Genomic DNA, 133,760 nt, shown 5'->3' with positions numbered 1-133,760 from the left:
TAGAGCACATTGTTTAATTAATTAGTGACTATTGGATGTCAAACATTTGACAACTCTTAAACATTCTCGATGAAACCCACTGCATCTTTTTATTAGTAGCAAGAGAAATATGCATTGTCCCATAGATAGGACAGCACATACCATGACCTTTAATAAACCAGTCGAAGGGCACATGTTGGGAAAATCCCCTTAAGAGAGAAAGGACACCCACTGCTGCCACACAGGCTACTCCTATAGATTAAGCAGCAATAATCTTTTATATGCACTTTCCCATATCCAGGACATCGTGGGTTGGGATGTGAAAACACAGTCCACAGAAGGCACCTGATTCTGTAACACATCAAACCTCAGCTGAGTGCTCGGTCTATCATCTTTATTCTAAGACAATTACACTAAATGGATACATTCTGAAATCTCTTTTCTTCTATGTTTATAACTTGGGTACAAGATACTATCATCTTTATTCTAAGAAGATTGTAATGAAAAAAACCCATTCTGAAATCTGTTTTCTTCTATGTATATAACTTGGGTAACAGACATCAACATCTTTACAAAATTAACTTTATATTTTTGTACTCGAAACATTGCCACTTGATGTGAATCTGCCCGTTTATTGGCAACATTTCCCTGATTTTGAACAAGTACAAAATAAATCAGTCCACTCTGAATGGTGCGTCGCCTGTTGCTTTCAATCCAGAAGGTATATTACACCTAAGCTGAGGGCACCATACAGGTTTATCTTACAGCCAGGCTGAGGGTGCCATACAGGTTTATATTACACCCAGGATGAGGGTGCCACACAGGTTTATATTACAGTCAGGATGAGGATGCCATACAGGTTTTTATTACATACCTATTCAATCTTACTATAGTGATAAAGACATTTTCAAACCGTGTAATAAATTTATTTTGTATTACACATATGTGCAATCTGGACCGGAACTTTTAAATGGGGAATTCCCTTCTCTTTTTTTTACTGCAGTTAGCACCTTTTATTTACTGACATCACATATGATTTACAAATTACGTCACATCGTATTTGAAACATTACACAAGGCTGCCGCAGAGTATGATTCTTAACGTTAAGCAAATCCATGAAAGGAGTTTTGATCATAGATTTAACAAAGTGTTGTTAAGACATTAAATTAAAAAACGTTTTTGTAAAACATAAAAGAAGGTATGTAATAAATACAGAACTTCATATACGTTGTTTTTGCTTCCTATTTATTGCACTCGTTTATTTTTAGAAAGAACATACCACTCGACTGCTACGCAGTCTCGTGGTATATATTCTTGCGCAAAATAAACTCGTGCAATAAATAGGAAGCGAAAACAACGTATGTGAAGTTCTGTATATACATTACACCCAGGCCGAGGGCACCATACAGGTTTATATTACAGCCAGGCTGAGGGCACTATACAGGTTTATATTACACCCAGGCCGAGGGCACCATACAGGTTTATATTACAGCCAGGCCGAGGGCACCATACAGGTTTATATTAAAGCCAGGCCGAGGGCACCATACAGGTTTATATTACACCCAGGCTGAGGGCACCATACAGGTTTATATTACAGCCAGGCCGAGAGCACCATACAGGTTTATATTACAGCCAGGCCGAGAGCACCATACAGGTTTATATTACAGCCAGGCCAAGAGCACCATACAGGTTTATATTACAGCCAGGCCAAGGGCACCATACAGGTTTATATTACAGCCAGGCCAAGGGCACCATACAGGTTTATATTACACCCAGGCCGATGGCACCATACAGGTTTATATTACACCCAGGCCGATGGCACCATACAGGTTTATATTATGGCCAGGCCGAGGGCACCATACAGGTTTATATTACAGCCAGGCCGAGGGCACCATACAGGTTTATATTACACCAAGGCTGAGGGCACCATACAGGTTTATATTACAGCCAGGCTGAGGGCACCATACAGGTTTATATTACACCCAGGCCGAGGGCACCATACAGGTTTATATTACACCCAGGCCGAGGGGACCATACAGGTTTATATTACAGCCAGGCTGAGGGCACTATACAGGTTTATATTACACCAAGGCCGAGGGCACCATACAGGTTTATATTATGGCCAGGCTGAGGGCACTATACAGGTTTATATTAAAGCCAGGCCGAGGGCACCATACATGTTTATATTACACCCAGGCTGAGGGCACTATACAGGTTTATATTACATCCAGGCTGAGGGCACTATACAGGTTTATATTAAAGCCAGGCCGAGGGCACCATACAGGTTTATATTACACCAAGGCCGAGGGCACCATACAGGTTTATATTACACCCAGGCCGAGGGCACCATACAGGTTTATATTACAGCCATGCTGAGGGCACTATACAGGTTTATATTACACCAAGGCCAAGGGCACCATACAGGTTTATATTATACCCGGGCCGAGGGCACTATACAGGTTTATATTACACCAAGGCCGAGGGCACCATACAGGTTTATATTACAGCCAGGCCGAGGGCACCATACAGGTTTATATTATACCCAGGCTGAGGGCACCATACAGGTTTATATTACAGCCAGGATGAGGGCATTACACAGGTTTATATTATACCCAAGATGAGGGCACCATACAGGTTTATATTACAGCCAGGTTGAGGGCACAATTCATTTCAACTTATTTTCGTGCTTATATCCAATTATAGTTCAAGCACGCTGTCCTGGGCACACACCTCAGCTATCTGTCCAGGACAGTGGGTTAGTTGTTAGTTTGTTAGTGGTTAGTGAGAGAGAAGAGGGTGTAGTGGCCTTACACCTACCCACTGAGCTCTTAAGAACTCGCTCTGGGTTGGAGACGGTGCCGAGCTGCGAACCCTGTACCTACCAGCCTGTAGACCGATGGCTTAACCACTGCACCACTGAGGCCGGTAAGAGGGCACCATGAACAGGTTTAAAAGAAATGCCAAAATATTCGATCAAAACTAGAAGATAAACTTTTAAATGTTTAATGTTAAATTTCTATCTAACTTTTTGTCAATTCTAAATTTCCAAATCTCTCTCTGTTCGTTTGTGAATATTAAAGAAAACACCACTAGGTTTATACTTTTAAATAAATTGTTTATTCAAACAAAAGATACATAAAAAAAATATCAATATAATGAGAAGTGATATGAATGGAGAACACGATACAATACCATATTAAAGTCTGATTTAATAAACAAAATACTGGCAATTGTTGACTTGACATATTTGTTGTAACCTTTAGATTACCATGGCTGTGGTAACCTGCACATAGGTTACTAGACCCTATTTATACTTCAGTGTTTGAATACCAAAACAATATTCTACAATAGAAACAAACGAGATGAAAACACTCAGTATACTGTGAAGGTCATTGGTTAAACACCACCTATTCAGGTGAGATATTATCAAACTATTTTGCCTGTTATGACTAGTTCACTGATCACAGGGTGTAATAACTTCTTATACCGTCTAATGCAGTGTCTAATGCAGTGTTAGCGATCGTCAGCTTTATTTTCATACAATCAGGCTTCATGGCCAATTGTTGCTCAACTGATTTTTTTCTATGCTTTGGATTAAGGAAATCGGGCAGGAGTTTGTGTTTGTATACATCCACTTGTTGTTTAATCTGTATACAGAAAGATGTTTACATTTCACAAAACTGGTTGACAATGGTTTCAAATAAAAGGAAAGTAACAAGAGAGCACATACCATGGCCTTTTATATACGGGGTACTTAATAGAAGCATGAATGTTTTGCCCACAAATAAACACAATTGTACATGAACAGGGCAACTTATTGTTTTAATGGTGAGCACACATAACAGCCTTTGATATATTAGTCAATGAATGGTGGATGGAATGGGAAATCACCCAGGTGATCGACAGATGGGATTGATCCTGTAACCTATGACACTTGAGACAAGGTCTACCACTAAAAGAATGTTATGTAGCTCAGTGGTACAGAGCTCAATCTGTAGTGACACGGTAAACACTCTACCACTAAAAGAGTGTTATGTAGCTGTGGTACAGTGCTCAATCTGTAGTGAGATGGAACTTGAGACAAACACTATACAACTATAAGAGTGTTATGTAGCTCAGTGGTACAGTGTTCAATCTGTAGTGAGATGGAACTTGAGACAAACACTGTACCACTATAAGAGTGTTATATAGCTGTTGTACAGTGCTCAATTTGTGGTGAGATGTATAGTGTTTGTTTCAAGTTCCAACTAAAAGAGTGTTATGTAGCTCAGTGGTACAGTGCTCAATCTGTAGTGAGATGGAACTTGAGACAAACACTGTACCACTAAAAGAGTGTTATGTAGCTGTGGTACAGTGCTCAATTTGTGGTGAGATGGAACTTGAGACAAACACTGTACCACTATAAGAGTATTATGTAGCTGAGTGCTCAATATGTGGTGCAACTGGACTTGAGACAAACACTGTACAACTATAAGAGTGTTATGTAGCTGTGGTACAGTGCTCAATATGTGGTGCAACTGGACTTGAGACAAACACTGTACAACTATAAGAGTGTTATGTAGCTGTGGTACAGTGCTCAATATGTGGTGCAACTGGACTTGAGACAAACACTGTACAACTATAAGAGTGTTATGTAGCTCAGTGCTCAGTATGTGGTGCAACTGGACTTGAGACAAATACTGTACCGCTATAAGAGGTCATCTGAACACACTGTTTAAGTCATCTGAACACACAGTGTGTTAGACAGCGAGGAAGATGGGAGGTCAAGTCATCTGATTACACAGTGTGTTAGACAGCGAGGAAGACGCGAGGTCCAGTGTTCTGAACACACAGTGTGTTAGACAGTGAAGAAGATGGGAGGTCCAGTCATCTGATTACACAGTGTGTTAGACAGCGAGGAAGACGCGAGGTCCAGTGTTCTGATTACACAGTGTGTTAGACAGCGAGGAAGACGCGAGGTCCAGTCATCTGATTACACAGTGTGTTAGACAGCGAGGAAGACGCGAGGTCCAGTCATCTGATTACACAGTGTGTTAGACAGCGAGGTAGACGCGAGGTCCAGTCATCTGATTACACAGTGTGTTAGACAGCGAGGAAGACGTGAGGTCCAGTCATCTGAACACAGTGTGTTAGACAGTGAGGAAGACGTGAGGTCCAGTCATCTGAACACACAGTGTGTTAGACAGCGAGGAAGATGGGAGGTCCAGTCATCTGAACACACAGTGTGTTAGACAGTGAGGAAGATGCGAGGTCCAGTCATCTGAACACACAGTGTGTTAGACAGTGAGGAAGATGCGAGGTCCAGTCATCTGAACACACAGTGTGTTAGACAGCGAGGAAAATGGGAGGTCCAGTCATCTGATTACAGTGTGTTAGACAGTGAGGGAGACGCGAGGCCCAGTCATCTGATTACACAGTGTGTTAGACAGTGAGGGAGACGTGAGGTCCAGTCATCTGACCACACACAGTGTGTGTTAGACAGTGAGGGAGACGTGAGGTCCAGTCATCTGATTACACAGTGTGTTAGACAGTGAGGGAGACGTGAGGTCCAGTCATCTGATTACACAGTGTGTTAGACAGCGAGGGAGACGTGAGGTCCAGTCATCTGAACACACAGTGTGTTAGACAGCGAGGAAGATGCGCGGTCCAGTCTTCTGAACACACAGTGTGTTAGACAGTGAGGGAGACGTGAGGTCCAGTCATCTGATTACACAGTGTGTTAGACAGTGAGGAAGACGCGAGGTCCAGTCATCTGAACACACAGTGTGTTAGACAGTGAGGAAGATGTGAGGTCCAGTCATCTGAACACACAGTGTGTTAGACAGTGAGGAAGATGCGAGGTCCAGTCATCTGAACACAGTGTGTTAGACAGCGAGCAAGACGCGAGGTCCAGTGTTCTGAACACACAGTGTGTTAGACACTGAGGAAGATGCGTGGTCCAGTCATCTGATTACACAGTGTGTTAGACAGTGAGGAAGACGTGAGGTCCAGTCATCTGATTACACAGTGTGTTAGACAGCGAGGAAGATGTGAGGTCCAGTCATCTGAACACACAGTGTGTTAGACAGTGAGGAAGACGTGAGGTCCAGTGTTCTGAACACACAGTGTGTTAGACACTGAGGAAGATGCGTGGTCCAGTCATCTGATTACACAGTGTGTTAGACAGTGAGGAAGACGTGAGGTCCAGTCATCTGATTACACAGTGTGTTAGACAGTGAGGAAGACGTGAGATCCAGTCATCTGATTACACAGTGTGTTAGACAGCGAGGAAGATGTGAGGTCCAGTCATCTGAACACACAGTGTGTTAGACAGTGACGAAGATGTGAGGTCCAGTCATCTGAACACACAGTGTGTTAGACAGTGAGGAAGACGCGAGGTCCAGTCATCTGAACACACAGTGTGTTAGACAGTGAGGAAGATGCGAGGTCCAGTCATCTGAACACAGTGTGTTAGACAGCGAGGAAGACGCGAGGTCCAGTGTTCTGAACACACAGTGTGTTAGACACTGAGGAAGATGCGTGGTCCAGTCATCTGATTACACAGTGTGTTAGACAGTGAGGAAGACGTGAGGTCCAGTCATCTGATTACACAGTGTGTTAGACAGTGAGGAAGATATGAGATCCAGTCATCTGATTACACAGTGTGTTAGACAGCGAGGGAGACGTGAGGTCCAGTCATCTGAACACACAGTGTGTTAGACAGCGAGGAAGATGCGCGGTCCAGTCTTCTGAACACACAGTGTGTTAGACAGTGAGGGAGACGTGAGGTCCAGTCATCTGATTACACAGTGTGTTAGACAGTGAGGAAGACGCGAGGTCCAGTCATCTGAACACACAGTGTGTTAGACAGTGAGGAAGATGTGAGGTCCAGTCATCTGAACACACAGTGTGTTAGACAGTGAGGAAGATGCGAGGTCCAGTCATCTGAACACAGTGTGTTAGACAGCGAGCAGGACGCGAGGTCCAGTGTTCTGAACACACAGTGTGTTAGACACTGAGGAAGATGCGTGGTCCAGTCATCTGATTACACAGTGTGTTAGACAGTGAGGAAGACGTGAGGTCCAGTCATCTGATTACACAGTGTGTTAGACAGCGAGGAAGATGTGAGGTCCATTCATCTGAACACACAGTGTGTTAGACAGTGAGGAAGACGTGAGGTCCAGTCATCTGAACACACAGTGTGTTAGACAGTGAGGAAGATGCGAGGTCCAGTCATCTGAACAGTGTGTTAGACAGCGAGGAAGACGTGAGGTCCAGTGTTCTGAACACACAGTGTGTTAGACACTGAGGAAGACGCGAGGTCCAGTCATCTGAACACAGTGTGTTAGACAGCGAGCAAGACGCGAGGTCCAGTGTTCTGAACACACAGTGTGTTAGATACTGAGGAAGATGCGTGGTCCAGTCATCTGATTACACAGCGTGTTAGACAGTGAGGAAGACGTGAGGTCCAGTCATCTGATTATACAGTGTGTTAGACAGCGAGGAAGATGTGAGGTCCAGTCATCTGAACACACAGTGTGTTAGACAGTGAGGAAGACGTGAGGTCCAGTCATCTGAACACACAGTGTGTTAGACAGTGAGGAAGATGCGAGGTCCAGTCATCTGAACACAGTGTGTTAGACAGCGAGGAAGACGCGAGGTCCAGTGTTCTGAACACACAGTGTGTTAGACACTGAGGAAGATGCGTGGTCCAGTCATCTGATTACACAGTGTGTTAGACAGTGAGGAAGACGCGAGGTCCAGTCATCTGATTACACAGTGTGTTAGACAGTGAGGGAGATGTGAGGTCCAGTCATCTGAACACACAGTGTGTTAGACAGTGAGGAAGATGCAAGGTCCAGTCATCTGATTACACAGTGTGTTAGACAGTGAGGAAGACGTGAGGTCCAGTCATCTGATTACACAGTGTGTTAGACAGTGAGGAAGACGTGAGATCCAGTCATCTGATTACACAGTGTGTTAGACAGCGAGGAAGATGTGAGGTCCAGTCATCTGAACACACAGTGTGTTAGACAGTGAGGAAGACGCGAGGTCCAGTCATCTGAACACAGTGTGTTAGACAGCGAGGAAGATGTGAGGTCCAGTCATCTGAACACACAGTGTGTTAGACAGCGAGGAAGATGGGAGGTCCAGTCATCTGAACACACAGTGTGTTAGACAGTGAGGATCATCTGATTACACAGTGTGTTAGACAGTGAGGAAGACGTGAGGTCCAGTCATCTGATTACACAGTGTGTTAGACAGTGAGGAAGACGTGAGATCCAGTCATCTGATTACAGTGTGTTAGACAGCGAGGAAGACGCGAGGTCCAGTCATCTGAACACAGTGTGTTAGACAGCGAGGAAGATGTGAGGTCCAGTCATCTGAACACACAGTGTGTTAGACAGCGAGGAAGATGGGAGGTCCAGTCATCTGAACACACAGTGTGTTAGACAGTGAGGAAGATGTGAGGTCCAGTCATCTGAACACACAGTGTGTTAGACAGTGAGGAAGACGCGAGGTCCAGTCATCTGAACACACAGTGTGTTGGACAGTGAGGAAGACGTGAGGTCCAGTCATCTGATTACACAGTGTGTTAGACAGTGAGGAAGATATGAGATCCAGTCATCTGATTACACAGTGTGTTAGACAGCGAGGAAGATGTGAGGTCCAGTCATCTGAACACACAGTGTGTTAGACAGTGAGGAAGATGCGAGGTCCAGTCATTTGAACACAGTGTGTTATACAGCGAGGAAGATGTGAGGTCCAGTCATCTGAACACACAGTGTGTTAGACAGCGAGGAAGATGGGAGGTCCAGTCATCTGAACACAGTGTGTTAGACAGCGAGGAAGATGTGAGGTCCAGTCATCTGAACACACAGTGTGTCAGACAGTGAGGAAGATGCGAGGTCCAGTCATCTGAACACAGTGTGTTATACAGCGAGGAAGATGCGAGGTCCAGTCATCTGAACACACAGTGTGTTAGACAGCGAGGAAGATGGGAGGTCCAGTCATCTGAACACACAGTGTGTTAGACAGCGAGGAAGATGTGAGGTCCAGTCATCTGAACACACAGTGTGTTAGACAGTGAGGAAGACGCGAGGTCCAGTCATCTGATTACACAGTGTGTTAGACAGTGAGGGAGATGTGAGGTCCAGTCATCTGAACACACAGTGTGTTAGACAGTGAGGAAGATGCAAGGTCCAGTCATCTGATTACACAGTGTGTTAGACAGCGAGGAAGACGCGAGGTCCAGTTATCTGAAAACACAGTGCGATAGACTGTGAGGGAGACGTGAGGTCCAGTCATCGGATTACACAGTGTGTTAGACAGTGAGGGAGACGCGAGGTCCAGTCATCGGATTACACAGTGTGTTAGACAGTGAGGAAGACACGAGGTCCAGTCATCTGAACACAGTGTGTTAGACAGTGAGGAAGATGCGAGGTCCTGTCTTCTGAACACACAGTGTGTTAGACAGCGAGGGAGACGTGAGGTCCAGTCTTCTGAACTCAGTGTGTTAGACAGCAAGGAAGAATGAATGAATGAATGAATGTTTAACAACACCCCAGCACGAAAAATACAACGGCTATTGGGTGTCAAACTATGGTAATGCAAATAAATAAAGTGATGATCAACATCAATATAAAAATTCAGTGTAAAGAACTGTGCAAAAACACAAATATCACAGAATTTTACGGATACTGAATTTTACTAAAAACTTCAATTGTGTGCTGTATTGGCCATTGTCAAAGAGAATGTTACACCCCTGCACCACGGTGAGGTTACAGCACACGCAGGGGAGACAGCGAGGAAGATGTGAGGTCCAGTCATCTGATTACACAGTGTGTTAGACAGTGAGGAAGACGCGAGGTCCAGTCATCTGATTACACAGTGTGTTAGACAGCGAGGAAGACGTGAGGTCCAGTCATCTGAACACACAGTGTGTTAGACAGCGAGGTCCAGTCTTCTGAACACACAGTGTGTTAGACAACGAGGAAGATGCGTGGTCCAGTCATCTGATTACACAGTGTGTTAGACAGTGAGGAAGACGTGAGGTCCAGTCATCTGATTACACAGTGTGTTAGACAGTGAGGAAGACTCGAGGTCCAGTCTTCTGAACACACAGTGTGTTAGACAGCGAGGAAGACGTGAGGTCCAGTCATCTGATTACACAGTGTGTTAGACAGTAAGGAAGACGTGAGGTCCAGTCATCTGATTACACAGTGTGTTAGACAGTGAGGAAGATGTGAGATCCAGTCATCTGAACACACAGCGTGTTAGACAGTGAGGAAGATGCAAGGTCCAGTCATCTGATTACAAAGTGTGTTAGACAGCGAGGAAGACGCGATGTCCATTTATCTGAAAACACAGTGTGTTAGACAGTGAGGGAGATGTGGTCCAGTCATCTGAACACACAGTGTGTTAGACAGCGAGGAAGACGCGAGGTCCAGTCTTCTGAACACACAGTGTGTGCTCCCCCATATTGACTTTCTCCAACAATGCTAAATGTTTACAGCTCCCCATCTCTATTGATTCACAAACCCGGGGAAATATTTTGGTTACAGAACTTTTGTTGTGTTGTTAATTGTTGTTTTTACATGTGCTAGCATTTGGATGATGGTTTGCTGAGAAGTTAACCAGCATTGTGCACACTGTTATAAAAAGATGATTATTAATAATCTTGCGATAAACCTGGACACTAGAGAACTAGAAAGAATAGATCTGGGACAGTTTCATGACCTCCCAACTAGGGAAGGAAATGTTTTATTTCAAGATGCACTCAACACATTTTATTTACGGTTGTATGGTTAAGGACCACACAGATATTAGGAGAGAAAACCTGCTGTCGCCACTTCATGGCCTACTCTTTTCGATTAGCAGCAAAGGGATCTTTTATATGCACCATCCCGCAGACAGGATAGTACATACCATAGCCTTCGTTACACCTGTTGTGGAGCACTAGCTGGAATGAGAAATAGCCCAATGGGCCCACCGACGGGGATCAATCCTAGCTCGATCGTGAAGCAGGCGAGCACTGTACCACTGAGCTACATCACACGCCCCCAGACCTCTCAACTAATGGAGACATCTATCAACACAACAAATCTCATAATATATTGCTTAGGTATCACACTACTGAGTAACTAAACACACAAATGCATGTAAGCAAACACACATAAACACATGCGTGCATGCAAGCATACATACTAAAATCCTTCAAAATCAGAGCTTCAGTAAACAAAAATGTCCTGAAAGCCAGACTTTTTACTTGGTTTCACTGTGTATGAAAGAGATGTCACTGACAACTGTAACCTCTCTAAAGGAGATAAGCCCTAAAGCCAGACTTTTTACTTGGTTTCACTGTGTATGAAAGAGATGTCACTGACTAATGTAACCTCTCTAAAGGAGATAAGCCCTAAAGCCAGACTTTTTACTTGGTTTCACTGTGTATGAAAGAGATGTCACTGACAACTGTAACCTCTCTAAAGGAGATACGCCCTAAAGCCAGACTTTTTACTTGGTTTCACTGTGTATGAAAGAGTTGTCACTGACAACTGTAACCTCTCTAAAGGAGATAAGCCCTAAAGCCAGACTTTTTACTTGGTTTCACTGTGTATGAAAGAGATGTCACTGACAACTGTAACCTCTCTAAAGGAGATAAGCTTTAAAGCCAGACTTTTTACTTGGTTTCACTATGTATGAAAGAGATGTCACTGACAACTGTAACCTCTCTAAAGGAGATAAGCCCTAAAGCCAGACTTTTTACTTGGTTTCATGAAAGAGATGTCACTGACAACTGTCAACATGTTCATGAGAGCACAAATATGTTGCCACACATTCTAAATCAGTAAACAGTAATAGCTAATGAAAATTAGATCATTTAATGATCCTGCACTGCAGCACACATTTAAAAACTAAAACAAAATGTTTTTGATGTACACTTTTAGGAGTGGGGAGGGGGACACCAAACAATCATTTGTATGCTTGAAAAAACTGTGAAGAGCTTGTTGTGTGGTGTGACAGCACCATGAGCAGCAAGTTTAGTGTCGGTTGGACCCAACCAACTCTGTCTATCATGGTCAGAACCCTGCTTCATGAATATTAGCCACATACAAAACTGGCCACTTCTGTCAGTTAATCAACAGATCACCACTGATATTCAACAGGCATGTAAATATTTCACTGTATGTAAATAATATACTAATATTAAGTGAATAAAATACAAACATGACAGGTGTATAATGGACTTTTTTTTATACATCGATAAATTCCTAAAAAATGAGAAACAATTCTTATAATTACTAAAAGTACAAGAAGTGTACCTTAAAACACTCAAAAATAATTTCTTTCGTTCTTACCGTCAACCATGTTCTGTAAATAAGCGTAGGAATACATGTATGCATACTATTGGAAATTGTCTGTCTAAAAATAAAAATAAGTATTGAATCAACAAAAACAGTGTATATATCTTTATTTTAACTTATATATATAACATGAATATCTCATCCAGTTTCCCTTATTTTTTTAATCGAGAAAACAGGTCACTTCCTTGTTCTATTTTTAAAACGATCACTGAACTGGGTCATTGGGCTTCTCGCCCATCCAGCTAAAAATAGTTCCAATCGATCTTGGTCTTCCGTGATGACGTATTTTTATGAGGTTTATGGAAGGATAACGCTTGGATTTTTAGTGACGTCAGCCAATCAGAATACAGTAAATCGTATAAATTCGGAAAGTTTGTAATTATATATATATATATATATTACAGTTAAATTATTTTAATGCATAACATCCAACAATACATTTTTGGCTAAAAATATTAAATTATATTTGTAATTAAATAAAAGCAAATAGATATTAAAAAGTTCTTGTTTTTATAGTAAAGTATGTGTATTTCCAAGTGTCATAATTTTACAAAGTAATATTACTGTTTGACTATAACCAAGTCCTGTAGATGTAAATTAAAACCGCTATCCTTACTTTGCACCACAACTGCTATATCAAAAGCTGTGGTATGTACTATTATATCTGTGGGATGGTGCATAAAAAAGATCCCTTGCTACTAATGGAAAAATGTAGCAGATTTCCTCTCTAAGACTATATGTTAAAATTACCAATTCCAATAGCCAATGATTAATAAATCAATGTGCTTTAGTGGTGTCATTAAACAAAACACTTTTAACTTTATTAAAGTGAAGTACAATGTACATAGAGAAATAAGATAAATATTGATACTAATGAACGTTGTGCTGATTCCAACCAAGGGTGTGAAATACAATGGCCAGCACTATTTGATAACAATCTGTAGGCCTTAATGTGTTATTCAATATGTGCTGCTCACTGAACATTGCTGCCTCTGTTCCCCTCTGATGACATCACAGATATTTATGTAACCACCTATGATGACACCAGATATTTATGTAACCACCTATGATGACACCACAGATATTTATGTAACCACCTATGATGACACCACAGATATTTATGTAACCACCTATAATAACACCACAGATATTTATGTAACCACCTATGATGACATCAGATGTTTATGTAACCACCTATGATGACATCACAGATATTTATGTAACCAACTATGATAACATCAGATATTTATGTAACTACCTCTGGTAACATCACATATATTTATGTAACCACTTCTGATGACATCACATATATTTATGTAACCACCTTTGATGACATCAGATATTTATGTAACCACCTCTGATGAAATCAGATATTTATGTAACCTCTTCTGATTACATCACAGATATTTATGTAAGATTATATCAGATATTTACATTGTATGTAACAACCTGATGACATCACAAATATTTATGTAACCACCTGATGATATTTACATTGTATGTAATAACCTGATGATATTTACATTGTATGTAACAACCTGATGACATCACATAGAGGCTATTTCATGGGTTTTTTCGAATACGATTTTTATGTCAACGAGTGATGTGTGAAAACCATATTTTCACGAATTGAGCAATGAGTGAAAATATGGTTTTCACACATCACGAGTTGATATAAAAATCGTATTCGGAAAAACACCATGAAATGGTCTATTTATTATATACATATTTCCTAATTTTTGACAATATCTTTCGTTCTTTGGTAATATCTTTCACTTATCCTATCGAAAACACGTAACGTCATGATATATTTCTTCCTATGGAACTTTGCAAGAAAATGTACTTTACCATAGACTTTTAAAAAGAAATTTGATTAAAATTTATCTTTATTAACATTTATTTAACAATACTGCGGTGCAAACATACCTGACAAAGCGATCCTCTAAAAACTCCCACAAAAACAAACGAGTCGAACGCCGTTAAATTCTTACACTTACACTCGATGACACTACATTGTGTCATTATTTAGCTTCGTATTCAATTTGTTTTATATATTTTATCGTAATTGCACTTCGTATCCCATTTTTATAGGTACAGTTGTTTAAATTATGTTTTTTATTTTTCAAATACGATCAGATGCATTGGTAATCATCAAATTTAAATATGAAAAACCGAGACAAAGGGAGATAATTTAATCATGCACTTTTACAAAAAAGTAAATACGACTTCTATATTTTCACTGTAGCTAAAATACAGTGAAAATATCTTTTCACCGGATATGACTTTTATGGTGTCCGTAGATCTATATATTTCATTGCTATGTATATAATAAAAATATCTATGTAACCACCTGATGTCATCACATATATTTATGTAATCACCTGATGACATCAGGTATTTATGTAACCACATGATGACATCACAGATATTACAGAGCTTGTATTGGATTAAGAAACAAATGTTTAACAACACCCCAGCACATTATATAAAGTGGTGACGTTCTAGTTGAAATAAGTAAAAGAAACCAGTCAATCTGTCCACCAATCATATGACTAATCACTCAAATCTCAAACAGACTCAAAGCTACATCCCACAACATACAGGACTACTTCATAGATACATCCCACAACATACAGGACTACTTCACAGCTACATCATACAACATACAGGACTACTTCACAGCCACATCATACAACATACAGCACTACTTCACAGCTACATCCCACAACATACAGGACTACTTCACAGCTACATCATACAACATACAGGACTACTTCACAACCACATCATACAGGACTACTTCACAGGTACATCCCACAACATACAGGACTACTTCACAGCTACATCATACAACATACAGGACTACTTCACAGCCACATCATACAACATACAGGACTACTTCACAGCCACATCATACAACATACAGGACTACTTCACAGCCACATCATACAACATACATGACTACTTCACAGCGACATCCCACAACATACAGGACTACTTCAGCCACATCATACAACATACAGGACTACTTCAGCCACATCATACAACATACAGGACTACTTCACAGCCACATCCCACAACATACAGGACTACTTCATAGCTACATCCCACAACATACGGGACTACTTCACAGCTACAATCCACAACATACGGGACTACTTCACAGCCACATCATACAACATACTGGACTACTTCACAGCTACATCCCACAACATACAGGACTACTCTACAGCTGCATCCCACAACATATGGGACTACTTCACAGCTACATCCCACAACATATGGGACTACTTCACATCTATATCCCACAATATAAGGGACTACTACACAGCTACATCCCACAACATATGGGACTATTTCACAGCTACATCCCACAACATATGGGACTACTTCACAGCTACATCCCACAACATACAGGACTACTTCACAGCTATATCCCACAACATATGGGACTACTTCACAGCTACATCCCACAACATATGGGACTACTTCACAGCTACATCATACAAGATACAGGATTAGTCTATTTCAACCAGAAGAAGAACTCACACAAGAAAACATCACACAACATACACAAGATATGGGGATTAGTCTAGACTTAGTTTAACATGAGGTGATATAGGTTGTAGGATCAATGGTCCTCGGTACTTGTTTTTCCTATTCCAACTTGTCTCTGTCCACTCCCCCTAATAATATCGCCATAATGTAATATTAGACACTAAGTACTCATAATATTAGTTCAACCTGTGCATAACTGTCAAGAAATTATTTTTTTCCTTTTCTTCATGACTTTAATCCTAAATCCAGCCTGGAGATTGTTTTACCTCCAGGTCCTGGTCTACTCAGTGTGATATCACTTAATTTATCTGTACTAGATTTGATGCCCTGACCACAGTTAGCCATGTCAGAGATGGGCTATCTCGACAACTAAATGACTACAAGCAGTGTGCGTGGCCTGCTACTACACCCCAACACCCCGTTCAACATTATCATTCTCTGTTCATAAAACATTACAGTTCAAAGATCAACAGGAGTTGGCAGGTGTCCCAGCCAGTGATATCAACTAGAGCTAAACATAGGGAACTGTAGCTGAACACTGAAAACACTGCCCTATGTTATAACTAGAGCTAAACATGGGGAACTGTAGCTGAACACTGCCCCGTGTTATAACTAGAGCTAAACATGGGGAACTGTAGCTGAACACTGCCCCGTGTTATAACTAGAGCTAAACATGGGGAACTGTAGCTGAACACTGCCCTGTGTTGTAACTAGAGCTAAACATGGGGAACTGTAGCTGAAGCTAAACTGTTATAACTAGAGCTAAACATGGGGAACTGTAGCTGAACACTGCCCTGTGTTACAACTAGAGCTAAACATGGGGAACTGTAGCTGAACACTACCCTGTGTTATAACTAGAGCTAAACATGGGGAAATGTAGCTACTAGAGCTAAACATGGGGAACTGTAGCTGAACACTGCCCTGTGTTGTAACTAGAGCTAAACATGGGGAAATGTAGCTGAACACTGCCCCGTGTTACAACTAGAGCTAAACATGGGTAACTGTAGCTGAACACTGCCCTGTGTTACAACTAGAGCTAAACATGGGGATCTGTAGCTGATCACCGAGAACACTGCCCCGTGTTACAACTAGAGCTAAACATGGGGAACTGTAGCTGAACACTGAGAACACTGCCCCGTGTTATAACTAGAGCTAAACATGGGTAACTGTAGCTGAACACTGCCCTGTGTTATAACTAGAGCTAAACATGGGGAACTGTAGCTGAACACTGCCCTGTGTTGTAACTAGAGCTAAACATGGGGAACTGTAGCTGAACACTGCCCTGTGTTATAACTAGAGCTAAACATGGGGAAATGTAGCTCAACACTGCCCCGTGTTACAACTAGAGCTAAACATGGGTAACTGTAGCTGAACACTGCCCCGTGTTACAACTAGAGCTAAACATGGGTAACTGTAGTTGAACACTGCCCTGTGTTGTAACTAGAGCTAAACATGGGGAACTGTAGCTGAACACTGCCCTGTGTTATAACTAGAGCTAAACATGGGGAAATGTAGCTGAACACTGCCCCGTGTTACAACTAGAGCTAAACATGGGTAACTGTAGCTGAACACTGCCCCGTGTTACAACTAGAGCTAAACATGGGGATCTGTAGCTGATCACCGAGAACACTGCCCCGTGTTACAACTAGAGCTAAACATGGGGAACTGTAGCTGAACACTGAGAACACTGCCCTGTGTTATAACTAGAGCTAAACATGGGTAACTGTAGCTGAACACTGCCCTGTGTTATAACTAGAGCTAAACATGGGGAACTGTAGCTGAACACTGCCCTGTGTTATAACTAGAGCTAAACATGGGGAACTGTAGCTGAACACTGCCCTGTGTTATAACTAGAGCTAAACATGGGGAACTGTAGCTGAACACTGTCCTGTGTTATAACTAAAGCTAAACATGGGGAACTGTAGCTGAACACTGCCCTGTGTTATAACTAAAGCTGTAGCTGAACACTGAGAACACTGCCCTGTGTTATACAGACCACCACATGGCGCATACTGCTAATGTCCACACACAAGTCAGTTCTGTCACCTGTAGAAAGTCATGATGGTCATGAAGGATGGAAATGTTTTATTTAACAACGCACTCAACACATTTTATTTACGGTTATATGGCACAAGACATATGGTTAAGCACCATACAGATATTGAGAGAGGAAACCTGCTGTCGCCACTTCATGGGCTACTCTTTTTGATAAGCAGCAAGGGGTCTTTTATATGCACCATCCCAGACAGGGTAGCACATACCACGGCCTTTTATATACCAGTTGTGGTGCACTGGCTGGAACGAAAAATAACTCAATGGGCCCATCGATCCCACACCGACCTCATATCAAGCGTGCACTGTACCACTGGGCTACATCCCGCCCCTGATGGTCATGAGTGCATTATTGTGACACATCAGTCACACAGTTGTGACACATCAGTCACACAGTGAATACTTTCACATCTACCTTGCCTGCAATACTCAGTGTATATACTGCACAACATAAGAAATGCATTGTGGGTAATCAGGATCGATGAAAATTAAAGATTTGGTAATAATCGGCTATTTGACAAGAAATATTTGGTAATTTTAGCATGTATAGTCTTCAGAGGAAACCTGCTACATTTTTCCATTAGCAGCAAAGGATCAAGCTTTTATATACACACTCCCACAGACAGGACAACACATACCACATCTTTTGATATACCAGTCGTGGGGCACCGATTGGGATGGGGAAAACCCAGTTAGAGAATGGAAGACTAAAACATTAGTTAAGCAGACAACAATGTTTGTGTTCATCCATCTGAAAGGTTCTTGACTGCCATATTTATTAATGTCATTATGAAGAAATAAATTAAAATGTATTGCTGTGGTTTGGTCAATATTTTTGATACTCGTATAATTTATTAAATTAGCAAGAATCAACACCAGGAGATCATTGCATTTGTAAAAAAAAAAAAATAATAATAATAATAATTTTAAAAAAAATTGCTATATAATTTAACCAGTTATACCAGTAACTTAGCTGTATGTAGTCATATATAATAAAACAGTAATGATAATTTTCTCTTGAAAAAGCTTTAATTATTGCAATTTGTTATGTAACACACAAATGACTGGGATAGCAGCCAGCCAGTAACTACATGAAAGTGATAATGATTTTCTGTACTTCTGTAACATTAAGCACATATTAACCTGTAATCCATGAAGTGCAAAGCAGAGGAAATGTAGATGGCTGGAGGGCTTAATGATACATTACGATTAACATTCTTCGAGAATACCTCACCAGATAACCGTGCATTCATCTCCACAGTAGCAGACACAATTCTCTGCTGTTTGTTTTGAAAGCCTGCCAGTGAACAATGTGTACTTAAAACAGTGTAAATACAAATGTCACAGTAAATACAAATGTCTGTGTATGATTTTTCAATAATGTATGTTTTATGATCTCCCACTAACAGATATGGCTTGACATCAATATGACAAAATATAGATTGTTCTAATGAAACAGGGGAATGGTCTCTAGCTCAGTGGTTAGGACAATCACTCTCAGGTACTACTTATTTCGCTGGGGAGGGGGGAGACCAGGATATTTTCCATTCTGACCAATGATACATGCTGGTACATCAAAAGCCACTAAGTGGTGTTCAGTCTATGGGACCTGCAGATATATGCTGCCAACTGGCATTAGCAGCCGATGAGGAGACAACAGTTTTCACACCCTAGACTGTTGATTAAATGTTACAATTACTATATATCAGACTATAGCTCAACAGTAGCCATGTGCTGACAACAGTTTTCACACCCTAGACTGTTGATTAAATGTTACAATTACTATATATCAGACTATAGCTCAACAGTAGCCATGTGCTGACAACAGTTTTCACACCCTAGACTGTTGATTAAATGTTACAATTACTATATATCAGACTATAGCTCAACAGTAGCCATGTGCTGACAACAGTTTTCACACCCTAGACTGTTGATTAAATCTTACAATTACTATATATTAGACTATAGCTCAACAGTAGCCATGTGCTGACAAGTTTTCACACCCTAGACTGTTGATTAAATCTTACAATTACTATATATTAGACTACAGCTCAACAGTAGCCATGTGCTGACAAGTTTTCACACCCTAGACTGTTGATTAAATCTTACAATTACTATATATCAGACTATAGCTCAACAGTAGCCATGTGCTGACAACAGTTTTCACACCCTAGACTGTTGATTAAATCTTACAATTACTATATATCAGACTATAGCTCAACAGTAGCCATGTGCTGACAACAGTTTTCACACCCTAGACTGTTGATTAAGCGTTACTATCACTACATGTTAAAAGACTAAATAGTTCAACAATAGCTACATGGTTATAACAGATTTCTTACCTTAGTGTTACTATCACTACCTGTTAAGACTCTTTAATAGCTCAACAGTAGATACATGCTTCTAACAGATTTGGTGTCAGCACTGGGTTATTGTGATATTTGGTTGATAGAAAGAAACAGGGGAAACCTGCCACCACCGTATAGGCTACTCCTAATGATCAAGCAGCAAAAGATCTTTTATATGCACTTTTGCAAAGACAGGACAGTACATACCATGGCTTTTGATGTAATATTTATAACAAGACTCAACTATTATAATATTTATAAGCAGATCTATGCACTTTTTCATGTGTGATTGTGTAGAACTACATTGACTAGGCGTGGGGAAATCCCCTGACAAGTCTAGGTTAAATTATTTAGCTACATACACAGTAAGCACCCTGAATAAGAAAGCACAGGTTAAAAAGCATTATAACGCATGACCTATCACGGGTGTCTTCACTTTAATGTATAATATAAATGACCAGGACAAGTCTAGAAGCTTTTATGCTTTTCTTGTGTGATTATCGATTGATAGGCCTCACCACACAGAGGTTTATATTTGCTGTAGTAGGTTGTGCAGTGTTGACAAAGTTTAACGCATCAAGAATAAAACAAAAATGACCACATAAAGTCTAGATATGGCTTTGCTTTGAGACTGTCATTTGTATGTGATTATTGATCCATAGGCCACACCATACTGAGGTTTAAACACCACTGTGGGTCACATGACAGAGGATTGAGACATTTCACCAGTGTCTTCATTTGTCCCTGACATTATGGTTATGAGGATGTCAACACACATCATGAGGATTGTAGTGTGACCAGAGTATCATGTGTTTTAAACAAGCACACTGTTGAGAATGAAAGCAGCAAACACCGCTGGATCAAAGCTCACATTCATTTCTAGTTATACTCGCTTTTGGTTCTTCTACTTGTCCACAATTTCACCTAATCAATAACTACAGATTTCACTTCATGTGGCCACTTCCTAGCTCGAGACCTTGACCCAAATACAGATTTCATTGAATATCTTTTAAAGAAACCCATTACATTTAAATTGAAAAATTAATATAATAATAATCCTATAAATTCTGCAACAGTTCTACAGACATACAAAGTTAACATGATAAAACATTTGATAATTTTGGCACAGAGCCTTTTGAGGAAAAGCACAGTTGGTTTATTAGCAAGGAGTCTTTTATATGCACTTTCCCAGACAGGACAGATTACACAGCAGCCTCTGATAAAGCACTAGTTGAAATGGGTGAATACAGTGGGTTCACCGAGTGTTACGAATGATCCTCTGACCCAAACATCTCGGGCGAGCACTCTATCCACAGATCTTGTCCTGAAATATTTCACGCTGTTTCGTTTCTATGAGGGTTTTTTTATTGTCTTATGATTAAAAAACAATTGCCGTGGGGGTTTTTTTTTTTGCGTGTGTAAACAGTACTCTACGTTGCGACCAAAATGGTCACCAATGCAACCAAAATGTTGGCATGGCAACTGACTGATTTATTATCATCACCATCTGACGACGGACTCCAAAAACATCTAAGTATTAAATTATTTAGCATGTGCATTCAGAGTCCTAACAGCGAAAACCAATGAAATTTGTTGACATTATTGTACAGTCGAAACACTTCGTTATTTACGAAGTTGTCCGATTGATCATTGTGAATTCAGTTTAAATTTTTCGTACCGTTTGGAACTCATCGCTGAGTTTAGTGCCAGCAGTGATTTGGCGAAAACAATCCAGATACTTGCGAAAACAATCCAGATACTTCAATTGGTGTGTTATTTTAATGCACACAACCATTTGGAATATCTCAATTGACATCGATTTCTGGATCATGTATGTAATCGGCCGACTAAAGAAGTTCCGAATACTGTATTGTACTATACATAACCGATTCACTATGGTACATTACTGGTGGCTGCATTCGAATGAAAAACACAAGTACAAAATCATGTAAAGGTTGCTCACTCACCGTTCATACAATCCACATTGTAATCAAACGTGCAAAATGGAGACTGATTATTAAACAATGCATTACACAGTGGGCATTTCAACAATTACCACAGGATGCGTTACAAACGTTATGGGGAAGGGGAGGGGTTGTTTGTCAAGATTTACTTACCAGCAATGTCTTTAAAACAATGTGATTTTATAAAGCATAAACTAAATACCTCCCACCTCCCTCATGCAATCAATTCTGAAATGGTCCTCATTTCAAATTCATGATTGAATAAAAGCTAAACAATTTCATAACAATTACATGCATAAATGATACAAAAAGAGTAGTGTTGCTAGTAAAAAAATTAAACTTGGCAAGTAGAGCACTGATAAGCAGTCCTCAAAGTGCAAGGTGAGTTAATGGATGAATCGCCTCAACAATGTTGTGTGAATTATTTGTTTGATACACAAGTTAAGAAATGGGATCGACTTTAAAATAATGGTTACTTTAAATACTTCATCACAATTAAAATTAAGAATGCATGTTGAAATCCATATTAACAACAGAATGCGAAAAATTCAGGGCTATAGCTATAATTTATAAAACAGACCAGTATTTTTATGAAAGTAGTGCTAAGTAGTCAACATGATAATTGATTAGACATTACTTTATAACAACGTTCAGTGTACACACACTGAATTATTTTTCATCTCCCAACATCCAATCAGATGGTGTCTTCATCTCTCAACATCCAATCAGATGGTGTCTTCATCTCCCAACATCCAATCAGATGGTGTCTTCATATTTCAGCTTGTTGGTGGGCCCTTTGGGCTATTTCTTGTTCCATCCAGTACTCCACAACTGATGTAAGAAAGGCCATTGGTATGTACTATCCTGTCAGTTGAATACTGCATAAAAAAGATCCTTTACTGCTAATCAGCAAGAGTAGCCCATCGTGTGGTGACAGTGAGTCCTCTCTAATAATCTGTGTAGTCCTTAACCGCATGTCGGACACCATATAACCATAATTAAAAAATGTCTTGTGTCATTAAATAAAACACTTCTTCTTTTCCTTTTACCGTCCTCAGTAGTGTCGTGGTTAAGCCATCAAACATAAGGCTGGTAGGTACTGGGTTCGCAGCCCGGTACTAGCTCCCACCCAGAGTGGGGTTTAATGCCTCAATGGATAGGGTTAGACTACTACACCAACTTCTCTCTCACTAACCACTAATCCAATATCCTGGACAGACAGCCCAGATAGCTGAGGTGTGTGCCCATGACAGCGTGCTAGAATGGATATTAGTACGAAAATAAGTTGAAATGATTTATGAAAAAAAAAAAGATGCTCAAAAGCACACTGCCTAACATCATTCAAACTGCCTATAATTCATCCTGAACCTCATTGCCGGTTTAGGTCCCTGAATCAAGCAGCTATAAAAATATATCTGTCTGTCTACCTGTGTCATATTCCAAGATCCAACAGACGTGCAACTGAACCATTTGTTTTAACTGACACATACTTTCACCTACATTGTGTATATAATTTCACAGTTTTCCTAACTGTCAAAAACACTGGAAGGATGGTCTTAGTAATCATATTTTACCTGGTCAGATGACACGACATTACTGGTGTGGTAAGTATTAGGCATGCAATATTATAGGTATACTGATATCCATCTATTATAATTTAAAGGATAACTAATATGTATTATGTATGATACATGACCTGTACAGATAATATTGGTTATTTCCATAGTTAAGTTTGTTATCAGTCAGAAACACAGATCTCTAAGTTTGACTGGTTTTCTTAACTGACATTTTAAAATAAGCTTTATACCAAAGTGATCTATTAAATACTTATGTACGATTTTTTTTCATTTTCTTGTGCACCTTCTTTAAAATTGGTTGATGGTACTGAAAATAATATTATGATATACGATGTATCACAATACAAATATTGCCATATCACGATATATCGCAGTACAAATATCCCAGATCACGATATATTGTAGTACAAATATTGCCATATCACGATATTCGCAATACAAATATCCCAGATCGTGATATATGGCAGTACAAATATTCCCATATCACGATATATCGCAGTACAAATATCCCAGATCACAATATATCACAGTACAAATATCCCATATCACGACATATCGCAGTACAAATATCCCATATCATAATATATCGCAGCACAAATATCCCAGATTACAATATATCACAGTACAAATATCACAATATATCGCAGTACAAATATCCCATATCACAATATATCGCAGTACAAATATCCCAGATCACGATACATCACAATATAAATATTCCCAGATCACAATATATCAAATACAAATATTCCCATATCATGATATATCGTAATACAAATATCCCAGATCATGATATATTACAGTACAAATATTCCAGATCACGATATATCGCAGTACAAATATTCCAGATCATGATATATCGCAGTACAAATATTCCCAGATTACATTATATCGCAGTACAAATATCCCAGATCACAATATATCCCAGTACAAATATCCCATATCACAATATGGCAGTACAAATATTCCCAGATTACGATATATTGCAGTACAAATATCCCATATCACGATATATCGCAATACAAATATTCCCAGATTACGATATATCGCAGTACAAATATCCCAGATTGTGATATATGGCAGTATAAATATTCCAATATATCACTGTACAAATATCCCATATCATGATATATTGCAGTATAAATATCCCATATCACAATATATCGCAGTACAATTATCCCAGATTACAATATATTCCCATATCATGATATATCACAGTACAGATATCCCAAATCACGATATATCGCAGTACAAATATCCCATATCATGATATATTGCAGTACAAATATCCCATATCATGATATATCACAGTACAATTATCCCAGATTACGATATATCACAGTACAAATATTCCCAGATTACAATATATCACAGTACAAATATCCCATATCACAATACAAATATCCCAGATCACAATATATCGCAGTACAAATATTCCCAGATCACAATATATCGCAGTACAAATATCCTAGATCACAATATATCGCAGTATAAATATTCCCAGATTACAATATATCGCAGTACAAATATCCCAGATCACAATATATCGCAGTACAACTATTCCCATATCACAATATATATCACAGTATAAATATTCCCAGATTACGATATATCGCAGTACAAATATCCCAGATCACAATATATCGCAGTACAACTATTCCCATATCACAATATATTGCAGCACAACTATTCCCATATCACAATATATCGCAGTACAACTATTCCCATATCACAATATATATCACAGTATAAATATTCCCAGATTATGATATATCGCAGTACAAATATCCCAGATCACAATATATCGCAGTACAACTATTCCCATATCACAATATATATCACAGTATAAATATTCCCAGATTACAATATATCGCAGTACAAATATCCCAGATCACAATATATCGCAGTACAACTATTCCCATATCACAATATATCGCAGTACAACTATTCCCATATCACAATATATATCACAGTATAAATATTCCCAGATTACGATATATCGCAGTACAAATATCCCAGATCACAATATATCGCAGTACAACTATTCCCATATCACAATATATTGCAGTACAACTATTCCCATATCACAATATATCGCAGTACAACTATTCCCATATCACAATATATATCACAGTACAAATATTCCCAGATTACGATATATCGTAGTACAAATATCCCAGATCACAATATATCGCAGTACAACCATTCCCATATCACAATATATATCACAGTATAAATATTCCCAGATTACAATATATCGCAGTACAAATATTCCCAGATCACAATATATCGCAGTACAACTATTCCCATATCACAATATATCGCAGTACAACTATTCCCATATCACAATATATCGCAGTACAACTATTCCCATATCACAATATATCGCAGTACAACTATTCCCATATCACAATATATCGCAGTACAACTATTCCCATATCACAATATATATCACAGTATAAATATTCCCCGATTACAATATATCGCAGTACAAATATCCCAGATCACAATATATCGCAGTACAACTATTCCCATATCACAATATATCGCAGTACAACTATTCCCATATCACAATATATCGCAGTATAAATATTCCCAGATTACGATATATCACAATATAAATATTCTCAGATTATGATATATCAAAGTACAAATATTCCTATATCACGATATATCACGATATATCACAGTATATTTATTAAAAAAATTCCCCATCTCTTGTAAGGACGATCCTAAAGGTAAATATCCATGAAAGTCCTGCGACACCTACAGGAGACTTACAGACAACTGCTATGATAGATATATGTACACAGCACATACAGGAGACTTACAGACAACTGCTATGATAGATATATGTACACAGCACATACAGGAGACTTACAGACAACTGCTATGGTAGATATATATACACGGCACCTACAGGAGACTTCCACATAACTGCTATGGCAGATATATGTACATAACACCTACAGGAGACTTACACACAACTGCTATGGTAGATATATGTACACAACACCTACAGGAGACTTACACACAACTGCTATGGTAGATATATGTACACGGCACCTACAGGAGACTTACAGACAACTGCTATGGTAGATATATATACACGGCACCTACAGGAGACTTACAGACAACTGCTATGGTATATATATGTACACGGCACCTACAGGAGACTTACAGACAACTGCTATGGTAGATATATGTACACGGCACCTACAGGAGACTTACAGACAACTGCTATGGTAGATATATGTACACGACACCTACAGGAGACTTACACACAACTGCTAACATGGTAGATATATGTACACGACACCTACAGGAGACTTACACACAACTGCTAACATGGTAGATATATGTACATGGTTTCGCTGGTATCCCGAATTTCAGTGAGGCTTCAGTAGTTGGTATTTTGCTTGACATAAAATCCAGGCTTTTGACAAAACAAGGCTGAAGTTAACACCTATTACTGCCCTATACATTTTATTTTGTAATTGTAGGAGACTGCATGAAGTACCAAATACGTTTTTTAAATCTGTATTACTACATTTTGTAAAACTCCTAATGGGTATAATTTAAAAACAAAAACTAACAAATAACAAATATTAACATCTCAGTTTAAAATATAAATAAAAGTGACACCCACAAGTAGCAACAATCGGTCCAAAGACTGTTACACAATTGTAAAACATTCGGTGGGACTTGCTCTTTCATTTTCACACTGATTAGCAACTATCACTCAAATTTAAACACAAAATGTTTCCTTTTGTTTCATAAATATTTGTTTGAAGACATAATTTTTACACAAAAGATAACAAAAAGACAATTATATTCAAATAAGTATGTTTGCAATAGCAGGGCTAGATAAAGTGAATGTTTGAATATTCCATGAGAAATGAATATATTCAAATAGGACGTTAGTACTCAAATTGTCTTGGTGTACATACTTGATGCCCCATAAAACATACTTTGTGTTAAATGAGATAAACTGAAATGATAATAAACTTCACAATCAAATCATATCAGTAGACAAGATATGTATTTAAACCACAAAACAAGTTACCTGTTTCTGCACCTAACATGTAACATTTTCACACAGCAGCAATAGTATGTACCGTATTTGACCGGAAATAAGCCCATGTCTTTGAATAAGACCCCCTCCGTTTTGATAGCATTTAAGAAATTAGGCCCTCATTCGTAAATAAGCCCACCCCCAACTTCGTCACCTTATAAATAACATGAAATTGCAAGTTTGCTCAAAGTTCATTTAAAAGGTCATACCTCCTGCAGATAATTAAACACAAATGTAACACAATATTTTACCACCAGTGAGATTTAGCAGTCTAACAATAACAGTGTGTAACATTGTTTTCAATTTCATGCCTGCAGTATTTCTCTGAAGTATCCAAGCCCAAGTATGAACTAAAAACCAATGTCTATTTTTACCACCACACTGGGTCCGCAGTTAATGCTAATTAAGCAAATACCTTATTCTGATTGGCTAAGAAAAATGACCGTAGATTGATAATTCTTTGTAGTGTAAGCTGGCTGCCTGTGTCAGAAACGTGTGTATACGTTATTGAGTTTGTTGTTAATTGCTGTTGTTTTAAGTCTTCTCAGCATTAAATTTTGGATGTAAATAAACAGCACTGGTAAGTAATTGTAACATAGAAGGTGTGTTTCTGATAATTAGATACTAGTTAAAAAACAAACAATTTAATTAATAAACAATTATTATTTATTAATAACAAATGGAACACTAATTAATAGATGAGCTACAGAACGTTTTTTGTTTTCTTCCTAGTTCATTTAAGTATTGTTATTTATTTTAATTATTATTAAAAAAAATTTCAACAAAACTGGCCCCTTGTCTGGGAATAAGCCCACCCCATGCTAAGCTCACAATGAGTTGTCTTGGCCCCCTGGGCTTATTTCCGGTCAAATACGGTATATGGCTAAATTATACAGATCAAACAAAGCAGAAAGAGTTAGTTAGGGTTTGTTTTTTTATCATTAGAACACACTGATCACTAGAGCACATTGATTTATTCATCACTGGCTGTTGGATGTCAAACATTTGGTAATTCTGACATAGTCTTAGAGAGGAAACCTTTTATATGCACTATCCCACAGACAGGATAGTACATACCACGGCCTTTGATAAACCAGTCATGGTGCACTGGTTGGAACGAGCAGCCCTTACATGTCTCCAAATCAAAGCAATTAGTATGAAGAAAACCAGAAATGTTGGTTCAAGGATGCCCAACACATTTTAACAGCAGCCCTTACATGTCTCCAAATCAAAGCAATTAGTATGAAGAAAACCAGAAATGTTGGTTCAAGGATGCCCAACACATTTTAACAGCAGCCCTTACATGTCTCCAAATCAAAGCAATTAGTATGAAGAAAACCAGAAATGTTGGTTCAACGATGCCCAACACATTTTAACAGCAGCCCTTACATGTCTCCAAATCAAAGCAATTAGTATGAAGAAAACCAGAAATGTTGGTTCAAGGATGCCCAACACATTTTAACAGCAGCCCTTACATGTCTCCAAATCAAAGCAATTAGTATGAAGAAAACCAGAAATGTTGGTTCAACGATGCCCAACACATTTTAACAGCAGCCCTTACATGTCTCCAAATCAAAGCAATTAGTATGAAGAAAACCAGAAATGTTGGTTCAAGGATGCCCAACACATTTTAACAGCAGCCCTTACATGTCTCCAAATCAAAGCACATTTTAACAGCAGCCCTTACATGTCTCCAAATCAAAGCAATTAGTATGAAGAAAACCAGAAATGTTGGTTCAAGGATGCCCAACACATTTTAACAGCAGCCCTTACATGTCTCCAAATCAAAGCAATTAGTATGAAGAAAACCAGAAATGTTGGTTCAAGGATGCCCAACACATTTTAACAGCAGCCCTTACATGTCTCCAAATCAAAGCAATTAGTATGAAGAAAACCAGAAATGTTGGTTCAAGGATGCCCAACACATTTTAACAGCAGCCCTTACATGTCTCCAAATCAAAGCAATTAGTATGAAGAAAACCAGAAATGTTGGTTCAAGGATGCCCAACACATTTTAACAGCAGCCCTTACATGTCTCCAAATCAAAGCAATTAGTATGAAGAAAACCAGAAATGTTGGTTCAACGATGCCCAACACATTTTAACAGCAGCCCTTACATGTCTCCAAATCAAAGCAATTAGTATGAAGAAAACCAGAAATGTTGGTTCAAGGATGCCCAACACATTTTAACAGCAGCCCTTACATGTCTCCAAATCAAAGCAATTAGTATGAAGAAAACCAGAAATGTTGGTTCAAGGATGCCCAACACATTTTAACAGCAGCCCTTACATGTCTCCAAATCAAAGCAATTAGTATGAAGAAAACCAGAAATGTTGGTTCAAGGATGCCCAACACATTTTAACAGCAGCCCTTACATGTCTCCAAATCAAAGCAATTAGTATGAAGAAAACCAGAAATGTTGGTTCAAGGATGCCCAACACATTTTAACAGCAGCCCTTACATGTCTCCAAATCAAAGCAATTAGTATGAAGAAAACCAGAAATGTTGGTTCAAGGATGCCCAACACATTTTAACAGCAGCCCTTACATGTCTCCAAATCAAAGCAATTAGTATGAAGAAAACCAGAAATGTTGGTTCAACGATGCCCAACACATTTTAACAGCAGCCCTTACATGTCTCCAAATCAAAGCAATTAGTATGAAGAAAACCAGAAATGTTGGTTCAAGGATGCCCAACACATTTTAAACAGCAGCAGCCTTACATGTCTCCAAATCAAAGCAATTAGTATGAAGAAAACCAGAAATGTTGGTTCAACGATGCCCAACACATTTTAACAGCAGCCCTTACATGTCTCCAAATCAAAGCAATTAGTATGAAGAAAACCAGAAATGTTGGTTCAAGGATGCCCAACACATTTTAACAGCAGCCCTTACATGTCTCCAAATCAAAGCAATTAGTATGAAGAAAACCAGAAATGTTGGTTCAAGGATGCCCAACACATTTTAACAGCAGCCCTTACATGTCTCCAAATCAAAGCAATTAGTATGAAGAAAACCAGAAATGTTGGTTCAAGGATGCCCAACACATTTTAACAGCAGCCCTTACATGTCTCCAAATCAAAGCAATTAGTATGAAGAAAACCAGAAATGTTGGTTCAAGGATGCCCAACACATTTTAACAGCAGCCCTTACATGTCTCCAAATCAAAGCAATTAGTATGAAGAAAACCAGAAATGTTGGTTCAAGTCTCCAAATCAAAGCAATTAGTATGAAGAAAACCAGAAATGTTGGTTCAAGGATGCCCAACACATTTTAACAGCAGCCCTTACATGTCTCCAAATCAAAGCAATTAGTATGAAGAAAACCAGAAATGTTGGTTCAAGGATGCCCAACACATTTTAACAGCAGCCCTTACATGTCTCCAAATCAAAGCAATTAGTATGAAGAAAACCAGAAATGTTGGTTCAAGGATGCCCAACACATTTTAACAGCAGCCCTTACATGTCTCCAAATCAAAGCAATTAGTATGAAGAAAACCAGAAATGTTGGTTCAAGGATGCCCAACACATTTTAACAGCAGCCCTTACATGTCTCCAAATCAAAGCAATTAGTATGAAGAAAACCAGAAATGTTGGTTCAAGGATGCCCAACACATTTTAACAGCAGCCCTTACATGTCTCCAAATCAAAGCAATTAGTATGAAGAAAACCAGAAATGTTGGTTCAAGGATGCCCAACACATTTTAACAGCAGCCCTTACATGTCTCCAAATCAAAGCAATTAGTATGAAGAAAACCAGAAATGTTGGTTCAACGATGCCCAACACATTTTAACAGCAGCCCTTACATGTCTCCAAATCAAAGCAATTAGTATGAAGAAAACCAGAAATGTTGGTTCAAGGATGCCCAACACATTTTAACAGCAGCCCTTACATGTCTCCAAATCAAAGCAATTAGTATGAAGAAATGTTGGTTCAAGGATGCCCAACACATTTTAACAGCAGCCCTTACATGTCTCCAAATCAAAGCAATTAGTATGAAGAAAACCAGAAATGTTGGTTCAAGGATGCCCAACACATTTTAACAGCAGCCCTTACATGTCTCCAAATCAAAGCAATTAGTATGAAGAAAACCAGAAATGTTGGTTCAAGGATGCCCAACACATTTTAACAGCAGCCCTTACATGTCTCCAAATCAAAGCAATTAGTATGAAGAAAACCAGAAATGTTGGTTCAAGGATGCCCAACACATTTTAACAGCAGCCCTTACATGTCTCCAAATCAAAGCAATTAGTATGAAGAAAACCAGAAATGTTGGTTCAACGATGCCCAACACATTTTAACAGCAGCCCTTACATGTCTCCAAATCAAAGCAATTAGTATGAAGAAAACCAGAAATGTTGGTTCAACGATGCCCAACACATTTTAACAGCAGCCCTTACATGTCTCCAAATCAAAGCAATTAGTATGAAGAAAACCAGAAATGTTGGTTCAAGGATGCCCAACACATTTTAACAGCAGCCCTTACATGTCTCCAAATCAAAGCAATTAGTATGAAGAAAACCAGAAATGTTGGTTCAAGGATGCCCAACACATTTTAACAGCAGCCCTTACATGTCTCCAAATCAAAGCAATTAGTATGAAGAAAACCAGAAATGTTGGTTCAAGGATGCCCAACACATTTTAACAGCAGCCCTTACATGTCTCCAAATCAAAGCAATTAGTATGAAGAAAACCAGAAATGTTGGTTCAACGATGCCCAACACATTTTAACAGCAGCCCTTACATGTCTCCAAATCAAAGCAATTAGTATGAAGAAAACCAGAAATGTTGGTTCAACGATGCCCAACACATTTTAACAGCAGCCCTTACATGTCTCCAAATCAAAGCAATTAGTATGAAGAAAACCAGAAATGTTGGTTCAACGATGCCCAACACATTTTAACAGCAGCCCTTACATGTCTCCAAATCAAAGCAATTATGTCTTTACTTGTCAATGTCCAAAACAATGTACCAAGTTTGACAGGTAAGCAAACTGCATAAAATGTCACAAGTGTCTACATACATTTCTGATTAAAAAAAAAAATTAAATTAATATCGGTTTCAGACAATTTCGTATTACAAACATTTGAAGTTAAAAACTCGTTTATCGATGGAACTATTTTTTGTCACTGGCAAGTGGTTTCGTTCGCATCCACGTGGTACGACTCCATTAATAAATTGTTAACAATTATTGTCTGGCGTTATTTTGATTATTTGGCTCTATGGTTTAACATGTCAGCAAGATAAATTCGTTGTAGAAGCATCTCTCGGGGTATATGGCTTTTTATGTACCCTCTGTGTGCTCTTTTACCCCCGAGCCTTCGGGGTAAAAGAACACACAGAGGGTACATAAAAAGCCATATACCCCTCGTGATGCTTCTACAACTTATATTATCTAGCGTAAGTAACAATTGATTATAAATAACACTTCATTTTTTTTACTGCAAGTTAATTGATAAATCACATGTTTACAAGATAATTGATAAAAATAAATGCAATAATCATAAAAATCAAATGAAACATAATAAAAATCAAAAAAATCAAAATGCATGATTTTTTTGCAGTGATTTAAATCAAACAACTCTGTCAGGGTTTGACAAATCCACCAACCCTCAGTCCTAGCTAGTGAGTGCTGGGTCTGGGCTAGTTGAAATAATCAGCTGTATTACTGTAATACATATAGGATTTGACAATTTCTCTAGGTTGATAAGACCGTTATCAAGGTCCCAGCTAGTCAGTGTTGGGTCTGGGCTAGTGGAAATAATCAGCTGTATTACTGTAATACATATAGGGTTTGACAGTTTGTCTAGGTTGATAAGACCGTTATCAGGGTCCCAGCTTGTGAGTGTTGGGTCTGGACTAGTGGAAATAATCAGCTGTATTACTGCAATACATATATGGTTTGACAGTTTCTCTAGGTTGATAAGACCGTTATCAGGGTCCCAGCTAGTGAGTGTTGGGTCTGGGCTAGTGGAAATAATCAGCTGTATTACTGTAATACATATAGGGTTTGACAGTTTGTCTAGGTTGATATAACAGTTATCAGGGCTAGTGAGTGTTGGGTCTGGGCTAGTGGAAATAATCAGCTGTATTACTGTAATACATATAGGGTTTGACAGTTTCTCTAGGTTAATAAGACCGTTATCAGGGTCCCAGCTAGTGAGTGTTGGGTCTGGGCTAGTGGAAATAATCAGCTGTATTACTGTAATACATATAGGGTTTGACAGTTTCTCTAGGTTGATATGACCGTTATCAGGGTCCCAGCTAGTGAGTGTTGGGTCTGGGCTAGTGGAAGTCATCAACTGTATAATTACTGTAATATATATATGGTTTGACAGTTTCTCTAGGTTGATAAGACCGTTATCAGGGTCCCAGCTAGTGAGTGTTGGGTCTGGGCTAGTGGAAATAATCAGCTGTATTACTGTAATACATATAGGGTTTGACAGTTTCTCTAGGTTGATATGACCGTTATCAGGGTCCCAGCTAGTGAGTGTTAGGTCTGGGCTGGTGGAAATAATCGGCTGTATTACTGTAATACATATAGGGTTTGACAGTTTCTCTAGGTTGATAAGACCGTTATCAGGGTCCCAGCTAGTGAGTGTTAGGTCTGGACTAGTTGAAATAATCAGCTGTATTACTGTAATACATATAGGGTTTGACAGTTTCTCTAGGTTGATAAGACCGTTATCAGGGTCTCAGCTAGTGAGTGTTGGGTCTGGGCTAGTGGAAATAATCAGCTGTATTACTGTAATACATATAGGGTTTGATAGTTTCTCTAGGTTGATATGACAGTTATCAGGGTCCCAGCTAGTGAGTGTTGGGTCTGGGCTAGTGGAAATAATCAGCTGTATTACTGTAATACATATAGGGTTTGATAGTTTCTCTAGGTTGATATGACAGTTATCAGGGTCCCAGCTAGTGAGTGTTGGGTCTGGGCTAGTGGAAATAATCAGCTGTATTACTGTAATACATATAGGGTTTGACAGTTTCTCTAGGTTGATAAGACCGTTATCAGGGTCCCAGCTAGTGAGAGTTAGGTCTGGACTAGTTGAAATAATCAGCTGTATTACTGTAATACATATAGGGTTTGACAGTTTCTCTAGGTTGATAAGACCGTTATCAGGGTCCCAGCTAGTGAGTGTTGGGTCTGGGCTAGTGGAAATAATCAGCTGTATTACTGTAATACATATAGGGTTTGATAGTTTCTCTAGGTTGATATGACAGTTATCAGGGTCCCAGCTAGTGAGTGTTGGGTCTGGGCTAGTGGAAATAATCAGCTGTATTACTGTAATACATATAGGGTTTGATAGTTTCTCTAGGTTGATATGACAGTTATCAGGGTCCCAGCTAGTGAGTGTTGGGTCTGGGCTAGTGGAAATAATCAGCTGTATTACTGTAATACATATAGGGTTTGATAGTTTCTCTAGGTTGATAAGACCGTTATCAGGGTCCCAGCTAGTGAGTGTTGGGTCTGGGCTAGTGGAAATAATCAGCTGTATTACTGTAATACATATAGGGTTTGATAGTTTCTCTAGGTTGATATGACAGTTATCAGGGTCCCAGCTAGTGAGTGTTGGGTCTGGGCTGGTGGAAATAATCAGCTGTATTACTGTAATACATATAGGGTTTGACAGTTTCTCTAGGTTGATAAGACCGTTATCAGGGTCCCAGCTAGTGAGTGTTGGGTCTGGACTAGTTGAAATAATCAGCTGTATTACTGTAATACATATAGGGTTTGACAGTTTCTCTAGGTTGATAAGACCGTTATCAGGGTCTCAGCTAGTGAGTGTTGGGTCTGGGCTAGTGGAAATAATCAGCTGTATTACTGTAATACATATAGGGTTTGTCTAGGTTGATAAGACCATTATCAGGGTCCCAGCTAGTGAGTGTTGGGTCTGGGATACTTTGTTTTGTGTTTCTCATCAACACTGTCATGGCAACAATGTTTAACATACTTAGGTAGTTGTAGCTAGGAGTATACATACAATATATACAAGGAATATAAATCAAGTTGAAATGCATATTTGTGCTTTCCCAAATGACAAAACAGTATGTTAGAATTACTGTAGATCCTGAAATTAATGCAATCATAATATTAATGCGAAAAATGTGAGTTAGTGTTATTCGCAATTAATATTTCCTGGTGGTATATATATTTTAATTAACAACAAACAAGTTTGGTTTTGGGTGACAAGTATACCATAGAATTTTATTTATTAATACATGTTACTTACATGTAGAGGTGACGAGGATGCGTATTACATAATACCTCGATATACTACTATGGTACTCCATAACTAAACTAAACTATTATACTAACTACTTAAGTAAACATGGTGTGTGGTGGGTGGGTATAAAAATTTCTCAGCAGAGAGATACGTTTAACAGTGAGCTAGCCAATTCAAAAAGTGATTGGAATTGCACGCAACTAGGACGTGTGTGCACCACACTGCAACATGGTTGGTGCGTTCAAAAAACGAGTGAGGAATTAACCAATGGCGAAAGAGGGTGCCAAACTAGTACTGCACATTGTGCGATTGGTTAGTTTCGAAAGGTTCTTCGGAGACTGCCCCAATCAGCAGTGGGTATCATCCGGAAATGTTTCCCCAGATTAGAATGGTTAGCACAAACAAGACGAAAATAGGAATATATTATATGCAGTCGCGCAGGACCAACTAAGCGATAACCAATTTATATTTTTTCCCATGCGTAAGCTGCTTCACCCACCACACATTAATAAGATATTAACACATTAATAATAACTTAATAATATGACACATTTATTTTTTTATGTCTATGTGTTTGACATTATTAAAAAACAAAAACAACAAAGATTAAAATTCTAATATATTTATAAAACACAACTGGAAAACAATTCATCGTAGGTGAGAAAGACTACTTGTCCAATAGTCCAGTAAGATGCCAGCCACATGTGACGATTGCAGGTTCTTTAGTCACACTGCTGTCAAAAGCTAACACGATTCATCGCGCGTGAATGGGTTTTAGCACGAAAATTCTTTATTTTTACTGTTTAAGTTCGCTGTAACTTTGTCGGCATACCACTTAGTGAATTGTTCTTTTATTATGATTTTGAAATCACCATTCACAGATAAGGAAGATACAGTTGTAATGGTACATGTATGCTAATGTTTAGCCAGATTTAGGTAGCTATACAGGTTACGTAAATTATTGTAAAAATATGCTTTAAGTTGATCTCACCAAAAACATTATGGACTAAACAGGTTAATTCAATATTTTTTTAGGGGGTATGGTCTAGCATTATGTAATATCTGAACAGCCCCTAGAGTATGACAAAAAAAGTTTTTGTCCTCAAGGGCAGGCATACAATTACCAAAAGGCTAACTGGGATAGAGATTTTCAAACACAATTCACTAACCAGCTAACACTATTTGTATCTTGTTTACACCGTAATTAGATACAAGCATGAAAGTTGAAATGAATGAACTGCTCAGACTGTGTGACCACAAACAGCAGCCAACAATCTTGTAACTCCTTCAAATGAAACAAGAGTACCGGTGAGGTATATATAATATGCCCATCAGGAGTTTGATGAAAAACAATATCTATATTAATGAATATGTTACGGGTATGATTCTAGTCTAATTATGTGAAATGTTTGCAATGGGATGGATGAACAGTTTGTTTTGGACCATCCCAAGTTGTTCCTACATGTGGTTTAATGGTCCTGTATGCATCTAATATGATCTGGAAAAGGATTTACTGTTACATGCAGTAGACCATGAAAAGTAGGTCACAGTGACCTAGTAATAGTACGTGACACACCACCATCCCAAGTTGTTCCTACATGTGAGGTTTGATGGTTCTGTATGCATCTGTATGCAAGATATGGTCTAGACAAAGATTTACTGTTATGTGCAGTAGACCGTGAAAAGTAGGTCACAGTGACCTAGTAATAGTACGCGACAAACTGCCATCCTAATTTGTTCCTACAAGTGAGGTTTGAGGATTCTGTATGCATCTGTATGCCAGATGTGGTTCGGAGAAGAATTTACTGTCATGTGCAGTAGACCATGAAAAGTAGGTCACAGTGACCTAGTAATAGGACGCGACAAACCACCATCCCAAGTTGTTCCTACATGTGAGGTTTGATGGTCCTGTATGCATCATTTGTATGCCAGATGTGGTTCGGAGAAGGATTTACTGTCATGTGCAGTAGACCGTGAAAAGTAGGTCACAGTGACCTAGTAATAGGACGCGACAAACTGCCATCCCAAGTTGTTTTTACATGTGAGGTTTGATTGTCCTGTATGCATGTGTATGCAAAATATGGTCCGGACAAGAAAAAGTTAACAGACGGACATACAACGCCATACCATAATACAACCCATAGATGGGTGTATAAAAATGTGTCATTAATTACTAAATGTTTTAGATTCACATGCCAGTTATTTAATTAATCAACAAGCTCTAGATCAGCAGCGTCAGTCGTTGATAATCAGCTGCTTACCCAGTACCTACCAGCCTTCGACCTGAACTCATGGCCAGTACCTACCAGCCTTCGACCTGAACACATGGCCAGTACCTACCAGCCTTCGACCTGAACTCATGGCCAGTACCTACCAGCCTTCGACCTGAACTCATGGCCAGTACCTACCAGCCTTCGACCTGAACTCATGGCCAGTACCTACCAGCCTTCGACCTGAACACATGGCCAGTACCTACCAGCCTTCGACCTGAACTCATGGCCAGTACCTACAAGCCTTCGACCTGAACACATGGCCAGTACCTACCAGCCTTCGACCTGAACACATGACCAGTACCTACCAGCCTTCGACCTGAACTCATGGCCAGTACCTACCAGCCTTCGACCTGAACACATGGCCAGTACCTACCAGCCTTCGACCTGAACACATGGCCAGTACCTACCAGCCTTCGACCTGAACTCATGGCCAGTACCTACCAGCCTTCGACCTGAACTCATGGCCAGTACCTACCAGCCTTCGACCTGAACTCATGGCCAGTACCTACCAGCCTTCGACCTGAACTCATGGCCAGTACCTACCAGCCTTCGACCTGAACACATGGCCAGTACCTACCAGCCTTCGACCTGAACTCATGGCCAGTACCTACAAGCCTTCGACCTGAACACATGGCCAGTACCTACCAGCCTTCGACCTGAACACACATGACTAGTACCTACCAGCCTTCCACCTGAACTCATGACCAGTACCTACCGATATATTAGTTATAGGGTGAAACACTGCCAATATACATGTATTCATATAATACTGGTTTGTCAAACAAATGCCTAGACCCCACAGAACTATTTACGCTGAGATGGATGAAGTAAACATCACACGTAGTGATCAGCCACCACTTAACAACCAGCATGCAATATGTGAGATAAGCGTAAAAATGCAATGCTTACTAAAACCCATTTACATTCTTAAGTGTTTTTCTAAATTGTTTCCACTGCCTGGTATTTGCAAGCAATTAACTGGCTACTTAGGGATATGCAATTAGAGCTGAAATATACTGTTTCTCACCAGTGTGACACCTCGTCAGAGAAATAAAATTTTCATGTGGTGTTAAATAATCATTATGGTGGATCAATGACTTTATATGAAGGATACAACAGTGGGTATACACTAGTGAAATACTGGTGGATTATGATGGTGGATCAATTGTTTTGTTTGATGTAGGCCATAGGATTTCAAATTTCATGGGAAACTCTATTTTGGTTCTGTGCCTTGTGATCATGGGAACCCATCGGAAACTGTTTTTAGGTTCTGCTGAAAAGTCAAACTCGATATAATAATCAGAGGGCCTGTTGATGGAACTGACATTTATTTGGTATACACTAACAAAATATTACTGAATTATGATGGTGGTTCAGTTGTTTTGTTTGATGGAACGGACTTGAGTTGGATATATACTGGTAAAACACTGGATTATGAAGGCAGGTCAATGATTTTGTTTGATGATATAGTGGTGAAGATGATCAAGATTATAATGGGCAATTTGTTACGTTCCTGTCTTCCATTATACATCCAGCTGTCTGATTTTGTTTTGTTAACATACTTGAATATTTGAAAATGCCACCATTACAAACAGAAAGGAGGTCACATGGTAATGTCATCAGGGCATCACACCAAACTGTCTCACAATGCCACCATTACAAACAGAAAGGAAGTCCCAAGGTAATGTCATCAGGGCATCACACCAAACTGTCTCACAATCCCATCATTACAAACAGAAAGGAGGTCACATGGTAATGTCATCAGGGCCATTACAAACAGAAAGGAGGTCACAAGGTAATGTCATCAGGGCATCACACCAAACTGTCTCACAATGCCACCATTACAAACAGAAAGGAGGTCACAAGGTAATGTCATCAGGACATCACACCAAACTGTCTCACAATGCCACCATTACAAACAGAAAGGAGGTCACAAGGTAATGTCATCAGGGCATCACACCAAACTGTCTCACAATCCCACCATTACAAACAGAAAGGAAGGCCCAAGGTAATGTCATCAGGGCATCACACCAAACTGTCTCACAATGCCACCATTACAAACAGAAAGGAAGTCACAAGGTAATGTCATCAGGACATCACACCAAACTGTCTCACAATGCCACCATTACAAACAGAAAGGAGGTCACAAGGTAATGTCATCAGGGCATCACACCAAACTGTCTCACAATGCCACCATTACAAACAGAAAGGAGGTCACAAGGTAATGTCATCAGGGCATCACACCAAACTGTCTCACAATGCCACCATTACAAACAGAAAGGAGGTCACAAGGTAATGTCATCAGGGCATCACACCAAACTGTCTCACAATGCCACCATTACAAACAGAAAGGAGGTCACAAGGTAATGTCATCAGGGCATCACACCAAACTGTCTCACAATCCCACCATTACAAACAGAAAGGAAGGCCCAAGGTAATGTCATCAGGACATCACACCAAACTGTCTCACAATGCCACCATTACAAACAGAAAGGAAGTCACAAGGTAATGTCATCAGGACATCACACCAAACTGTCTCACAATGCCACCATTACAAACAGAAAGGAAGTCACAAGGTAATGTCATCAGGACATCACACCAAACTGTCTCACAATGCCACCATTACAAACAGAAAGGAAGTCACAAGGTAATGTCATCAGGACATCACACCTAACTGTCTCACAATGCCACCATTACAAACAGAAAGGAAGTCACAAGGTAATGTCATCAGGGCCATTACAACAGAAAGAAAGTCACAAGGTAATGCCATCAGGACATCACACCAAACTGTCTCACAATGCCACCATTACAAACAGAAAGGAGGTCACAAGGTAATGTCATCAGGGCATCACACCAAACTGTCTCACAATCCCACCATTACAAACAGAAAGGAGGTCACAAGGTAATGTCATCAGGGCATCACATCAAACTGTCTCACAATGCCACCATTACAAACAGAAAGAAAGTCACACGGTAATGTCATCAGCGCATCACACCAAACTGTCTCACAATGCCACCATTACAAACAGAAAGGAGGTCACAAGGTAATGTCATCAGGGCCATTACAAACAGAAAGGAAGTCACAAGGTAATGTCATCAGGACATCACACCAAACTGTCTCACAATCCCACCATTACAAACAGAAAGGAAGTCACAAGGTAATGTCATCAAGGCATCACACCAAACTGTCTCACAATGCTACCATTACAAACAGAAAGGAAGTCACAAGGTAATGTCATCAGGGCATCACATCAAACTGTCTCACAATGCCACCATTACAAACAGAAAGGAGGTCACAAGGTAATGTCATCAGCGCATCACACCAAACTGTCTCACAATGCCACCATTACAAACAGAAAGGAAGTCACAAGGTAATGTCATCAGGGCATCACACCAAACTGTCTCACAATCCCACCATTACAAACAGAAAGGAGGTCACATGGTAATGTCATCAGGGCCATTACAAACAGAAAGGAGGTCACAAGGTAATGTCATCAGGGCATCACACCAAACTGTCTCACAATCCCACCATTACAAACAGAAAGGAGGTCACATGGTAATGTCATCAGGGCCATTACAAACAGAAAGGAGGTCACAAGGTAATGTCATCAGGGCATCACACCAAACTGTCTCACAATGCCACCATTACAAACAGAAAGGAGGTCACAAGGTAATGTCATCAGGACATCATACCAAACTGTCTCACAATGCCACCATTACAAACAGAAAGGAGGTCACAAGGTAATGTCATCAGGGCATCACACCAAACTGTCTCACAATCCCACCATTACAAACAGAAAGGAAGTCCCAAGGTAATGTCATCAGGGCATCACACCAAACTGTCTCACAATGCCACCATTACAAACAGAAAGGAAGTCACAAGGTAATGTCATCAGGACATCACACCAAACTGTCTCACAATCCCACCATTACAAACAGAAAGGAAGTCACACGGTAATGTCATCAGGACATCACACCAAACTGTCTCACAATGCCACCATTACAAACAGAAAGGAAGTCACAAGGTAATGTCATCAGGACATCACACCTGTCTCACAATGCCACCATTACAAACAGAAAGGAAGTCACAAGGTAATGTCATCAGGGCCATTACAACAGAAAGAAAGTCACAAGGTAATGTCATCAGGGCATCACACCAAACTGTCTCACAATCCCACCATTACAAACAGAAAGGAGGTCACAAGGTAATGTCATCAGGGCATCACATCAAACTGTCTCACAATGCCACCATTACAAACAGAAAGAAAGTCACACGGTAATGTCATCAGGGCATCACACCAAACTGTCTCACAATGCCACCATTACAAACAGAAAGGAGGTCACAAGGTAATGTCATCAGGGCCATTACAAACAGAAAGGAAGTCACAAGGTAATGTCATCAGGACATCACACCAAACTGTCTCACAATCCCACCATTACAAACAGAAAGGAAGTCACAAGGTAATGTCATCAGGGCATCACACCAAACTGTCTCACAATGCCACCATTACAAACAGAAAGAAGTCACAAAGTAATGTCATCAGGGCATCACATCAAACTGTCTCACAATGCCACCATTACAAACAGAAAGGAGGTCACAAGGTAATGTCATCAGGGCATCACACCAAACTGTCTCACAATCCCACCATTACAAACAGAAAGGAGGTCACAAGGTAATATCATCAGGGCCATTACAAACAGAAAGTAAGTCACAAGGTAATGTCATCAGGGCCATTACAAACAGAAAGGAAGTCACAAGGTAATGTCATCAGGGCATCACATCAAACTGTCTCACAATGCCACCATTACAAACAGAAAGGAGGTCACAAGGTAATGTCATCAGGGCATCACACCAAACTGTCTCACAATGCCACCATTACAAACAGAAAGGAGGTCACAAGGTAATGTCATCAGGGCCATTACAAACAGAAAGGAAGTCACAAGGTAATGTCATCAGGGCCATTACAAACAGAAAGGAAGTCACAAGGTAATGTCATCAGAGCATCACATCAAACTGTCTCACAATGCCACCATTACAAACAGAAAGGAGGTCACAAGGTAATGTCATCAGGGCCATTACAAACAGAAAGGAAGTCACAAGGTAATGTCATCAGGGCATCACATCAAACTGTCTCACAATGCCACCATTACAAACAGAAAGGAGGTCACAAGGTAATGTCATCAGGGCCATTACAAACAGAAAGGAAGTCACAAGGTAATGTCATCAGGGCATCACATCAAACTGTCTCACAATGCCACCATTACAAACAGAAAGGAGGTCACAAGGTAATGTCATCAGGGCATCACACCAAACTGTCTCACAATCCCACCATTACAAACAGAAAGGAGGTCACAAGGTAATGTCATCAGGGCCTTTACAAACAGAAAGGAAGTCACAAGGTAATGTCATCAGGGCCATTACAAACAGAAAGGAAGTCACAAGGTAATGTCATCAGGGCATCACATCAAACTGTCTCACAATGCCACCATTACAAACAGAAAGGAGGTCACAAGGTAATGTTATCAGGGCATCACACCAAACTGTCTCACAATGCCACCATTACAAACAGAAAGGAGGTCACAAGGTAATGTCATAAGGGCATCAAACCAAACTGTCTCACAATCCCACCATTACAAACAGAAAGGAGGTCACAAGGTAATGTCATCAGGGCATCACACCAAACTGTCTCACAATCCCACCATTACAAACGGAAAGGAGGTCACAAGGTAATGTCATCAGGGCATCACATCAAACTGTCTCACAATGCCACCATTACAAACAGAAAGGAGGTCACAAGGTAATGTCATCAGGGCATCACACCAAACTGTCTCACAATGCCACCATTACAAACAGAAAGGAGGTCACAAGGTAATGTCATCAGGGCCATTACAAACAGAAAGGAAGTCACACGGTAATGTCATCAGGGCATCACACCAAACTGTCTCACATTTAGCAGGGCTAGCTCTGGGTGTGCAAAACATTTTAACAAATTATCTTTAACATAAAATGTTTAACCCAATTAAAATAAAATATGCCAAGAGCTAGCTCTGTTTAGACATTTGCTACTTTTTTGGCATTTTTAAACTTCATTTCAAGTGATATTTGTGGCCCAGACCTCTGTGAGATCCTCTGACATGTCACTGTGTCAAGAAAAAACACTGAACACAATAGACTTTACGTGGAGAATGCAGCCAGAACAGAAACCTGGAATAGTGCTCTCTACTCGAGCACAGTGGTGCAGCTTCCACAAATTGATTTTTCAATATCTTGAGGGATCCTAACCAAGTGCAGACTTCTGTCTTTGCTTGTCAGACTGCTTGCAGGAAAAATAGAAACACTGAGTTTTTTTATTAGCATGTATGTGCTGTTTTGTACATGCAATTGGAGAAAACACAGGAGCTGTTCATAACAAACGATTAGATTCCAGCTGTAGAGCTGCATGTCGACAGGTGGAGGAAGAGAAGTCCACATGGATGCAATACTGTAACATGTTTGGTTAACTTCATGCAGTCATTTCTCGTTTCAGCCAGTGCACCACGACTGGTATATCAAAGGCCGTGGTATGTGCTATCCTGTCTGTGGGATGGTCCCTTGCTGCTAATTGAAAAGAGTAGCCCATGAAGTGGCGACAGCGGGTTTCCTCTCTCGATATCTGTGTGGTCCGTAACCATATGTCTGACACCATATAACTGTAAATAAAATGTGTCGAGTGCATCGTTACATAAAGCATTTCTTTCTTTTCTTTTATACATTTAATAAGTGCACTCTGGTGCATTGTCTTCTGCCTGTCATACACTTGTCAACCCTGACTTTTATTCATAAAAGAGACTAGTGTGGGTGTGGGGTTCTTTTTTGGAGGGGGCTTCAGGGGAGGGGGGGGGTTTGTTGTTGTTTTTGGCCGGGGTGTGTCATTTTCTGGACAAGTGTACAAACAGCAACTGGTATTCATTTAAAACAAGGAGAATGGGGTTTTAGTTTTAGTTTAAGAGGATTAAAAGAAAGAAAACAAAAAGCTGAAAATCCCAAATATAACTATTTACATGAAATTGTTTTAGTTTCACTTTCACTTTCACAATCATGTTTGTTGCTTTATTACCTCTAGCAAAACTTACTGGACTTCTCTATAGGTTTCTAGATAAATACCCAAACAATGACTTTTTCTCAACTATATCTTGCAATCTTATAAACATGAATTTTTTTAATTTACTAGTCTATCTTCAGCTCAATAGCAGTAACATGATAATGGGCAAGGGATTTTTATTCCATTGTCTTCAACCTAGGTTCATGAGATTTAACCCTTGTCTTCAACCTAGCTTCATGAGATTTAACCCTTGTCTTCAACCTAGCTTCATGGGATTTAACCCATGTCTTCAACCTAGCTTCATGAGATTTAACTCTTATCTTCAACCTAGCTTCATGGGTTTTAACCCTTGTCTTTAACCTAGGTTCATGAGATTTAACCCTGGTCTTCAACCTAGCTTCATGGGTTTTAACCCTTGTCTTCAACCTAGCTTCATGGGTTTTAACCCTTGTCTTTCATGTAGCTTCATGAGATTTAACTCTTGTCTTCAACCTAGGTTCATGGGTTTTAACCCTTGTCTTCAACCTAGCTTCATGAGATTTAACTCTTGTCTTCAACCTAGGTTCATGGGTTTTAACCCTTGTCTTCAACCTAGCTGCATGGATTTTAACTCGTCTTCAACCTAGGTTCATGAGATTTAACCCTTGTCTTCAACCTAGCTTTATGAGATTTAACTCTTGTCTTCAACCTAGGTTAACGAGTTTTAACCCTTGTCTTCAACCTAGCTTCATGAGATTTAACCCTTGTCTTCAACCTAGCTTCATGAGATATAACCCATGTCTTCAAACCTAGCTTCATGGGTTTTAACCCTTGTCTTCAACCTAGGTTCATGAGATTTAACCCTGGTCTTCAACCTAGCTTCATGGGTTTTAACCCTTGTCTTCAACCTAGCTTCATGGGTTTTAACCCTCGTCTTTCATGTAGCTTCATGAGATTTAACTCTTGTCTTCAACCTAGGTTCTTGAGTTTTAACTCTTGTCTTCAACCTAGGTTCATGGGTTTTAACCCTTGTCTTCAACCTAGGTTCATGAGATTTAACTTGTCTTCAACCTAGGTTCATGAGTTTTAACCATTGTCTTCAACCTAGCTGCATGGATTTTAACTCGTCTTCAACCTAGGTTCATGAGATTTAACCCTTGTCTTCAACCTAGGTTAATGAGTTTTAACCCTTGTCTTCAACCTAGCTTCATGAGATTTAACCCTTGTCTTCAACCTAGCTTCATGAGATTTAACCCATGTCTTCAACCTAGCTTCATGGGTTTTAACCCTTGTCTTCAACCTAGGTTCATGAGATTTAACCCTGGACTTCAACCTAGCTTCATGGGTTTTAACCATTGTCTTCAACCTAGCTTCATGGGTTTTAACCCTTGTCTTTCGTGTAGCTTCATGAGATTTAACTCTTGTCTTCAACCTAGGTTCATGGGTTTTAACCCTTGTCTTCAACCTAGGTTCATGAGATTTAACTTGTCTTCAACCTAGGTTCATGAGTTTTAACCATTGTCTTCAACCTAGCTGCATGGATTTTAACTCGTCTTCAACCTAGGTTCATGAGATTTAACCCTTGTCTTCAACCTAGGTTAATGAGTTTTAACCCTTGTCTTCAACCTAGCTTCTAGTCTTCAACCTAGCTTCATGAGATTTAACCCATGTCTTCAACCTAGCTTCATGGGTTTTAACCCTTGTCTTCAACCTAGGTTCATGAGATTTAACCCTGGACTTCAACCTAGCTTCATGGGTTTTAACCATTGTCTTCAACCTAGCTTCATGGGTTTTAACCCTTGTCTTTCGTGTAGCTTCATGAGATTTAACTCTTGTCTTCAACCTAGGTTCATGGGTTTTAACCCTTGTCTTCAACCTAGCTTCATGAGATTTAACTCTTGTCTTCAACCTAGGTTCATGGGTTTTAACCCTTGTCTTCAACCTAGCTGCATGGATTTTAACTCGTCTTCAACCTAGGTTCATGAGATTTAACCCTTGTCTTCAACCTAGCTTCATCAGATTTAACCCTTGTCTTCATCCTAGCTTCATGAGATTTAACCCATGTCTTCAACCTAGCTTCATGGGTTTTAACCCTTATCTTCAACCTAGGTTCATGAGATTTAACTCTTGTCTTCAACCTAGCTTCATGGATTTTAACCCTTGTCTTCAACCTAGGTTCATGAGATTTAACCCTGGTCTTCAACCTAGCTTCATGGGTTTTAACCCTTGTCTTCAACCTAGCTTCGTGGGTTTTAACCCTTGTCTTTCATGTAGCTTCATGAGATTTAACTCGTCTTCAACCTAGGTTCTTGAGTTTTAACTCTTGTCTTCAACCTAGGTTCATGGGTTTTAACCCTTGTCTTCAACCTAGCTTCATGAGATTTAACCCTTGTCTTCAACAGTTTTGTGAAACTAGCCGGATTACTCATGTAATTATGATAAAAGTTTTGAAGAAAATATGTGGAAAATACACACACAAAATTATAAAAATTCAACTTAATAGTACACTTTGTTGTAGGGTAAATTATTTTAAAATTCAGCTGCCCAAGGGAAAATGTGATTTGCATTCTTACTTGCCCATAATATTTTCCCACTTGCCCATCCAAAAGATTTGCTTAAGTGAATAAATACTGGTATAATATGCTATATATAATTATTACAATAATACGTCCAGTTATTGTATATTATTCTAAGTGTACATGTATATTGCCAAAATCCTACCAAACAATCTGAAAGTGCTGTGGAATATATATATATATATATATATATATATATATATATATATATATATATATCATCCATTAAAGGCTTTTGTAGGAGATATTGCTGGCACCATAATTTGCGATATCTCCTGCGACATCTCCGTCAAATTTTAATTACAAGACAATGTTTTGTTACGTCACGGTGTTTGTTTAAGCGCTAAACCTACCATTAGTGACGTCATGCCACTGCCGGTCTGCTAGTTAACGAGTCTACCGCTGACATTCAACCCACTTTACTGACATTGTTTACAACTGTCGCAAATGAAAAGAATGATAATGGATGATAAAAAGAATGTTCCCCTCGTGTCTTGTAATATCATAATTTATCAGCACTCGTTGATCAACTCGTTTTATCAACTCGTGCTGATAAATTATGATATCATAAGACACTCGGGGAGTATCCTATATATATATATATATATATATATCATATAATATCTTACATTTTCAGTGCAATCAAAGTATGTGATATTTTTCAGATCACATACTTTAAGAATTTGATAACTTTGCAAATTAGATGTAAATTAGTTGAGGTTTATTGACATTTATGCAAACGTACTTGGGTGATACTCCATGATTGACGTATGCATTCAGTCATAAAATAAAAGCATTTCAATGACAATTTGACACTGAAAGCTGTCCAGCATTCAGAAAACAAAAAACGTTAGGCATAACTTTATTTTGATATAAGGACATCCAAAATGACGTCATTCGAGTTTGACATCATTTCCATTCAAAAATATACCGTGCCACATATTCTTACATCATTTGAATATCTAGTAATGGCGGACTGGAATTAAAGTTGCGTGTACAGTTTACAAAAACATGTTGTATTAAGCTTGAGCTTATATGATAAAGAGATTATTACCCTCGTGTATTTCGGTATTATCAATATCATATATTTTTATTCCTAATATATGACATTGACGATACCGAAAAACACTCTGGTAATAACCTCTATATATATATATATATACACACACACACACACACACACACAAGTATGCAGGGATCAAAAGAATAGTATTTATTAGCAAATGAACAGTCCCGAGTCAACTTAATATTTAATATTCAAACATACCATTTGTCTCTTCATCATACTGAATTTCGAAAAAGTGTCTTTCGATATTGGCTAAAATTAATGTCCACATCTCTTTGTCATATTTTCCACACAAAAAATGTAGTTCATACATTACCCCGTCCAACTATTTTCCCACCCAAATAACTTGTGATTGGATTCTGTGACATAGACGTATTTATTTTATAGACCACTGATCAAAGCACACTAACTCTCTGTGGGCATGTTGCTTGAGAGCTTGATCTATATATGGAATAAAGGTAAGTATAACTACAGTTTTAACTTATTCAGACTACACAATTGCAACTTGTCAGCTATTCCTGTATTCAGTAAGCAGACAAGTGATCGACAACGGAAACAAGATGGTCAAGTGCATTGATAGAAACATATTTATTGTTTGACTGCGTGCACAATTAATATTTTACAGATAATTAATTATTTGATAGTTTGCTTGCACAAGGGCAATTTCTTCCAACATAACCAAGCCAGTCCTGAAAAAGCACAGAACTGAAATTATAAAAAATGATGTCACATATCCAAATAATTTCATTTACCAAATGTCATTTGGCAATAACTTGACTCTTCTAAAACTGAACATTTGCATTCCTATACCACATAAGTCAATGAAATTTATACAAACTATACTACAAATATATTTAACGCTGATCAAAATACATGTACAATCAAACAGATTGTTAAATTATGCAAAGAATTCATTAAAAAATTTGACATCAATTATGTTTGGTTCATGCAAGTATCAACGGAAAACAAAAAACGATTTGCATACTTTTGTATCACCCACTACCTTTGCATGAACCAAAAATTAATAACTGTTCAATTGCTAAATGTTGGAAACAGCCATGAAAATGTGCGACGTAAAAGTCCACTGTAAAGGTTCCAATAGACCAAATTAATTGCTATTGTCGATAATGTTAAAGTGCCTCAGTAAAGACACATTTTTATTAGATGTATGGAAGGAAATAGTGTTTACATTAATATATCCGATAGTTGATTTGAAAAAATGCAACCCGTTTTTAATAGTAAAAAAATTTTCTGTAACACCTCGATGAAAAACATTTGTAAGTTTAGCCAACTCATTGTCACGGACTATATACGTCAAGACTTTGGCCGTCATAAGTTTTCTATGCATGGACCCGACGTGCGACAACGAAGTTTGAGACTTTAGCACGATTGTCACAGCGTTCGCTGTATTGCTATTTATAAAGTAGGAAATCCCAAGAATTTTCTTGCACTGAAACACTCCAATATATAAACTATAACATTGCAAAAAAACTTTTTTGACATCACACTGATTTTTTATTTATACTGGAACTATACTCTACAATATTTATTGTGGTAATGTCATGGGTAACCATGGTGGCACTATAGCACACATTATTAATAAGGTGAGAAAATATGAAGAAAGCTGGGGGGTTTAAATCAGAGAAACTAGTGTGTCTGTTACTTTATAATTGTGATTAACTTTTTTAATCCATCACAAGATTATGGGTCACACTATTTAAAAATCTCAAGAGTTGCGCCTGCCAATTAAACCATACCTGTAAATCGCCAATTTTGTTTTTAATAAGGTATTGAAAATTAAAATGAGTCTACATAAAGATAATTATATAAAATGTGATTATTTTTGCACTGTTAATCGTCGACAACGTGAAATTCAATTTGCATGTGCATGCATGGTTCGACATGTCCCGTGTAGTATTCGGTCAATTTGTTTTACTTGTCAAGTTAACGAAAACGCTTAAAAATTTGTAAAAAAATTAAAGTTTTTTACATTGTAGCCTTTTTAGTATGCCAAGAATACCCAATAATTTACATGAACGGGCGATTGGCATACTTGTTGCTGGTATGTCGACAGAAGACGTTGCAAGGCATGTTGGGAGTTCTAGTCGAGTGATACGAAATCTTCACTTAAGATTTCGAACAACAGGAAGCACCAACGACTTGCCAAATCGTGAACGTCCGCATGTTACAACGCGTGGTCAAGACCGCTATATCATGAACACGCATTTGAGCAATCGATTCCAAACTGCCACTGCTACTGCTGCTAACACACCTGGGCTTTATAATAACCGAATCAGTGGGCAAACTGTTCGTAATCGTCTGCGGGAGAATGGTTTACATGCACGATGTCCTTACGTCGGATGCGTTTTAACGCAACGTCATCGTCTAAATCGGGCACGTGTACACACTCGTTGGATACGGCGACGCTGGAATACCGTTCTGTTTTTCAGATGAATCCAGATTTTTCTTTACAACGTGGTGATGGCAGGGTGCGCGTCTACCGTTGGAGAAATGAACGCTATGCTGACTGTTGTGTTCTTGAACGAGATCGTTTCGGGGTTGGGGGTTGTGTCATGGTCTGGGCAGCCATTGCCCATGGTTATCGTTCACCACTAGTCGTCATTGATGGCAATTTAAATGCTCAACGTTACCGCGATGACATTCTCGCTCATCACGTCATTCCTCTGTTCCATAACAACGCCAACATCTCGATTTTTCAGCATGATAATGCCACCTCTCATACAGCTAGAGACACTGTAAATTTTCTTAGGACAAATAACATTAATTTCATTGATGACTGGCCCGCTAAAAGTCCTGATCTCAACCCCATTGAGCATGTCTGGGATAGTCTGGACAGACAATTGAGGCGTCGTCCCAACCCACCTGCTAACGTCAACAAACTTCGTCAAGCGCTCATTCCGGAATGGAGCAATATTCCACAGGCAGAAATCAACACTTTAGTCAATTCTATGCACCTGCGATGCACTGCAGTGGTCAATTCAAGAGGTGGTCATACCAGTTATTAAGTGGGTGTTTTTATTTTTAACCCCTACCACACTTGGTCAAAATTTCTCCCAGTTTCTGTTAACCTATGGCCATGATTTTTGCACCAAACGATGCATCATGGAACACTCTTTAAACGCATATATAACAATTATTCCCCCGGTTTGTTTTCATCAAGTTATGTTCAAGCAAAGTTAGCGGAAGTTTCTTATTTTGTTCAGTATATATATCTTTCATATATGATTCACTTGAAAAGGCAATGGATTAAATGTTATTCAGGTAAAAGTTTCATGGTTTTGTACCTACAATTACCCCTAAATGTAACAAGGGCCACCAAATATCAGTCTTAATATCCGTAATGTATTTTAATGTATACAGTGAGTGCTGTCCGGTGTATCAGCGCACCTAAGCATTCAAAGAAATGTGTCTCTCACTAATGAAGCAGTGCATAATCTGAAATACACTACAAATTGTTTTATGTCTGTAGTAAATAAACATTTTAAAATGGTGGATAAATATAGGCACCCCTTTGTATCCAAAACGATTTGCATGTCCAGTGATTTGGCGCAGTAGATGTGGATCATTGACCCCACTATTTATAGATCGCCCATGACCTCACTTTGTAGCTCATAAACGCTACACTATTGTCCCAGGATTATTTTAGTACTTTTTTGTTTTGTCCTGTTAAAAATTTTATTATAAAAATGAATGATCACACATGACCCATCAGTTTCGGAATCTTGAGTGACACAGTACTGCAGATGCATACATGTTCATTGTCATGCATGGCTAAGATGCCTACATGAATTAATTTTTTTCTCGAGTAGATTGTGCACACACGTGGATCTTATTTCGCTTTTATTTTTTGTAACAATGTGACAATTGTGAACTAGAATGACTGTCAATTAACGTGTAAAACTTTTGTGTAAAACTTTTGTGTAAAACTACCCCATACAACCGTAAATAAAATGTGTTGAGAGCGTCGTTAAATGAAACATATCCTATCCTTCCTTCCATCTGCTGTTGGATGTCGAACATTTGGTAAATATTTTCAAAAATTGCGAAATCTCACGTGATCTCTTGTTGGGGAATTCTATACTTGTGATAAGCCAATGAAAACCGAGATCGGTACGACCCGTCAAAAGTGTTCCACTTTCAAAATCATGGCTTTGTTTTTGACCTGGATAAGCCAGCGTAGTGAAACCAATGCGGAGTGTGGCATCATATATGCACCAAACGTAATTGGATTTTCTGTTCTATATGCTTAAATAATAAAAATATTCCAGGGAATGTAGTTTTAAAATGGCTCAAAATACTATTTTGGCGTAATTTGTACATGTCATAATATTAAGAAATATCTACAGCAGTCCTCTTGAAAGATGGACGCCATGGCTACCACAGGTCATATTGAGAATGCCTCCAATCTTTAAAATATTCTCTATGATGTCTAGTAAATGTGTGCAAAGTCTCTTGCTTAAAAATTATCAAAAAGTGCACAATTTGGTAATTTTTGTGCACATATCTGCTGGATTATTTTATGTGTTTCAGGACTTAGTCCAGAACTGGCTATATGCTAATACACTGATTTATTACTGCTAGTTCTGGACTAATGCCAATTAAAAAGTTCTGCTTTAATGATTAAAATAAATAAATAAATATCTAGGCCTGTTTCAGTCAGTTTCATTTATAAATTTTATTCCACTTAGTACTTACTCCTTTCACTGGTGGTCATTAAAAATGTTTTGGTGGAAGAGGGTGAAATGCGGTAATAAAATGCCATAGCGATCACACTGACACGACTTTTGATACAGCCACTAATTTCAATTGCTTACAAATAGAATAATTCATGTAAACAATAAACAAAACAGCAGGTCGAAGTCACGTGTGCATCATCACATCAGATCCAGTTTGTAGATGACAAAAAAGACAACATTGGAAAAAAAGATACCTGCAATTTTTCAATCCAGTGCACATGTGCAGCAAGTGAATATACAGCGACACGCTTTACTACCTTCGAAATAAATGTCATGTTTTGCAATGCGGTCTTGTGGTTTACGTCGAATACGCCAGCAGACGCTTTTCGAGCGCCTTGCGTCTTTACGTCATATCACGTGACAAATTAAACTACTTTCCAAACACACCATTGTAACAACACTGCTGATTTGTTTTGGGAGCATTTTCCCTCCCCGAACCCCCTAAAAGATCGGGCGCTTCTTATTTTATGTATGTATGTATGTATGTATACATGTATGTATGTATGTATACAGTGTATGTATGTATGTTTGTAGGTATATATATATATGTATCTATGTATGTATATATATATATATATGTATGTATGTATGTATGTATGTATGTATGTATGTATGTATGTATGTATGTATGTATGTATGTATGTATGTAAGCCTACATAAGACTGTCAGATCAAATGTTGGACTTTAACATGCTTATATCAGATTAATGTTGAAACACGCTCACTGGGGCAGACTGATTGGCGCCAGAAAATGCGCCCCAAATGAGAAAAGGTGGTAGAAATGGGATGCAGACGATCCGTCCTCTGGACATTTCGTCCACAGACGATTCGTCCACCGTACATTTCGTCCACGTACATTTCGTCCACAGGCAAAAATTACCTTTGGACAATTCGTCCACTAGGTTTATTTTAATATATATTCCTTGCACGGCACCAATACAACAACAACAAAAAATTATATATATATATATAACTTATTTGATATGGTAGATATTTTTTATTTTTTTTTAAATCGTTGTGTTTGATATCCCGAGGGTGGTATGTATGTCTTTATGTATGTTCACAAAATATTGTGCAAGCATGCTTGTTGTGGACACAAACGTTCGACTTTGGCAAGGCAATGTATCCAAATAAAAACAATATACTCAGGAAAATAAATTAATACCAATCCAAAAGATAAATAAAAATGTTGACGCAATTATGTTGTTAGGATTCTTAAATGTGAATAAATTTGAATCAAGAGTCCTAGATATAATTGTTCAAACATCCGTTTGACCGATGTTGGTGTGGGTAGGGAATACGAGGCTTAACGGCTGCCATATATAATTACATTGTTACTTTTACAAACACATACTAAGGAAGATAATACAATATTTAATTGCTGTTCATGTTGGGGTGTAAAGCCCCTAAATTAGTAAGACCGATCCTTTGATGTCTCCGCCTGCCCCGTATTTAGATAGTCTATTAAGTTGTTTTGGGTTAATTGATCAAACTAATCCATTGATGTTTGATGTTTCTACCTGTTCCTGCTCACAAACTTAAACCAAATTCACTGTAAAAGATGGCACCGTTAATTATGAGTTGTTATCGTCATGACTCAAGTAGACAAGCAAGGGCATAAATAGGCCTATACCATAAGGTAAAAAATTTCGGAATTTGTTCACAATGAGTAATATTTGTCTGTCATGCAAAAGGAGCGTAAAGCCACGCCAAGAAGGATTGCAATGTGAAGGTTGTTTTAAATGGCAACATCGACGCTGTGGTACAGGTACGTTAACTTTGTCATTTTATTTGTTTGTCTTTCCACTTTCCATTAAAACGTTCCATTTCTTTAGTACATTTCTGTTTAGCTATATAATTAGGTACAAGCTATAAATTTGTTATTTCTATATAAATAAAATAAGATTTTTCATATGAACAAAGAACTAGTGTTGAATTAGAATGTAACTGTAACAATAGTAAAATGCTATATTGACCGCAAACGTCTTACTATATTTACGTACTCCCTCAAATCAATTATGATGTAATATATTGCGTTATACGGTCGCCATTTCGTCGTCCATGACTATATGTGCCTTTTAGTAATTATTTATCTAAAATTTCTCATTATAATCTGAGCCCTCAAAATATATATTTACGCACCATCTTTTTTATGTACAGGAATATCACGAGATATATATAGAGCAGCAGTAAAGAATGGGACGGAAATCGACTGGAAATGTGAGATTTGTGTTTGCACAACATCTGATACTCTGTCACCACCACCACCTAGCTTTTCTCTTCCTCAAGCGACGCCAGTACTTCGTCTTCCACCTCCACCAGGTGTTTCACTTCTACCACCACCGCCGGGATTTTCTCTGCCTCCTCCACCGCCAACCACCAGTTCTGCTCCTCAACCACCACGACCACTGGTACAATCACATAGCGAGGTATGTCTTATTGTTATACCTTGTTTTTGTTTTAACACCGATATTAAAATATTATATACTTTATGCAGCTTGACATTATGTATATCGATGCTATTATATGTTTCATGTTTTTACATTAGACAGAACACTTAATGACTTACAGAGGTTTTTCCTGTTGTGCAATTCTATTCATTTAAAGTGTATTTTACATTTTAGAACACGTCGTCAAGGTCACAAATTGATGTTGGAACGTTTGCTGTTCAACTTGATCAGTCGAGCATAACGGGTGAACCAAGAGCAGAGAGCACACGCCTTTCATTTGAATGCAATGCATCGCAGACCATCGACATTTCTGCTGTGTTGCCTGAGGTGCCAGTTTTGCCAACTCGACCAAATATCTCCTCATATGCATTACAAGAAGAGTAAGTATGTCATTGTTTTGTTTAGGTTTTTTTGTGGGTTTTTTTTTGGTGGGGGTGGTGGTGTATGCGGTTGTTTTTTTGGGGGGGTTTTATACATGAAATATAGACTTACAAAAGTAGTGCACTAAGTATTCTTATATTATAGGTCACTGGTTGAAACGAGGCCGATGGAGATTAGTGAAACGGAGAATTACACTCCGGAGTTTGTAGTGGTAGACCAAGGAACAGATAGAGGGAAACCGAAGCTGATTGAAACAATCGGTTATGCCTATACCAGAAAGGTAAATACATGTGCATGTATTAATATAAAACAATAGATAAATTATACTAGTATGTGATCTTTATTTATTAATACACAATTTTTATATTATGTATGTGTTGAAATAAATTAACCACGGTGTCTACCATGTATTATAGAAAGTGAATGGCGACCGAATTAACTGGACTTGCAGTGTTAGAGGAACCCACAACTGGTGCAAAGCTACAGTTAACCAAAATGGGAATATCTTTTCTCGAGGCAAAGTGGAGCACAACCATCAAGCAAAACCTGGACTGCTACATCGAACCGAAGAAAACAAACAGGTACATTTATTCCCATTATGCAATTCGTTAATGATGTTTTATTTAAAATATTGCACTTGCTAACGTTATTTGTTTAATGTCTTTATTGTGCGTAACTACATAAAACATGTTTTCTTCCATTTAGGTCAAAACTCTAGCTGCGGAGCACATTTTTCGGTCGGCAAAGGAGATTGTTGAAAGTGTGAAGCTTGCTGCCGACCAGGTTGAAAATATTCAGTCTGACTCGTGTACGTTTGATAGCTGGGCAAGGAAGGCCAATCGACATCGAAAGAAATTCCGACCCGATGATCCCAAAGACCTGCAGTTTGATGTATGTATAACTTACACGTGTTCTATTTAGACTTGAGGAAACTCCTGAAAAAGTTACCCAATTGGTTCATAAACCATGGTTATAATGTGTTTAGTGCTACTCCTTTCTTCTTTCCTACCTTATGAACAATGTATTTAATATTTACAGGTTGATGTAGAGTACTTGTGCTCGGTAGACTCGGATGCAGAAACGTTTTTTCCAAGCGTCAGTCCGTGTCAACGAACAGCGGCATCTGATTTTTGCAACGCCAGCTCAAGTTCATCAGCTGGCCCAGGCGAAAACATGGTACGTCGATGGAACATTTAAAATCATGGCGCCTCCTTTTGTGCAACTGTTTGGACTCCATGCATTCGTCAGATCGGGAGAGACAATGACCCAAGTACCACTGGCGTTTGTTTTGATGTCGCGAAGACAAACAATCGATTATTTAGGGGTAAGTGTTATATTGGTATTGGTATTTATACTTTTGTACATTTATTTTAATGTATTCATGGTAAAATACAACACGTATACAATGTGGGCAAGTTTTAAAAAAAATTAACATTTTCGCTGGGAGAGTCACATTCATAAGCCTTTATATACCAACAAAGATTTAAAGATATTTATTTACCGTATCTGTTGCAAAGTTATGTTAGTGTTTTAAGTATTCACTCACGATATTGACTAATTAATATTTTTCATTCATAGGTATTCAACAGTCTTCTAGAAAAAATGCAACAACAGCCACAAGTGAGACGTGTCGTGTCTGATTTTGAAGCGGCTACCTGGGCTGCGATACGCGCCGTACTACCACATGTTGAATTGAAAGTATGTTAACTATTTAGTATTATAATTATAATTTTACTGTCATCATTTTACGATTTGTTTACATTTTAAAAAATTTTAAATTTTATAATGTTTGTTTCGGGTTTTTATTTATATATATTTCACATTTTTGTTTGACGTTTTTCTTTTTAGGGGTGCTTATTTCACTGGACCCAGGCGGTTTTCAAAAGGATCAGACAAGAAGGACTGGAAAAATCGTACCATGACAAGGGACGCACATACGTATTCCTGAAACAAGTTCTGTCTCTGCCTTATTTGCCAGCTGAGGATATTGAGGAGCAGTTCGAGCGACTTTGCGCTGTTCCGGAAATCCCGCCAAAGGTGGAGAACGTTCTTGCATACATGAAAAGAACATGGTTCAGAAGTAGCGTATGGAAGGTGGAGAATTGGTCCATTTTTAGATTGCCAGTAAGTACATGTTTAGTATTGTTGTTGTGTTGTCCATGACTAATTTGTTATATATTTAGTTATTTTTATTAGTAGTGGTAGTAGTAGCAGTAGTAGTAGTTTTTATTATTATATCTACATGGTGTGCTTTTTCACATTCAGATTCGAACTAACAACAACACAGAAGGCTGGCATCGGAGAATCAACGCAAGGGCTACCAGAGATGGAATCCAGTTTTACTTGTTGGTTCCTCTCCTTCTACGCGAAGCGAAGTTAGTCAAAATGACGATGGAGCGAGTTAGCGACGGACGGCTTGGACGTCTACAGAGATCCAAGCAGAGGACGAGGCAGGGGGAAGTTTTCCAAATATGGACACAATACCATGATGGTGAAATTTCTGCCAAACACCTTCTTCGAGCTATTGGACATTTGTTGTAGCATAGGCTGTAGCATAGGCTGAAACGCAATGTCATATGTTATGACTGATAATTTAAATTAAATTGAAATGAAAAGACATGGTTTTTTGCTTTGTTTGTTTGTTTATTCAAAATGTTATTATTAATATTGTCACCTTGCTATTATATGAAGTTTACCTATTGAAGTGGGTCGGTGGTCTCAGAAAAGTTATTACTTTTCTTAATGCCAAATTACAACGAAAAACAAATTGATCTGATCTGGTCTGATCTGCCTACGAAAAGAAGATGCAAGTTGTGTGTGTGTGTGTGAGAGAGAGAGAGAGAGAGGGGGGATGGGAAGAACGGAAATCGGGTACAAACGAATCGTCGGTGGACGAAATGGACACGGCCAGTTAATAAATATTTTGAAAGTGTCATTGATTTGTGGTCGTAATTTATATTTCTTTGATAAAGCAAACCACTTAATAATGATAATAATCAACTACACTGTCAAAGAAATAATTATTTATAGTTATATAGTAAATTCTGTAATTGAGTGGACGAAATGTCCGATGTGGGTGGACGAAATGTACGTGGACGAAATGTACGGTGGACGAATCGTCTGTGGACGAAATGTCCAGAGGACGAATCGTCTAGAAAGCGTAGAAATAAAAGGAGGCAAGTGAAATTTGGAAAACAAAATATTAATGAATAAAAAGAAATAGAGAATAATACATGAGTAGCCGTTAGATTCCATTTATCTCACAACGAGTTCTTTTAAAATGTATCTAAAGAGCGAAAGCGAGTTTGATACGTTTTTAAACGAGTTGTGACATAAATGGTAATTAACGGACACGAATGTTTTATTCTGTTTCTTACATATCCTCAAAAACCAGGTTTTAAGCAAATTTTAACATCTTTTTCGACTAAAAGTTAGTTACAGCCGTTGCACTTGTAGCTAACTTACGCGTCACAGACACATGATTGCATTTACACTATACGTCACAGTGTAATCTATTTTCACCGTGTTTTTTGTTTTTTTATTGGATGCATGGCACTGGTGCCCTGGTCATCACCTAGGAGCAGCCAGTCGTATGTCTTGAAATTGTTAACACACGTACGTGTGTAAACAACCCATGTGTTATCAAAAATAACGCATGATGTTCCCACCAATGGGTATGTAAGAATTATAATTAATAGCCAAAAATAAGATCAAAGTGTCTTCTTTTTCTTTCTTTTTTTAATTTGTAATTTACGCAATTTAGTTGGCTCTTTAAACTGAAAGCTGAAGTCCACTTTTTTTCTTTCTTTTTTTCTTTTTTCTTAATATTGCACTAATACTTGATTGAAACGTTTGCAACTCTCCCATAAAACAATATTTGCTTGTCTTCGTCATTTAGCATTCCCATTACCAAAGCTGCAGTGCACATGATTCAGAATTTCTAACTAACCTGGCAAACTCAAAACAAAAAAACCTACATGTAGCAAAATTGTTTAATTGCATTTTTTTCTATATTGATGACCTCGTAGACTTCGATAATATTACGTGATAATGCCTGCAGTTCAAAAGCTGAAGTCCACTTTTTTTCTTTCTTTTTTTCTTTTTTCTTAATATTGCACTAATACTTGATTGAAACGTTTGCAACTCTCCCATAAAACAATATTTGCTTGTCTTCGTCATTTAGCATTCCCATTACCAAAGCTGCAGTGCACATGATTCAGAATTTCTAACTAACCTGGCAAACTCAAAACAAAAAAACCTACATGTAGCAAAATTGTTTAATTGCATTTTTTTCTATATTGATGACCTCGTAGACTTCGATAATATTACGTGATAATGCCTGCAGTTCACCTTCCATTGATTTATCAACCAAAGTTAGAAAAAATCCTTTTCATGCCTTGATCTTTATATAGAGATTCAAATCGACACTGGCTTCCACATATATCAAACAATATTCGTCGGGCATTTTGGCATAGAAGTTGCTTTATCATGCAGGTTATTTCCAAGTATTTCAAAACTTTGACGGCCAACATGTAGATGCCATTTTTATGATATGACGCATCAGTAACAAACATGAAATGGGATGCAATACCTTATGCAATACCTTTTGCTGAACACATTTGAGGACTGCTACACCTGTACTCTTAACAGGGGCTGCGAATACCTAGTCGAACCCTCCCACTCGAAATGTTGGGTACGGGCCTGTACACAGACACGTATCCCGAAGGCAGTCAAGGTCATCTTGTCTGAACGACCATTTGACCCCGCCGTGTACAAGGATACGATTTCTAATGCAATAATTGTTGTGTTGTTCAGATTTCAGGGCAGAATGGAAACACACTGAGGCCTACAAGCTGGAAGGTGGTGATGATTTTGTCTCGAGGTTTTCAAGTTCAGTTGGTGCGCACCGGAGATCTGTCTTGGTTTAATGTGGAAGCTATGCATGCCACGTACTCCACCCAATGTTTTCCATAGCATCCAGAACTATATATCTGATGATGGCGATATTGTGTCCAGTACGATATCGAATGGTGGCGATATCGTGTCAGTATATCGGATGGTGGCGATATCGTGTCCAGTACGATATCTGATGATGGCGATGTCGTTTCCAGTACGATATCTGATCGTACAACCCACCCACTTATTGATAAGGCACCTGCCTAATTAATGATCAGGGTACTAACAATGAAGACAGAACAATACTCTAAAAACATACCTCTGCTGATTGCATTTGTACTGGCTTGATACTTCTGTCTTCGACACACTCCCAGTGAACTCGGTTAAAGAATGGGCCCATGACAGACGTGCTTGACCTTTTGGTGGATGTAAACACATGTCAAATGGTTGATTGTTTGATTCACTTCTAATATTATAGTAAATTAATTAAATGTGTATTTATATGTATGCGTTGTAGTGGAAATGATTGGCAATACAAATAAACATATTCTTATTCGAATTCGAAATAACGAGAACGACCGATTTTGTATATGATCATGATTTAATGTCTCTGGTATTGCAATTAGCTACTAAATACTTTGCATTCCTGTCATGCTTAATGAACTTTATCACGATGTGTACTGTCTTGTCTTTGAAAACGTGCTGATAACAAGTAGTTTGCTGTTAATCTAAAAGAGTAACCTATGTGGCAGCGCGAGTGTCTTCTCGAAACCATTGGTGGCAGCCTAGCTCGAGCCACCCCCAGCCCTCCCCTTATCGATATCAATATCAATATCAATAAAGGGAGGGCTGGAGGTGACTCGAGCTACCGGCGGCCGAGCTGGGACAGCAATGAGAGTCGAGTGGTTAGAGTATCCTACATGAGAGAAGGAAGCCACAACATAGATCTGTAATTACTAGTTAGTGATTAGCAGAGGCAGTGTTCACACCCATAGCCACTCATATTTACAACAACAACAAAAAAACATTCTTATTTAACGTTGCACTCAGCACATTTTAATTATGGCTAATTAATATGATTACCCCCATACTTGGTCTAGAGAGCATATAGGCTACTCCTGCCAAGTAACACGAAGGATATTTTACTTGCATGTGTTTTCTTACAAAGAGGATTGCACATACCACAGCCTTTAATGTTCTAGTTGTGGGATACTGGCTGGATCGAATTTTCTACCGGCCTCGGTGGCGCAGTGGTTAAGCCATCGGACTACCTACTGGTAGGTACAGGGTTCGCAGCCCGGTACCGGCTCCAACCCAAAGTGAGTTCTTAAGGGCTCAATGGGTAAGTGTAAGGCCACTACACCCTCTTCTCTCTCACTAACCATTAACCAACTAACAACTAACCCACTGTCCTGGATAGACAGCCCAGATAGCTGAGATGTGTGCCCATGACAGCGTGCTTGAACCTTAATTGGATATAAGCACGAAAATAAGTTGAAATCAAATCAAATCGAATTTTCTGTCCATCTAAGGATCAAGCACGCTTCACTAGACACACATTGTCAGGAGCTATCTGACCTGTCGGACAGGACGGTGGGTTCTTGAATGTAGGACCAGTTGTTAGTGGATACTGAGAGAGAAGTCGGTGTGGTGGACTTACATTCTGGGCAGGACCCGGTACACCACAAAAGCTGGTCATGTCAGAGTGTTTAATGTGTACATTCAGAGCAAGCTGTTGTAGTGCACGCCTATCATGGGCCAGCGTACACTTTTTTTGAAAATGAAAAATGTCGATCAACATTTTTCATTTGGGGATGTACACTTTTAGGGGGGGGGGGGAGGGTCAAAAGTGTACTCTTTGTACACTTGTGAAAATTTTGAAAATTATGGACTGCCCCTTAGTGTCTCATAGAATTAAAGCCAAAGGGAAAAGGTGCGCAGTTTGAATGAAGGAAATTGGATGCATTTTTGAACGGTCTGCCGAAAGTAAAAGGAGGGGAGCTATATATGAGCTAAGGAAGGAAGGAAATGTTTTATTTAACGACGCACTTACGGTTATATGGCATCAGACATATGGTTAAGGACCACACAGATATTGAGAGAGGAAAACCGCTGTCGCCACTTCATAGGCTAGGGGCCTACTCTTTTCGATTAGCAGCAAGGGATCTTTTATATGCACCATCCCACAGACAGGATAGTACATACTTGTAACGGCCTTTGTTACACCAGTTGTGGAGCACTGGTTGGAACGAGAAATAGCTCAATGGGTCCACCGACCGGAATCGATCCTAGACCGAAGGCGCATCAAGCGACGCTTTACCACTGGGCTACGTCCCGCTCCACATATGAGCTGGTCTGCTACATAACACTCAAAAGAAATTCTAATTTCCAGGCTGGCAATATTAGCCAATACAATTGCAGTTTAAACTGTTCAGTGATATGTTTGAATTAACTTCAGTGAATACTTACTACTAGTTAATTAGCGCCGTGGAGTTATAGAGACTAACTGATGAATCCTCATTGCTAGTTTAATCAGCGTCATGGCGTCACAAAGACAATGATCACTGATCAAATATCGCCTGCAAAACAACCCAATTATGCTTAATGAAGCACTAATTGAGTAATTGACTTCAACACTAATTGAGCAGTCTCACCGGCTGATGTTTCCTCCATGTAACAGTACAGATCTACCAACGACAAACAAATCAATAGCAAATTGTGCTTCTGTGCATTAATTATATTTATTGCAGTATTGCATTCTTTAGTTGTGAAAATCCATTATGCAAATTGTGTGTTTCCACGCTTTTCTTGTTTTTCCATCTTAAAAAATCATAAACATATATACTTTATTTTTTTTAAAAATAATAATGGAAGCCCGTACGTCTATGAGTTCATATATAACCATCACTCTTCTTTTATGCTATAGAAGTTACCTTTTCAGTCTTATAAGACAACTTTTTAAAATCCATTGTTTTAAAAATAATTAAATTCGATGATTACCCGTCTTATTGTTAGTTGTGCAGGAGGTAATCGTTTTTATTTATAAAAGTAATCTCGGTAGGCCTACTTGTAACTTAATAACGTCAAATATAAAACAACGTGAACAATAACAAAATTTAAGATAAACATGTCAGTTAGCATGCTAACATCATTTCATATGCAACTTTTAATTTCACATAATGGGATTTATTATTTCTTTTTTAATATATTATTTTTAATATATCTCAATTTGTTTTTGTATGTTCAGATACTGATCAGGGCTGGACGTAGCCCAGTGGTAAAGCGCTCGCTTGATCCGCGTCGGTCTAGAATCAATCCCCGTCAGTGGGCCTGTTGTACTATTTCTTGTTTCAGCCAGTGCACCACGACTGGTATATCAAAGGCCGTGGTATATATATGCTATCCTGTCTGTGGGATAGTGCATATAAAAGATCCCTTGCTACTAATGGAAAAATGAAGAGACTAAGACTATATGTAAAATTACTAAATATGTGACATCCAATAGCCGATGATTAATAAATCAATGTACTCTAGTGGTATCGTTATGCAAAACAACCTTTAAGATACTGAACAAACATTAAACATTAGTCTTTTAGAACATACGTGCAGCAAAATCAGGTCACATGACAATAAAACATGCGCAGTAGACCGGCATTTAACAAGAAGTGGGAGCTAAGTATGAGGTTGCCGAACTTGGCCTCTGTGAAGGCCTACTGGCTCAACTTAAACAAGTAAACCAATTCTGTGGAAATCTGCAATAACGATGTCTCGGCACCGGTGCTATGTAGATACTACAACATTTTGAAACTGTTCACGTGTATATTTCCAAAGCATTTTCTGTGATATAAGTGCAATCTTTCCAGGGTAGGGAAACGGCCATTGAATTCCTCTAAAGGTGAGTATTTTCTCAACCGATGTTCGACCTCTGTATCATGTAATACTGATGGATTAAAACATTTCTCTAATCATTAATGTACTTTTTCCTATATAGATGTAAATGCAAAAGAACAACATCAATAGTAACCAGCTGTTTGTGTTTCCTGGCGAATGAGCTGTTACTTGATGTGTCTGGCTTTTTTTCCTGTGTTTTTTTTTTTTTTTTTTTTTTTTTTGCAGGCAGTTCTTACTTGTAAATATAAAACATCCAGTTCTTTTTCATATATTTGAGATTAGTGTTTTCTCATTTTATGTAATGAATGGTACTACGTTAAATATTTAGCTAATTTGCTTTGCACAATAATTTTTCATTCAAGGAATACGATTTAGGTCACGATCCGCTGTTTGCGAGACGGGTAGCCATTTTGTTATGGACGCCATTTATGGTTTGGAGCTCATTTAATATTCAAAATGGCGTAACTCTAGCTTAGCATCCGTCAACATCAGCAGGGCGTAGTCAAAATATTACGATTCGAATTTATGATTTTTCTATTTTCTTTTTATGGAGATTCCGAAGATATTGTTCACTTTGTTGATGTCTGATGATGTTTCCAATACATTCATTTTACAATTTTATCTGTAACATCTGGTTTCAAATAGATGTCTGGCACATACTGATATAGCCCAAGTACTCTGACTGTAAGAGAGCTAGACGGACATTTGGACATAAACACGCTCTCATTACAGCCAGAGACCAACCTATGTCTTGTTTTGGCAATTCCTGACTACCAAACGGTAGGCAACGAGTCCCGCTCTAATACCACAACAATCCTATGTTTGACGTCAAATACCTTTACATCAATCATTTTCGAGTTAAGTGATACCAAAAAATCCACATATTAATCACTAATACACTTACTACAGAAAGAAACCCGACAGCACCCACATTCAGCTACGCTTCGTGACACTCCATCGCAACAATTGCAAAGCTCGGCGATCTATTTCGAGACGTAGACCACGTGATCGCGCACTGGGCGATTCCGCCTTGTGCAGCAGTTACAGGGGGCGTCTCATATCAAGCGAAGTTACAACATGGAAGAGTTGGCTAATGCCGTTTTGGATGAATTTGGATTTCATTACGTCATTAAACCAAAACAATTACACATTATTGATTCCATTTTGAATTTGAAGGATAAATTTGGGGTGTTATCGACAGGATACGGCAAAAGTATGTGCTACGTACTGCCTCCTCTTATGAGACGACCCCTGTAACTGCTGCACAAGGCGGAATCGCCCAGTCTCGAAATAGATCGCCGAGCTTTGTAATTGTTGCGACGGTGTAACCTATTGTACTAACTAAATCCTGATTGAACAAAATAAATTTTCCAACAACAACCACCACTTTGGCGGGCGGAAATCTTTCCGTTGCCAAAGACGTATTACGCTAAGACATGAGTCACGGCACTTCAAGGCTCGAAATTCGCCAAAAAAATATGGTGCCCCAAAAACAAACATCTGGGCCAAACTTACTTTATGTAGCCCAAATACAGGTTTTAAGAGAAATATTTAAGTATAAGCATATGAAAAATTAAAAGAAAACTGACAAGCAAATTAGGCGTATCATAAAATATTGTTTGTTTCCGGTTACTCGACCGACCCTAATTTGAACCTGCCGACCATAGAACTTTTTTTGTATATCCAATTTTTTTTTTTTTAAAATATAACAACGATTTCCATGAAAACATTCCAAAACTATCACAAGCACTAATTTGGTGTCATTTAGGGGATAACCCTACTGTCGCAAATTTAGTTTTATTGGCGACCCGTTAGCCACGAAATATTTTCTTCTAACAATTGATTTAATTTGATTAAGTTACTTCCCTTCAAATTGAAGTTCGGTAACTTTCGGGCGAAGAGTCGGAAAATTGTTTTTACGAATATATGCGATCTTTTTCGATTCACGTAGCGAGTTGTTCCGATTAATAATAATAATAACTATATTTAATGATTTACTCCAGTGACAAACTGGCCGTGTAGAAATTTAGTGACCTTCTGATAAACTAGGGGAGGGAATGTTTACTGATACTGATGAAGTTTACTGCCAAATCAAATGATTAAATATGTCAGTAAGATCTCGATGCTTTTTGTTATTTTTTGTAAGTGGTCACTGTGAACTTCGCGGATTGCAATCGATGCTGCAACTCAGTGTTTCATCATGTTCTAATTTCCACTTCGTTATTAAGTCCCTTATTAAACGTACTATTTTCTCCACTGTTTATGTCATATTTTAATAAATTGATTTAGCAAGGGTTGTACTTGTTTTCATTACAATACACGTTTCAGAATTAATACATATATTTCAACGTAACCACACAGGTGTCAAAAAGGAAATAAATATACAGAACTTCAAGTTTTTTTTCGCTTCCTATTTATTGTGCGCAGGAATATTTACCACCGTGTAGCGGTCTCGTGGTATGTTCTTGCTCACAATAAACGTGTGCAATAAATAGGAAGCGAAAATAACATGTGAGGTTCTGTATTTATTACATACCTTTAAAATATATATATATATATATCACTAACGGTGTCCTTTTTGCATTTTTTCGCATTAGGTCCTGACATTTTACAACTCGATAACTAATTGCCGGGCTACGGTGATGTCATGTTTAATAAATACTCATAAACCGCTATAAGCGGTTATAATTTTTGCACCAACAATTTGTCGTTCGTGTCGATATTGGTTTTGCATAACCGACAGACGAATGACAAAATTGTGCGTGCCAAATTTTATGCCCTGGTTATGGAGTGTTTTGCTGTACGATCCAGTGCTCATTGAGACACAGATGCATGCACACCCGCACACAGAGAAAAAAAATCTGCACTCTACAATATTTTTTTATTTATGTATTTTTACAACTTTAACATCCATGTGATATATCTAGATTAGGTGTAGCTTATGTTTGAGACATAACAACTACTGAATAAACAGTTTACTGGGGTGCCGTTAAAAAAATCTTTTCCAGGTAATATATTCAGACTCGTGTAAATATGTGAAAAAGCCCTAGAAAATGAACCAAAATGGTGCTCAAAAGTCCTGGAAAATGAAAATGTTTTAAGTGTATGAACCCTGGGCTCAATGACAGTGGCTACCAGATATTTTTTCAGGGCTACCACAGATGGCTACCAGTAAAAAAAATTAAGGTCAAGGCCTGCAGTGGCTGCACTTTTACTATTTTGAAATTCTCTAGTTAATTAAAAAATTTGGGCAGTATCCCACTTGGATACTAGAATTAATTGTGAAGTTTTTAAAACACTTTGACTTCTATACAAAGTTCTAAAATATACTTACCTTGATTTTATGTATTGTATTATACTTTTCACCCACAGCTCTTTACACTGTGGTTTTACATAAATATATATATAAATAATATTTTCATATACTTATCATTTGTGACGCCCAATAGCCGATGTGTATTTTTGTGCTGGGGTGTCATTAAACATTCATTCATTCATTACCACTTGGATACTCACATTTCCAAATCTGGTATCCCACCTGAGAATTTAGTATCCCACTTAAATGAAATTCATAAATAACATCGTAACAAACTTGGACGACAATGTTCTCGTTCCCAGTCTATTTAACTGAAAATCGAACGTAACGTATATTAATTACAGTTGAAACGTACAGCATTACGAGCCCTCTCTCCCATGAATTGACAATGCTGAAACGTGTTGTACACACTGTGAATTGTTGAAACAGATTTTTTTTCCAAATAAAAAATGCCTACAAGAAAACGAAGGCTGAAAGAATTGGAAAAACAACGGAAGGAAGAGGAAGGAAAATTGTCCACACTTTTTCATTATTTCATGTAAAAATTATTATTATTATTAGCTATTTAACCTTTAGACTACTGGAATAATTTTTGCCCAAATCCACGTTGAGTGGGTACAAGTTTATACTTTTTATTCAGATACATTAGTTTAATGTTTTCCCTAGCTTGTTTTAGCATGGTGCAGCACCATGCCTCAATATTCTAGCACCATCTTGCCTTAACCTTTAGACTACTGGATTAATTTTTAACAAAAACCACGTTGAGTGGGTACAAGTTTATAATTTTTACTCACATATATTCACTTAAATGTTTCATAAATACATGAAATAAAGTTCATATATGAATCGGTAAGTATTATTTTCGTGTCTTTTTTTGTAATTTTTATTATTTTAGATCGGCTAATAGTGATTAAAATTAGGCAAAAAATCGAAAAAGTTGCGTTTACTTACGGGCATTTGTGGCCAGCTGTCCAGTATTTGTCCATTATTCCCAATAACAGTGGTTTTCTGACCAGATTTTTTTTTAAAAACCGAACTACGATTCATATTGCAATATTTGGTAATTTTCGTTGTTGGTAAAACGATCAAATTTATTATCAAATTAGCTGTTACAATCAGCTATCGATCCCTGAAAATTACCGCGACGTGCCACCATTGTTGTCAAGCGAAAATACTTGCCGAAAACCACTTTTTGAACTCAAAATTTCAAGGTATTTTCAATTGAAAAAATCAAAACAAAAACCACCATTTTGAAAAAAAATCTTTTTTCTTTAATTATATTTCCGTTTCCGGTGAGTGTCGTGTGCAAAACGGCGGGAAATATGAATTGGGGAATGCACTGTATACAGTGTACAGTATATCGACTGACGTGACGTCGGGCGAGATATCTCGCCTGCAGTAGTCAGAAGGTTAAAGGCATACTGTCACAGATTTAAGGACTTTATTTCTCTAAAAATAGATAATATTTTTTTTTTTACATAATTATTGTTGGGATCCGAACCCAGTACCTACCAGCCTGTAGACCGATGACCTAACCACGACACCACCAATGCCGGTTTAATAAATGGAGTATGGTGGTTATGAAGATGGTTGAATAAAGTACATTTAGGGACAAATCAAATTGTATTTGTTCAGGCAATACTTTGTTAGACCATTAAATAGGTCAGTGGTCTGTGACAATATGTCTTTAATCAGCACCCTGCTGCCCTGAGATTAAACAAGCCTTTTTCACTAATTAATTCTAAAATTGCCTTAATAAAACACCCAAAAATGTATTATTAATTAATAAAATATGCCTTTTACAGCACTAGATTTTTAAGGTCGTCCGGTCGTCTGTGACGACCTAATATTCAGTCGGGCAACTTAATTCTATGATACTAGTGGCTTTTTATGTACCCTCTGTATGTTCTTTTACCCCGAGCCAAAGTCGAGGGGGGTAAAAGAGCACACACAGGGTACATAAAAAGCCATATACCCCGAGAGATGCTTCTACAACAAATTTATCTTGCCCAGGTGACAAAATTTTAGGTAACTGGAAGTTTTAAAATCCACATTGTGAAGTACATTTCATGGCATCCTGTCTCAGTTGTTTGCAGGGATATCTATATATATATATATACGACATCAATGATAACATTAATACATGTATATTAACCGGCACCATTTGAATGCATTGATGAAATTGCTAATTATGTATGTGCGACAATCAAAAATATCACATGCAACTAAATCGCAATAGTCAGCCAAGGCTTACTGCACCCAGTTTATTGCTATGCTAGAAGTTCTAATGACAGTACACTGTTAAATATCCAGCAAAAATAAAGATAGTTCAACAGTTTAATCAGCGTTTTAACGATCCTTTATAATATACCCGGTAAGCAGTATTCCATGAACAGTCAATCAAGACATGCAAGAAATCATGTGACATGGCCACATGGAGGAAGTGAAAAGGAGCAAGCTATTCCGATTGACAAAAATAAAGCCAGTTACAGAATCCGACGGAAGTGGCTCAAAACTAAGTGGCATGCACAAAATAGATGTACAAATGACAAATAGCGAGACTAATGCTGCGTTCGTGTTTACTCGGAAGTTGTTATTTCCGACTTGTAAACTTATTTCCTACCTGTATGCATTTTAATGTATTAACAAATACTCCTCAAAAACAAATAGCTGAAGATAATGAAACATGATTTTCGAATTAGCTTTTTGGCGATTTGATAATGAAATATTTTCGCCAAATTTGTTATTAATTTGCATTTGGCAATTGGTGAACGACAGCTTATACCTTGGTCGTATGTTTTCGTACATGTATAGGCCTTGATTTCATTTGCCACTTGAATCGGATGTTGATCACTTACCAACGGTCCTTATTAATGTTTTTGTCAATATTATTTTATAATATTGTTAAACAATAATATATTGTTCTGTAGACTAGTATAAATTCTGACGGGCTAGTAAATTTTAGTTGGTTCTTTCTGGTGTACTATCACCCATGTATAACATAACACTAATCAGAAACTTTTTAATACTATTGTTTTCTTTTACGTGTACTAATTAGTATGATTAATAAATACCATGACAATGTTTGTTTTTGTTTTTTCCTTTCAACCCTATTTCTGTTTTCTTTTCTTGATGTCGCTTTGCAGTGATTTACTTTTATTATAAGACAATGAAAATTAAAAACAATTAATGGACTATAAATGATGGTTTAATTTATTTTCAGCTGATATCCAAAGATCTTTCATCTTGCCTTGCAGTATAATCAACAAATCCTGTTATAAGGTAAGTTTTGTTGAACAATATCTAGTTTTTAAGCAGTTTAATGCATTTATTAAAATATTTAAAAAAAACTTAGATCCTGATTGTTTTAAAGGAGAACCCAAGTCAAATATATGTGTTGGTAGGATGCATACCTGTAGCACCAACACATACTGACACTTTAAGAAATGAAATATGCGTAATTTTAGAATTAACAAAACCTTTATTATTCCTACTAACTGAGGGCAGGCTATTTGGTTTTTTCCCATCACGTCCAGTACTCTAGCTTGGAAGGAAGTGACGTCGGCTCTTACCAACTCCTGTATGCACAGTGTAAACACATGCAGTAATTTACGATATGGTGCTTCACTTTGATCAATCCGACTTGTAAAACAACATAAAAAACTTTATAATATAATCAACTATTTAACTAAATACATTTCAGTTTGCATTAACAGAATCAAATGGGGTTATACTATTTTGCTCTCTAAAATAACCTGAATTAAAAATGCATTCTGTTAGCATACTTGCCAACTATTACGATTTTGGCGGAATAATTAAAAACATTTTATTCCTATTCCACCCTACGAATTATAAAGATAGTATTCCGCTTTTAAAATTATTTAAAAAATAAAATTGTTCAGTGCGTCCTTAAATCGATCATTTTAGTGTGACCCTCTTGTAGTACATTACACTGGTCCTATTAGTGGTCCAGTTGTGCGTTACGTCACACACATAATAATAAATTTCGACCAATTGTTGCTCGTGTGTCATCGTGGGTTCAATCATCCAAGCCGACGAATCCGATTCTCCAAAACATTATCGCAAGAAATAAGAAAAAGCTGATCAGAAATTCAAATTGGAATTTTCTAAAACTTATCCGAACATCAAAGAGAAGTCGAAGTTGGGCGATTTGTATGTGTTCTGTTGCATTTGCCAGTCAGATGTCAGTGTAAGACACAACGGACTCCACGACAAAAAACCCACATTGGATCGAAAAAACATGAATTGCTAAGCAAGTCTTTGGCATTGACAAAGAAAGTGTTCATTCCCGTGAACGTCTACAGAACTGCAAATCTGCAGCTTATAATGCAGTGTGACAGCAGTTACATACTAGCTGAGTGTATAAAAGTGACTAAAATTTCTAGGTTAGCGCTATATAGGTCTCCAAAATCGCCATTTGGCTACAATTTTGAAATTATTTGAAAACGTATATTTTAGTTATTTTTTAAGAAGTGTATTTTCACCTTTTGCACCTTAATGCCAACCTAGAAATTTGTAGTTTGAAAAGACACTCAAGGATTATGTGCACATTATACATGTTTATCTACTTTGATTGTGTGTTACACACTCACTGTAAATTAGTTTTATATGAAGTATTTATGATGAAAACTGGTAAAAATCTCTTCACAATTTTTAATAAAAAAAATTTTCCCAAAATGTTCGGAGGGGGCATGTCCCCAGATCCCCCTAGCCCCACCTCGCTTGGCTTGGCTATAAATAGATTATTTTCATTTGGTTACAGTTGGCAGGTATGTGTTTGGCCTATTGGTAGGTTGGAGAAAAACCCACCATCCACGATACCCAAAGTTATAGTTTTCTTTACTTCTGAGACTACATAATTGGTCAAATCTGTGATTTTAATCAAGAGTTTAACAGAATTATTTACTTAAACATAACTGTGTACATTTTCTCCATACCATTAAACTGAGACTAACATTAGGACACACCATGACGCATAAGATTGGTAACAAATGAACTACATCACAATACCCTTCAGTGTTCTCGCTGGGTGAAAATTAAAGGAGGTCGGCACAACACCCTTCAAAAAAAAAAGGGGGGGGGGGGAGTAGTTTGGTTATCATATTGTTGTGTGTTGGTAGACTGAGAGAAAAGACATACTCCTTATTTTGCAAAGGTGTTTATATAAAAAATCGTCTTTTAATTGAACCGAAGATAATATCGGTCTGACATTCACAGGCAGTTCCGGTTTTGCTGGACCGATCAAAGTTTTAATATTATTTTTAATAAAGATTTCAAGATATACGAAAAACAATAAAGATGTTTGTAAAGTGATCTCCTAATGTCAGATACATTTTTGTTATTTCCATCTTCATCGAATGAATCGATCGCTGTGATAAAATATTATCGCCAGCTGATAAAACGTAGTTTCGTTTTTGTAAAGACGGTGTATATATTATTTGACACTCAAGATAAATGATTTTAATGATAAACACTACCACTTCCGTTGTTTTTATAAGCGTTCATATCCCCTCAAAATGAAAAGTTTACAATATTTTATAAAGAACTGCTGAATAAACAGAATAACAGAAAGTAAAAATCATCAGTTTCAACCAATTATATCTACAACCGAGGACAAAATATCAAACGATAGTGGAAACAAAAGACAGAATGACCGTTCTGATCACGTGACAAATTTGGCGCCAAATAAGAGGGTTTTTTTTCAATCGGAGATTGCCGAATCCATAAAAAATTAAATGTTTTCATTGCTTACATAAAATATAACTTTTATTGTGTCTATCAAACATACAAATGGATACAGATATTGGACAAAATAGAGGCTGTTAAAAATACTGTTAAATTACGTTACGGTATCTGTCTTAAATGTTTCGTCAATTGCTTTTTCGTACACAACGTGGCTGGTTTTCTTTGATTTGTTTTTTTGTGTGGAAAAAAGTGCATTTGGCAATAGCGGAGATAGGTGCTGGAAAATAAAGAGGGGCGCTCAAAAATAAAGGAGGGCGGGGAACGTGAAAGCAGGGCGGCAAAATGGAATAGCGGGACGGGGCGCCCCGCTTAAATGGAGCAGCGAGAACACTGCCCTTTGACGCTAATGAAACCAGAAGGCCCTATGTATTCATTTTGTGTCTAGACTGCAGCAATTGCATTGTCAAATATACACCTGCCAATCAGGAATCACTGGTGGAGGCAACTAAAAGAATAGACCGGTTAACCTTTAGACTACTGGATTCATTTTTGACAAATAACATGTTGAGTGGGTACAAGTTTATAATTTTTACTCACCTACACTTAAATGTTTTATAAATACATAAAATAAAGTTCATATTTGAATCAGTGAGTATGTTTTTTCATTGGTTTTTCTGATTTTTATATTTTATATCAGTTAATATTGATTAAAATTAGGCAACAAATCGAAAAAGTTGCGTTTACTTACGTGCATTTGTAAAATCATTTAAAACTAGGGTGAGGAATTAGCATAGGGCGTGGAAATTAAAACCCCCAATAAAAGTAGAATGTGGAATCAGCATAGGGTCTGGAGATTTAGCTAAATTGTAAAAATTGACTAGTAATAAAAACACAATACAACAGTAGTAAGTGAATAAGTTTAACTTTTAACAGTCATGTGGGAGTTGAATCAAAGAAAATAATTTAAGAACAGTTGTCTTGTATAAATGAAAATCAGAACAATAAAAACTGGTGAATTTTGTTTTGTTATATATTTTACTAAGATCAATGTATTAAAACAAAATTAATATAAGTACTTATGTTTTAAATAATACTACAGATGCATAAAATCAGTGGCCCGAAACATTCTAAATTATGACAAAAATTGCACTACTTTTCCCAAACCGATCAGCTATGGGACCGTGGTGAAAAATCCTGGATAAATCCCTGTGTAGCCAGGCTCAAAATGACCATCGGTGGGCTGTTTCACCGATACCAATTCTTCTAAAACTTGCTGGGGAAGACAAATTCTTAAATGCAAAGCCTGAAATGACAATAATAATGGCTAAATACATGCAAATAAAAGAAAACTGCTTTGAAGAATTTGAAAACATACTTGAAGAAAATAATTTTGAGTTTGGTGCACAGAAAAAATAAGGTTGGTTGAATTATTGTAAATAACTTTTTTTTGGTGTACATGTATCATCTAATTTTCAAATGGTTTCATGCATGTTAGTTCTAATTTCTGACAGACTATTCTTTTAATGTACAGAGCCCTCTACTATTAAAAAAAATCATTGGTACATTTGACTACAGTTATGTTATCTAAATTATAATTAATATTTTTATGTACATACATTTACAGGGTTAATTCCATCGCCAAATCAAGATTTTTGCACTGCCTTTCATATCTAATCTCAGGTAATGTTGTTTGTTTTTTAAAAAACCTGTTTACTGAATTTTTATCATTGAGTTAGAATATATGTATACCTAAAAATAGAGAATTTCACAGTCCAAAATACTTGTAGGACGGGTTACGGTTTTCTTTAACATACACCCCTGTTGAACATTATTTGTAAGTATTGCATACTTTATATTTGCTATGATTACCCATGGATGTTGTATGTCAACCACTCCCAAACAGAATTCAACCAACCCTAAAAACAAACTGATTGCTGTCTGCTTGTCCAGCCATCTGACTAGAGTTCTTGGTTTTATTCTGGTTAAAATCCATGCATGTTTAACCTTTAGACTACTTGATTAATTTTTTACAAAATTGTCCATTATTTATGTCCATTATTTCAGTGTTCTCGCTGGGTGAAAATTAAAGGAGGGCAAAAAAAAAAAATACGGGGTGGGGGCTTGGTTACCATATTGTTGTGTGTTGGTAGACTTTGTAGAAAGACATACTCCTTACTTTGCCTCCAAAAAGGTTTATACAACATACAAGCAGACTAGTCTTTTAACTGAACCAGAGATGTTATCGGTCTGACATTCACGAGCAGTTCCAGTTTTGCTGAACCGATCAAAGTTTTAATAATATTATTTTAATAAAGATTTCAAGATATTTGTAAAGTGATCCCCTAATGTCGGTTTTTGTTATTTCCATCTTCATGGAATGAATTGATCGCTGTGATAAAAGTTATCGCCAGCTGATAAAAAGTAGTTGTTCCATTTTTGTAAAGGCGGTGTATATATTATTTCACACCCAAGATAAATGATTTTAATGATAAACACTATCACTTCCGTTGTTTTTATAAGTGGTGATATCCCCCCCAAAATGAAACGTTTCTAATATTTTATAAAGAACTGCTGAATAAATAGAATGACAGAAATGACAAAGTAAAAATCATCAGTTACAACCAATTATATCTGCAATTGATGACAAAATATGAGACGATAGTCAGTGGAAACAAGAAACGTTATATAATGACCATTCTGATCACATGGCACATTTGGCACCAAATAAGTGGGGGGTTTTCAATCAGAGATTGCTGAATCCATAAAAAATAAAAATGTTTTCATTGCTCAAATAAAATATATAACTTTTATTGTGTACGGGTATGGGATCAAATAGAGGCTGTTAAAAATACTGTTAAATTATGATACGGTAACTGACATAAATGTTTCGTCAGTTGCTTTTTCGTACACATCGCAGCTTGATTCCTTTGATGTCCAGTGTACAGACTGATCGTTGTTTTATTTGTGGGAAAAAAGTGCATTTGGAAATAGCGGAGATAGGTGCTGTAAAATATAGTGGGGAGCTTGAAATTTAAGAGGGGTGCAGAAAAATAAGAGGGCGGCGAACATGAAAAAAGGTCGCCAAAATGCCATAGTGGGGCGGGCTGCCCCGCTTAAATGGAGCAGCGAGAATTGTTTAAAAAAACCCAACTACGATTCATATCCAATTATTTGGTGAATTTTGTTGTTGGTTAAACTATCAAATGTAAAATCAAATTAGCTGTCACAATCTGCTATCGATCCCTGAAAATGACCACGACGTGCCACCATTGTTGTTAAGTGAAAATACTTGCTGTAAACCACATTTTCAACTCAAAATTCCAAGGTATTATCCATTGAAAAAACTAAATCTAAAGACACAGAAAGCTGAGTTGTCTTCCGTTTTCTGTTAATAAATCATTTCTGGTGAGTCGTATGCGAAATGTCGGGAAATATGAATTGGGGAATGCACTGTATACATTGTACGGTATGTCGATTGGCGAGATGTTGGTCGAGATATCTCGCCTGCAGTAGTCTGAAGTTAACGCATCATTCTGGTCCATGCAGGGTGTTAATCTGTAATGAAACCTATAAGACGTAGCTAGTGCAAAAGTAGAGTTTAATGGACGAATTCAGTGTTTAATATGGGTATCCAAGTAAAACAGTCCAGACAGCTAATGCGTGTGCCCAGAACAGAGATCTTGAAACTTAGTTGAATATAGGCACAGAAAAAATATATATGAAATGTAAGAGGAAAGCATTGGCAATCATTGGTTATGCTATCACAGCCTAGGACTCGCCTGATGCTGCCATTGTCGTAAAGACAAATCTTGCTAGCATCTCAAAAAATTATTAAATCTTTGACTACTATTAATAATGTCTTATCGAATCATACCGTGAGAACACCTAAATTGTAATGGCATAGTCATGTTCGACAAATAGTGTGGAAGACATAACAATTGGAACATGTAAGCTGTCAGCCAATCATATCGCACTAAAGTTCAACCGTCAAAAGTTTTTTTAACTTTGCAACTTTGTTGTTTACAAATATGTAAAAATGTTCAGATTTCATGGGTCCATGCAACAAATTGAATAACTAAAACGTCGCTTTACTCATTAACTTTGGTGTATATTTTATTTATAGGTTAATTTTGTTACCATTGCCATACATGTACATTTCTTTGTATAGTTCTTTAGAACATAATGTGAACCATTAGTTGTCCCAATCAGTTGCAAGGGATTTATTATGATTCAATTTTAATGCATACTATCATTTATTTGCAGATAACCATAATCAGTATAGTCATTAAAAGGTATGTGCATTGGCTTTTTAAGAACTACTTTTCAACTTTTGGGAGTTTTAACCTTTAAGACTACTGGATTAATTTTTGTCAAAAACCACATTGAGTGGGTACAAGTTCATAATTTTTACTGACATATATTCACTTAAATGTTTTATAAATACAGTCAAACTTCGATAACTCGATCTTGAAGGGGACGAGGAAATAGTTCGTATGGGATCTTTTATATGCACCATCCCACAGACAGGGTAGTACATACCACAGCCTTTGATATGCCAGTCATGGTGCACTGGCTGGGACGAGAAATAGCCCAATGGACGCACCGACGATGATTGATCCCAGACCGACCGTGCATCGAGCGAACGCTATTCCACTTATTATGTAAGAGTTCAAATTTGAAACTATTGCAGCTGGTTGATTTCGCTTAATATTGTAAGAAGCGTGTGCTTTGCTGCATACCACTGAACTCTGAAAACTCTGCATCCACAGTTGAAAGACGAATTAATGTATCACTGTCATCACAAGCTTCCCACCCCATCCCACCCCATCCCAGATGTTGGCATCTTCGACGCTGTGGTACATTCACCTTGCATATATTGTAAATAAAAAATATAACCCAGATGAATTTGAAATATATGCTTGGGCATATAGGCTACATATATTTATTGACAGAAAAAAAAAGAAGACACTTACATACATATTTAAATAATAGAAAGTAAATGATATAATTAACAGTAGACGTATTGTGTCACAACATGGTGGAACTTAACCTAACAAATAAAACACTGAATGCCTAACAGGGGTGCACAAATTGGTTGTCAACGCGACCGGGACAACCAAAATATGTTGCAGGCAACCATTCTTTGTCAAACAGTTCACAGGCAATTCAAAAGTATCGGCACTGACAACTTGACTGACAGGCGATATAAATATCCACTCTAATGCTGCCATCCACTCGGCGTCCACCGTGCATGAGTTTGGCAGGAGGCGTTTGGAAAAGCCAGTGTGCCAGATATTTCTTCCCCAAACTAGTTGGTTGCTACCAATTCTTGCTACAAAATATTTCCTTTTCACCCGAAAAACCTTGTTTATGCATCCCAATATTGACGACTTGTGCTTACCGAGTGTGAATTTTTTAGACACCATCTGGCAAGCTTTAGTCTAATTAATAATGAAATATTTCTTAAATCTTGTCATTATTAACTTTACTTCAAAACAAATTATGCATTTTGTAAAATGTTTTTTTCATGTTTTAAGTTATTCGTCTTTTCATGAATTAAATTGTATTTTTGTTAAGGTACGGTCAACTCAAACAAGAGCCTTATGTGTTGGGAAGATGCATACGCGGACCACATACTGACACTTTAACAAATGAAAAACACGTAATTTTAGAGTTAATAAAAACCATGATTATTCTTGCTAACTAGGGGCAGCCATTTTGTTTCGTTTTTGTGATGTCCAGTGATATAGCTTGGGGCGAAGTGACGTCAGCTCCGTCGTCCATCTCCTCTATGCACAGTTTAAACAAATGCTCTAATTTATGACAAGGGCTTCGCTTCCATCATCCTGACTTGTAAAACAACATAAATGACTTGACAGTATTATAAACTAAATATATTTCAGTTTGCATCAATAGAACGAAATGGAGTTGTAGTATTTTTCTTTTTAAAAAAAATCCAAAGAAAAAATGCATATTATTAGGCCTATTGGTGGGGTATGTTTGAGCAAAAACTACCACTCACGATACCCAAGTGATAATATTTTTTTTCTTTGGGATGACGTACAGGTTTGTGATTTTAGATGGGAAAGTCTACTCAATCAAGGGTTTTACAGAATTACAGTAATAAAGCAGGACGGCTGATAATGTTCATTACGATTTGAGGGGTATCCATGCAGTTGTGTCACAGTACCCTGTGATCTTAATAAGAGGCACGTCTTTTTAGTGTGTCTAGACAGTGTCTGAGGACCGTCTAAATATACACCTGCCAATCAGGAATCACAGATACAGGCCACAGAAAGAAAATATCAATTAACTCAGAAAACACTCCAATTATTATTTCAGTACATGGGTTAATTTATTTACAAAACACAATATAGTTATTTCAACACTTTGACAATGGTGGTCTATTTTGTATTGAAAAATAATATATACTTGTTGCTGGCTTACTGGGATGGCTATTATTACAGAGGGCGTATTCACTGGCATGGTACAAAATGGCTGCACCCGTTATATATAATAGCCATCACATTTAACCGTTTTATTAATTAACTATACGATTATACTTGTTGATATTAAGCAATAATGTACATTATGTATCATTGAATATGCCTACCATCCCAAAAGCCTTGCTTAAGCTTCCCTTTAAATTGTTTAGTCATATCGTCAATATAAAATGTATTTGGTGGTGAAATAATCCAGATAGGGGTTAAACTATTAGTACTAAGTAGGGTCGATTTGACATGAGACAAAATGTTTGGCATCACTGAAAATGCGGATCAGGCCTGCTACTCATGATTGTCATGTGTACACTGTTTTATAGAGTATTCCCGTGCTTTCTTACTCTAAGGAGCCATTCAATAATTATGGAATTCCTGTGGCGTTTTGTGTTATTTGAATTGTATATGTTATAGAATGATGGAGGTTGTTTGTTAAGAATTATGTATCCTTTTAAAAACAATATCTTGTAATATTACTCGTGTTTAATTTGTTCGATCTCTTACACAGAGGTTAAGCAATCGTTAAAAATTTGCGCTGAATAATGTTGGCTAACACAAAACATGCGAAAGGCCACAAACTACACCAACAGCCATCCAGTTCATCAAAGTATTATGACTGACAGCCCAATCGAAGATGAGCTGTAGATAAATAATGTTAAAAAAGGAAAAAAACTAAACTGATAAGTAATGATGATAAAAACATTTTAAATTTCAGTTTCATTTTAATGACACTTCAGAATTATATTCATAAAATTTTATGAAATATGTGGGCAGCCAAACTTCAGCTACTGGTTTGCCCACTGAGAGATCGAAGGTGGAGTTATAGAAGTTTGACTGTACATAAGATAAAGTTCATATATGAATCTGTAAGTATTATTTTCTTGGTTTTTTTTTGTAATTTTTATATTTTAGATCTGTTAATGGTGATTAAAATTAGGCAAAATATTTAAAAAGAATTGATTACTTACGGGCATTTGTGGCCAGCTGTCCATTATTTCCGATAAGTGGTTTTCTGACCAGAATTTTAAAAACCCGAACAAACTATGATTAATATGCAATATTTGGTTATTTTCGTTGTTGATAAAATGATAAAATTTATTATCAAATTGGCTATCACAATCAGCTATCGATCCCTGAAAATGACTGTGACATGTCGCTATTGTTGTCAAGCGAAAATAATTGCTGAAAACTAGCTAGCATGTTGTAAACTAAACTGTTTCCTGTTAAGAAAAAACGTTTCCGGTGAGTGTCGTGTGCAAAATGGCGGGAAATACGAATTTGGGAATGCTTGTATACAGTGTACAGTATGTCGACTGGTGTGACGTCGGGTGAGATATCTCGTCTGCAGTAATCAGAAGGTTAAATTAACCTGTGTTTATTTGAAAAGACATGAAATGCACTGGTCTGTCATTAGCTGCAGACCTGTCAACCTGTAGTCAAGAGAAAGCAGGTGGTTTGTGTTAAAAAAGCAGATTTTTTAAATGCACACAATTGAACCCAAAATCACAAGTGTTTTTTTTAAACATTACAATAAGTTACATGAACACTACATAATGTTGCATGTATACGTTAACCTTAGATTTTGGAATTAATTTTTTTTAAAATTAATTTAGAAATATGTATTTTTTAAATTTTAATATGATTTAATACATATTTAAAAAAAATAGCTGTTTTATCTGTTAGAACACGAACAAGAAATTAAAAAATTTAATTAGTACATTTACGGTATTACTTACAGGCTGCATCATAGTTATTTGTGCTTTGTGTACCTAGTAACAGACAAATTTATTCAAATCTTATAAATGAATATTCAATTTTGACTATAATGAGGAACAGTGATGTGATATTTATTTAAAAATCATTATAATGATGCAATAAACATTGTATTTCCATTAATCATAAGTAAAACCTCATTACTGACATCGTGGGAATTATACAGGAATTATACCCCTTTCCGTAAGTAACTTTGTCAGATACAACATTTATTAATTGTACAAAAATAATCTCTTGAAGTGTAAGCTTGTTACCAACATTTTACTGCACAAACATACAAAATTAACTGACACAAGTATGTTTATATACTAATTGGTCTCTTGGTTGTGTTGCTGTGACGTGATTTTAACATGCATCGTGTGTATCGCTGTCAACTCTGGGCCAGTCTCGCACACAGTCTGGCAGTTCACACTCGTCATAGTTGCATTATGTAATCTAGCGGGAAGATGTTTTACAAGTCAGAGATGTTATTAGGACTAAATTGGATAGTTTTATATATATGGCAACACTGAATGTCAATACACAGCCTGTGGAATTGAGCAGCAGCACGCTTCGTAGCCATTACCATAAAACGATGACAACAAACATAATAACACACAGTTTATAAACTCCATGTGGTTTTTTAACAATATAAAGATCCCACAATTCTCAAGTCAGGACAATTCGGCCTGTTAAGTTCTCGGAAACCAAAATAGCCGCCGTTTTCCGAATGAGAGAAAACAAGTTGGAGTTACTTCCCTTATGTAATTTTGGCGGAAGTGCATCGAGATGTATCGGCAAGGACTGCTGAAATCAGACATGGATAATCCAGTTGTCCATCGGATTATCAGACTGATACTTCCGGAAGACTACCCAGCCTTACTTCTTCCTGAAGTTCTGGGCCAATCACCCCATCATCTCGTCATGAGTTCAGCCAAACCTCTCCTAGGACAGGAACCTCCGTTTATGTCGAAATTACTTTTTTTTAAAAATATTATTAAATAGTCTGATCCTCTCTTCTTTTCTTATTTATTTTTGGACTGTCCTTCTAAAATGTTCCAAATTATATAAAAAAAAAAAAAAAATCAATTCTATCCAGACAGGACCGACCGGGTTAGACATGCTTGAAACCTTAGTGGTATATGGGCATGTTAAAATTATCCGCTCCGCTCCACATCAATTTTTTTTTTATGCTTATAAAAATGTCATTTAACAAGAGGAATTGTCCCCCACATGGAATTGCAGGAGATTTGATTAAATCCTGGGAGACTCCTGCGGAATCCGGGAGGGTTGTCAGGTCTTTAGCTGTGGTGTGATCTGTGGCCTAGATCAGATTCAGGACCCATAATTTCAAAGCCATCTTAGTGCAATGAAATATAAAACCATCGTAAGCTATGATGCTCCTATGGCGTATGGGATAGTGGTTCATAGCTAACAGCAGTTTTATAAATTTTGTAACTTGATCAACATAGAATATTATAATAAAATGTTTTAATTTGATTTACTTGACAAAGAACGTAGTTATAAAATGTTTTAAATATACACATAATATTGTAATAAAAAAGTTTTAATTTGTTTCAGATCTCGTGGGTCCATGCCATATTCTTTCAAAAGTATTTTATTGGTGAGTATTTCAGGGTTGGACATATTTTTTCATTCATGGAAACATCAACTGATAAATTAGCTTTGCTTACTGTATAACACCATCTGTTATACTTGTAACAGTATGTACAACTTTCTTGTGTGAACTGGGGGGTCGGGCTGAGACTTAGCTTGGTTGGTAGAGCACTCGTCTGAGGTACTTGTTCAGTGGCTCGTATAATTGAACCTCTGGCAGACTCATTGGGTTTTTGCCCCTTCCAAACCAGTGCCCTACAACTGGTATGTCAAAGGCTGTGGTATATATGCTGTTTGAAGTCCGGTCTGTAAGAAAGTACACGTAAAAGATTCTTTGCTGATAATAGAAAACTATATCTTAAGTTGCTCTGAAAATTGTGTCAGGAATTAAACAAATGTACACTCAGTTTAAGATGAGATTAATTAATCAATATGCTTTAATCGTCATTAATACTTTATTTTTGTGATTGAATAAAATTCATCAAAATAAATTTCCACGCGAAATTAGAGGCTGACAAAAATTGGACATTAAAAAAACCAGTCTTGTTCAGTCATACGGGGCTGAGACCGTGTTGGTTTCCGTTTGGGACTAATACTAGCAACAGTGTAACACTTGTAACTTCAAATTAAAAAAATATATACTGAACAAAAAAAGAAACTTCCGATTTGTACATATAGTATTTGTTGTGTTAAAGAATTCATTGTGTAATGAAATTATATAGGTAGTATTAGCCTTGAGCTGTATTATCAGGATTCATGAATTTTATCGATTATTTTTGCACTGTTAATCGTCGACAACGTGAAATTCAATTTGCACATGCATGCATGGTTCGACATGTCCCGTGTAGTATCCGGTCAATTTGTTTTACTTGTCTTACTGACATTGTGTCAAGTGAACGAAAACGCTTCAAAATTTGTAAACAAAATTAACTTTTTTTTACATTGTAGCCTTTTTAGTATGCCAAGAATACCCAATAATTTACGCTAATGGGCGATTGCCATGCTTGATGCTGGCATGTCGACAGAAAACGTTGCAAGGCATGTTGGAAGTTCTAGTCGAGCGATACGAAATCTTCGCGTAAGATTTCGAACGACAGGAAGCACCAACGACTTGCCACCTCGTGGACGTCCGCGTGTTACAACACGTGGTCAAGACCGCTATATCATGAACACGCATTTGCGCAATCGATTCCAAACTGCCACTGCAACTGCTGCTAACACACCTGGGCTTCACAATAACCGAATCAGTGAGCAAACTGTTTGTAATCGTCTGCGGGAGAACGGTTTACATGCACGATGTCCTTACGTCGGATGCGTTTTAACGCAACGTCATCATCTAAATCGTCTTAATTGGGCAAGTGTACACACTCATTGGATACGGCGACGCTGGAATACAGTTCTTTTATAACGTGGTGATGGCAGGGTGCGCGTCTACCGTTGGAGAAATGAACGCTATGCTGACTGTTGTGTTCTTGAACGAGATCGTTTCGGTGGTGGGGGTTCTGTCATGGTCTGGGCAGCCATTGCCCATGGTTATCGTTCACCACTGGTCGTCATTGATGGCAATTTAAATGATCAACGTTACCGCGATGACATTCTTGCTCATCACGTCATTCCTCTGTTCCATAACAACGCCAACATCTCGATTTTTCAGCATGATAATGCCACCTCTCATACAGCTAGAGACACTGTACATTTTCTTAGGACAAATAACATTAATTTCATTGATGACTGGCCCGCTAAAAGTCCTGATCTCAACCCCATCGAGCATGTCTGGGATAGTCTGGACAGACGATTGAGGCGTCGTCCCAACCCACCTGCTAACGTCAACGAACTTCGTCAAGCGCTCATTCAGGAATGGAGCAATATTCCACAGGCAGAAATCAACACTTTAGTCAATTCTATGCGCCTGCGATGCACTGCAGTTGTCAATTCAAGAGGTGGTCTTACCAGTTATTAAGTGGGTGTTTTTGTTTTTAACCCCTACCACACTTGGTCAAAATTTCTCCCAGTTTCTGTTAACCTATGGCCATGATTTTTGCACCAAACGATGCATCATGGAACACTCTTTAAACGCACATATAACAATTATTCCCCTGGTTTGTTTTCATCAAGTTATGTTCAAGCAAAGTTAGCGGAAGGGCAATTCCACGCTAAAGTGGACATGGAGTGAAAATCAAATCATGTTATTCCTTATATATTAAGATTGTTTTTAATGTAAAAATGTCGGGACGTGTTTGACTTTAGTTATTTTATGAGGATACCGTCACACTAAAAATATGACACTCCATAATACACACTATGAATTTATGTACAGCAGCCATGTAATTGAAGGTAATATTCTTTTTATTAGTGTTTTTGTTTTACCACTAACAAAGTACTACACTTCATAATCCACTTTAATGAAGAATTTTTTTTTTTTTAGATTAGGGGAAATTAGAAAACATAAAATCAGTTTGTAATTCTGTTACCGAAAACAAACAAAAAGTTAGATTGTATTATTCATTTATATGTAATCAAGGAATCAACTCATATTCTCTGAGTATATGTTAATGAACATAATCAGACACATTTACTTTCAAATTCATACATTATTAGTAAAATTATATAGCTGTAAACTTGTGTAATTCCGTTACCATAGGTTTGTAATTCCGTTACCGTCTTTGGTATATATTGTTAAGAAACACTTAATATAAACCTACACAGTACTAAAATGCTACACTCTTATCCATATACACCAGTACATCAAGTGATGTAACAATAGGAAGATGTACAAAATCTTTTTTAAAAATCCATATGGTAATAGTACTAGTAGTGGCTCCAAATGCATTTGCGGAACACCCATAGCAAATATAAATGTCATCCCTTAACAATATAGAAATTAAGGAAATCTGATACACTTTAACTAAACAGTACTACTTAAAAGCTTCATTATGATGACTAAACATTATGACAAATCCATGACAAAATTCAAGTTATAATCAAAACCTACTAGAATTATATCGGGGCTCGAAATGTGAAGTAAAATAAAAGTAAAGTTTGTTTTATTTAACGACGCCGCTAGAGCACATTGATTTTTTATCTTATCATCGGCTATTGGATGTCAAACATATGGTCATTCACGACAGGCAGCAAGGGATCTTTTATTTGCGCTTCCCACAGGCAGGATAGCACAAACCATGGCCTTTGTTGAACCAGTTATGGATCACTGGTCGGTGCAAGTGGTTTACACCTACCCATTGAGCCTTGCGGAGCACTCACTCAGGGTTGGGAGTCGGTATCTCGATTAAAAATCCCATTCCTCGACTGGGATCCGAACCCAGTACTGTAGACCGATGGCCTGCCACGACGCCACCGAGGCCGGTCGAAGTAAAATATGGCCTGCCATTATTATTTTTTAAAATAGCAGGCTAAAAGAAATATGGCCTGCTGTGAAACAAAAATGGTCTGCTGGAAACATGAATGTAGGGTTTGGGACAATGTGTGGAAAATTAAGACCTCTGATATGTAGTTTAGAGCATTATAAAATTAAAATGTAACAGAATTATGAGCTCGACCTCAGCTAAATAGAAGATGAGATGATCGTAAGTACGTACATCTTTTTTTTGAAAAATGGTGCAATTTTTAGTTAATTTTAGCAGGTGAATGTTTATTTCACTTGCAAGATTTAAAAATAGACTTCTTTTCACTTTTTACAGACCACTATTTCAAGCTCTGTACATGTCTTTAAACATATATAGTGCCCAGAAAGTGGAAATGTAACATATTTACCAAAGGCATTTATTGACTGTATTTAATAATTTATATTTAAATGACAGGATATCCAGAAAATGGAAAGTATCATTCTAATTACCAACATTATGCTTTTAAATGTATATAATGGACAAAAAGAAAGCAACCGTTTTATAGTATTAATGCTGTTTTACAAGGAAATCTAATCTGATTAAAATTCTTAAAATGGAAAGATGGCATGTTTGGTTGGCCAAAAAAAATAAATACTGGTGTTTTGAATGTTGTCATGTATGTTACCATAACCTCAGATAGATGAGGAATTTTTTTATTAGGCATATCTTTCACTTACTGTAATACAATCTAGATGTTTGATGGTCAGTCTATATAATTTTAATTGGCCTGTGTTCCTCTGACCTGGTGTCATTCTCTTTGTTATTAACAATGTCACTGTTCAAGAATTTTTTTCAATTTTGGCAAACATTTTAAACATTTACTATGTAATATGTACATAGTTTAAATCTCCACTCATATACATGTACGTGTACACGCTACTGGTATTGAAACTAGTTATCATTTAAAATATTAATATGAATGCTTAAAACAAGTATACTGAATTATTATTTAACTCATAAAATTATGCAACATATTTGCAAATCAAATTTTAAAGTAAATAAATATTGTTTTTCAAAAGTAAATTCAGAGCGGTAATTCCGTTACCGAACTGTGTAATTCTGTTACCGGCATTCAGTGTTGTACAACAAAATTATGAAAAGATAATTTGTAATATAATTTCTATTTTGTTAATCACAAGTCATTAGGTCATCATTCCATCATGAAAATAAATAATTATTTCATCATAATTCAGAGTTTGTTGATTGTTTTTGCGGTGCCCGTAAAAATGGTGTCCGTTTTTACGTAATTCCAAACTAATTTAAGTACTCATGCACTACACCTTGCAGTAGAGAGTCTCACTTCTGTCCATAACAAGCACTAATGCAGTACTAGTGTATTACATAGTTACATCATTATGATAATTTTTCTTTGTGGACTAGCTGAGTTTAATGCCGGAAATATCTCTCCAACTCGTAATTCCATTACCATGGAATTGCCCGGAAGTTTCTTATTTTGTTCAGTATATATACCATATTTTCCGGCCTATTACAAGTACTAGTGTATAAACTGCACCCCTTGTTTTAAAACCAAGTTCCGACCTTTGTCGGACATTGTTTTATAACTTTTAAACAACTGCCTTTTAAAATAAAATATTATATTAATTATATATTTATAATATATATAATTACATGTAATATAATGAAATACAACAAAGCAAGATAGGCACAAAACATTAATGCGGTGTAAAGTTATCAGCTGAACACAGGTCACCTGTCAGGTGTATACCGTAGATCAGTCGTTCAGTATATTACTTTCCCAATCTAAATTGGCGATACACCTAGACTACCAAAAAAAAAGAAGAGTATTCACATGGGGACCTCCCATAACTGTTGAAACAATAAAATAACACAAATCTGTATGCACAATGTTATACTCTATATAAATTAGCAGACTAATTAGATTGGGAATGTCGACTTGTAACAAAAACATTACAGGTACTCCGATTATGTGATTTTAATTTGCAAGTTTCGTACTGAACTTAAATTCTGATATATTAATTAAAAACGTTACAAACCGGAAACAGAGGCACAGTGGTTACCGTAAAATTCATAAATAAAGCGCACCGTTTTAGAAACCGCACCTTGCAATTCACAGTAAAAAAAGTTGCGGCATGTAGGCCGAAAAATATGGTGTGTACATACAGACAATATATTATAAGATAATAAACAATCCTATTTTTTTTATGGATTTCTTTTACAAGTGGTAACAATGAAAGCAAACACATGTTTAAAAACGGAAGTAATCATTACAGTATGTTAAAATGTGGAAGTGAAAAAACCTGGGTGGCCGTGTACAGTGATGCTGTCTATACTCGTAGTACATATTGGGTCTTCACACTAAATGTTTTAGCTGTTGGTCAATCACAAACCATACTGAATGAGTGTTTTGACAGTGATAAATATTGTTTAAATCAAACTTAAGTAAGCACTGTGCATCACGTTTTTCTAATTATAATATGATTCATATCCCAATATTTGTGATATTTTGTTGGTGAAATAATTGGATTTATTAAAAATTGAGTATTAATTGTCAAGCATAAATACTTGTTGAAAACCACTTTTCAAGTTAGTTGAATTTAATGATGTGTTCATATGAAATAGATTTACTTACTAGAGAATGAGCTAAAAAGTATACATAAGATGCAAACATTGTATTACATTATATTTGATTTATTTAGTATGTCGTATGTATGAAGGTGGTGTGATTTAGCATCACTTCATTATCTCCAACTTCAGTGAAACAACTTGAGTGAGACAACACTGCTATTCAGTTTGGTGTGATTCTTTTGCAGATTTGTTTCTAGTGACAATGCAAATTAACCTTTGCTTGAAGGTTGTGTTTTAAGGTACGTGGGTTTTTTGTTTTTTTTGAGAAACTATTTAACCAAGTTCTAAAAGCATCTTTGTTGCTTTAAAGTTTGTTAAAATATTTGCTGGATTTAGTAAGAAATTACAATGTTTTTCTTGAGGCTATTATGATGCATTTTTGTCAAATAATGGACTTGATTCCTTAACTTGTGTGTAACTTGGTATTCAGGGTGTAAAATATGTAGATGTGTACAGATATGTTGTAATATTATTTCTGTGTGTAGCAATTAATCAGGTTTATAGAAAAGTACAAATGTTTGATAATGGTCTTTTTCTTCCTAGATTGCATTCCAAGTAAGGGCAAGCATAGTTAAGCATTCTGATACTAAGTCAAGTGCCTCTCTCTCAGGTAAAAAAAATCCTTTACATTTTTAACATTTTAATAAATTCTCATCTCCATACTGCAGATTTAAACTGTAAATTCGGTTTTGGACATTAATGCTCTTTTTATACTGCAGAAATAAAATGTAAAATTAATTCTCAACATTAGACTAAATTCTTCCATACAAAACTGAATATTTAAAATGTAAATTTGGTTCTTAACATTACAATAAAAGTTATCTATTCATGCTATATATTTAAAAGGTGCATATAATTGATATTTTAAAATTATTATTCAAGTTAATACAGCACAGGTACAAGGTGTTTGAAATTGTCCATCAAGTGACAGCTAGACTGTATGTTGCTATAATGCTCTACATCAAGTGACTGCTAGCCATTATGTTTGTATACCTGTCATTAATACTATATACACCAAGTGACAGCTAGCCATTATGTTTGTATACTGCTCATTAATACTATATACACCAAGTGACAGCTAGCCATTATGTTTGTATACCTGTCATTAATACTATATACACCAAGTGACAGCTAGCCATTATGTTTGTATACCTGTCATTAATACTATATACATCAAGTGACAGCTAGCCATTATGTTTGTATACCTGTCATTAATACTATATACACCAAGTGACAGCTAGCCATTATGTTTGTATACCTGTCATTAATACTATATACATCAAGTGACAGCTAGCCATTATGTTTGTATACTGCTCATTAATACTATATACATCAAGTGACAGCTAGCCATTATGTTTGTATACCTGTCATTAATACTATATACATCAAGTGACAGCTAGCCATTATGTTTGTATACCTGTCATTAATACTATATACACCAAGTGACAGCTAGCCATTATGTTTGTATACTGCTCATTAATACTATATACACCAAGTGACAGCTAGCCATTATGTTTGTATACCTGTCATTAATACTATATACATCAAGTGACAACTAGCCATTATGTTTGTATACCTGTCATTAATACTATATACACCAAGTGACAGCTAGCCATTGTTTGTATACTGCTCATTAATACTATATACATCAAGTGACAGCTAGCCATTATGTTTGTATACCTGTCATTAATACTATATACATCAAGTGACAGCTAGCCATTATGTTTGTATACCTGTCATTAATACTATATACATCAAGTGACAGCTAGCCATTATGTTTGTATACCTGTCATTAATACTATATACACCAAGTGACAGCTAGCCATTATGTTTGTATACCTGTCATTAATACTATATACATCAAGTGACAGCTAGCCATTATGTTTGTATACTGCTCATTAATACTATATACATCAAGTGACAGCTAGCCATTATGTTTGTATACCTGTCATTAATACTATATACATCAAGTGACAGCTAGCCATTATGTTTGTATACTGCTCATTAATACTATATACATCAAGTGACAGCTAGCCATTATGTTTGTATACTGCTCATTAATACTATATACATCAAGTGACAGCTAGCCATTATGTTTGTATACTGCTCATTAATACTATATACATCAAGTGACAGCTAGCCATTATGTTTGTATACCTGTCATTAATACTATATACATCAAGTGACAGCTAGCCATTATGTTTGTATACTGCTCATTAATACTATATACATCAAGTGACAGCTAGCCATTATGTTTGTATACCTGTCATTAATACTATATACATCAAGTGACAACTAGCCATTATGTTTGTATACTGCTCATTAATACTATATACACCAAGTGACAGCTAGCCATTATGTTTGTATACCTGTCATTAATACTATATACACCAAGTGACAGCTAGCCATTATGTTTGTATACCTGTCATTAATACTATATACATCAAGTGACAACTAGCCATTATGTTTGTATACTGCTCATTTATACTTCTTTTTAATGTGTATCTCGGATCGGACACTTATGTTTACTGTTTTTGTTGGTTTTTCAGGATATGAGAAAATTATTCCTTCCAAATTCAAGGAAGTACAATAAATATTCACAAACACTTGTAAGTATAATAATGGTTTTACTTGGGTTTTTAGGGATGGAATCTACTGAAAACTAAACTGGTGTAGTGAGTTAATAAAAAACATACGAAGCACACATGTATTTTGTGGGTCTGAAGATGGGGGCTCCTTCCCGAAATAAGGTGGCACTTAAAATTCATAATTTGTATACTAAACATTCCCACTATATATATTTATTATGTTTGTTGTAATAAATCAATTGGAGGGCTAAACATTTCACTTAATATTAATAATCTTTATTGCATGGCAATAATTTGAATAAATAAACAATATTTAGTAGACATTGAAGATCTTGAATTGTACTATCAATTAGTTTCTTTTTTAGTACAAATTAAAATATGAATATGCTTTATATATTTGTCTGTACATGCACACATTTTTAGAATTTAATGAGCATCACAAGAAATTATATATATATTATTTTTGTTTTTCAGTGTGAGCAAGTTTTTCTACTCTCCAATCATTTGTAATTTAACAGTGATCTTCATTCTTAGGCAACGAATTACTCATCATTTTAAGAACCAAAAGGTTCGTGGCAAGAAATGCACCAAAGTAAGTAATTGATGGTATTGTAAAAAATCATGTGTTGGTTTTACAGTGTTCGTAAGTTAGATGTGTCATCCTGTGAAATAGATGTTTTGAACATGTTGCATTTAAAGGCATATTAACTCACATTTTACCTATTTAAAGGCATATTAACTCAAATTTTAGCTATTTAATGGCCCAACAGTAATGTTGGGAATCGGTTGCAATTTCATCATCGATCATCGGTTGTAATTGGTTAGCACCAATCGATTGACAATTGGTTAGAATGTATAGGAACTTGGAGAGGATTGGACAAATTCGGAACTATGCACCTATTTAAAAAATATATCATGATCATCTAAAATGTCTCAAGTAGTAATTTTTACTTCTAAATGTTGTTACATTTCCCAAACAGATATCTTTTACATGAGATGTGAATTTTGTTGCAGGTTTGTAGAATATTTTGGGGAACAATATAGCAAAAACCTAAATGTAGAGTTGAAATAGCATAATGGATTCATTTCTTCAATATAGCTACATATCCATAAGCAACTGAAAAGCTACATTTAAGCATTCTACAGTGATACTTTGTTTAAGTAGTTTGTTATAAAGAGAATAATACATTAGTGGCCGTTAGATACCATCTATCTCATAATGAGTTGTTTTAAAATGCATCTTAACGAGCGAAAGCCAGTTTGATACATTTTTAAACAACGAGTTGTGAGATAAATAGTATCTAATGGACACGAAATATAGTTATTTTTACTTTAGACATAAAATATGCTGGGATTTGGGTTTGTAGGTGACAATAATCATCATGATACTTTTATTTTACTTCGTGTTAATGACTGCTTGAACCTTTAAAAATGTAATACGAAAGACCAGTTTTCCCTGGTACAGCAGAACACCACTACCCAACAGTATTAGCTAAAAATACATTTGAATTGTCCCTTAAAATATTTTGTTCAGTCGTCTACATAACTACCATAACAAATTTATTATCAACATTTTATAAAAATATTTGAAGTATAGTGCAGTCCCATAAATCAGGGAAAAAATAATGGCCGTTTGAAGCAGAGTGTACTCGATAATAAACGTTAACATTAATTTATTTTAATAATACAAACATTTTAAACAGTGATGATCCCTACTTACTGGTAGACAACTCGCACAAATATTGTTACTTAAACAACGCTTGTCTTTAGATTACCACATGCATTTTCAACCCTATCAAACTCATTATTATACCAAATAGTCGTATTGTCCCATGGGTAATTACACATTAGTATTCACTATGGCGTAGGCAGTTTTACGTTTTTAAAGTGTATCTAAACATTCTCTAGTCGGTTGTTTAGGTAGTTTCCACTCATCTCTGGTGGAATTGTCTATCAGCATCATTAGCTGCTAGGGGTGGGACGTAGCCCAGTGGTAAAGCGCTCGCTTGATGTTCAGTCGGTCTTGGATCGATCCCTATTAGTGGGCCCATTGGGCTATTTCTCGCTCCAGCCAGTGCACCACGATTGGTATATTAAAGGCTGTGGTATGTGCTATCCTGTCTGGGATGGTGCATATAAAAGATCCCTTGCTGTTAATCCAGGGCTGCATACTTGTGTGGATTGGCCATATTTTGTACGGTTAAAGGTATTTGACGTCAAACATAGGATTGTTGTGGTATTATAGCGGAAATCTTTGCCAACTTTTTGGTTGTCGGGAATTGCCAAAAAAATACATAGCTTGGTCTCTGACTGTAATGAGAGCGTATTTATGTCCATATGTCCGTCTAGCTCTATTACAGTCAGATTACTCGGGCTACGTTTTAGCCTGATCCCGAAAGATTAACTCAGGCTATCTGTGCTTGCGCTTGCGCAGATCATTACGTGTTTGCCGCGAGTTTGATGTATCTATGATTTAAATTACTATTGCACCTATTGACTCCATTTAAAATGCCCGGAAAGTGTCATGTCCACTCCAAGAATAAAACTGCATTTTAAAATGCCAAAATAAATTACATTAATTTTTTTATTACTGGTAATCCTACATGTATACCACGCAGCTTAGTCAAGGAAAAAGTTTTAACTCTGACAAACATGTCTAAAAACTGCAAAAAACACTTTGTTGTGATTGAGTTTGCTTGGAAATGGTTTTGGAAATTTGGATTTGTGGGCTATGGAAAGTTTTGGAAAAGTTGTGGAAATTTTAACAGCCCAATGAAAATTGCAGAAGAAGCCGACATGGATTTCCGTCCATTGTGGTTCAGTTAAAATACTTTGGATGATACAATAGTGAGGTTTGGTATTCCATTTAGAATGTAATTTTAATATGTATAATTGATATATGGAGAAATAAAGGTTTGGTATTCCATTTAGAATGTAATTTTAATATGTATAATTGATATATGGAGAAATAAAGTCCTGTAAATGTGTTATAATATGCCTTTAAACCTTGTTTGTCTCTATTCTGCTTTAAATATATGCAGTCAACAGGGGACAAGATACCCATGTAGCCACACGAGTTGTGCTAAGTAAATTTGTGTTGCTGGTGAACCACGCAATCCCAATGCATTTATACTGCACGTGGTCCTATACTATATTGACATTATAAGGGAATTTGAAACACGCCCATTCTGCAATGACATTGTATTTGACATTTTTGGAATACACTTAAAAGTTCTGTTCATCCTAAATTATGATCTTAGAACCTGAATCTACGAGATATATTGATTACTATGCATGGCATTTGTGCACACACACTTTTAGAGACTGGTGGTAACTATATGGGTAGGTGATATGATCCTTATCCCCTTATACAAGGTCACGATAACTAGATGTGATATTTAATGGCACTAATTCTAGTTATTAGGAAGTGTATAAAATATTTTCAGCGATTACAACTTATATATTTTACTTAGAACTTGCTGAGAGATCTGTTTCAGCTAAAACCAGTGAACCTCTGGTCATCCAGGCCCTGTGATTATAAACCTGAAAGTCTACACTTTAATAAAGTCCAGACTTTAACGTCATGGCACCGCCATTGAAATAGCATTATTAAGTTTTATAAGCACGGGCCCTAATTGTTGTAGTGGTCTTTTGGGGTGTTGTATTGGTCCTTAGGGGTGTTTGTAGTGGTCCTTAGGGGTGTTTGTAGTGGTCATTAGGGGTGTTTGTAGTGGTCCTTAGGGGTGTTTGTAGTGGTCCTTAGGGGTGTTTGTAGTGGTCCTTCAGATGTTTGTAGTGGTCCTTCGGGGTGTTTGTAGTGGTCCTTCAGATGTTTGTAGTGGTCATTCAGATGTTTGTAGTGGTCATTAGGAGTGTTTGTAGTGGTCATTTAGATGTTTGTAGTGGTCATCCAGATGTTTGTAGTGGTCCTTCAGATGTTTGTAGTGGTCCTTCAGATGTTTGTAGTGGTCATTAGGAGTGTTTGTAGTGATCATTCAGGTGTTTGTAGTGGTCCTTCAGATGTTTGTAGTGGTCATTCGGATGTTTGTAGTGATCATTCAGGTGTTTGTAGTGGTCCTTCAGATGTTTGGAGTGGTCATTAGGAGTGTTTGTAGTGATCATTCAGGTGTTTGTAGTGGTCCTTCAGATGTTTGTAGTGGTCATTTGGATGTTTGTAGTGATCATTCAGGTGTTTGTAGTGGTCCTTCAGATGTTTGTAGTGGTCATTCGGATGTTTTGTAGCTCAAAATGTGTATGTATCATGGTAGGTGCCTGCCCATGGACTCTATATTGTTATATGGCATTGCATCACCGTATCATGACACGTCTTGTGGAAACATGCAAGTATGCACACACAAAACCAGGGTTCATGTTGCACAAATGTGGAAGATAATATCTTGTTGACAAACAGTAATAATTATTACCTACTGGCTAATTAAAGATGAGAAGTTTGCATATATATATTTTTGTTATTTGTATTTGACAAACATCAGTCTTCGTCAGCCAAGGCGAGCGGTCACTTTGTATTTGCCAAACATCAGTCTTCGTCGGCCAAGGCAAGCGGTCACTCCCGCCAATCCACACTTGCCTGCAATGTGTTAGGAGAGCTGTAAATTGTTTGCCTTTCAATAAAATATTTAATATATTTTTTATTGAAACTCCATGTGATTGCTTGCCTAGCTCCATTTCAGGAGAGTAATCTTCAGCTCGCCTTGATTTCACTCATGGCGAAGACTGCATGCTATATTATGTTTTATAATGCTTTTCATCATGTGATTGCAACATTAATTTCTTAAAGCAATAGTTCAATCTCTTTCTTTAATATGTTAGAGCATTGAAGTATTTATTAACTTATAACCCAGGGGTATAACAATCAGTAATATTTCTATTTGTGCAGGTGCAGTATCACTGTTAATTGCAAGGTAATTTTCTAATATGTGCAAATGCATCTGAACTATTTCTCTTTTAGTTATTCCGGTAGTAAATTTTCTTTTATTGTATATAAGTTTATGCAAATATTTTAAAGGTAACTATATACATGAAAAATAAACATTAATATTTAAATAGTATAATAATGTTTTCGACATGAAATTGTTGAGGATGATCAAACCATGTGTATTAAGTTCATGTGGCCCACCTCAAAGTTTGTCAGTTTTGCTTTGCAAAAATTACATCATATATTTTACATATTAGCAGTACTGAAAACCATTTGCCTGTGTTATAGTGATCTAAGCATAAAGTACAACTACATATTCTGACGGAGCAAACTTTCGTTAATGTCAACAACAGAATGTTTATTTAGATGATGTTAGATCAAAATATGGAATAAGTAATTTTTGAAGTCCAGAAAATGGTTAAAGAATCCTTTGTAGTTATTCTTGCAGGAAATTTAGGGTTTGGGTGTTACAGGTGAGTGGGCTGATGTCAGTATATAATTTTTAACGGGCTTTTGTCTTTTGGCAGTTGGAAGGAAAGGTGCTAATCAATGGCCTGCTAATTGTTCGTGGGGAGGTAACGACGACAGGGGAGGTAACGACGACGGGGGCTGGAGTCAGGGACCATCCGTTACGGGTAGTGGCTGGAACGAACCAGGTGAGAAGGGGGGGGGGGGGGAGAGATCCTGGTGGAGTACATCTCTTTAACATTAAAGGGACACACCCTAGTTGCGGCTATTTGTTAACCATTACAGCGTTGTTTTTCGCTATTAAACCCCATTTTTCACAAATAAAATTGCACTTTACTTACATTTTATTATTTAGAATACATATTTTGATTCACCTGAAGTGCTTTTTGGTAATCCTGATGTTTGTAAAACCACGAAATGCATTTTTTGCATTTTTTCACAAGACGTTCTGTCGAGAAAAAACCGTTAAGCAAGCGATGTCCAATCTATTTTTAATGTCACAGACGTTGGTATATCACGAGACCGTTATCATTTTGGTTCGGTTTGTTTTCTCGTGCACGGTTCGTGCAATCAACATCCGATTTGTTGTTGTTCATTTGTGAGATTTTTCGTCAGTTCGTGAACATTTTCAGTAACAATAAAGTTCAGACAAGTAAGTGTCTCAATACAAAACGTTACAAACCCTTAAAACCAATAATTTTGCTAAGTCTTACGATATCTGGAGAGGGGATACAACCAGGACAGAACAGTTGGAACATGTCCAGGAGAGGTGAAACGAATGCACCCCAAGTCTGTGAAATTTGTCGTGACGTAGGCATTGTTGTGCTTCGAGCGACATCTACCGGTGACATCAGAATACTAACTTTCAAAATTATTTCAAGCAATTGGGACATGGGGATTCCCATGGTATTTATCGATATAAAACCTGCTTTTTCACTCCATTTGATAAAAACGTGATCTAAGTGTGTTACAGGTTTGTAGATAACCAAATTATAATTTATTTTCGCTGGATGGAACTAGGGTGTGCGGCTTTAAGGTGAAATACGCTTGGTTTATAACTGATCACTTTAGACAGTTGATGCTTCACAGCACCATTTGTCATGTCGTTACTTGTAGCAGGGTAATATAGATAGATTGGTTTAGGAAAAAATCCTACAAAATTCTGATATGATTTTTAAAATCTATCTTTGATGATTACACATGGATTGACCTGTGTAGTATTTAAATAACCCATTGGTTTGAAGTTACTTGGTATATGTAGTACAAACTGATATCAGCTGTGCAAGTGGTATGAAGTTACTTGGTATATGTAGTACTAACTGATATCAGCTGTGCAAGTGGTATGAAGTTACTTGGTATATGTAGTACAAAATGATATCAGCTGTGCAAGTGGTATGAAGTTACTTGGTATATGTAGTACAAACTGATATCAGCTGTGCAAGTGGTATGAAGTTACTTGGTATATGTAGTACAAACTGATATCAGCTGTGCAAGTGGTATGAAGTTACTTGGTATATGTAGTACAAACTGATATCAGCTGTGCAAGTGGTTTGAAGTTACTTGGTATATGTAGTACTAACTGATATCAGCTGTGCAAGTGGTTTGAAGTTACTTGGTATATGTAGTACAAACTGATATCAGCTGTGCAAGTGGTATGAAGTTACTTGGTATATGTAGTAAAAACTGATATCAGCTGTGCAAGTGGTATGAAGTTACTTGGTATATGTAGTACAAACTGATATCAGCTGTGCAAGTGGTATGAAGTTACTTGGTATATGTAGTACAAACTGATATCAGCTGTGCAAGTGGTTTGAAGTTACTTGGTATATGTAGTACTAACTGATATCAGCTGTGCAAGTGGTATGGTGCCACTTGGTATATGTAGTACAAACTGATATCAGCTGTGCAAGTGGTATGAAGTTACTTGGTATATGTAGTACAAACTGATATCAGCTGTGCAAGTGGTTTGAAGTTACTTGGTATATGTAGTACTAACTGATATCAGCTGTGCAAGTGGTTTGAAGTTACTTGGTATATGTAGTACAAACTGATATCAGCTGTGCAAGTGGTATGAAGTTACTTGGTATATGTAGTAAAAACTGATATCAGCTGTGCAAGTGGTATGAAGTTACTTGGTATATGTAGTACAAACTGATATCAGCTGTGCAAGTGGTATGAAGTTACTTGGTATATGTAGTACAAACTGATATCAGCTGTGCAAGTGGTTTGAAGTTACTTGGTATATGTAGTACTAACTGATATCAGCTGTGCAAGTGGTATGGTGCCACTTGGTATATGTAGTACAAACTGATATCAGCTGTGCAAGTGGTATGAAGTTACTTGGTATATGTAGTACAAACTGATATCAGCTGTGCAAGTGGTATGAAGTTACTTGGTATATGTAGTACAAACTGATATCAGCTGTGCAAGTGGTTTGAAGTTACTTGGTATATGTAGTACAAACTGATATCAGCTGTGCAAGTGGTATGAAGTTACTTGGTATATGTAGTACAAACTGATATCAGCTGTGCAAGTGGTTTGAAGTTACTTGGTATATGTAGTACAAACTGATATCAGCTGTGCAAGTGGTTTGAAGTTACTTGGTATATGTAGTACTAACTGATATCAGCTGTGCAAGTGGTATGGTGCCACTTGGTATATGTAGTACAAACTGATATCAGCTGTGCAAGTGGTATGAAGTTACTTGGTATATGTAGTACAAACTGATATCAGCTGTGCAAGTGGTATGAAGTTACTTGGTATATGTAGTACAAACTGATATCAGCTGTGCAAGTGGTATGAAGTTACTTGGTATATGTAGTACTAACTGATATCAGCTGTGCAAGTGGTTTGAAGTTACTTGGTATATGTAGTACAAACTGATATCAGCTGTGCAAGTGGTTTGAAGTTACTTGGTATATGTAGTACAAACTGATATCAGCTGTGCAAGTGGTTTGAAGTTACTTGGTATATGTAGTACAAACGGATATCAGCTGTGCAAGTGGTTTGAAGTTACTTGGTATATGTAGTACAAACGGATATCGGCTGTGCAAGTGGTTTGAAGTTACTTGGTATATGTAGTACAAACGGATATCGGCTGTGCAAGTGGTTTGAAGTTACTTGGTATATGTAGTACAAACTGATATCAGCTGTGCAAGTGGTTTGAAGTTACTTGGTATATGTAGTACAAACTGATATCGGCTGTGCAAGTGGTTTGAAGTTACTTGGTATATGTAGTACAAACTGATATCAGCTGTGCAAGTGGTATGAAGTTACTTGGTATATATAGTACTAACTGATATCAGCTGTGCAAGTGGTTTGAAGTTACTTGGTATATGTAGTACAAACTGATATCAGCTGTGCAAGTGGTATGAAGTTACTTGGTATATGTAGTACAAACTGATATCGGCTGTGCAAGTGGTTTGAAGTTACTTGGTATATGTAGTACAAACTGATATCAGCTGTGCAAGTGGTTTGAAGTTACTTGGTATATGTAGTACAAACTGATATCAGCTGTGCAAGTGGTATGGTGCCACTTGTGTAACAGCAACACGAGACTGTTCTCTGGTCTGGGAGCTCTTAGCTGATCAATTTTGTGGTCAACTTACATTGATTTTTTACATGGTACTTGTCACTTAAAAACTGCCTAAAATTAAAATCTTGACAGTGTTGTATTTTTCATAGAGTATATTCTGACATAGAAAATGCATTGAATTGCATGGAGTAATTAATGGTGGTGTGTAACCATAAGCATGGTTATTGAAGTGTATTACATTTAACAAAATGTAATATTTGAAGTGGTGTCAATTTTCCAGTTGTACTGAGTGATTGTTTTCACTGCATATGTACTTGGTTTGCTGATGGTCCCAAATGCATAAAAAACCCATACAAATATGCTAATTTCATATTAAATTTTAACATTTGACTAAAATAAATTGAATATTTTCACAAAGGGTGTATTTATTTATATAAAGCTACTTATTTAAACTTTATTAAGATATAAATTACCTTGCAATGAAAGCAGTGATACTAATTGTTACCATATTTAACTGAACCCTGTGTTCCAGAATGCACATCTAGACCAAATGGAATAGGTTCACAAACACACCACAGTGAAATTCACAATTATTTGATATACATTATTTGCACATTTATTTTTGTATTATCGATATAAGTACTGTAAACTATTAAAAACATGGTGTTTTACTAAATGACCGTGAACTTTGTTTCTTTCTCACTCTTTAAAAATCACAATGTCTTCTGTTAAAATATGGTGTCCATTCTTTATGCAGATTCCATAGCTTGTAAAGTTACAATAACTAGTGAATTCTTCTTATAAGAGATGAGCTGATAGGCAAATGTGAATATCAGATATTCCTCTCTTTAACTGATGGGTCATGTGGTTAAGCATTTTGACTAAAGTTACCATCCACTTTCATTTCTTTCACAAACATGAATGTGAAAATGGTGGTTGAAGTGCTGTATAGACATTGGAAGTTGATTCTTGAATATAAGTCCTTTAAGGCAACACTCCACCATTTGTTGTGTTGTTACTTGCTGTAGCAGCTTAATATAGTCCGGTTTAGGAAATAGTTAATAAAAAAACAAAATACTACAAAATTCAGATATGTTTTTAGAAATCTTTCTTTGAAGTTACTTGTTATGAAGGCTGTTGAGTGAACAATTTGGTGGTCGACCTATGTGGATTTTGTTTACACGGTACTTGTCAGTTGAGAGTACAGCAGGTGGAGTGATATTAAAAAAGGGAAACTCGCTGGTTGTAGGATTTTGACACAGAACCTTAGAGGAGATGGGTAATAGTAATCATACCCAGTTAAAAACAAAAACCTGCTGGGTTTGCTTAAATTAGTTCATCTTTATTTCTGTGTGTTGAAAATCCCTGCTACAGTTTGCAGTGATCGTATTGTTGTCATGTAGCTATAGTTCACTAAATATAGCACTAAATAAAATTATGTTTAGAGACTATGCATATGTAACATTATTTCATCTAAATAAAGTTTGGTTTGACAGCTTTGTAAATTCCGCCTTTCTTTCATTTGGATCTAGCTGCAAAGGACAAAAGTCAGGATATAGGAACTTGGAATCCATCGGATTCGTCTGGCACTAGTTGGAACCAAAGCTCAGGCAATACTAACGTAATTGTGGATTCTTCGGATAAAGAGGCTTGGCCGTCCATTGGAAACTGTGACAATTGCTCTGATGCCGGGGATGAAACGGGCTCAGTTAAGTCGGGATCTGTGATATCTAGCTCAAGTAGTCATGGACCGAATCACGAGACCAATTCAGGGTCATGTGCCATGCCAAGTGCTTCCAGTTCTTGGAGCGCAACCTCCGTTTTCGGTGGTGTTGAATCAAATACTTGGGGGATAAACAATCCTTTGAGTACATCCTCTGCCAATGTGAATCCTGTTGGTTGGGATTCGCTAAATCCACATTCAAGTCTTTCCGTTTCTGTGAACAACAAAGGACATAATATGCAAGTTGGAACCAGTATTTCAGCTGGTGGTGATAATTCATTAACTACAATGAACTCCAATGCCTCTGGCTATATGAGCTGGGGCATGGGTGCCCCTGGGCAGGGCAACCCGAAACCACAAAATTCCATGCAGATGCAAACCTCAAATGGCAAAAATATGCATGGTGCTGTGGTGCCTAGCAGTGGTGCTCAACGTGTCGACACTCTCGGGAGTGGCAATCCGACTGGACCCGTGAATAATCAAAGTTCGTGGCAGGGTAGCAACGGTTCATTTGGTGGCCTGTCAGGATATGCAAAGACCTCTGAGGGGGGATGGAATAATTCAAGTGCTGTGATGAACAATAGTGGGAGCAGTGGCAAGGAAAAAAGTGGCAATAACGGCAGTGGGGACACAGGAACTGCTGCGTGGGGCAATCCTGAACCACCTGCCTCGGGCTTTTCAGCAACTTGGGGAGCAAATCCACCTTCTCAATCCCGCTCACAATGGGACACTTCTAAGTCACAAGGGGCAGATAATCCAAATGGTGCAGCTAATAGTCAGGGATCCGGCAATAAAACAGATAGTCTTTCTTGGGCGGAGGCTGCAGGCAAGGGATTAAATATCAGTCACAGTTCCGGCAGTGAACTGCCTGTGACGGGTGTTGTGGCAGCCCGACCCACCAAAGAGGAAGAGTTTATTCGATGTGCCATTGAGAGTCACGACGGGTGGGGAGCCCGGCCAGTGAGGCAGGACACTGGCTGGGAGACACAGGAATCTCCAAAGACGAAACGCAAATTCTCCACTGACAGTGGTGGCAATGGCAATGGTGGTGCAGCTAATATGTGGAACAATAACAATGGTACAGCAATTTGGGAGGCAGTCCGTGCAAACAGCGGAGGGGGTGCTGGAGGGAATGGAAATGGAGCAGGAGGGGGTAACAGTGGATGGAATGGTGCTTCTGGTGGCAATCAATGGGAGGAAGATTCCAACACTTGGAACGATCCTTCTGCAAAACTCAATCCAAATTCAATAGGTACGTGGGGAGGTGGATCGGATAATGCACAATCTAACATGTGGGGGAACAAGACTGAAACTGGGTGTTGGGATGAAAGTGGCCCCACTCGCCAGTCGGTTCAGTCGTGGGACGACCCCCAGGCAAGGAGAGACGCAGCCAGTGTGAACGACGGAACAAACTACTGGCGGGAGCCCAGCACCAGCTCCCGCTCATCCAGCTGGAACAGTACCCCCAGCACCCCGGCCACCCCCATGACGCCAATGGCTCCACCGATGCAACAGATGCCACCACGAGAAATCCAGAAGCCTGGTGCCACTGGATCTGGTTGGGGAGATCCCAACCCTGGCTGCAAGGTTGACGACGGTACCAGTATCTGGGCAGCCAATGCTCAGCAACAGGTAAATATACATTTAACATGCATCACATTCACACAAATATGGAAAACCAAAATTTTAGATTTTTCATTTGATTAATGTTACATCGCTTAATGTACATTGGCATTATTTGCACTCAAGTTGAATTACTTGACAAGCTTTTAATGATCATGGAAAACACTTGTTTTATTTTGGCTTGTATTTACTTTTATTTAACAAGAAACTTGAAACATTTTGTCAATACCAACATATCAGAAAACTTGCCTGCAAAGAACTGAAGTTTTTTAAAATTATTATTATTCTTTAGCTTGCTTACTGTAGATATAGAACATGTGAATATCAGTTCTAAACATAGTGAAATGATTTTACTGGTAACTTCAAATTAAGATGTAGGCTGTGCACTTGATTTTAGTGTTGATTACTGGCAACAGTTGATTTCCAATACTTTCAATTTTGATGGCTTTTTTTTAACTCTGGTCATTTGTAAACATAACTGTCCCGTGATGCATTCATCTAACAATGTAATTGACATTCATAAAACTTCAAGTGTAACCTTTATAAAAAATACTTATGGGGGAATTTCACATTATTTGTAGCAGAGACAAAAATTATCACTTGACATTAACAGAAAACTTAGAAAAACAGTAAAAGCTATAATATGCCAAAATGGGGAAGAGAATGAGCTAAAATGTGCAGTTGATGGCCTCTAAAGATGTATTTGTGTTTCAGGCACGTGCGAGTGGCTGGGGCGATATTCAGTGGAATCCAGCCGTCGGTGCCAAGCCAAAGACTCCCTCTACCTCTAACTGGGAACCCGGGGACAATTCCAGCTGGAACTCGAGAAAGGTTTGATGCTGTCTTGTTTGTCATTGCAATTTAATGTTTTAACTTTTGAAGAGTGTTGAGTGAACTTAATCGTACTTTTATTAAGTGTGTAGACTTCTTTTTAACAATAACAAACATCAACATGAAATAGCCTACAGGTCTGAATCTGCAGTACAAATGTAACGGTAAATACTTAGAAATATTTGTTTATTTAAGTCACTCACCTTATTTTCCAACATATGTACCTTTATGGAGTTCTGTATGATATGCATTTTGAGCTATTAAGAAGTTAACTAATACAGAATTTAATGGTGTGAATCTGAATAATGAAAAAACATCTTACCAGTGTTCTCGCTGGGTGAAAATTAAAGGAGGGTGGCTGTGCGACACCACACCCTTAAAAGAAAAGGGAAAAAACCCCGAAAAGCAAAAAAAAATAAAGCGAAAGCTTGGTTACCATATATCGTTTTATGTGGTCGACTTTGTGGAAAGACATGCTCCTTATTTTGCCTCTCAGTAAAGTTTGTTTTATTTAATGACGCCGCTAAAGCACATTGATTTTTTATCTTATCATCGGCTATTGGACGTCAAACATATGGTCATTCTGACACTGTTTTTTTAGAGGAAACCCGCTGTTGCCACATAGGCTACTCTTTTTACGACAGGCAGCAAGGGATCTTTTATTTGCGCTTCCCACAGGCAGGATAGCACAAACCATGGCCTTTGTTGAACCAGTTATGGATCACTGGTCGGTGCAAGTGGTTTACACCTACCCATTGAGCCTTGCGGAGCACTCACTCAGGGTTGGGAGTCGGTATCTCGATTAAAAATCCCATGCCTCGACTGGGATCCGAACCGAGTACCTACCAGCCTGTAGACCGATGGCCTGCCACGACGCCACCGAGACCGGTTTGCCTCTCGGTGTTTGGTACAAAAAGGTTGATATGAAATACAAGCCTACTCACCTTTTAATTGAACTGGAGATGTTGCCGGTCTTACATTCACGGGCAGTTCCGGTTTTGCTGAACCATCAAAGTTTTAACATCATTATTTTAATAAAGATTTCCAGATATATGAAAAACATTAAAGATGTTTGTAAAGTGATCCGTTAATCTGGGATAAAAAAATGCTGTTCATTTTATTTCCTATTTTCATAGAATGAATCGATCAGTTTGATACTGCCAGCTGTTAAACATTACCACTTCTGTTGTTTTTATAAGCGGTGGTATCCCCCCCAAAATAAAAAGGTTATAATATTTTATAAAGAATTGCTGAATAAAAAGAATGACAGAAAGTAAAAATCATCAGTTAGATCCTCTTAAATCTGCAATGGAGGACAAAATATTAGTTAGTGGAAACAAGACAAAATGACCGTTCTGATCACATGACAAATTTGGCACCAAATAAGTGTTTTTTCAGTCTGAGATTGCTGAATCGATACAAAATCAAATGTATTCATTGCTCAAATAAAATATAACTTTCATTGTGTGTATCAAACATACAAATGGATACAGGTATGGGAAAAAAGAGGCTGTTAAAAATACTATTAAATTACGTTATGGTAGGCTAATTGTCATGCTACTGAAGTTTTTCGTCAGTTGCTTTTTCATACACACAGCACGGCTTGGTTACTTTGATGCCTAGTGTGCAGACTGATCGATTATTTTTGTGTTTAAAAAAGTGTGCATTTGCAAATAGCAGAGATAGGTGAGGGAAAATAAAGGGAACGGCAGAACGTGAAAGGAGGGCAGCAAAATGCAATGGCGGAGCGGGTCGACAGCGAGAACACTGTCAGATTACACAACCTAACAGCTATGTTTTTGATAATATAAATGTTTTTACAATTTATCAAATTCTATTTGAAAATGTTAACAAATTCATTCTGTGTGAACTAAATAAAGCAGTAAAATGAATTACTGAATTATCTTTTAGGTGAATTTGTTGTGAAATTTTTATTTGCCAAATTTACTTTCAATTCATGTTTGGCTGTTAGTTATTTTTTAACAAAACATATGTGCAATCTCTAATTTTATTTGCTCTTCTCATAGTTTAATATCAATTGTACTAGTTAATGATGAACATTTGTGTGAAAGGATTATCAGTTGGTGTACATGTTGCTAGCTAGTTTGAGATTATGTGTGCGTGCTACATCTGATGTCATAGCCCTGTTACACATGGTGGGTTGTTTGAAAACGGAATGCATTCTACATTGGATTCTACATTGGATTATTCATTCATTTCCTTCTTAGTCCTGCTTTTCTGGTATTGCTTCTCTTTAAATCCTGTGGATTATTTCTGTCTCTTTCACTCATGTATGTTACTTTCATGAACTAGTCTGATTTCTGCCTTTTCAATCATCTTGCTAACATTTAGTAGTAGTTTTATCATTTATCATCCTTAATGCATTCTTTGCGATAATAATGTTAAGACAAAAAAATTACAGAAATGTGTATTGCAATGGAGTTATGGCATCTACTTTTGTTTCAGTTAAATTTAAGAAAAACCTATAGGATTGTTGTTGCCTAACTAAAATATTTTTTCATTTCTTTACCATTTTTTAAACTTTATTTTTAGTTATTATAATCAGTGTTAATGGGAATTTTTTTCTTTGATATATTACGCTGTTCAATAATATTTGGTGGATTATGCATGCTGCCCCAAAATAATGAATGAAAATCTTCCTGATCTTATGATTGTGTGCACAAGATAAGTGTGGGCACTTTGGTTGGTGAGGTTTTATTTCTGGCTGATGTGATCGTTGTGTGTTGCCTCCCCGACATTTCAGCAGGCAGCGTGGATGGATGAGGGTGCAGTGACTAACTGGGGCGCTGACACAGAGATTGGATTTTGGAATGACATTTCTCAGGAAAGTAGTTCGTGGAGCAGTGTCCCGGGCTGGAGGCTCAAAAAGACCCTGGTCAAGGTATACGTGCGGACAGTGCCCATGTGCATCCACTGATACGGCACGCCAGTTTTCCCTCAACACCTTTACTCGTTTTATCTTTATCACACGAGGCAACAGTTGTTACCAGCTGTATTGTCCATCTTTATGCATTGCAACTTAATCTGGATTTTATAGTACCACTCGGTTTGATTTCATTTATTATATCGGGTTCTGAATTTTTTTTTTTTTTTTATAATTAAAAAAAGAGAAACGTTTATGTAGCATTTTTCATGACCATCTTATATCTGTAGCTATTAAACTATTTTGTGTTTACGGAAGTCCTGATTCTCATGTTGTTGATATATTAATTTGGCAAATGTAATTGGCGCACACAAGAATCTCAACTTGGTTATATTTGACATGTGAACAGCAATGTGCTGTAAGATAGCTAGCAATATTACATGTTAAGTATATAAAGAAAATGTTTTAGAAAATAGATCTTAATGTGGATAATCAAAAGCTAATTGTACTTGTAAGCATTTTCTTAATCATCTTAATAGACTTGATTGTAAAAGCCCCAGCTGTTTGCCAGATTTGACAAGCCACCAGATGGTGCTACGCAACAGGCTATGACAACATACTCCAGTGTAGCTGGGATTTAATGTTAAAAACCCAGTAACTGAAAATAATTCAGTACAATAAGCATTTGGTGCCATGTATATTTTTTGATCCTAACATGACCTAGCTTTTCTTTTTAGCCAGTAATATACAATGGGCATTCTATGCATCTAGTTGATTACTAACCTGTTGAAGCACAGTGTCACACTGATCATGGTAAAAGGGCTAACAGTGTTAGTTGTCTCTTCCTAATACATAAACATTCCCAGTTGTTGCTGCACAGTTAGCACTATGTAACTTGCATCTTTTCACCATTTTCTTGGATGTTTGGATGGATGGATGGATGGATGAATGCTGTAGGATTTTATGTGTGACCAAATATGTTTTGTTTCAGAGTACTCATAAAGATGATTGTATTTCCCAATAACATTATATAACCTGTCCAGTCCCAAAGGAATATATTATTTTTAAAATGCCAGACAATTAAATGTTTAATTTTGTGTTTAAATGTGTGTGTGATACACATTAAAAGTACTGATCTTTGTCTTCTGAATTACAGTGGGTTTTTATTTATATCAGTTTTTAAACAATTTAAATTTAGAAGCAAGTAACATGATCATTGTTGTGTGTGAACTTGGTGATGTTTGTGAGATTTGTGTTTCTTGATTAGTTGATTGGTGACATTTCAGGCTCCTCCGAAGTTCCCCATTGTGAATAATCACCACCCACAGATGAGAAGTAAACTGCTCCAACAGCTCATGGACATGGGCTACAAAGTGAGACTTCCAAATAACAGTGATAGTAGTGAAGTAACAGTGATGGTAGTGAAGTAACAGTGATAGTACTGAAGTAACAGTGATAGTAGTGAAGTAACAGTGATAGTACTGAAGTAACAGTGATAGTAGTGAAGTAACAGTGATAGTACTGAAGTAACAGTGATGGTAGTGAAGTAACAGTGATGGTAGTGAACTAACTGTGATGGTAGTGAACTAACTAACTGATTATAGTGAACTAACTAACTGAAACTGTGATCGTAGTGAACTAACTGTCATGGTAGTGAAGTAGCAGTGATGGTAGTGAAGTAGCAGTGATGGTAGTGAAGTAGCAGTGATCGTAGTGAAGTAACATAGTAGTGAAGTAACAGTGATGGTAGTGAAGTAACAGTGATGGTAGTGAAGTAACAGTGATGGTAGTGAAGTAACAGTGATGGTAGTAGTGATGGTAGTGAAGTAGCAGTGATGGTAGTAGTGATGGTAGTGAAGTAACAGTGATGGTAGTGAAGTAGCAGTGATGGTAGTGAAGTAACAGTGATGATAGTAGTGAAGTAACAGTGATGGTAGTGAAGTAGCAGTGATGGTAGTGAAGTAGCAGTGATCGTAGTGAAGTAACATAGTAGTGAAGTAACAGTGATGGTAGTGAAGTAACAGTGATGGTAGTGAAGTAACAGTGATGATAGTAGTGAAGTAACAGTGATGGTAGTGAAGTAGCAGTGATGGTAGTAGTGAAGTAACAGTGATGGTAGTGAAGTAGCAGTGATCGTAGTGAAGTAACATAGTAGTGAAGTAACAGTGATGGTAGTGAAGTAACAGTGATGGTAGTAGTGATGGTAGTGAAGTAACAGTGATGGTAGTGAAGTAACAGTGATGGTAGTAGTGATGGTAGTGAAGTAGCAGTGATGGTAGTGAAGTAACAGTGATGATAGTAGTGAAGTAACAGTGATGGTAGTGAAGTAACAGTGATGGTAGTGAAGTAACAGTGATGGTAGTGAAGTAACAGTGATGATAGTAGTGAAGTAACAGTGATGGTAGTGAAGTAACAGTGATGGTAGTAGTGATGGTAGTGAAGTAACAGTGATGGTAGTGAAGTAACAGTGATGGTAGTAGTGATGGTAGTGAAGTAGCAGTGATGGTAGTGAAGTAACAGTGATGATAGTAGTGAAGTAACAGTGATGGTAGTGAAATAACTGTGATCGTAGTGAACTAACTGTGATCGTAGTGAACTAACTGATGGTAGTGAACTAACTGATGGTAGTGAAGTAGCAGTGATCGTAGTGAAGTAACATAGTAGTGAAGTAACAGTGATGGTAGTGAAGTAACAGTGATGGTAGTAGTGATGGTAGTGAAGTAACAGTGATAGTTGTCAAAAAAGAGTGTTGAAAACATTTATTATACATGTATATACTTAATGCAATAAGCCCATAGTTTTCTCTATATTTGTATGTTTTTTCCAGTTTCACAAGTATTTTTAGTTGCACTATAATCTGTGTTGGGTTTTCACTTTAATTTCTAAACTAGCTGATTGTGTACACTGTTGATTTTGAGCATGGAATATTACTTATGCAGTTGCCATAGTGATGTATTTATTTTTCTCTTGTAGAAAGAGGAAGCCCAGAATGCATTAATCAGCAATAATATGAATGTAGAAAGTGCCCTGGGTAAGTTTATTAATCAGCAATAACATGAATGTAGAAAGTGCCCTGGATAAGTTCATTAATCAGCAATAACATGAATGTAGAAAGTGCCCTGGATAAGTTCATTAATCAGCAAAAACATGAATGTAGAAAGTGCCCTGGATAAGTTCATTAATCAGCAATAACATGAATGTAGAAAGTGCCCTGGGTAAGTTCATTAATCAGCAAAAACATGAATGTAGAAACTGCCCTGGGTAAGTTCTACATCACATGTGACACATATTGTTATTGAGCAGTTAATGATTAGCAGTTCAGTGTCCATGTCGAGTGTGAGCTACAACAGCTTGCTCTGAATGTGCAAGTTAAACCCTATGACCTGACTTGACCCGACCTGCAAGAGACTACAGTGATGACCTGTTCAAAGCTTCAGACAAGCAGTATTATGATTGATTAGAACTTTGGTATAAATGCCAATTTATCAGTTCCCTTTTCACACAAACATTGTATACACCGATTTTACTTTTATTGCTTCTCACAGTATTTGGCCATCTCGGCCAAACATTTTTAGAAGCCTGTTTTTGTTTGTGCCGAGTTGTCAGTAAATATCTGTCCATTCATTAACTGATTCCATCCCAAGATAAAAGTTGTAACCGTTTGTTTTCAGCTGATTTAATGGCCATTAACAATAGAAAATATACCATCCATTAACTGATTCCATCCCAAGATAAACTAACTGTTTTATGTTTTAAGCTGATTTAAATTGTGTTTTCAACTGATTTAAACTGTGTTTTCAACTGATTTAAACTCTGTGTTTTTAATTGATTTGAAATGTTTGTGTTTTCAGCTGATTTAATGGCCATTAACAGTGCCAACAAGAAGGATCACGAGGTGGACGTGTTCCAGGTTAACGGGTCGAAACCCAAGCTGGCTGGCATCGTCCCCGACAACGCCATGCTGACCGACGACATATCAGACGCCCAGTCCGACAACAGCCCACATGTGCCTAACTTCTCCATGCAAAATACTCCCTTTCCAAATGCTCAAATACCAAATCAGCCATTTATGACAAGACCAGGACCTAGTCTGCCCTCTTCTAGTCTCAATCCAAATAATTCCAGTATTACCAATCATACATTGCAACACAAACTCATCCAGCATAAGTTTCAGCAACAGCAGCAGCAGACCCAGTCGCTGAGCTCGATGAGCTCGATGAGCCCGACCCAGGGCCCGATGAACCGCAGTCAGATTCCACCCAACGCACAGATCATTCAACAGCAGGTCAGTCCTCAGGTACACCACTTTATTACCCATATAGCTCAAAATAGCTTCGTACATAGAAAAGTGATACGTCCCACCAAAACGCCAAGTGGTATGTAACACATCCATTGACACACTACAACCTTACAGGAACGTCAACCAAACTAGTTGAGTGATATAAATGAACATTGATTATGGGTAATAAATAGGATATTAAGCTGGCTACCATTTTGTATCATGTTTATGTCCCTCGTGAAATAATTATCATTTTCACTCTACAGCTTGTGACAACTGAAAATTATTTCACTATGGACATAAACGTGATACGAAATGGAATCGTGTTTAATATCCTGTGACTATCACACTGCAGTGTTGCATACTTTATTCGTTGTCACTGAATATTTCAGTCTACACCCAGTATCCACCCTGTATCAGATAGCTTTATTCAGTGTCGTTGAAGATTTTAGTATCCACCCTGTAGAAGATAGCTTTATTCAGTGTCGCTGAAGATTTTAGTATCCACCCTGTAGCAGATAGCTTTATTTAGAAACTGAAGATTTTAGTATCCACCCTGTAGCACATAGCTTTATTCAGAAACTGAAGATATTAGTATCCACCCTGTAGCAGATAGCTTTATTCAATGTCGCTGAAGATTTTAGTATCCACCCTGTAGCACATAGCTTTATTCAATGTCGCTGAAGATTTTAGTATCCACCCTGTAGCAGATAGCTTTATTCAGAAACTGAAGATTTTAGTATCCACCCTGTATCAGATAGCTTTATTCAATGTCGCTGAAGATTTTAGTATCCACTCTGTAGCAGATAGCTTTATTCAGTGTTGCTGAAGATTTTAGTATCCACCCTGTAGCAGATAGCTTTATTCAGAAACTGAAGATTTTAGTATCCACCCTGTAGTACATAGCTTTATTCAATGTCGCTGAAGATTTTAGTATCCACCCTTTAGCAGATAGCTTTATTCAGAAACTGAAGATTTATTCAGAAACTGAAGATTTTAGTATCCACCTTGTAGCAGATAGCTTTATTCAGTGTCGCTGAAGGTTTTAGTATCTACCCTGTAGCACATAGCTTTATTCAGAAACTGAAGATTTTAGTATCCACCTTGTAGCAGATAGCTTTATTCAGTGTCGCTGAAGGTTTTAGTATCCACCCTGTAGCACATAGCTTTATTTAGAAACTGAAGATTTTAGTATCCACCTTGTAGCAGATAGCTTTATTCAGTGTCGCTGAAGATTTTAGTATCCACCCTGTAGAAGATAGCTTTATTCAGTGTCGCTGAAGATTTTAGTATCCACCCTGTAGCAGATAGCTTTATTCAGAAACTGAAGATTTTAGTATCCACCTTGTAGCAGATAGCTTTATTCAGTGTCGCTGAAGATTTTAGTATCCACCCTGTAGCACATAGCTTTATTTAGAAACTGAAGATTTTAGTATCCACCCTGTAGCAGATAGCTTTATTCAGAAACTGAAGATTTTAGTATCCACCCTGTAGCACATAGCTTTATTCATTGTCACTGAAGATTTTAGTATCCACCCTGTAGCAGATAGCTGTGTTCAGAAACTGATCATTTTAGTATCCACCCTGTAGCAGATAGCTTTATTCATTGTCACAAGATTTTAGTATCCACCCTGTAGCAGATAGCTTTGTTCAATGTCGTTAAACATTTCATCATCTTTTACTGAATAAGCATTGATATTTTCGAAAATGTGGCTTCATTTCACATGTAACTGATAAATATTGATGTTTTGATCCAATAACTTCACATATTTTTTGTTTTAGTGTGATTCTGGTGTGTATCAAATGGTTGGTTAGTGTAACAGGTCAAAATTACTGAATATTTAATATCCAATAGCCAATGATTAATAAATCAGTGTGCTCTAGTGTAGTTAAACAAAACAAACTTCTTTGTTTTTTGGTTAGTGTGGCATTTTGTTGACTTGGGTTTAAACTTGGTGTTTTGTTGACTTGGGTTTAAACTTGGTGTTTTGTTGCCAGATGGCCCAGCAGCAGATCCTACAGCAGCTGCACATGGCCGTCCAGTCGGGGCTGATCAGTGACCAGCTGCTGCATCAGAAACTGCCGCACAACATCCTCATCCTGCTCCAGCAGCTGCTCCAGCACCAGAACATCCTGCAGCAGTTCGTCACCAAGCAGCAGATCCTGCAACAAAACAAGGTACGCAGCTCACATGGCGCATTTTTCCCTGGCTACAGGCTGCATGAAGGGTCACATTATGTACCCTAAAATCGTGGAAATCAATGGAGACATTTTGATAAATTTTGCATATTCTCCTTCCAAAACTTACACTATTGTTTCGACTGGGGGTTGTTATTCTTGACTGTTGTGCAACCCTAACCCTAAGGCTGATCTTAGTACCCGACCATCAATATAAAATACTGTGAAATCTTTTCGTAATCCACTTCCATTTTGGGGCGGGACGTAGCTTAGTGGTAAAGCGTTCTCTTGATGTGTGATCGCTCCCCGTCGGTGGGCCCATTGGGCTATTTCTCACTCCAGCCAGTGCACCACGACTGGTATATCAAAGGTTGTGGTATGTGTTATCTTGTCTGGGATGGTGCATATAAAAGATCCCTTGCTGCTAATTGAAAAGAGTAGCCCATGAAGTGGCGACAGCAGGTTCCCTTTCTCAATATCTGTGTGGTCCTTATGTCCGACGCCATATAACTGTAAATAAAAATGTGCTGAGTGTATCGTTAAATAAAACATTTCCTTCTTTCCTTCTTCCACTTTCATCTAAAAAAACATATCACTCTAGTGTGGTTTCCTTTCATTAGTGGGGATATTGAAGACTATTTTGTGATCTTTTTCTTGTGACATTCTTGTGTTTATTGTATGTGATTACTATTCCTTTATTTTGATGTGGTAGCACTCTTAATATTTGATTTAAGTATATATGTTTGATGTTATTTACTTGCAGGCTGGGCTGAACCCGCAGCAGCGACAACAGCTAGATCAAGTAACTGTGATGATCAACAACATCAAACAACAGATTCTACAGCTGCAAAAACAGCTTTCTCAGGCCCAGCAGATGCTGCTCAAACAAACTCCGTCGCAGGGGCAGGCGCCACAGGGGGGTACCCCGACTCCACAGCCTATGCCAAATCCTGTGGACCCGACAATCCCTCTCCAGACAGACCTGTCCACCCTGTCGATGAATCCACCAACTCAACCACAGTCTCGCCTCAACCAGTGGAAACGCCCGACCCCGGACAAGGATGGTGCCGATTCCAGTCTGGACATAAACCGAGTGGTGGGAAGCAAGCCGCTGCATCCTTCACAGAGCATCCCCAACTTCGGCCAGTTCTCCGACCTGAGCGGGCTGAACATCACGGGCGACACCACTTGGTCCACTCAGGCCACCACCTCGGCCGTCAACTGGCCATCGACCAGTGCCGAGGGAACCACTTCTCAAGCCGAGACAAAGGACACCGATCTCAGTGAATCTCACCCACCCACACCCTCCACCACTACGACGGCAATCAACCTCACTGATGTGATACCAGAGTTCATCCCTGGCAAGCCGTGGCAGGGCTTCAAGAATGTTGAAGATGACCCACATATCACGCCCGGCAGTATTAAGCGTTCTCTGAGTGTGAACGTCGTGAAGCCCGACCACCTGAACAATCTGGCCAACGTCAAGTCGAGTCCCAGCCTGTCTGGCGCGGAGTCAGCCACCACGTGGAGTCGCGACAGTCAGGCGATGACCGCCATCACGTCCAAACAGTCGTGGATTTCCTCGGCTGACACCGCCCCCGCCATATCAACGTCTGTCACAGATGTCTGGAGTCTGCCGTCCGCCAAAAACAACCTCACTGCGAACAGACCACCCCCGGGGCTGTCCGGTCAGAGCAAGTGGGCACCAGGGGTCAATCGGCAACACTCATGGGCAGGCCACTCCGACTCCGCATTCACTCCAGGTGGGTTACTTTCAGTCGGCTTGTTATGTTATGTTTGTCATTCATGCAGGCACTTTGACTGCAGAATCGTTGCCTTCCTCTTCAATAAAAAAATTAAATAGAAATTTTACACTGATAATTTCGAGTTTTGATTGGATTGTTCTGAAACTCGGTCCAGTAATTCTCAGGGGCAGTATTCACCAACTAATAGACATTTAGGAAATTTAAAATATATAAATAGAAATTTAATATTAAGTCTTTTTTCTTGTAGAATTTTGTTAGGGTAGTTGTGAAACTTGATATTATAACATAAATGATAAAAATAATGGTAAAAATGATGAAATCAGTATGTGAAAAACTGAAGGGCTGTCGAGCAGACTTGCACTACAACACTGTCAGCAGACTTGCACTACAACACTGTCAGCAGACTTGCACTACAACACTGTCAGCAGACTTGCACTACAACACTCAGCAGACAAAATGTGTGGTATACAAATCTTCCTTGTTCCTTCTTCAGACCACAAAATAGTCTTGTTAACAGCAAGGAACATTTTGTTTTTAAAATTTTGATTAGCGACACTTGCTAATCAATATGAAAATGTATTGACGATAATTAAGAACATATATAGAATGATAAATTAAATATGAACAGATAGATTTTTAAATAACATTTATTTCATATATTTATGGCAGTTTTATTTAGTAGCCACAAAGAACAAATAAATTCAGATACAGTCATGTTTGATGTACATAATGTGATGAGTCATAATCGGTATTATCTTGTTTGTCGCCATTTTAAAAATAAACTTGCTTGAACTTTGCTTGCTATGTGACATCAAAGTTCAACAAATAAATCAACTATAGTATAAAATTTATTTATCTATCTTTCAAATTTCAATAAATATTATAGAATAGCTGACCAGATTGACAAAATAGTTTCTGGTAACTTGTTTTGATGTGCCCCTAGTTACAAAATAATGAAGCTACATAAAAACATTTGGCCTGGAGAGCACCGCTATTTAATTTTCCATTTTGTCATGATAGTAAATGATAATCCATTAATTTATAAAGACCACATTAGAGTATCCCTGTAGGTAGTTTTTGAATTTTCCATTTTGTCATGATAGTAAATGATAATCCATTAATTTATAAAGACCACGTTAGAGTATCCCTGTAGGTAGTTTTTGAATTTTTCAATTAAAAATCTATAGAACTATTTATATGTTATTTTATAGTACCAACTTTCAGAACTATCGGATAAAAACTCTACAAGAAAATAGACTTTAAAATTTTGAATGTATTTTTATTTGTCTTTTAAATTTAAAACTTTAGAAGATAGACTTGGAAAACTTAAATATTACATTTTTATTTAATTATTTTTAATTTAATAAAACAAAATTAAAATGTACAATTTCCAAAATATATCTCTATTAATGTGTGAAGACTGCCCCGTAGAATCATTATACTTAATTTCAGAACTATCCAATAAAATCTTTAGAAGATGGACTTTAAAATTTTCAAGGTTAAATTTCTTTTTAAAATTTTAAAATTTAATTTAACAAATCACAAATTAAAAATATTCAAAAAACTTTTTTTATTACTTTGTGAAGACTGCCCCAGAGAATCATAACACCATGTTTCAAAACTATCCAATCAAATTTGAAGTAGTGAAATCTAATTCAGGCCTATTACATTTAATTAATGTAAGTTTTGGGACGAGATTGTTATCATTTTTATTTATTTTTTATATTATTATTTGGTACCAGTACTGTATTGACCCACAACAATCACTATCCCCCCATATTTGTAGATGATTTTTTTTTTTTTTTTAGTTTGCCTGAGTAATTTAAAACCATAAATTATTAACAAAGTGGTCATTTCAAACTTCCAATACATCGCACTGTACGATCAATATTGATGTGAGGGCTCCGATGTCGGACGTAATATCAACTTCAAATAATATCAATACCGTTTGGATCTTGATAATAATTTGTTAATTTAAAAAAAAACCATGTATAAACATACTTATTTCAAAGGAATATTTGCTATTTAACCTTTAGACTACTGGATTAATTTTTAACAAAAACCACGTTGAGTGGGTACACGTTTATAATTTTTACTCACATATATTCACTTAAATGTTTTATAAATACATGAAATAAAGTTCATATATGAATCGGTAAGTATTATTTTCGTGTCTTTTTTTTTAATTTTTATTATTTTAGATTGTCTAATGGTGATTAAAATTAGGCAAAAAATCGAAAAAGTTGCGTTTACTTACTGGCATTTGTGGTCAGCTGTCCAGTATTTATGTCCATTATTCCCGATAACAGTGGTTTTCTGACCAGAATTTTTTTTAAAACCCGAACTACGATTCATATTGCAATATTTGGTAATTTTCGTTGTTGGTAAACGATCAAATTTATTATCAAATTAGCTGTCACAATCGGCTATCGATCCCTGAAAATGACCGCGACGTGCCGCCATTGTTGTCAAGCGAAAATACTAGCCGAAAAAATCAAAACAAAAGCCACCATTTTGAAAAAAAATCTTTTTTCTTTAATTATATTTCCGTTTCCGGTGAGTGTCGTGTGCAAACGGCGGGAAATATGAATTGGGGAATGCACTGTATACAGTGTACAGTATATCGACTGATGTGACGTCGGGCGAGATATCTCGCCTGCAGTACTCAGAAGGTTAACAACAATGGCTGACAATAAAAACGATCGTAAGCCACTATGCCATAGAATCGCGGAAGTTATTTTAATTATGGGAATCGGTCAACTGAATTCGATTACAAAACTTTTTTTATTTCTGAGTATATTATGAAATGTAAGCAGTTTGAAACTTTAATTTATAAGAACGACTGATATAATTTTAATAAAATATCCCAGTAGACACCATACATTTTCACTTCATGAATAGGATCTTTACATAGCCCCTAAATAAACGTAACCAGTTGCAAACAGCCGTTACATCATTATCATTATGTCTAATGGCAGGCGGTTATCTGAACAGCTGTATGGAGGAGGAACTTAACAGTGTACAAATGTTAAGACACCTTGATATAGGTCAGTCACAGCTAGAAGTTAAAGAATGTTTATTATTGGGACATAACATGTTTTAACACATTGACATGGGTCAGTCAATGTTACAAGTTAAAAAAAAAAGTTTATAAATCAGACATAACAAGTATCTTGTTTTTGTGTTAATGTAAATGTCCCAAGTTAAACTTTTTTCTTCTTATTTTGTTTTCCTTTTGTCTAGCAGTAAATAGCCAGCAGTGGGACTCGAGAACATCCATTGCCTCCACTTGTCTCGTTTTGCGGAACTTAACACCACAGGTAATAATAATTCATAAAAAATAAATTACTTCAACCCCACCCCCAGCTCCCCCCACAAAAAAAAACATTCACCTAAAGACAAATTACGTACAATTGAGAAATGTTATTATTTCACTGTATTTCATTCAGTAGTGGTCATGTTCCTGAATAATTTATTTACTCATTTCATTTACCCACTTGTGTGATGTATGTGCATGCCCAGCCTTATAATAAAATGGAGTTCAGTCTAATTATATGATTTTCGGTTGATCTTGATTGGTGTTGGATGTTTACCAAACTTTCGGCCATATTTGACAATCGTTATCTGCCCTGGATGTCTTTAGTGGTTTTCACTTTGATTTTCATAAACCACAGTAGCCTTTATTTAATTTTGGACATACCAAGATTCAATTTTAATACAATGTAAACTAATTAGCTTGCTCGCTCGCTCAAAGTTACTGCTTAGCCATGAACAATATATGCAGGTTTCCACACACAATGTTGTCCCTGTGCCACTTTGTCACCCCATTTCATGTTTGTGCACACTCCCACCATCCCTTTAGTTTTGTACACATCAAAACAAAGGTTGAACGACAGATTGACATTGTCTCATGTATCATTATTTGTGTCTGGTTCAACTACAATCTTTTTGTACCAGATAAAGGGGTCTGCCCTTACAGAGTCCATCAATACAGTGATATACAGTAACTAAGCTTTCAAGTGAGAACACTGACATTTTACATGTAATGTAAATGATAAAACCATTAACGTAGGCAAAAATTTATTTTTGAACAAGTCGATTGAAATGGATACTAAGACAAATCTGATATGGTGTATTCTACTCCAACATAGTAGCCCAAGCAGTGAGGGTATGAGGTTCTAGAACAGCATGTACTTGATAGTTTACAATTACATGATTTAACCTGTCACGAGGAGTGCTAAAAGAAACCACAAAACCCTTCCACAAAACCAAACAATTCTTGCCCTGGACTGTAACTTGAACGAAATACATCTGGTATATATATCACTTTCTGTTATCTTTGGCTGCAATGTGAAATGTTTGAAAATGTTAGGTTACAATGTTTGAGTTTGTGTCTATGAAGCGTGATAACGACATTTGAGTTTTGTATGATCATTCTCTTCAGATTGATGGCTCCTTGCTGCGCACGCTCTGCGTGCAGCACGGCCCACTGCAGAAGTTCCACCTGGACCTGGGCCACAGCCAGGCGGTCGTGTGCTACTGCACCAAGGAGGAGGCCTCCAAGGCCCAGAAGGCCCTCAACACCTGTGTGCTGGGCAACACCACCATCCTGGCCGAGTTTGTCCCAGAAAGCGACGCCATCCGCTTCATGGAACAGAGCAATCCTAGTCAGTGGTCACAGAACTCCCAGTCCAGCTACAGCGGTCATCCCGGCCCGGCACCCATGTCACAGGGACAAGGTCACAGTCGGAGTCGACAGACCAGCCAGTTCTACAGCCGCCCGGACAACAGTCCCTGGAATCCCGTGTCTTCGTCCATGTCCGGGGGGGGCAACACCATGTGGGGCTCCATTTGGGGGGGCGGGGCCTCGACAGATGAGCAGATTTCTAATCCTCTTCACTTTGGCAATATTCTAGGAGGGGAATCCATGTAAATCTCTTCTTTTTGTTCTTTAAAATAACATGGATTCCTTTCTTGTGACGTGATCTCTTGTTGTAACGTGGGTTAGCTAGCGGTGGACGTGTTTACGTAGCTAGCGGTGGACTTAAGTAGCTAGCGGTAAACATGTTTACGTAGTTGCTTACTTGTGTTCACAGCCATGCTGTGCTCAGCGCCAGCTCGTCAACTCATAGTGCATGCAAACCTGGTGCTCACTGCTTCAAAGAAGTAAAGCACATACTTTTATTTTTATACTTCTTGAGAAGTATTCAATGTCTTTCAGAATTCCCATATTGTCTTGTCACTTGGGATGGCCAGCTACTAGCGTAGCCTGGGGCCTAGTCAAAGGGAGGTTTTAATGCCTTTTGACAGAGTTTAACCTCAGACTTTATCAAAACAAATATATATAGAGATAAATATATATGTGTGTGTATATCGTATTGGCCATTCATGACTAATGTCAAATTGAATTTATTTGTAATGCAGCAAAATCATAGTGCAAATTTTGTTCTTTTAATATAACACTGAAATGATTGGTGTACTATTTTTTTCTTGTTTGACATGTAAATCTGTCAGTTGGCAGGAAAAACTCCACCTGTGATACTGGATTTCTTGTGTGTTTGTTGTCTGTGTCATTGAATCGGGATAGAAGTGCATCTAGTGCTGTTAATAATTCTTCCATGAAAATGTTATGATATTGGGTATAACGAGTCGTCTCAGATTGATTGGTTTGCCAATTTTTATGTATGCCATCTTTAACTGCTGTATTGTCTGTAATAGTCCGTATTCCTGCCCAAACTTGGAGATTTAACTTATAATATATATATATTATATGAAAGAAAAAAAAAAAAAAAAAAAAAAAAGGAAAACCACCAAAGTGAAAAAAAAAAACAAGAAAAAAAAAAAAAAAACCCCAAAAAAAACAAAACAAACAAAACAATCCCAAAAAAAAAAAAATAATAAAAAAAAAAAAAAATAATAAAAAAATAATAATAAAAATTACCAAAAAAAAAATAATAATAAAAAAAAAAAAAAAAAAAAAAAAAAAAATTTAAAAAAAAAAAAAAATATCCTTTGCATCTGTAAACCCACAAATGCTGATTACAAATTTTTAATTATTAATGTCATTGTTGTGAACGATCTGGCATTTTGGACAGTGCAGTCCGTAAGCATTGGCAGCAGAGAAGGATGCATTGGGGGAAAAAATGTATTTAAAATTGATGCTATACAAGCATACTGTGATTTTACTCCAGGCAGGGCACAGAGTGTTCCAAAAGTGCTGCTACTACAGACAGTATAGACTTTATTTGATTATAATATGACAACATGCCTCTTTGTGTTTCCACTCAGTACTTATTGCATTTTTATTGTGACAAACAACAAATAGATCACAATTGGCCAAAGCACATTATATTGTAGAAATTGGGCAGCTTTTATCAGTCAGATTAAGAAAATTTAACACATGACATAAATATTGTGCTCGTAGCTTGCTTTGACTTGTATTCTGAATAAAGTCTTTATTCACCAGAGATTATTTGTGTTTTTTATTTTGTGGTGGTTTATGTAAATTATATTTCTGTGCTCAAAAAATAATGAAGTGCCAGTAGACTTTTGGTGATTTTTGTTTTGTTAGTGTAATACGTTAGAAAGTTTGGATCACTAATGACTTCTAAAGGTAGAGTAACTGTTGACCAGTGACACATGGAAGATCGTGTATGCTGTGGGCTTTTCATATTTTGTACCATAATTTATAGAAAGAAAAATGCCAAAAATGTCTTAAGAGGTAAACAACTGATTTAGTTGACTGATTTTTGACAGTATTTAATGGCATGTTTTTGTGATATTGCAGTTTGATGGAATTTCTAACATTTAAAAGTAGTGGACACGCAATGCCATATAACTCACAATTGTTTTAATGGTACATTATCTATCCATGTCATAAACCCATGTGATCATTTCAGTGTATTGACCCAGTTAATAATGGTATGCAAATATGAAAGGTCTCTATGTAATATGTTGCTGTGGATGGGTCATTTGCTTACAAGACCTGTGTACCCGAGCGTTAGATTTAGTTAAAATGCGTGACGTCAAACTAATTTTGTGCCAATTGTGATGATATTACCGATGACGGGTACTTTAGTACTGTGATTTACTAAAAATTGAAGTGTTGTAGGATAAATAGAATTCGCTACTCGTGTTTTTTAATATGTAAAATATCAACCTCGTCTCAGCAGAGCCTCTACAAATAGCCTACTGATTAGCATAGATTGGGTACATTCAGTAGATATTTTCCATATTAAAAACACTCTTGACTAATCCTCTATATATATTACCACCCTAACTGAAGGTAGTGGCATGAAGTAATCATCGATGTGCATTTTTACATGGTGATTAATGGGGTTGGCAGAGGTCAAATGGTTGCCATTTGGTTTTACGAACGCCTAAAATCGGCCATTTTCTTTGGTCAAACTTCTCTTATTCTATAAAATGTGGTTTTTGTGTACTTGTAGGCAAATAGAAGAAAACAGGTTGAATTACCTGGTTCCGATATGAAATGTATAATTGCACGATTTTTGTGATATGGCATTTACTATTTGTAAGGGATGGGGAAACAATGCCATATAACTCTGAAAGTTTTAATAGTAGGATTATATATTGCCGCACAAATTGAAGATAATGGCCTGAAGTAGCCATTAATGTTCCTTACTACATGATTGGTTGACCAATTAGGTCAAACGGTCATATAAATGAGCAAATACATGTATGCAAAGGTATGCATTGAACATCATGGTTCAAATGGATACCACATTGTAAGGTTTCTATAAGATAGTTTGTTTTTCAGGAACTTAACTGCTATATATGGCAAAGCTAAGGAAAATAATCCATTACATTATCCGTGTTGATGGTAAAACATCCGAGATGGTGTTGCAGTTGAATGCTGAATGTTAGAATAGTGAAATACGCAGATGGTGATCTAGGGTGTTGCTAAAAAAAAAATCGGTACAGTAAACCTAAAACCCACTTTTTGTTCTGGAGTATATACATTAACAAGCGCGCAAATGGTATATTTGTTTACAGGTTTGTTCTGTGGAAAAAAAATCCTTTGGATTAATCATGTTGATGATAAAACATCCAATGCAATCTGTCCCTTAAGAAAACTCTATGTTCTGAAGTGGACAAATCAGAGCAAATGGTATATTTTTGTTTTGCAGTAAAGAGTTAAGGAGCAAATGCCATCCTTTTCCCTGTGGAAATGCAATAAAGATTGTCGTTCGACTTGTTGCCACCAAATTAATTCAGTCCCTTTTATAGAGGCCAACAACTTTGAAGATGCGAGTACTCTGGTTAGATTGACATCTAAAGCAGGTCATCTCGGTAGTCTGGTAACAACCTCATGGAGAAAAATAGTATATCAGTAGTCTGGTAACAACCTCATGGAGAAAAAAATAGTATATCAGTAGTCTGGTAACAACCTCGTGGAGAAAAAAATAGTATATCAGTAGTGACAACCTCATGGAGAAAAATAGTATGTCAGTAGTCTGGTAACAACCTCGTGGAGAAAAAAAATAGTATGTCAGTAGTCTGGTAACAACCTCGTGGAGAAAAAAATAGTATGTCAGTAGTCTGGTAACAACCTCATGGAGAAAAATAGTATGTCAGTAGTCTGGTAACAACCTCGTGGAGAAAAAAATAGTATGTCAGTAGTGACAACCTCATGGAGAAAAATAGTATGTCAGTAGTCTGGTAACAACCTCATGGAGAAAAATAGTATATCAGTAGTCTGGTAACAACCTCGTGGAGAAAAAAAATAGTATGTCAGTAGTGACAACCTCATGGAGAAAAATAGTATGTCCGTAGTGTGATAAGAACCTTATGGAGAAAAATATTATGTCATTTGTCTGGCAACAACCTCATGGAGAAAAATAGTATAAAGAAATAACACAAACAAAAAGGAAGCAAACGATTTATTTTCATAACATTATAAATATTTAAAATGTACCAACATTCATATTTCACAGTTTAACTGCACTAATTTGATGGCACAAAATATGCATCAGCATCTTTTACCTACAAATGCAAAATATTATCGGTACCTTGTACCCAGAACTACAGAAAACGCTTAAATACCCTTTTTCTTGAAAATGTGTCACTCTTTACCTAGAGCTGAAAAATGACTGACCAAATTTACAAAGCCTGTTAATGTCTTACACACATGCAACTAGATACATTCACAATGCTTAAAAACATGCGTTTAAAAAAACACAGGCTTATTAAATTTGGCTCACCAGGTTTCCTCTTGAGTTAGCAGACAGCCGTGTACAAGCCTGTATACCAGTAACCCATCTATTGGGCTCTCAAATCACATTGTGTCAGGGTACGAATTAAACTTTTAACATTCAATTTCCATTAACTAATAATAGTGACATCTTGCTCTTTTTCCATTATGTTCTATAACATAACACCATATTAAGATTAATCTTGTGTTAAACAAATCTTAGTTTATAGCCTTTTCACTTCCCAAATGAGATTTCTACATTTTATGTTGTACTTACATAAATGTAATTATTTATTATCCACAATTGTATAACAAACATTAAGGATGAATGTAATTTCTTCACAACTGATGTTAATAACATTCAACTAGGTCAGTTACAATGACACTGAATAATGTCAATTTCCCAAAACGCGACTGCTGCAAGCTTGCAACTGCTAAACTGAGTGATGTAGGAAGTCTGCATTATCAAATTTCAATGTATTGTTAATGACTCGTGAAAACAGCGTGGAAACACACACACACACACGCACATGCACAATGTTTATGTAAATGTGTGGTACACAAAGTTACACTTGCATGCTTGCATTTAAATGGATATGCAGTAAAAGATATGGGTTTGCTAACTGGCCACATTAAGTAAAAGTGGGTGGATGAACAGACCGACGATGCCACACACTGCAGCACAACAGCTCATAGGCTACTCTGACCTGTGAAGATATTTACAACAGAAATATTCAGTCTACTTCAAACTCTGATTAGCTGAAATATAGTACTCTAATAACATCAACAAAATAAACAGGTGTGGTTTATTTTCACAACAAATGATAACAATTAGTAACAAAACAAACCGTTAGATGGAATGTGCCTCCCCAAACATTTACTTCAACAAAAGTCAACATTTACTTCAACACACACAAGCCAACATTTACCTCAACATTTACTTCTAACATACAGCTGTTACTTCAACACACATGGAGAAGAAACAGCAGATGCACTGTAATGGCTACAACACTTGATAATAATTTACCAAATGCCAAGATGTAGTTAGGAAGTCACATAAAACAGATTCCAGTACTAGGCCTATAATCTAAATATAAAAAGGTTTTATCACCTTCTAAATGGTGGTATTGCACCAATATTTTATTTTAACCCAAACTGTACACTAACAATAATGATAATAATACTGTGAATTTAAATATCAATGAAACAAATATAATACATTATAGAAGCCTTGTTCTGTTTGAACAAATTATGTAGTCATTTTTGACCAGAGATCCCCTACACTGTACACGAAACTGGTAAATCCCAGGACAAAACCCCAACCTTTTATTTCAAATGTTGACAAAACCCCAACCTCTTATTTCAAATGTTGACAAAACCCTAATCTCTTATTTCAAATGTTGACAAAACCACAACACATTAAAAAAAAAAACATCGTGAAGGCCACAAACGTCTAAGCATCTATACTTTAACTGTCGGCCTCTAACATCCAAGCATCTGGACTCTGGACATCAATAACCTGTGCAATAACTGGCATCATGAAGGTGCAATGACAGGCATCGTGAACCTGTGCAATGACAGGCATCACGAAGGGTGCAATGACTGGCATCGTGAACCTGTGCAATGACTGGCATCGTGAACCTGTGCAATGACTGGCATCGTGAACCTGTGCAATGACCGGCATCAAGAACCTGTGCAATGACCGGCATCAAGAACCTGTGCAATGACCAGCATCAAGAACCTGTGCAATGACCGGCATCATGAAGGGTGCAATGACCAGCACCATGAAGGCTGCAATGACAGGCATCATGAAGGGTGCAATGACCAGCATCATGAAGGCTGCAATGACCGGCATCATGAAGGGTGCAATGACCGGCATCATGAAGGGTGCAATGACTGGTGCAATGACCAGTATCAAGAACCTGTGCAATGACCGGCATCAAGAACATGTGCAATAACTGGCATCACAAACCTGTGCAATGACTGGCAACAAGAACCTGTGCAATGACTGGCATCATGAAAGGTGCAATGACCCGCATCATGAAGGGTGCAATGACAGGCATCATGAAGGGTGCAATGACCGGCATCAAGAACCTGTGCAATGACCGGCATCGAGAACCTGTGCAATGACTGGTATCAAGAACCTGTGCAATGACCGGCATCATGAAGGGTGCAATGACCGGCAACATGAAGGGTGCAATGACCAGCATCGTGAACCTGTGCAATGACCGGCATCATGAAGGGTGCAATGACCTGCATCATGACGGGTGCAATGACTGGCATCGTGAACCTGTGCAATGACCAGCATCGTGAACCTGTGCAATGACCAGCATCGTGAACCTGTGCAATGACTGGCATCAAGAACCTGTGCAATAACTGGCAACAAGAACCTGTGCAATAACTGGCATAATGCATGCAAGACTGTTTAAGAATTCCTAGAAGGTGATGGTGTTTGTATCCGGTTTAAATATATATGCTGAGTATACATAACCTGTGTAAGAACCATTAAACTTTTACTTGTTTAAAAAAAAAAAAAAAAAAATCAACATGAAATTGCATTAGGGTTTTGTCCACATTTGAAATAAGAGGTTGAAGTTATGTCTGTTGGGGTTTTGTCCTTGCACCGGAAAATCCGTAAGATTGTCAAAAGAGCATCGAGCCATTTTCAGTTGCACAACAGTGATTACATTCAGTGATAAGAATAATCTTACATGTACATTATTATGACGGTTATTATTATTATATCTATAAACAGCAGCAAAAGATCTATTTTCTATGCACAGTCGTCTCTACTACACCAGTCGTATGGCAGGTATGTTCTATGCACAGTCGTCTCTACTACACCAGTCGTATGGCAGGTATGTTCAAATATCAACACACAATATGCATAGAGCATGATGAGCAAAGGATTTCTTTGGTAGAGGATACACCATTTCAAAAAAACATAACCTCATATAAAAATAATATATTAATTTTGTATTATTTCAACAACAAAAAAAGCTAAGATATCACAAAGCCATCTTTGCCAAAGGAATTATGCAGAAAGGCAATAATAACAATTCAAAAATCAATCCTACGAAAGTAAATATGCTAAGGATGACAAGGAATTGGACACTACTGAAGACATTCAACTGGGTAATCAAAGTAGATGACCCATATCTTATAATAACCCCTCACAAATTGCATTTAACAAATGCACTGTTCCTGGTGACTACAGTGTAAACTATAAATACAGTCTTCTGCAGTTCAAATGTCCGACAACATTCAGCAACAAAGCTATTTAGCACCAGCATCATCATCATCTGTTTTATCATCCAAACACAGTAGTGTGAACTGCCATTCAGTTATAGTGTGTGAACTCCCATAAATTTGTGCGTGTGAACTGCCATTCAGTTCATGTGTGTGAACTGAACTGCCATTCAGTTCTAGCATGTGAACTGCCATTCAGTTTGTATGTGAACTACCATTTGGGGGGGGGGGGGGGGGGGGTGGTGGTGGTGAGGGAAGAATATGCCATCCCATCACACCTTTTCTTGTATGAGCGTTGACCTATAGCCTAATGTTTATCAGGGATAATTTCAAGATCTTCGTGTTTTAAAATTAATGGTACCAAGATGGTACTTCTTTTTTTAAAAATGAACTTTAACATAATGATACCAAGAAAGTAATTCATATTTTTAAAATGAACTTAACATGATAGTACCAACAAAGTATTCTGTGTTTTAAAATTAACTCCAGCATGATTGTACCAAGATCGTGTTTTAAAATTAACTGTAACATAAAATTAACTGTAACATAACAGTATGTTTCTGTTTTTAAAATGAACTCTAACAATGACGCACAAAGATGGTATTTTGTGTTTTTAAATTATATGCAACTCCAGTATGACAGTATGAAGAGGGCACTTCATGTTTTTAAAATGAACTCTAACATGACGCACAAAGATGGTATTTTGTGTTTTTAAATTATATGTAACTCCAGTATGACAGTATGAAGAGGGCACTTCATGTTTTTAAAATGAACTCTAACATGACGCACAAAGATGGTATTTTGTGTTTTTAAATTATATGTAACTCCAGTATGACAGTATGAAGAGGGCACTTCATGTTTTTAAAATGAACTCTAACATGACGCACAAAGATGGTATTTTGTGTTTTTAAATTATATGGAACTCCAGTACGACAGTATGAAGAGGGCACTTCATGTTTTTAAAATGAACTCTAACATGACGTACAAAGATGGTATTTCGTGTTTTTAAATTATATGGAACTCCAGTATGACAGTATGAAGAGGGCACTTCATGTTTTTGAAGTGAACAATGATTTCCTCTTCTGGATGAAACATTCTCTACTGAAAGAAAAATGCTCAATCTACTTGCCAAGACTTGTGCCAGGGGTGACCATACTTGAAAAACAGAATGTACACTAAACATGATGCATTCTGCACTCCACCCCTGGAACACACACAAATCTGTGAATCTAATGTTTTGTTTAATACCCCCCCCCCCCAACTATTAATACACAGCATCCTGAATTATTCCAGCAGACCCTGCCCAGCCATGATAGTGTCCTGCCTTGGTAAGTGCTATTTTGTGGTTACGCTATTAATTGTTTTATTGTTAGTCATATGTGGACAGAAGTCAGTAGTCAGTATGTTTGGTGGTGAACGTGTGTTTGTTTTCAATAGTTTCCTAGAAAGCCACAAGCAGTGAAAGATTTTCTACACATAATTAAAAATATAAAAATTTAAAGTTGACTTTTTATGCTTGAAGTAGAAGTTCCTAATGGACATTTTTAAGCTACTATAAGCAATGAATTAAATAGACCGAACACTTCAATAAAAATATACAGATATTTTGTTTCTCTGATATGCTGAATACATAGAAATTTATAACCAAAAAAAAAAAGCAGAAAAAAAGCATTAAAACTGAAAGAAATTAAGTTTTCACTAAAAATGTTTTTGAGGCTCTTTGGCAATACTGAACTCGCTTTCAGGTATTTCCTCGCCTCCCTCCCTACCCACACCCAATATTTAAACTAGAAATGACCCCGAAAATGTAATATAGTGGTAACAGCAGCTGTGAAAGATGAACAGTGATGTCAAAAATGAGATCAAGTTCTTCCAACAAGTCTAACTCAGACTGTGTAGCGTACACATTTTGAAGTACTTCCATTGAAAGGATTTGTTTCTTATTCTGGAAAGATTTATCAACAAAAGAAGTCATAGATTAATTTATATACTTGTATAAAAAAGCATTGTGTAGTGAAGAAGTTTTACAATAACTACATCGATAAATTAAGTAACAAGAACAATCCTAAAGATAACATTCCATTGTTTAGTGATGTCCTTCAGGTAGAGACAAGGAAACTGTATCACAACAGTCAGTTTGTAGTGACACAGATACACACAAGCAACTAGGGATGGGACGATTATTCGATGTTACCAAAAACTGCAGTTTTAGGCCCACGGTTCAGTGCACCATTTCCCAATTTTCGAACCGCGGTCCATTTCGATTTATTATTATTATTATTTTTTTTTTTTTAAATGGTACATCACACCTTGCTGGTAATCCCAATGACCCATAAAGTATTTCGGCCAATCACAGTGCTCGATTCTGTTAAACCAGATATGTTTGCATGGACGATAGGTGCCGTTCAGATCCTGCACAGAACCCGCAAATTTCTTGCTGGGACCGTAAAAATTGTAACCTCCCAAAATAGGCACTAACCGTAGTGATTAATCCGCCGAGAGAATAAACATTTTAAGTATGTTTCGTCTCGGTCGTCAAAATTGAAAAAAAGTAAACACGTGTTAACTTCCAGAATTATAAAATGGTGCCCAATTTCCGTCATATTAAAACGATTTTACTAATTTCCGTAAGTTTTTATTGGGACGAAATTGTAAGCAAAATACTTTGCACTTTTGTTTCTTCTTTAAAAAACAAAATGTTTTGCAGATTTTTTTTCACTTTCATTACAGGCAAAAAACCAAAAAAACCCAAAACAAAACTAGTTAAATAATTCACTATTATATATTACATGCATGTACTCGTGCTTGCTTTTATATATATATATATATATATATATATATATATATATATATATATGCATCTTAATTCCAGTGCTGAACATTGATATCAAATCATGTCATTGTATTGCATTTAAAAACCGGCTGATATGTGCAGTGTTGTGACAGATGAACAGCCAGTTTAAAAAGAAAAAAACTAGTGTATGATCATATAATTTGTATGTAACTTATATCGTTGATTATCTATTGCTGAAATTTTTGTCCTACATTGATCATTATATTCCACCTTGGACAGGTACTCAAGTCTTGTAAACGGACTCGAATCTTGCTAGACTCGACCCGTGCCCGAGTACTCGTGGAGGCCCTAATTCTATAATGTGTACATGACACCCATATATTATGTACTCCATAATACATCTAAAGACTATCCCCGGAACCCCTAGCATTCTTGCCCCCAGTTATTTTGCCAACCCTCTGAACTCAAATCCTTGGGGACACATTGCCCAAGTATCCCAAATCCAACATGCTAACATGGCATAGTAAAAATGAAATTAGTTTTTTTCTAGTCAAGAAGATATAATTCTATATAAATTTATGATTATTTTACAAATGACCACTAAAAATAAACTGTCTTGCTCTTAAAATAGTTTACAAAAATGTATGCATGATAATTGGCGTACTTATACTACTATCGTGAATAAATCGAACCGTGGACAAAATACCGAAAATCAAACTGCGAACAGTCCCATCCTACGTGCAACCAATGACTTTGTTTAATTCTCTTATGGTAAAGTTACTGAAAAGAGAATTATTATTTTTATTTTTTTTTTTTTTGGGGGGGGGGGGGGGGGGGGGAATGAAGACAAACTACATGACAATTGTTTATAGACTGGAAAAGACTTTGTCACCAGTGAGATGCAGTTCCGAGTGGGGACACGTCTATAATTGAGGGAGACATCTGTAATTCAGGAAGACATCTATAATTGAGGGTGACATCAACAGTTCAGGGAGATGTCAATAGTTGAGGGAGATGTCAATAGTTGAGGGAGACGTCTATGGTTGAGGCAGACATCTATAGTCGAGGCAGACGTCTATAGTCGAAGGAGATGTCTATAGCTGAGGGAGACATCTATAGCTGAGGGAGACGTCTATAGCCGAGGAAGACGTCTATAGCCGAGGAAGATGTCTATAGTCGAAGGAGACGTCCATAGTCGAGGGAGACGTCTATAGCCGAGGTAGACATCTATAGTTGAGGCAGACGTCTATAGTTGATGCAGACATCAATAGTTGAGGGAGATGTCTATAGTCTAGGGAGACGTCTATAGTTGAAGGAGA

At 37.3% G+C, this 133,760-nt stretch overlaps 2 protein-coding genes across 8 annotated transcripts; both read left to right on the top strand.

Annotated features, from left to right (window-relative positions):
• Positions 1-55,527: 55,527 nt before the first annotated feature.
• Positions 55,528-62,078, top strand: LOC121380152. 2 transcript variants are annotated; one of them, XM_041508942.1, is made up of 7 exons: positions 55,528-56,285; positions 56,481-56,686; positions 56,832-56,967; positions 57,104-57,268; positions 57,393-57,578; positions 57,726-57,863; positions 61,503-62,078. In XM_041508942.1, the coding sequence occupies exons 3-7, from the start codon at positions 56,854-56,856 to the stop codon at positions 61,659-61,661; spliced, it is 762 nt and encodes a 253-aa protein (XP_041364876.1). In that variant the 5' UTR covers positions 55,528-56,285; positions 56,481-56,686; positions 56,832-56,853; the 3' UTR covers positions 61,662-62,078. The 2 variants fall into 2 exon arrangements, with proteins under 2 accessions (XP_041364876.1, XP_041364877.1); XM_041508943.1 differs by lacking the exon at positions 55,528-56,285 and having other exon boundaries at positions 56,314-56,686.
• A 3,155-nt stretch (positions 62,079-65,233) lies between these two features.
• On the top strand, positions 65,234-123,056 carry LOC121378737 (trinucleotide repeat-containing gene 6C protein-like). Of its 6 annotated transcripts, none has more exons than XM_041507027.1 (19): positions 65,234-65,478; positions 72,014-72,072; positions 76,121-76,176; positions 78,760-78,788; positions 84,327-84,369; positions 90,559-90,612; positions 90,917-90,983; positions 92,923-92,982; positions 93,436-93,553; positions 98,425-98,553; positions 103,433-105,255; positions 105,961-106,077; positions 110,248-110,334; positions 111,935-111,992; positions 112,813-113,246; positions 115,239-115,418; positions 116,182-117,181; positions 120,428-120,504; positions 121,629-123,056. In XM_041507027.1, the coding sequence occupies exons 9-19, from the start codon at positions 93,544-93,546 to the stop codon at positions 122,115-122,117; spliced, it is 4,404 nt and encodes a 1,467-aa protein (XP_041362961.1). In that variant the 5' UTR covers positions 65,234-65,478; positions 72,014-72,072; positions 76,121-76,176; positions 78,760-78,788; positions 84,327-84,369; positions 90,559-90,612; positions 90,917-90,983; positions 92,923-92,982; positions 93,436-93,543; the 3' UTR covers positions 122,118-123,056. The 6 variants fall into 6 exon arrangements, with proteins under 6 accessions (XP_041362961.1, XP_041362960.1, XP_041362957.1 ...); XM_041507026.1 differs by having other exon boundaries at positions 112,813-113,258; positions 120,431-120,504; XM_041507023.1 differs by having other exon boundaries at positions 112,813-113,258.
• Positions 123,057-133,760: the final 10,704 nt, after the last annotated feature.

The sequence above is a fragment of the Gigantopelta aegis genome, chromosome 8 (genome assembly GCF_016097555.1).
Source record: "Gigantopelta aegis isolate Gae_Host chromosome 8, Gae_host_genome, whole genome shotgun sequence".
In the NCBI taxonomy this organism is placed as follows: domain Eukaryota; kingdom Metazoa; phylum Mollusca; class Gastropoda; order Neomphalida; family Peltospiridae; genus Gigantopelta; species Gigantopelta aegis.
Note: the sequence above shows the minus strand (reverse complement) of the source record. Positions and strands in the feature narration are given on the sequence as shown.

Bases quoted from the DNA above. Each gene is read 5' to 3' on its own strand.
- LOC121380152 (XM_041508942.1), top strand. From the start codon at position 56,854: ATGGAGATTAGTGAAACGGAGAATTACACTCCGGAGTTTGTAGTGGTA. The intron at 57,269-57,392 runs GTACATTTATTC...TCTTCCATTTAG, and splicing joins GAACCGAAGAAAACAAACAG to GTCAAAACTCTAGCTGCGGA. The intron at 57,864-61,502 runs GTACGTCGATGG...TGTGTTGTTCAG, and splicing joins CTGGCCCAGGCGAAAACATG to ATTTCAGGGCAGAATGGAAA.
- LOC121378737 (XM_041507025.1), top strand. The intron at 111,993-112,812 runs GTAAGTTTATTA...TTGTGTTTTCAG, and splicing joins GAATGTAGAAAGTGCCCTGG to CTGATTTAATGGCCATTAAC. The intron at 120,505-121,628 runs GTAATAATAATT...CATTCTCTTCAG, and splicing joins TGCGGAACTTAACACCACAG to ATTGATGGCTCCTTGCTGCG.